Source organism: Hordeum vulgare, chromosome 6H (assembly GCF_904849725.1).
Source record: "Hordeum vulgare subsp. vulgare chromosome 6H, MorexV3_pseudomolecules_assembly, whole genome shotgun sequence".
In the NCBI taxonomy this organism is placed as follows: domain Eukaryota; kingdom Viridiplantae; phylum Streptophyta; class Magnoliopsida; order Poales; family Poaceae; genus Hordeum; species Hordeum vulgare.
In genome coordinates this window covers 76,962,494-77,106,672 of record NC_058523.1, presented here as the reverse complement: position 1 = coordinate 77,106,672, position 144,179 = coordinate 76,962,494, and positions in this window count along the sequence as shown.

Here is a 144,179-nt window from a genome sequence, read left to right as displayed (position 1 = left end):
AGTTCCGCGCATCTCTAATTGATTCAAATTTTCATCAATATATAATTACCAAGCTTGCTTATTAGTTTGATTGAACTCTATATATTCTCGTATAGTGCTTTTACCAGGTAGTTGGGACTGAAGAATGTCCATACTATGTATGCGAGTTCATTCGCCTCTCGACCTCTGGGTGGGGAATCCCCGACGAACAATTTGAAGTACGTAAATAATATTCACAATTTTATTTTATATATTACCATCAATTGTGTTGATTTTTATTCATATATATGCATGTATTGACCCCCTTCTTTAAATTATATCTGGAAGAAGTGGGATGAACCCCTATCAGATGATGGCATACGAGCAATTCAAGAGGAATTGGCGGGATTCTTTCTTGACAACGTCATACCTAAAGATAGAGAATACCATGTGAACTATTTGTGATTGGATCTTAGGTAGATGATGTTAGGCATTGGAAAAAATGTTATATTGTAAAAGATGTTAAGTATTGTAAATGGTTTCTTTCATTTTCTTATTAGCTAGCGTCATGTTCTCTCTATATCCATAGTAGCTAGCATCGACCAAGCACGGAGAAAGAAAGGACACTTCTCTCTATTAGCTAGGTAACACAATATGAAACCACTAAATTAACCGTCCAAACCACCCCCCCTTCAAAAAAAACAAAAACCCCAGCTCCGACCACATGCTGATGCGTCGATGCCGTGTTGTCCCGGTTGGTGTGACCAACCGGGACTAAAGGCCCCCCTGCCCGGGTTCCCCACATCGGCCACGTGGAGACCATTCGGTCCCGGTTCGTAAGCAAACGGGGACTAAAGGTTTTGGGCTTTAGTCCCGACCATTTATTCTAGGTTCAAGAACCGGGCTTATGGGCCCCTGGAACCGGGACAAATGGGACATTTTCTACTAGTGTAAAGAGTCCTTGTAGCTTACTATGACTCGGGGATGCTTTGTATGTTGTGTGCACTGCCTTGTACATGACGGCTACGACATGATAGAGCCCTTGCGATCCTGTCCATGAAAATATCGGACGAAATCACTGTCATGAATTTGTTCTGGCCTGTTTTGTAAGCCTCATCCTTTGTGTTGTTGGAGTATGTTAATTCGAGTTGCTTCGATGTCAAATGGTGATTTAAGATGTTTTCCTAAGAGGTGTTCTCATATTTTTATGGCAATGCAAATTCTTTGGCTCAATCAAGTTGTGTTTTCAATTCTTATCAACCGGAGTTGTCATGTCAATTCTTTTTCATCCGGCGTGTTTCTCTTCAAGTCAATTCTTTCCTTTTAAATTTTTTTCAAGATCAATCTCTCAGTTCTTTACACAGTTCATCTCATCTGTCCCAAGTTGTCTTTGTTTTTCCCCGCCCTCCCGCCCTTTCATTTAGTGATTCAATTCTCATCCAACTGCATTTCAATTCATTTATGCTTCCGCTATCTTCTCTTTCGTATCGTATCCGGTGATTCTTTGTGAATATTCTCACGAGTTCGATTTCATCATTTCTTCATGTTGTTTTCTTAAACGGTGGATTCACTTCAAGATCTTTGTGTTCATCATATCCTTCTCATTTGTTTGGGAATTATTTTAAAGTCTTTCTTGGTTAGTCATCCATCTCTTTCTACCCAGAGTGTTGAAGGAGCCTTAGAAGTTTCTTGTTTTCAATTCTTTAAATTATTCTAAAGTGCTCAACCTCATCAAGTTTTCATTCGTACGAGTGCGAACTCTCTTTCAAATCAATTATTTCGCGGATGGTTTCTTTTGAGTTGGCCCATAACCCACAGGTTTCTTCCAGGATCGTATCTGGCTCTTCTAATCTTTCACGGAGATCTCTAATTCTTGTCAATTCTGACCTAAGTATGAATTCATCAGTCACATTCCTTGTCCAAGATTGCTTCAAAATTAATTCTCCTCATTGGCTCAACCTTTCATTCTTCATTAATTCTGAGTGTCTCAGTAAGTCTTGGTGGTGTTCTCCGCATCATTTCTAGCTTGGAAGACTGAAGGAGTGTTTCTATCAACTTTGGTCCATTCTTTGAAGACTCAACATTTCAGCTTTGTGTTATCATCTTTATGTTCTTGATAAGGTGTAATTCTTCCATATCTATCCGGTGCATTTCAGATTTGTTTTCATTCTCGATCCTCCGAAGGGCACCATTTTAGAATATTTCTTTGTTCTGAGATTTCAGGTTTCACTCTCAATTGTTGTCTCTTTGTTAGTCTCTCAATTATCCCGGTGCCTTTTTGAAGTTTTTTGTTAGGCAGATCATTATCTCTTCATTCTCAATGAGTTCTTCAATATTATTTTTGTAGAACCTCAAGTATCCTCTCTCTTGCATTTCGAGTGCAATTCTTCCTTCGTTATCCATTGAGGTGGTGTTATAGCATTCTTGTTAGTGGAGGAGTCTCGAAGACAAGTTGATTTAAGAATGAGATATTTAAATCCACCAAACCCTTTGATCATGAGATATTTTGACCATGGTTTCTTCATTGAGTTATCGTGGATTAGATTTCACCAAAATCTTTCCCTAAAGATTGTTGCTATTATGGTGTTACCATTAATCCAAGTTTTTAATGTATCCTCTTGGTCTAAGAAGTTTTGCACTTCTTGTTGCATACAATCAATCCTTTTTTCTGTTAGTGGTTGATTGTCACCTCATTATTTTGGGATGGTTTTCATAAGTCCAATACAAGCTTGTTATTTGCGTTGTTGGTTCGCCAACAGCTCAATTCAATTCTTCTTGAGAGGCTGCTTGTCAAATTCAATTGTGATAGTAGTTGTCTTTTTATTCTTCATTCTATTCTTCTCAAAGATCTAGTTTATATTCTATTGTTCCGGAGTTGTGGTGTTGTTTCCCTCTTCAAGCGATCTTCCTATTTTATCAAGATCATGTTCCTTCCTTGCATATCAATTTAGTTTGTTTGTTGTCAATCTTGTCAAGATCTTTCCATGTATCAAATTTTGCCCTCTTTTCCTACCAAAGTGCTGCTGAAACTTCTTGTGAATTCTGTCTTGTTCTTAATATCATTCTTCATCTCTTTGCAACCTACAAGGATCGTTGGTTTCACTCGTTTGCCAAAAAAAGCGACCAAGTTTCACCTCTTTCTTTCTCTTCCTATTCCCCTCTCGGATTGGGTTGAAAACTGGCGTGCGGCGTTATTTTATTATAGGTAGGGCGCATACCAATTTTCGTCGTAATGAAAGCCAGTTTTATTCCAAAACGGTCGACCGTAGCGGCACCGTCTTTGGTTCATCGTCGGACGGTTTTCTGTGTTTTTAAACTTTGTTCTTGGGCCGCAAACCTCCCTCTCCTCCCCACCTACCAGTCTCTCCACAGCCCAACTAGCACACCTAAGCTAACCCTAACGCACCTCTCCGATTGGACCGTCCGATCGCGATCGGAGGGTCGAAAAACCACCCCAAATCCCTAACCTAGCCCATGCATCCCTCCATAGAAATGGACATCTCCTCGTTCATTTTTGGAAAACCCTAGCATCCTCGGGACCTGCGCTGCTGCCTCCCATCTCTTTTGTGCGGCCACATGGCCAGCCTCCTCCCAACATCCGTCGCGGCCCGCCCGGACCCTAATCCGGCCTGCACAAGGCTGAACTAGGCCCTAGGAACTCCCGCGTCCTGCAGCTGCCTCTGGCTTCGCCCCAGCGTTCCAACCGGCTCCTCCCTAGCCTCAGGCCTCCTCACCTCCCGAAGCAGCCAAGAGCTCGCCGGAGAGCTTCATCGTCATCGTCCAATTGCCACATGTGCATGCTCCGACCGCCCGAACAGCTCACCAGAGCGCAGTCGCCGCCAGCTCGTCTTGAGAAACAGCAGTAGCCTCGTGCTGCCCGTGGAGAGCCACCGCATCCCGCGCTGCCGCAGGTGCCTCCGCCGCTGGCCACCGGTGTTCCACCGCTAGATGTAACGACCCCGGCCACCTCCCGTCGCGTCGCCCACCGGCCGGAGCCCAAGCGCCTGCGCCATCGCTAGTCTCCCGTCGCATACAGTTTTGCGAAACCAATTCTACCATAGAAGAAAAGGAATCTACTGATATACTAAAGGTTTTAAAAAATAGTAACCTTGTATAACACTTGAGGTTACAAATATCTTCCGCTGGAATCATTGATGGTACCATAGCATTAAACTTCACTTTGTGCACTTTGAGAGCTCCCTACAGTACAGAATAATTGATACCATAAAAATACAATTATAAAAAAGGATAAATCATATTCAAATACGACTGAATCCTATTTACATGGCTTGTCAATTATGTTACATGGTACACGGATACTAGTACGTACGACATTTTCTTGAAATAGACTAATGGGATACGACGAGTATATGTACAAATACATAAAAAATCAGCATAAAAATCATTAATTTAGAGGGTTAGAAAATCGATGTTTATAAAGTAACCTGATCATGGATATAAAAAAGTTGTTGTATTTTTAATTTTCATGTGCCAACTCCTTGATGTAGTCCTTGTGTTCCTCAGAACACTACAGGGAAAACCTTATACCCACTCCCACATCATGCACGACATTACTACCATACCCACTCCCAGATCGGGCAACATAGGATTAGTTGTTCGACCTACACGACATTCCCTAAGATTAAGATAAATATATGCACTTCATTATCCCTTAAATCCTAATCCATAACATGCTTAAAAACAGATATCTTGAAGCAATGGATCGAAGCTTACTTGCATACAGTACAGATTCTGGATGAAGAAGACTTAGAGAATGGAGATGAACTGCGTTGTGAGGTGTCAGCGGCGGCGACGTAAGGGAGGCTCGAGATGCGCTGAAACTAGTCTTGCGATTTGTCAACTTCAAGATTACAACGAGAGGAAGGATTCTAGGGATTAGGTTTATCTATCCATCGAGTAGGCCTTCTGATGGGCTGGAGATCGAGTGTTAACATGCCCTTACATATCCTTGATGTATCCCTGCGTGTCCTAGTCGTATTCTGTTTTTTTGCTTTAATTTAATTTGATAAAATGTGCTATGATGGATAAGTGTATCTCGCGCGTATCCCGGCATATCACCCCTAGTGCAGTATCCTGCACCGATACAACACTTCTATGACATATCCCTGCAAAATAATTGGTTATTGTTTCAGAACATATTATTCAAGAGTCAAATTTATCGATCTTTGGCATTAGTTTTGGACGTGTGTTCAAGGCAGTGAGTGGTGTTGTGCATGTAGGTGTTGTCTGTTTATGCATCCTTTCCTATCATAACATTCAATCTAAGTAGTAGGCAAGACATAGATAATAAAAAAAACTATACAGAACAAAGAGGCTACTAAATCCATAGTTCTAGGTTGGTCAATTATCTTGATGCTTTTTGGGTGAGGTAGCATTGGATATATTCAGATATTTAGTAGTCGTTTAGCAACACACAAGTATGTAGGAGGTTCAGCCTTAACTCATGGGGTCATTTGAAGTCCAAGGCACGGTCACATACCTAGCCTTGTCTGACTCCACATACAGTGCCGTGTTGGCCATGTATTCCACCCCCAGCACCGTGCCATCGAGTTTCATTGTCATGTATTCCCTTTCAACTTCCCGCCTTAGCACAACCTCGTCGACGCCGCGACACATCCCGTCCATTGACAGCACCATCAGTAGCGTCATGGTGGAGTTCACACACAACTAGTTCCTCTCTGCACGTGTACATGAGAAGAGGATAATAGTGGTTAGAGGAAGGGGGAGGGAGAGAGGACGTAGCCAGGGGAAGGGAATCAAGGGATGCACTCACCGAATGAGAGGAGGATGCCATGACCATCGGCACCGGAGCCTGCACCCAAAACCCTAGGGGGAGGGTCGTGGGTGGTCTTGGGTGGCCGCAAGCACCGAATTGAGTCAGATGGGAGGTCGTCGTGGTTTGATGGGAACCTCGAGGTTGGGGGACGCGGTGGATCCGGCAGCCGCCAGAGCTGCGAGGTGGGAGGAGGGGAGGGGGAGATCCGGCGGCGAGGTGGGAGGAGGGGAGGGGGAGATCTGGCGGCGAGGTGGGAGGAAGGGAGGGGGAGATCCGGTGGCGAGGTGGAGGAAGAGGTGGTGGTGATCTGGAAGAGAAGAGGGGAATCGTGGGCTTCCTTTTTCATGTGTCTCCCTCTCTCTCATTCCGTTTGTTTACTTTTTTATATGTATACTACGATAGGGGCAAGGCCAACGTGCAATATGCTACAACGCTTATATCCGTATCTATGGAAATTCTGCAACATATAGTCAAAATGTTGAAAAAATGTGTTGCTTTATAGGGGGTATCCTTGTAGTGCTATTCCCCGCCCGCGCGCATTTTTATTAACCTGTGCCCATGCACTGTTTTGGCCCGTAGCAGTTTCGGCCCGTAATTGTTTTATTTTTATTTTTTACGTGTGATTTATTCTTTTTTAGGAAAAGGCATTATTTCAAAACGGCCGTAGTTTTAAATTCGTGCGTCGGATTGCGACAAGTTATATAGGTAACTTGGTTAGAATTTCGCGTATATTAATATTTTACAACTTGCATGCATGTTTGAAGTTGTTTTACCCGCCGTTTGCATAGATTTGGGTGCTATCCTATTAGGTTAATTATTCAATAGATACTTATGCGTGCATCCAATTTGCTCAAAGCTTGTAGTTAAAATGTCCATGTTGATGCAACACCTTGCCAGGTATTTTACAAATAGTTGTCCTGTAATTTTCATGTAGGTGGCATGAATAGTTTGTTCTGTCATGTTTAGGACATATTCTCGCATATATGAGTGGCATTAGTTTTTATTTTCACGCCACATATTATATATGTTTTCATGGTAGAAAAATCCGTAGAATTTAACTTTGCATGATATTTTGCCTTCCGAGTAAGTTAGCGTGCATGATATTTTGCCATGATAACCTATTTTTTGTGGGATTTATTCCATGCATGATATGATTTACTTGTGAACTAGATATATGCCCTTGGACATTCATGTTAGCCCCTGGTAATTTTGGTTGCTATAGAAATCCATGTTATGTGTTGTTTTCTTTTTGCCAACATGCTAGAAAATAGTGCTGATTTGAGATGTTGAAATATTTCCAAGTCTGAGATCTGTTGTAATTTTTTGTTGTCTTGCCATGAGTTTTGTTAGTGATCTACAACTCCTTTGGGGTTGCTGCAATGGAGCAATTTGTAGTGCTTAAGATTCTCTAGCATGCTATAGAGTTTCATGCCATTCGGTGCCCCATATCATATATTTTTATTGCTGCCAATATGCCTTCTGGTTGAAAAATGCACTGTCAAAAGTGTTATTTTCACCAAGTCTGAGACTGTGTGCTAGTCGCCATTTTGTCAGTTCTTAATTTCAGTGCTTGCAGTTATTACCTTGTTGAAATCCGTTTATCAGAGCCTTCTGCTCCTCGTTGGGTTCGACACTCTTACTTATCGAAAGGACTACGATTGATCCCCTATACTTGTGGATCATCAAGACTCTTTTCTGGCGCCGTTGCCGGGGAGTGAAGGGCCTTTGGTAAGTGGAATTTGGTAAGGAAACACTTTTGTACTGTGCTGAAATTTATTATCACTTGTCACTATGGAAACTCTTTCTTTGAGGAGTTTGTTCGGGGTATCTTCACCATGAACGGAAGCACGAGGAGTTTCTCCTCAACCTGAGGTACCTACTGAAAATATCTTTTATGAAATTTCTTTGGGTATGCTTGAGAAACTACTGGCTAATCCTTGTACAGGAGATGGATCTTCACATCCAGACTTTAATCTAATCTATGTAGATGAAGTTTGTGGTTTATTTAAGCTTGCAGGTTTCCCCGAGGATGAGGTAAAGAAGAAACTCTTTCCTTTATATTTGAAGGATAAGGCATTAACATGGTATAGGCTATGTGATGATGCTGGATCATGGGGCTACAATCGATTGAAATTGGAATTTCATCAAAAGTTCTATTGTATGCATTTAGTACATCGTGATCGGAACTTTATTTATAGCTTTTGGCCTCGTGACAGGGAAAGCATAGATCAAGCTTGGGGGGGGCTTAAATCAATGCTATATTCATGCCCCAATCCCAAGCTCTCGAGAGAAATCATCACTCAAAACTTTTATGCTTGGCTTTCTCATGAAGATCGTACCATGCTTGACATTTCTTGTGCCGGTTCTTTTATGAAGAAGGATATTGATCACAAGTGGAATTTATTGGAGAGAATCAAACGAAACTCTGAAGATTGGGAGCTGGAGGAAGGTAAGGAGTCAGGTATGAATTTCTAGTTTGATTGTGTTAAATCTTTTGTTGAGACAAACACTTCTAGAGATTTTAGCGCTAAGTATTGACTTGACTCTGAGATAGTAGCTTCTCTATGTGAATCTTTTGCTGCTCATGTTGATCTTCCCAAAGAGAAGTGGTTTAAATATCGTCCTCCTGTAGAAAGCAACATAGCCAAAACCAATCTAGTTGAGGAGAAAATCATAGCTTTTAGTGATCATGTTGTTCCTCGTGCTTACACTGGGAAACCACCATACCCTGCTAGGATAAAGGATTATTATAAAGCTCCAATTGTGATACATAGGGGTTACATTAGACCACTTGCACCCCCTGAAGAGATTATAGTTGAACCTAGTGTTGCTATTATCAAAGATCTCTTAGCCGAAGACATAGACGGGCATGTTATCAAATTCTGTGAGGAGTCCACTAGAATTGCTAAACCTCACGCGAAAGACAAGCACTGACCTGTAGTTGGCCTGCACATTGTTTCTGTTAAGATAGGAGTTCACTGTTACCATGGTTTATGTGATATGGGAGCGAGTGTTAGTGCAATGCACCGTTCTCTCTATGATGAAATTAACAATGAGATTGCACCTGCTGAGTTAGAACCCATTGATGTCACTATTATGCTAGCCAATAGAGACACTATCTGCCCTCTGGGAATTGTGAGAGACGTAGAAGTCCTGTGTGGTAAGACGAAGTATCCTACTGATTTCCCCGTCCTTGGTACTTCACAACATAGCTTTTGTCCCATCATATTCGGTAGACCTTTCTCAACACTGTCAATGCTCACATTGATTGCATTAAGCAGACTGTCACAGTAAGTTTCGAGGGTTTGTCTCATGAATTTAACTTCTCCAAGTTTGGACTATAACCCCATGAAAGAGAGTCGTCTGGTAGGGATGAAATCATTGCTCTTGCCTCTATTGCCGTACCTCCTACGGATCCTTTAGAGCAATATTTGCTTGAGCATGAAAATGATATGCATATGGAGGAGAGAGATGAGATAGATAGAATAGTCTTAGAACAATGTCCTATTGTCAAGAATAGTCTGCCTGTTGAACTGCTTGGGGATCCTTCCACACCAAAGGGTGATCCTGTGTTCGAGCTTAAACAATTGCCTGATACACTTAAGTATGCCTATCTTGACGAGACGGAGATATATCCTGCCATTATTAGTGCTCTCCTCTCAGAGCGTGAAGAGAAGAAGTTACTAAAAACTCTGAGGAAGCACCATTCTTCTATTGGATATACTCTTGATGATCTTAAGGGTATTAGTCCTACTCTATGTCAGCACAAGATTAAAACAGATCCTGACTTCAAACCAGTTGCTGATCATCAAAGGAGATTAAATCCTAAGATGAAAGCGGTCGTTAGAAAAGAAATATTAAAGCTCTTGGAAGCAGGAATCATTTATCCTATTGCTCATACTGATTGGGTAAGTCCAGTACATCGCGTACCTAATAAGGGAGGTATCACCGTCGTTTCTAAAGATAAGGATGAACTAATCCCACAAAGGATTATTACCGGCTATAGAATGGTGATAAACTTCTGGAAACTGAACAAGGCAACCAGGAAAGATCATTATCCTTTGTTGTTCATCAACCAAATGCTAGAAAGGATATCAAAGAACACACACTTTTGCTTTCTAGACGGTTATTCAGGTTTCTCGCAAATACCTGTTGCACAATCTGATCAAGAGAAAACCACCTTCACCTGCCATTTCGGTACCTTTGCCTATAGATGTATGCCTTTTGGCTTATGTAATGCACCTGCCACCTTCCAAAGATGTATGATGGCTATATTCTCTGACTTTTGTGAAAATATTGTCGAGGTTTTCATGGATGACTTCTCCGTTTACGGGTCTTCCTTTGATGATTGCCTCAGCAACCTAGATCGAGTCTTACAGAGATGCGAAGAAACCAACCTCGTCTTGAATTGGGAGAAGTGCCACTTTATGGTTAATGAAGGTATCGTCTTAGGACACAAAATCTCTGAGAGAGGCATTGAAGTTGATAAGGCTAAGGTTGATGCAATTGATAAAATGCCTTGCCCCACAGATGTCAGAGGTATACGAAGTTTCCTAGGTCATGTTGGTTTCTATAGAAGGGTCATTAAAGACTTCTCTAAGATTTCTAGGCCTCTTACCAACCTCTTGCAGAAGGATGATCCTTTTGTTTTTGATGAGGATTGTGAGGAAGCCTTTTAAATACTTAAGAAGGCTTTGATAACCGCACCTATTGTTGAACCACCTGAATGGAACTTGCCCTTCGAAATCATGTGTGACGCTAGTGATTATGCTGTTGGTGCTGTTCTAGGACAAAGAGCTGACAAGAAGTTGAATGTCATTCACTACGCTAGTAAAACTCTAGACAGTGCCCAAAGATACTATGCCACTAGGGAGAAGGAATTTTTAGCAGTCGTGTTTGCATGTGAAAAGTTCAGATCTTACATAGTTGACTCAAAAGTCACTATTCACTCTGATCATGCTGCTATTAAGTATCTCATGGAGAAGAAGGACGCTAAGCCTATGCTGATCAGATGGGTTCTCTTGATACAGGAATTTGATTTGCACGTCGTTGACCGAAAGGGTGCTGATAACCCTGTAGCAGATAACTTGTCTAGGCTAGAGAATGTCCTTGATGACCCACTACCAATTGATGACAGCTTTCCTGATGAGCAATTAAATGTCATCCGCACTTCACTTAGTGCACCGTGGTATGCCGATTATGGAAACTATATCGTAGCCAAATACATACCACCTAGTTTCACCTATCAACAAAAGAAGAAATTCTTCTTTGATTTGAGACACTACTTTTGGGATGATCCTCACCTTTATATGGAAGGAGTAGATGGTGTTATTAGACATTGTGTGCCTGAACATGAACAGGGACAAATCCTGCAGAAGTGTCATTCCGAAGCCTACGGAGGACACCATGATGGAGATAGAACTGCCCATAAGGTATTGCAATCAGGTTTATATTGGCCCACTCTCTTCAAGGAAGCTCGCAAGTTTGTCTTGTCATGTGACGAATGCCAAAGGATAGGGAACATCAGTAAGCCTCAAGAGATGCCTATGAAGTATTGACTTGTCATTGAACCATTTGATGTCTGGGGCTTCGATTATATGGGACCCTTTCCGAGTTCCAATGGGTACACTCACATCTTACTTGTTGTGGATTACGTTACTAAGTGGGTAGAAGCTGTCCCCACTAAAAATGTTGATCACCAGACCTCTATTATGATGCTTAAAGAAGTCATATTCCCAATATTTGGAGTCCCTAGATACTTGATGACTGATGGCGGTTCACACTTCATTCATGGTGTTTTCCGCAAGATGCTAGCTAAGTATGATGTCAACCATAAAGTTGCATCTCCTTATCATCCTCACTCTAGTGGTCAAGTGGAGTTGAGTAATAGGGAGATCAAGTTGATACCACAAAAGACCGTCAATAGGTCTCGAAAGAACTGGTCTAGCAAACTTGACGATGCACTGTGGGCTTATAGGACTGCTTATAAGAATCCCATGGGCATGTCACCGTATAAAATGGTTTACGGTAAGGCCTGTCATTTACCTCTTGAGCTGGAACACAAAGCTTATTGGGCAATCAAAGAGCTCAACTTTGATTTCAAACTTGCCGGTGAGAGGCGGTTGTTTGATATCAGCGTGTTGGATGAATGGAGAGCCCAGGCATATGAGAATGCCAGGTTATTCAAGGAAAAGGTTAAGAGATGGCACGACAAACGAATACAGAAATGAGAGTTCAATGTAGGTGATTATGTCTTGCTATACAATTCTCGTTTGAGATTCTTTGCAGGCAAGCTTCTCTCTAAATGGGAAGGTCCCTATGTTGTCGAGGAAGTATATCATTCCGGTGCCATCAAAATCAATAACATGGAAGGAAATTTTCCTAGAGTGGTAAATGGGCAAAGAATCAAGCATTACATCTCTCGTACTCCCATAAATGTTGAGACCAATATCATCAATGTCATAACTCCACAGGAGTACATGAGGGATGTTTATCAGCCTGTTTCAGACCTTAAAACGATGATGTATCTGTTTCGGCAAGAAACTGGACTGCGATACTTTTCCAATAGGAAATTTCCTCAGTTTTGGAATTTTTTGGAAAATTAGAAAAATAAAAAGGAGTCCATAGAGTAAACGAGGAAGCCACAAGGGCCCACACCGCCACCACCCACTGGTGGTGGTGGGCAAGCTTGTGGGCACCTCGTGTGCCTCCCGGAATCCATTTTCTTGCGGAGGACTCCTTCTGGCCCAGAAAAAATCAATATCTAGTCGCCCGAAGGTTTTGATCTCCGTATCACGTAGGTTTCCTCTGTTTTCGTTTCGAGCTTGTTTCTGACGGAGATCTAGGTCAAGATGTCTTCTCAAGATTCCGAGGGAGAGAGCTATGTGGCTGACTACCTTGCTAACCCCAAGGTCTATGGGGACTTGGAACCATATGGCTGGACCACTGATGAGGAAGAGGACTATGAGCCCAAGGGGAAGGAGCAAACGAGTTCTGATAAAGAGGAGGCTCCTCTACCTCAACCTCCAAACACCCATGTGGAGTTCAAGAAGTCAAGCCTCTCTGACCATAGGAAGAAGCCTAAGACCTGGTTTATCCCATCTCGTTTCTTGCAGGAGAGTAAGCAGGAGCTTTGCCATAGAGTTTTGAAACTTGAGGAGTAAAATGACGATCTAAGGGAGCAGAACTTTTTGCTCAGGTGGAAATTAGACAACCTCAAGACTACTCCGACAACAACACCACCATCACCGCCAAAGGAAGACATCTAAGCATTGGTATGGGCAATCCCCTTGGCTTCTTCCAAGCTTGGGAGAGTTTCCCTGGTATCGTATCACCTTTATATCTCTTGCTTTTACCTTTGTTTCAGTTCTTTCCCTTGTCAGTTTTTATTTCTACTTTTAGAGGAATAAGTCTTTAGTTTTTAGTTTGAGTCTTTTGCTTTTGTCTCTCCCCTAATATATTCGAGCTTGCGAGCTATTTAATAAAGAGTGTATTAGTCAAGAGCTTTGCTTTGTGCCATGATCAAAAGTATGAAAAGAATGATAGCATGAAAGATCATGAGACGATCTTATGGAAAGTGATAACTTCACTTATGACACGTATGATGATTGAAACTTGTTGAGAATAAATCAACATAGACCTCAGTCATTGTTGCAATTAATAAGAAGTAATAAGGAAAGAGAGGTTCACATATAAATATATCATCTTAGACACTTTTTACAATTGTGAGCACTCACCAAACTATTACATGCCTTGGAGCAGATGTTGGACAAGGAAGACAACATAATGAATTGTGTTTGCTTGGTTCCAAACACTGTTATATGATTAGAGATCCCTTAGCATGTGACGATTTCTTCCACCTCATATTAGCCAAATCTCCCGCACCAAGTAGAGATACTACTTGTGCATCCATAAACCTCCAAACCAGTTTTGCCATGAGAGTCCACCATACCTACCTATGGATTGAATAAGATCCTTCAAGTAAGTTGTCATCGGTGCAAGCAATAAAAATTGCTCTCTATTATGTATGATCTATTAGTGTGTGGAAAATAAGCTTTGTACGAACCAGTGATGAGGAATACATAAAAGCGACAAACTGCATAATAAGTTCTTTATCACAGGAGGCAATATAAAGTGACGTTCCTCTGCACTAAGAGAACACACATTCAAACCTCAAAAGCGCATGACAACCTCTGCTTCCCTCTGCGAAGGGCCTATCTAGTACCTTTACTTTTTACCCTTGTAAGAGTCATGGTGATCATCACCAATTCCCTTTTTGCCTTTGTCTTGGCTACCGTCACATGCTTGGGAAAGATCTATATTCATATATCAACTTGGATTTGAGTACTCATGCTTTATTGTTATTGACTTTACCCTTGAGGTAAACCGTTGGGAGGCAAAACTATAAGCGCCTATCTTCCTCTGTGTCCAGCTGAAGCTTGGACACCATGAGTACCACGTGAGTTGTAACAATAGTGGAAAACAAAAGAGATGATTGAGTATGTGGGTTTGCCTTACAAGCTCTTATTTGACTCTTTCTGATGTTGTGATAAATTGCAATTGCTTCAATGACTATGGACTATTGTTGGTTACTTCTCTGTAAGGTTTTTGCTTCATGTTTTGCTTTGTGAAGGAATTGTTACTTCCCCATAAGATTCTTTATGAAATATTGTTGTCCTATGTGTGATCATGATGCCCTCATGTCCGTATTATGTTTTATCGACACCTTCGTCCCCAAACATGTGGACATGTTTATGGAACTTGGTTTTCGCTTGAGGAGAAGCGAGGTCTATGTTTGGGGGAGTTGATACGTCCATTTTGCATCATGCTTTAATATTGATATTTATTGCTTCTTGGGGTTTTATATTACTTGTGGTACCATATTTATGCCTTTTCTCTCTTATTTTGCAAGGATTATTTGAAGAGGGAGAATTCAGGCAGCTGGAATTCTGGACTTGAAAAAGGAGCAAATCCTAGTCCACTATTCTGCACATCTCCAAATGCCCTAAAATTTTATGTGGATTGTTTCTGGAATATATTAAAAATACTGGGCGAAAGAACTACCGGAGGGGGGCCACCAAGGCCCCACAAGCTTGCCCACCGCAACCACCCCCCTAGTGGCGCAGGACAGGCTTGTGGGCAGCCAACTGGCCCACTAGCCCCCCTCTTTTTCTATATGATGCATCCTCACCTGGAAATTATCATACGGGAGCTTTTTCGTGGTTTCGCCGCCGCCACGGGGCGGAACTTGAGCAGATCTAATCTAGATCTCCGGCAGGACGATCCTGCCGGGGAAATTTCCCTCCCGGAGGGGGAAATCGTCGCCATCGTCATCACCAACACTCCTCTCCTCGGAGGGGAGGCATCTTCATCAACATCTTCATTAGCACCATCTCCTCTCCAATCCCTAGTTCATCTCTTGTAACCAATCTTCGTCTCGCAACACAGATTGGTACTTGTAAGGTTGCTAGTAGTGTTGATTACTCTTTGTAGTTGATGCTTGTTGGATTACTTGGTGGAAGAGTTTATGTTCAGATCCTTGATGCTTTTCGTTACACCTGTGGTCATGATTATGATTATGTCTTGTGAGTAGTTACTTTTGTTCCTGAGGACATGGGATAAGTCATGCTGATAATAGTCATGTGAATTTGATATTCATTCGGTATTTTGATATGATGTATGTTGTTTTTCGTCTAGTGGTGTTATGTGAACGTCGACTACATAACACTTCACCGTATTTGGGCCTAGAGGACGGCATTGGGAAGTAGTAAGTAGATGATGGGTTGCTGGAGTGACAGAAGCTTAAACCCGAGTTTATGCGCTACTCCGTGAGGGGCTCATTTGGATCCACTACTTTAATGCTATGGTTAGACTTTGTCTTAATTCTTCTTTTGTAGTTGCGGATGCTTGCGAGAGAGGTTAATCATAAGTGGGATGCTTGTCCAAGTAAGGGCAGTACCCAAGCTCCGGTCCACCCACATATCAAACTATCAAAGTAACGAACGCGAATCATATGAACATGATGAAACTAGCATGACAGAAATTCCCGTGTGTCCTCGGGAGCGTTTTTCCTCCTATAAGACTTTGTTCAGGCTTGTCCCTTGCTACAAAAGGGATTGGGCCACTTTCTGCACTGTTTCTACTACTTGTTACTTGTTACTCTTTGCTTGCTACGTTTCACCACGCTACACAATCACCTGTTACCGCTACGTTCAGTGCTTGCATTTAGTACTTGCTGAAATCCGTTTATCAGAGCCTTCTGCTCCTCGTTGGGTTTGACACTCTTACATATCAAAAGGACTATGATTGATCCCCTATACTTGTGGGTCATCAGGCTCCTTGGATGAAAAGCATGATTGGAATGGTTTCACTATAAATTCTATTAGTGACAATGATGCTAAAATTATGCAAAACCTTAAGCTTGGGGATGCTAGTCTTGCTATGACCACTACTTGTTGCAAAGATCATGATTGGGGTGATGATTTTTCTTTTGATCTCGAAAATTTGTTCAAGCCTCAAGATGAATATGATATTTGCAATATTATTGAAAGTGGGTTTGGAGAAGTCATGACTTTAGATGATAATCCCACTATTTTTGAAGAGCGTCAACTTTGCACACATGTGGATCATGAAAAGTATATCCTATGTGATAGCTATATCGTTGAATTCGAAAATGATCCCACATGTAGTGAGAGAGGAAAATATTGTGGTAGAAACTTTCATGTTACTAAATCACCTCTCGTGATGTTGAGATTGCTCTTGTCTCTTTCTTCTTCCTTGCATATGGCAGCTATTGGTTGTCTTGACAATTTGTTTTACTATAAAATGCCTATGCATAGGAAGTATATTAGACTTAGGTGCAGAATCAATGGATTTATCCGAACTTCGTTCATGTACAAGAGAAATTCTGCAACGCTTGGGAGACTGCCTGAGTGTTAGAATTACGAGATTCGCTAAACCTTATACAAGTAATGATTTGGTTGCAGAATGGATTGATCACCATGACGACTTACTCTTATCATTCTATTGCTATTCGAAATGGTAAATCTGAGAGACTTACCCATAGTGAGAGACGACGTTCTCTGAAGCTTTTGTTTAAGCCTTAGAATGGTATGATGAAAGCCCATGTACATCACAATTGTTGTGACGCGTAGGAAATTTTACGGTGAGGATGAAGCCAAGACCCTTCTCTCTACAGGATAACCACAAATGGTAGACCCCCATGAGAATCATCAATAGGGTATTTAGAATGGTCACGAGACTTGTGGGTTAAGAAGACCTAGTGACGGAAGAAGCTTATATCAACAGAAGAACCCTTGATTTTGATGGAAACATAATGAATATAATGGAAGAGCTTCACCAAAGTAGTTACCATGAAGAATGTGAGGAGTCAGATGCCAAGATCCCACAGGATTGTTAATATTTTGAGGGACCAGTAACACTCATTTTAAGTGTGGTAGCACCTACCTTGCAGGAGTTTGGATTTGTTAGGAGACCCCAAACCCTAACCTTGTCTTTCTAACCTCTTTGAATCTCAAGGGCGAGATTCATTTTAAGTGTGGTAGGTTTGTGACATCCCAAATTTTGGAATGTTAATATAATTATTAGATTGATTGTTTATTTGTTTGAATGATAAAACTTGAGGGAAATTTGAAACTTTTTAAAAACTTTTGAATGAGAGGGAATAAAATGATTTTCCCCTTTTTCTTATGAATTCAAATTCATCCACTTAAAATCAGAGAGAGGAGATAACATGACTTCTTCAACTATAAAGAATTTGAAAGGTCGATTTGAAAACTTATAAAAGTTTTCCTATGTGGGTTTCAATTTTTGTATTTGATCCTATTGCTATTTCAAAGTTTAAATAAATTTTTATATTAAAAAAATATGAGAGGAGGAACATGACCCTCCAAACCAGGTGCATTTGAAAAATATTTGAACCCTAAAACTTAGGCAATTTTATGAAAATAATTTTCTAAAGTTTTTATTTTGGCCGTGGAAAAATGTTCATCCTATTGGAATTATTTTTCTCATGATTTTGATACATAATACTCCTATATTTAGAGATATATTTATTTTCCTTTTCACGTTTTACTTTCTTGTTTTTATTAAAAGCAAACAAATCATTTATTTTTGGAAACCTATCCTGGGCCCCTTAGGAAACAGATCAGGCCCGATTCACTTCATCCCCTACCTCCCGTTACCTTCCATCTCTGCACAGGAAAGCTTCGAGGAGCATGGCGCCAGATCCTTGCCGATCCCGCCGAATCCTTCCCTCCCCTCGCATCCCGAGGCGCATATAAGAACCCACCCCTCCCCCGCACTCCGTTTTTCCTATCACCACGGCCTCTCCTCGCCTCTGGCAATGTCAGCCATCTTGCCGGAGAACCGGTCAGGCTGCAGCACATGGAGCCCCTTGTCGTGCCACCCTTCGCCTCCAACGACGCCCGACGCCTCTAGAGATCGCTGGCCGCACCCCTCCGCCGCCGTTTTCTCACCACCGGAACCATCCCACCTCGCCGCCTCACCTTCGCCGGCAACCACGCCGGAGCTCTCTTCCCTACCAGCCACGGTAAGGAGTCTCTCTCTCTCTCTCTCTTTTTGTTCCCACTGTTAGATCTTTAATCCACGCTTTAGATTAGATGCACGTATACCCCTTCGGATTATTTATAAAACCATGGTTTTTCTTTTACTTAGATTTTAACCGAAGTTTTTTTTCTTTAAATGGCGACCGTCCGCTAGATTGCCTAAAACGCGCACAGGTTACAACCAATAGAAGCCTCCCACGTCGCCTATTCCTTTTAATGTTTTTCTATTTTTTATGTTCTCAAACAGATTTGAACACAAATTTAGAATGCCTATAACTTTTATTCTATAACTACAAATTAGGTGATTCTTTTTTTATTTGATCACAAATTTTATTTAGTTTCTGTAGATATAAAATTCGTCCATGTTTGAAATTTTAAATTTTGAATTTAAATAGATTTGGTTTAAATCTTGTTTTGTTAATATCTGGAGATTAAAAATAGATTTTTAATTGATTCTTGTTGCTACTCACCACTAGTGATCTTATTTATCAGTAGTTAAAATTTAGGAATTTTTGGAATAATTTAAATTATTATTTTACTTAAAACATATTTTGATTTAGTTCTCTCTAGGATTATTGATATTTCGTTTCCTATAATTGTTTTTAATTTATTTTCTTTTATACTAGTGAAAGGTATATTTTGTTTCCTGTTAGTTAACAGTGGTTTTAAACAACAAGAAAATTTTATTTTATTTGATAGCATGAAATCAATTCTAGTTCGGTAATAACTTGCAAATTGATTTCGTTGCTAGTTTGATGTCCTATTTGAAAATACTTTCAAAATAATATAGTTTTATGAAAAATACTTTCTGTTATCTTAGTTAATTTTATATTTTCTTTTTCTGTTATTTTACTATTTTAGTGTTTTATTTTCTCTTAAGTTCAATTAGAACAAAAACTATTTAGTGATTGTTGTAGTAGATGACTCCATAGTTTTTCTTTGAAATTTCTTTTGGATTTCTATTTGATCTTTCTTATTGATTTTATTGCATCAAATTTTGTTGTTGTTTGTTATATTGATTGCTAGGATGATTGCTAGTAGGATTGCTTATATGAATACTATGTTTGATTAGATAGATATCATGGGAGAGTGACGAATAGTTCTATCAAGTTATTTCTTGAGAGCGATATTCTTCTTCATCAACCTTACGAGACAAGTTCACATTGATCATATTTTTACCTATGGTTTTATTGCATTAGTTACAACCTTCTTCTTGCATGCAAGTAGGTACTTGGAAACTTTGGTTATTGAGTAGTATGTTATAATAGGCACCCCTAAACCCTTGTTACTTTGGTCGGGACGTTACTTTTTTGCTATGCTCCTAGTAGACGGGGTTTGGTTGAGAGTTTATCATCTGTGTTGTGAGAAACTTAATAATCAAGACCTGATGACTCCAAGACTTGCAAGTCCTCAGAATGAAATATACCTCTGGGTGAAGGACGGTTCAGATGGGCTCCTTGGGAAAACCAACGAAGGACCCGGGATGCATGTAGAAGCGTCATGACATCTTGTGGAAAGCTTCACCCAGGCTCAAAGAGATGGATGGATATTTCAAGACCCAAGGCTTACCTGCACAGCCACAAGTCATAATGGGCTCTGTCTTGGTTGGACAACGTGGTGACTCTGGACGGGCGGTGCTACGAGATGTAGAAGAACCATTGGATTGGATGGGCACCGACAGAGGCTCACAGGAACCCGTTGAAAGACCATGTTTTGATCATTCGGTTTTCAAACACCCTGAAGTGGGAGGACTTCAATGAAGGCGATCAAAATCTTGTGAGGAACGTGTGCAAAACTATGCAAAGTACTCAAACCTAATTGATTAGACGTGTCCACGGTCATGGACAACTTGAGCCAAAGGATCTGAAACTATGAGGAACTCTCAACACCATTAATTATTGATGTGGATAATATTATAACTTGGGATGAGAAAAGGTTGGTGGAACCTTCTCATTAACAACCAATGATGTAGTAAATTTTGGTTTTAACCTCTCTCTTGTTGTAGGAAAATTTGCTTTACGCAAAACTTAAAGTACAGCCCTACCTTCCATATATGCATATAGTATAGATGATATTTTCACCACTCTCTTTTATGACTTGCCGGCATATTTAATATGCTAACCTACACGGCTGCAACGTCCTATGTAGCAGATACATTCTTCAACGAGTAAGAGTACAATTCAGGGTTACGGTCTGCACTCAACTTGCCGTTGGTGTTTATTGGGACTCCACTCCCTTGACTGTTTTCGCTGAGACTTTCAGGTATTTATCAGTTTTACGTTATTTACATGTGATTGCACTTTGATATATACATTGATGTACCGGGTGTGCCAGCATATTGATCCAGGGATGGCACAGATACGCAGAGGCTTGACTCGTTTTGAGTATGGTCGCTACAATTAATCTTGACGTGCCAAAAGTAATTGGCTTAGACTCGAGACGTAAAGATCCCAAGGATTATCCGGACATGACTGCAATGCTCAATAAGTAAGTTCACTCCATACCGGGACCATACCGGCGTGCAACTTTGGTTAATTTCCTGATATCAAGTAATCATTTTCTTTGCCTAGCAGGGTTTGCGGTATACCCAAAGAGTTACAATTTATGCACCCCCAATACGTAGTACCAGCTAGTTCCGCGCATCTCTAATTGATTCAAATTTTCATCAATATATCATTACCATGATTTCTTACCAGTTTGATTGAACTCTATATATTCTCGTAAAGTGCTTTTACCAGGTAGTTGGGACCGAAAAATGTCCATACTACGTATGCGAGTTCATTCGCCTCTCGACCTCTGGGTGGGGCATCTCCGACGAACAATTTGAAGTACGTAAATAATATTCACAATTTTATTTTATATATTACCATCAATTGTGTTGATTTTTATTCATATATATGCATGTATTGACCCCCTTCTTTAAATTATATCTGGAAGAAATGGGATGATGGCATTCGAGTAATTCAAGAGGAATTGGCGGGATTCTGTCTTGACCACGTCATACCTAAAGATATAGAATACCATGTGAACTATTTGTGATTGGATCTTAGGTAGATGATGTTAGGCATTGTAAAAAATGTTATATTGTAAAAGATGTTAAGTATTGTAAATGGTTTCCTTCATTTTCTTATTAGCTAGCGTCATGTTCTCTCTATATCTATAGTAGCTAGCGTCGACCAAGCACGGAGAAAGAAAGGACACTTCTCTCTATTAGCTAGGTAACACAATATGAAACTACTAAATTAACCATCCAAACCACCCCCCCCCTTCAAAAAACCAAAAACCCCAGCTCCGGCCAGATGCTGACGCGTCGATGCCATGTTGTCCAAGTTGGTGTGACCAACCGGGACTAAAGGCCCTCCTGCCCGGGTCCCCGCAGCAGCCACATGGAGACCATTCGGTCACGGTTCGTAAGCAAACCGGGACTAAAGGTTTCGGGATTTAGTCGCGACTATTTAGTCCAGGTTCAAGAACCGGTGCTAATGGGCCTCTGGAACCGGGACAAATGGGACATTTTCTACTAGTATAAAGAGTCCTTGTAGCTTACTACGACTCGGGGATGCTTTGTATGTTATGTGCACTGCCTTGTACATGATGGCTACGACAGGATAGAGCCCTTGCGATCCTGTCCACGAAAATGTCGGACGAAATCACTGTCATGAATTTGTTTTTGCTTGTTTTGTAAGCCTTTTTGTGTTGTTGGAGTATGTTAATTCGAGTTGCTTCGATGTCAAATGGTGATTTAAGATGTTTTCCTAAGAGGTGTTCTCATATTTTTATGGGAATGCAAATTCTTTGGCTTAATCAAGTTGTGTTTTCAATTCTTGTCAACCGGAGTTGTCATGTAAATTCTTTTTCATCCGGCGTGTTTCTCTTCAAGTCAATTCTTTCCTTTTAAATTTTTTGCAAGATCAATCTCTCAGTTCTTTACACAGTTCATCTCATCTGTCCCAAGTTGTCTTTGTTTTTCCCCACCCTCCCGCTCTTTTATTTAGTCAATCAATTCTCATCCAACTGCATTTCAATTCATTTATGCTTCCGCTATCTTCTCTTTCATATCATATCCGGTGATTCTTTGTGAAGATTCTCACGAGTTCGATTTCATCATTTCTTCATGTTGTTTTCTTAGACGGTGGATTCAATTCAAGATCTTTGTGTTCATCATATCCTTCTCATTCGTTTGGGAATTCTTTGAAAGTCTTTCTTGGTTAGTCATCCATATCTTTCTACCCAGAGTGTGGAAGGAGTCTCAAAAGTTTCTTTTTTTTCAATTATTCTAAGGTGCTCTACCTCATCAAGTTTTCATTTGTACCAGTGCGATCTCTCTTTCAAATCAATTGTTTCGTGGGTGGTTTCTTTTGAGTGGGCCCATAACCCACAGGTTTCTTTCAGGATCTTATCTGGCTCTTCTAATCTTTCACGGAGATCTATAATTCTTGTCAATTATGACCTAAGTATGAATTCATCAGTCACATTCCTTGTCAAAGATTGCTTCAAAATTAATTCTCCTCATTGGCTCAACCTTTCATTCTTCATTAATTCTGAGTGTCTCAATAAGTCTGGGTGGTGTTCTCCGCATCATTTTCAGCTTGGAAGACTGAAGGAGTGTTTCTATCAATTTTGGTCCATTCTTTGAAGACTCATCATTTCAGCTTTGTGTTATCATCTTTATGTTCTCGATAATGTGTAATTCTTCCATATCCATCTGGTGCATTTCAGATTTTTTTTCATTCTCGATCCTCCGAAGGCCATCATTTTATAACATTTCTTTGTTTTGAGCTTTCAGCTTTCACTCTCAATTGTTGTCTCTTCGTTAGTTTCTCAATTATCCCGGTGCCTTGTTGAAGTTTTCTGTTAGGGAGATCATTATCTCTTTATTCTCAATGAGTTCTTCAAGATTCTTTTTGGAGAACCTCAAGTATCCTCTCTCTTGCATTTGTAGTGCAATTATTCCTTCGTTATCCATTGAGGTGGTGTTATAGCATTCTTGTTAGTGGAGGAGTCTCGAAGAGAAGTTGTTTTACGAATGAGATATTTAAATCCACCAAACTCTTTGATCATGAGATATTTTGACCATGGTTTCTTGATTGAGTTATCTTGGATTATATTTCACCTAAATCTTTCCCTAAAGATTGTTGCTATTATGGTGTTACCATTAATCCAAGTTTTCAATGTATCCTCTTGGTGTAAGAAGTTTTGCACTTCTTGTTGCATCCAATGAATCCTTGTTTCTGTTAGTGGGTGGTTGTCACCTCATTATTTTGGGATGGTTTTCATAAGTCCAATACAAGCTTGTTCTTTCTGTTGTTGGTTCGCCATTCAATTCTTCTTGAGAGGCAGCTTGTCAAATTCAATTGTGATAGTAGTTGTCATTTTCTTCTTCATTCTGTTATTGTCAAAGATCTAGTTTATATTGTATTGTTCCGGAGTTGTGGTGTTGTTGCCCTCTTCAAGCTATCTTCCTATTCTATCAAGATCATGTTCCTTCCTTGCATATCAATTTAGTTTGTTTGTTGTCAATCTTGTCAAGATCTTTCCATCTATCAAATTTTGCCCTCTTTTCCTACCGAAGTGCTGCTAAAACTTCTTGTGAATTATGTCTTGTTCTTAGTATCATTCTTCTTCTCTTTGCAACCTTCAAGGATCGTTGGTTTCACTCGTTTGTCAAAAAAAAGCGACCAAGTTTCACCTCTTGCTTTCTCTTCCTATTCCCCTCTCGGATTGGGTGGAAACCTGGCGTGCGGCGTTATTTTATTGTTGGTAGGGCTCATGCCAATTTTCGTCGAAATGAGAGTCAGTTTTATTCCCAAACGGTCGACCGTAGCAGCACCATCTTTGGTTCATCGTCGGACGGTTTTCAGTGTTTTTAAACTTTGTTGCCGGGTCGCAAACCTCCCTCTCCTCCCCACCTAGCCACCTCTCCACAGCCCAACTAGCCCACCTAAGCTAACCCTAACCCACCTCTCCGATTGGACCGTCCGATCGCGATCGGAGGGTCGAAAAACCACCCCAAATCCCTAACCTAGCCCATGCATCCTTGCATATAAATGGACATCTCCTCGTTCATTTTTGGAAAACCCTAGCATCCTCGGGACCCGTGTCGCCGCCTCCCATCTCTTGTGCGCGGCCACATGGCCAGCCTCCTCCCACCAGCTGTCGGGGCCCACCCGGACCCAGATCCGGTCTTCATGAGGCCGAAGTGGGCCCTAGGAACTCCCGCGTGCTGCAGCCGCCTCTGGCTTCGCCCCAGCGTTCCAACCGGCTCCTCCCTAGCCTCAGGCCGCCTCGCCTCCCGAAGCAGCCAAGAGCACGCCGGAGAGCTTCATCGTCGTCGTCCAATTGCCGCATGTGCACCCTGCGACCACCCGAGGAGCTCGCTGGAGCGCAGTCGCCGCCGGCTCGTCCCGAGCAGCAGCAGTAGCCTCGTGCTGCCAGTGGAGAGCCACCGCATCCCGCGCTACCGCAGGTGGCTCCGTCGCTGGCCACCGGTGTTCCACCGCCAGATGTGCCGACCCCGGCCACCTCCCGTCGCGCCGCCCACCGGCCGGAGCCCAAGCGCGTGCGCCATCGCTAGTCTCCCCATCGATTGATCTAGATCGAGAAGCTCCAGCATGCGGCGGGCCATTAACACGACCGAGTGGGCCGTCCTCGCCCTCGGTCCAGCTGGCCCAGGGCCCCAGCCGGCCTGTGCCTCGCCTCCCCAGGCCTAGTCCTCCTCCCACGCGGCCCATGAGGCCTTCTCGTGAGCGCCCGACTATTCCACGCTTGCGCGCATTTTTAATAACCTGTGCCCATGCACTGTTTTGGCCCGTAGCAGTTTCGGCCCGTAATTGTTTTATTTTTATTTTTTACGTGTGATTTATTATTTTTCAGAAAAGGCATTATTTCAAAACGGCTGTAGTTTTAAATTCGTGTGTCGGATTGCGATAAGTTATATATGTAACTTTGTTAGAATTTCACGTATATTAATATTTTACAACTTGCATGCATGTTTGAAGTTGTTTTACCCGCCGTTTGCATAGATTTCGGTGCTATCCTATTAGGTTAATTATTCCATAGATATTTATGCGTGCATCCAATTTGCTCAAAGCTTGTAGGTAAAATGTCCATGTTGTTCCAACACCTTACCAAGTATTTTAGAAATAGTTGTCGTGTAATTTTCATGTAGGTGGAATCAATAGTTTGTTATGTCGTGTTTAGGATATATTCTGGCATATATGAGTGGCATTAGTTTTTATTTTCACGCCCCATATTATATATGTTTTCTTGGTAGAAAAATCCGTATAATTTAACTTTGCATGATATTTTGTCTTCCGAGTAAGTTAGCGTGCATGATATTTTGCCATGATAACCTTTTGTTTTTTTGTGGGATTTATTCCATGCGTGATATGGTTTACTTGTGAACTATAGAGATGCCCTTGGACATTCATGTTAGCCCCTGGTAATTTTGGTTGCTATAGAAATCCATGTTTAGGTGTTGTTTTCTTGTTGCCAACATGCTAGAAAATAGTGTTGTTTTGAGATGCTGAAATATTTCCAAGTCTGAGATCTGTTATAATTTTTTGTTGTCTTTCCATGAGTTTTGCTAGTGATCTACAACCCCTTTGGGGTTGCTGCAATGGAGTAATTTGTAGTGCTTAAGATTCTCTAGCATGCTATAGAGTTTCATGCCATTCGGTGCCCCGTAGCATATATTTTTACTGCTGCCAATATGCCTTCTGGTTGGAAAATGCACTGTCATAAGTGTTATTTTCACCAAGTCTGAGATTGTGTGCTAGTTGCCATTTTGTCAGTTCTTTTCCTAATTATCAATGCTTCCATGCTAGTTGTTTTTAGTAGGGATGTTGTGCATCTTGACCACTATTGTGTCATGTATTGTTTGAGCATTTTACAATTATGTAGCTTATTGTTGTAGGGTGTAGAAAATGCCATGTTGCTGTTTTGGGTAGATTGTAGCTATTTCTCATTTAGCTTGTTTCTGTTGAACCGTTGCTCCGTTTTCATCGTGTCCTATATGAAACTTGCTTAGAATCTCGTGTAGGTCATTCTATCTAGTTGCTTGTATGGTTAGGAGTGCTTCTGACTGTCATCCACATGCATATTGCATTCCCGGCATTATATCTAGTTGCTTGTATGGTTAGAATCACATGCTTCACCTCTTGCCAGGTTTCACAACATTTAATATTGCTGCGTAAATAAACGATAGTGAACTAAATAATTAAATGTGGAGTTGCATCAATATGCAACTCATTGCATATTGAGCTTCAATTAATGTGTAGTGTTTGCGTGATGAGAATTGTCGTGCCATGCCTTGCATATTTGAAACTGCTCATGCATCATATGTGTCATGCATCACTTCGTGCAATTGTTGTGGTCAATATTGTGTGTTGATAATTGTTTCCGGTTAGCTTCGTCTCGATAGAGTTCCGCAAGCGTGTCGGAATGTGAGGATCCCTTCGAGTACTTTGGTTCATCTGCTTCACAGAGTCGTTCTTCTTCCAAGCTAGAACTTAGGCAAGATGATCATTTCCCCATATACCATCACTGTAATTGCCATGCGAGTTGTATCGTTTCTAATCGTTATGTCTCGTTGCCTACCACATGTTAAATATCAGTCTCCCATCATTACCATGAAAACCTGTAACCTTTCTACAACCTAGCAAACCATTGATTTGCCATGTTACCGCTTGCTTAACCATGTGTTAGCGTTGCTAGTTGCAGGTGCAGTTGCTTCCATGTGATAACATGGGTTCCTTGTTATATCACCCTATTTAACGCTAGTTAAATCAATGCACCTATATACTTGGGAAAAGGTGCAAGGGTCGACCTTTCTAGCCTGGTATTTTGTTCCACCTTTCCACCTTAGTTTCGGCTACCGGAGTTATGTTCCTTAAATGAGTGTTCCTAACATGCTTTGGCCTGTTATGGGGATCCCATAGATTCCCTTTTAGGGATAAAACTCATCTCGCAAGGCCCAAATTTGGTACTACATTTGGCTAATAACTAATAAACATGCATAGGGACCCGCTGACACCCTGGAGTAATCAATCATCCCCCGGGCCAGTGCTCCTCATGAGTGTTGGTCCAAACTGGGCGATGTTGCGTGATGTGAATTCCGTGTAGTGTTTGGTGAAGTGAATTGTCGTGCCATGCCTTGCATATTTGAAACTGCTCATGCATCACATGCGTTGTTCATCACTTCGTGCAATTGTTGTGGTGAATATGGTGTGTTGATACTTGTTTCTGGTTTGCTTCGTCTCGATAGAGTTCCGCAAGCGTGTCGGTATGTGAGGATCCGTTCGAGTACTTCGGTTCGTCTGCTTCACGGAGTCATTCTTCTTCCAAGTTGGATCTCAGGCAAGATGATCATTTCCCCAGATATCATTACTATCATTGCCATGTGAGTTGTATTGTTTCTAATCGTTATGTCTCGCTGCCTACCACCTGTTAAATATCAGTCTCCCAACATTACCATGAAAACCTGTAACCTTTCTACAACCTAGCAAACCACTGATTCGCTATATGTTACCGCTTGCTTAAGCATGTGTTAGTGTTGCTATTTGCAAGTGCAGTTGCTTCCATGTGATAATATGGGTTCCTTATTATATCACCCTATTTAATGCTAGTTAAATCAATGCACCTATATACTTGGTAAAAGGTGGAAGGCTCGGCCTTTCTAGCCTGGTGTTTTGTTCCACCTTTGCCACCTTAGTTTCGGCTACCGGAGTTATGTTCCATAAATGAGCATTCCTAACATGCTTTGGGTGGTTATGGGGACCCCATAGATTCTCTTTTAGGGATAAAACCCATCTCGTAAGGCCCAACTTTGGTACTACTTTTGGCTAATAACTAATAAAAATGCATAGGACCCGCTGACACCCTGGAGTAATTAATCATCGCATGGGCCAGTGCTCCTCATGAGTGTTGGTCCAAACAGGGCGATGTCTAGTGCCCCTTGGTCACCCGGGGTTTAGCCAACCCGATGTCTTGCCCATCCCGTCGTGCACTGAGAACGAGATACCGGCTCCTATCGGGATTTTCGGCACGTCGGGCGCCCTTGCTGGACTTGTTTCACCTTTCTCGAGCGTCTTGTGCTAGGGATACTGAGGATGCTTTGGGTTATCTCGAGGTTGAGGTTTTCAATAGGAACCCGAGGAGATCACGGGTTTCCCTGATTAAGGTCATTCCGTCGCAGTGTGTGGTAGTTTATGATGGACTAGTTGGAGCACCACTTCAGGGTTAAATCTTTTCGAAAAGCCGTGCCCACGGTTATGTGGCGATGTGGAAAATTTGTTTAACATTCGGTTCTAGATAACTTGAAGTTAACTTAACTAAAACTTGCCAACTAAGTGCGTAACTGTGACTGTCTCTTTTGTGAGATCCTTCTCCGATCGAGGACATGGTGGGGTTATGTCTGACGTAAGTAGGTGTTGTTGATCATTCATTTGATCAAAAGTAGTTCACGTCCGCTGTGCGTAGATCTTCCCCCTCTTACTGTTGTACTCGTAAGTTAGCCACCTCAAATAAATGCTTAGTCGCCTACTCAAACCTCTCCACTTAACCTTACCTCACCGATTAAGCTTTGCTAGTCTTGACACCTTTGGAAATGAGATTGCTTAGTCCTCTATGGCTCACAGATTACTACAACACTAGTGGCAGGTTCAGGTAAAGAGTTACTTGACGTGAGCGCGATGATTGTTCATTTGGAGTTTCTTTTCTTCCTCTTCGTCGATCTAGGATGGGTTCCAGGCCGACAACCTAGGATAGCAAGGATGGACGTTGTTATTTTATCGTTTGTTTTTCGTCCGTAGTCAGATGATTGTATGTATTGTACTCATATGACTCTGATGTTGCTTGTGGCGAGTGTAAGCCAACTCCTTATACTCATCTTTCAGTACATGTACTAATGCAGATATCCATTCTTGTGAAATGACGAGATGCGTTTCTATTCCTGTCGAGGCCCTCGCGCCAAAATAAGGATAGGACCACATCTTCGGCCTTACAACTAAACCTGAGAATGGTTTCATCCTTGAACCATACTTGAACCGTACCCATTTATTTATCTCTCAAAACAATACTTGAACCATACCCATTTAGTGTCATTTTTAGCCCAACCAAAACCAAATCCACTATTTTTTCCACCCAACCCAATTTAAACCCAAAACATAACCCTGGGTTTAAACCCAGTACAAACCATGGGCTTGCTTTAATGTACATATGATTGCGTAAATTGACATGTTAAGAAACAAATAAGATAGAAAAGGCATAAGTGCATCTACAACAGTTTAGAAACAAAGTAATCCTTGAAATACAGTCAACACAAAGTAAGAGGCAAAAAGAACATGCCCATGGCCGATAAGCTCACTAACAAGTGTATTAAAACCAAATTGCTTAGCGAAAGCACAAGAAAACACTTCCGATTTTCATCTGCTGTTTCCCCATAATACATAATTACATAGTGCATTACAGCATGCACGCGGATCAAAGATACTCGTTCTCGGTCGTAGTTGATTATTACATATAACCAGTGCCTAGAAACCGGTTTGGACCCATAGTTTATAACCGCTAATAACCAAACCGTTTAAACCCATAACCAACTATACCCAAACTGGTTTCTCTACATACCCAAACCAAAACCAAACTAAAAAAATCTCAGCCAATAAAACCTAAACCAATCAAACCCAAAGTAAGAACCGAACCGTTACACCCAGTTTTTTAATAATCATTCTCACGTTTAGTTACAACAAACACGAGGCACACCAGGCTCCATTCCCTGGAAGGTTGGGTTTCCCGACGCAGGCAGTTACAGAAGTCTGGAGAAAAAGAGGAAAGTGGAGCTGAGCGACATGCAGAAGATCAATGCAAGACTACAAAAGCTAGAGGAACTTGAGAGCCATCGAGCTGCCGCTCAACCATCTCAGCGGCACGAAGCTAGCCCAGAAGGTACCCATCCATCTCAGCGGAGAGGCAGCATGACTTCCACCGAGCCTGTTCAACGTGACTTCGCGGGTCCTAGCTACCCCATGGATGCTATCACGGAGGCTCATTATTGCGAGCTTATGACGAAATGATGAAACCTCAGTTTCAAGGCGGTTGTCGGCTCTGTTGCACCTCCTCACCCCAATGAAACTTTTCACTTCCTTCCGATTCCACAATGCCATGCTGTTGTGATGGTTGATCAAGTAATGGAGGGATTTGAGGAGCTCGAGCTTGACCTACCTATAGGTGAAGGGGAGAATCAGCTGGTTCGTGCTGTGAGGAGTACATGTCTATGGCAGAAGGAGTACATCAAGCTTCCAAACTGGACGCCTCCTCCTCCTCCTCCTCCTCTGACGAGTCAGGGCACTCCGCATCCTCCTCCTCCTCCTCCTCTTCCGGCGAGTGATCAGGGCACTCCGCCTTCTTCTCTGGCTCCTCTGACGTGTGAGGGCACTCTGACTCCTCCTTCGCCTACTACGGCGCGTAAAAGTAGCTCACCTCCTCCTCCGCCTCGTTGGCAACGGCAGAAGACAGACGCCGCCGCTCCGGCTCCTTCGGTGTGTCAGAGCAGTCCGCCTCCAGCTGTCCCTCGTCAGGAACAATGGAAGAGAGACTCTGCTGCTCTAGCGGCTAGCAGTACAAGAAGTGGCAGGAGATACGGTTCATCTCTCAAGCCTCTGGAAAATTTACCATATGAGAGGACTGCGCAGGAAAACGAGGACATATGTCGTGCCCAATTGAGGGAACATTTGGCAAAGAAAACTCCACCTCCGAAGGAGAAGCTAGATCCGGTGAAAGTGACGGACACTATCAATGCCCTGAAGCGACCACCACCGCCTCCGCTAGATTCCAGTTATGACCGCATTCTTAAAAAGACAAATGCAGCATCGTGGAGGTCGGGAAGTACTTCCAGTGAATCAAGGTTAGTAGAACGAAGGAGTGGGAAAACAATTCCCTAGCTCAGCGAATAGGAGAAGCAATCGTGCTGCCCGCTCAATGTGTTTAGTGATATCGTTGCTAATCCTCCGGGGATGGTGCCCGATACCAATCCTGGTGATTATTTGGGGGTGATGTAATTTTTGAAATGGCTGAGGTATCAAAAGAACAATATAAATACTTGCATGGGAAGCCACTCGTCAAACCTGATCATCCTCCTCTAACAACGATGATGCACAAATTGCATGAGTGGTACATAAAAACATGCAGGGAGTCTGGGAAAGCCATTATGTATGTGGCAGTGAAACCAGAGCACTATAATTTACGACGATCTCATGAGAAAAAATGAAGCGTCGAAAACGAAGCATCAAAAACTGATAGCAGCGAAGTTTTGATCGAAATCATCATAACTATTACGATGATTCCTGAATCGTCGTAACCTTTACGACGATCCTATATCGTTGTTGGCAATCTAACCCATTCCTATGTGATAAAATTACGACGAAATCAAAACGTCATAGTTGAAATCAGCCCAACCCATTTCAATTGATCACATGGGTTGGTTTTATTTTTTGGGCCTTTTTCTTATTGGTCCTTAGACTATTTACAGCCACTTCTAGTATTTTTTTTGATTTTTTTATCATTATAATTTGGGCCATGGCCTTTTAGTGCCCAAATACATTTGGTCCAATTTCAGTTTTGGCCTTTTTTCATTTTTGGAGTCAGCATCTTTTTGTTTCAGAACTTGGTTTCATTTCTATTTGTTGGGTCTTTTCAACCAAATTATTTGTCCAATATTAAATCCAACACTATTTCATATTCAAATCAAGAAAACTCCAAGTTGAATTAAAATCATCCATCAGATAACATCACATAATACATCTCCCAGGTTTGCACGATCAAAATACAGACTTTTAGCACCAACACCAGCATTGCTGATAAACTAGTAAACTGACACTAGAACAAACAAATTTCACTTGCTTCCAGCATATGGCTAGAAGCAAATCAAAAGGAGCAATTTCTTCTATGGTTCGATTGGTTGTACTCGCGTCGACACATGGAAGGATGTTGCTGAGAGCAGTCTCTGATCGAGGATGGTCTTCCCATTCATCCATTGCCTAACATGTATCCTTTGAAGCACTTCAACAACAACAAAATTATGGTTTAAAATAAAAAAGATCTGTGTCGCACATTACAACCTGATGTATATACTAGATAGAAACTCATCAAAGTACTAACATTTCCACCCCTGGAAAATAAATAAAAGGGTTGCCGATGCATTGTACAAACTATTGCAAGCAGGAGGGGACCCACCATATTGGCTGCTGCAAGGCTAAGGGCTTATAGCATAGAAATGGTAAAATCAAAGATTTCCTACTTCAGGAAGGTTGGTGATAAAAAAATCAATGCATAAGCAACACACGCAGTGCTCACTTCCAAGTTCCTTGGACCAGGCAGTATAGGCGGAATTACCTTAAAGATGATAAAAACTTAGCAGAGTATACCTAAAGATGAAGGGAACACTCGGCGAGTCAAAAAAGAAGGCACCATCAAATACTATAGTAATTATTATTGGACATGATATAGTAAGGTACTCTCACTGGTTATTTACTGTTGTCAGTTTTCACTAAGCATAAGTGCATAATATGGAAAAAATATAAGAGAAAACATACACCCTCGGATATTAATCTATTCCAAGTATGTGAGGTATACAACTTATAGGAGCTTACATGACATTTGAACCGATAGTCCCAACGCCCAGAGCAATGTTCTTCTGGGAATCTAGGTGTTCTTGTTTATTCTCTATGATATCTCATGTCGATAACCTTTTCTTCTTCCGTCTACTGATTAAAAATAGAAGTAAATAATCCCAATCCAATGTGTTGAGGGAAGAAAAACATAGCATATAAATTAATGAGTTTTAACAATTGGCATCACGAATATTCAGTAATGGGTTCTTGATGGATATGAAGTTGATTGAGCTCACCTAAGAAGAGATCCTATGGTCTCAGCATCAGAATATGTGCCATGCGAAGTCTCTTGATGATGTGATATACTGGGTACAAGATCCACGGACAACAACTCCTTATTTTTGGTTCTGAAATAGATGAAGGGGAACATTCAGCGTGTCAAAATAGAAGGCAGCATCAAGTACTACAGTAATTATTATTGGAGATGATATAGTAATATACTCTCACTGGTTATTGACTGTTTTCTGTTTTGAGTAGGCATAAGTGCATAATATAGAGGCAATATAAGAGAAAACATACACCATCGGATATTAAGATATTCCAAGTATGTGAGGTATATAACATATAGGAGCTTACATGACATTTGAACCTATAGTCTCAATGCCTGGAGCAATATTCTTCGAAGAATCTAGGTGTTCTTGTTTATTCTCTATAACATCTGATGTCGATAAACTTTTCTTCTTTCCTCTACCATTGAAAACAAAAGTAGTTAGTCCTAGTAAAATGTGTTGAGGGAAGAAAATCATAGCATACAAATCAATGAGTTTTAAATACTGACATCATGAACATTCAGTGATCAGTTTTTGATGTACATGAAGCTGAATGAGCTTACCTAAGAAGAGATCCTATGGTCTCATTATCAGAATATGTGCCTTGAGAAGCCTCTTAATGTCGTGATTTACTCCGTTAAAGGTCCACTGAAGGCGGCTCCTTATTTTTGGTTTTGCCATAGATAAAGAGAAACACTCAATATGTCAAAACAAACAAAGACACAACATAAAACTAGTTCACATATTTGTGGCATGTTCACTCTCAGTTCTTGGGAAGGGAAAATGCAACCTAGAGTCCTAAATTAGTTGCATATTTTGCCTATGGTGAAACTAAGAAAAACTGACTTGACAATACATGGTATGGACGGTAGTCTAAAGAATAAATGACATAGAAGATTAAATAATATGATTCTATTTTGCAGAAGCAGCTGTTTTTTCATACATCCCATGGCATTTCTGTCGTAATCACCCGCAACTTCAAATAGAAAAACAGTTTTTTTATAGCACACACAAAAGCTTTGCATATCCTTTTCAGCCATTTTCATCTATCATACTTTCTGATATAAAGGGTTTTTTAATAGCAAAACAGTTTTTTTATAGCACACACAAAAGCTTTGCATATCCTTTTATTAAGGGCAAAACAAACGCAAAGAAAAAATATCATGCCAATAAAATTAACTCATGAAAGCACCTCAATGCGGGAATTTACTTGGCCTTAAGTGCTTGCAATGTTTCTTCATCAGATGATACTGGATGATTATCGTTGTTCTCATCCTTACTGCTTAACATTGTAGTCTTTTCCTTCTGCGCCTGAAAATGCAAGCTAGACTTAATGACAAGTAACAACCAATTAGATATTAAATCACACTAATTTATTTTCAGAATGTGCTTAGGGCATTGTATGCACTAGTTCTGACATCTTTAACATGCCAAATTGAGTGTTCCATCTTACTGCTAACTGTGCATAACTTCTGTCTCCGCAAGATCCCATCTGGGGCACGTTCTGGTGCCCTGCCGGAGGGTGATTCGGATATGGAGGGCTTTTCATCAACACCATTGCCTCTCCGATGATGCGTGAGTAGTTCACCATAGACCTTCGGGTCCATAGCTAGTAGCTAGATGGCTTCTTCTCTCTCTTGGATCTTCAATACAAAGTTCTCCATGATCTTCATGGAGATCTATCCGATGTAATCTTCTTTTGCGCTGTGTTTGTCGATATCCGATGAATTGTGGATTTATGATTAGATTATCTATGAATCTTATTTGAGTTTCTTCTGATCTCTTTTATGCATGATTTCATATCCTTGTAATTCCCTTCGAGTTGTGGGTTTTGTTTGGCCAACTTGATCTATGATTCTTGCAATGGCAGAAGTGCTTGGTTTTGGGTTCATACCATGCGGTGACCTCACCCAGTGAAAGAAGGGGTAGCGAGGCACGCATCGTGTTGTTGCCATCAAAGGTAAAAATATGGGGTTTATATCCATTGCATGAATTTATCCCTCTACATCATGTCATCTTGCTTAAGGCATTACTCTGTTCGTCACGAATTCAATACTCTAGATGCATGCTAGATAGCGGTCGATGTGCGGAGTAATAGTAGTAGATGCAGAAAGTATCGGTCTACTCGTCTCGGACGTGATGCCTATATGTATGATCATTGCCTCTGATATCGTCATGACTTTGCGCGGTTCTATCAATTGCTCGACAGTAATTCGTTCACCCACCGTAATCTTTGCTATTTTGAGAGAAGCCTCTAGTGAACACTATGTCCCCCTGGTCTACTTCACATCATATTTTCAGCCCTACACTTTTACTTTGTTGCACTTTCCGCCTTCAGATCTCACCTTGCAGTCAATCGTGAAGGGATTGACAACCCCTTTGTAGCGTTGGGTGCAAGTTTGCTGTTTTTGCGTAGGTACATTGATACTTCATCTTGATTCTCCTACTGGATTGATACCTTGGTTCTCAAACTGAGGGAAATACTTACTGCTACTGTGCTGCATCACCCTTTCCTCTTCAAGGGAAAAAACCAACGCAAGCTCAAGAGGTCGCACTAGCAAACACATCGACATTCGCCCGTAGAAAGGAAACAGGTGCACATTCCTATTTGTCACTAAGGGTGGCGCTCATGGTGAACGTACCATCAGAACCATCATCCCTTGCCGGCGCAACTTTGTCGCAAGGTAGGAGACCTTAGACTTCCTACCAGCAGAACTCTCCGGAAGGTCATCGACGGGTGCAGCGCACTCCACGGAGGAGTGCTTCCAATGGACTTCTTCTTCTTCTAGCTTCAACAGGATCGAAATCTCCCGCGCCTTCATATTCCATCGCGTCTTAGAACATCTGATCTACGCAAATGACGGCATCCTTATTGTCAGACGATATGGAGATCACTCCCGTGGGGTCTTTCATCTTCAGAACGTTGTAAGCATAGTGGGATGCCGCCATGAATTTAGCCAAGGTTGGGCGCACAAGGATTCCATTATACGCTAGGGAGAGCTCAACCACATCGAATACGACCTTTTCGGTCTGGTAGTTGAGTTCGCCACTGAATGTAACCACCAAGGTTTTCTTTCCCTTTGGCTGTCCTTTGCCGGGATTCATCCCATGGAATGAACCTGTCGGCCTGAGCTCGATGTCGGTGATCTGTAGTCTCGTGACCACCTCGGGAGAAATCAGATTCATAATTGACTCGCTGTCAACTAACATCTTGCTGACCTTGAGGTTGTGGCCTGTCACAGAACCTAACAATGGTAGACACCCGACCACGGTAACACTGTCAGGGTGATCCTCTGTGTCAAAGATGATAGACGTGCAGGACCACTCGAGTGGTCTTAGAGAACCTACAGTTGGCTCCATAGCGTTAAGTTCGCGCACCCGTTGTGTAAGATGGTGGCGAGAGGAGTGCAAGAATTCACCTCCGACGACACACATGGCATCGGTTACCTTATGGAACTCCCTGTCACTGGAATCATCTCGATCGTCTTCATCGTCACTGGTGTTGCCATCTTCTTTCCTTTTGCGGCCTCTGGCATGATTTTCCTTTTTCTTCGGGGCCTTGCCGCCGTGGCCTAATCTACCGCCACGGCCTTACCCGGCAGCATTATCTTGGCCCTTCTCCTTGTCGCGCATCTCTTACGTCCAAAACATATCTATAATTTCTGCTTGTTCCGTGATCTTTTGATTGATATGGTTACTTGTTTTTCTATACTTATATATCATTTTACACATGTTTGGACTAACCTACTAACTCAGTGGAACCAGTGCCAGTTTCCGTCTGATGATGTCTATTTTGCAGGTGATTTTACCCAATTTTCCGAAGCCTGAAAAATTCCAAGAAAAATATATAAAAAATCCGTATATCGGAATCTTCTAGATCACCAAAGATGGGCCAGATAGGGGCGAGGGGCCTCCCAGGCTACCTATGGATGCAGCCTGGCCCTAGGACGCGCAAAGAGGCCGCATCAGTGGGAGCCACCTCCTTCGGCCTATATTTACTCCTCCGAGAGAAAACCCTTCCATCACTTCGAGAATCGCGAATTTCTCCATTGTTCCGCCGTCGCAGCACTTCCGAGATCGGGAGCGTCAAGAGACCTCTTCCCGGCACCCTGCTGGAGGGAGGATTGACCTCTGGGAGCTTCTCCACCGCCATGGACGCTTTCCGGACGTGCCGTGGGTAGTCCTGCATGGACCATGAGTCCATGACCAATAGTTATGTGATGTCTTCTCTCCAATCTTGTGCTTCAATGGTTAGTCCTTGTGAGCTGCCCTACATGATCAAGGCATCTATGTAATTCTCTTGCTATTTCTATGCTCGGTTTGTTGGGATCCGATGGATTATGAGATTATGTTCAGATTGTTATGAGTTATATATTTGATTATCCTTTTATATTATGTTCCTTAGTCATTCATGCATGTTCTCCGTTGCTATTTATTGCTTTGTCCGAGTAGTAGATTCTAACTCCAAGAGGCAATGTTATGCATGACTGTGGGTTCATGCCCCTCGATGTCTAGCTTGAGTGACAGAAACATGAGACTAGGGGATGTGCTGTTTCCACCAGGGATAAAACAACGGTGCTTGTGACCACAGTTGCAAGGATTTTTTACCTTACGCATAGTTCGTTAATGTAGTTGTCCGTTGCTTTGAGTTTACACTTTGGGTTGGGCTCGCAACTTAATACCGGTGAGATGTTCTGGATAGATATCTCAAGGATGATGATTAGTAAGTAGATGATGCTGAATAAACGGTCTACTCGTATTGGCGTACTGCCCATTACTATTGAACCTCTAACTATCAAGTAGCATAAATAGCATTGTTGTGCATTCATAATTCTGTCAATTTTCCAACTGTAATTTGTTTACCCAAGCATAGTTGTCTATCATCTTTTGGGAGAGAGACATCATGTGACTCCGGTTCATATCACCATCATTGTTTACACCTCCATCATTTATGGTTTTCATTTACTTTTCCGTTGCAATCACTATTAGTTTTCCCGCTTGTGTTTTGATCCTTTGCAAACTACAAGGCCATAGAGACTGACAACCTATTTGTACTCGTTGGGAGAAAATTTATTTGTTGTGTGTTCAGGTCCATGTCTTCTGCTAGCAGCAGGGTGGGAGGCACCTACTTGTTGATCCTAGGAGTCCTCCTGGTTCGATAAACCTTACAGTCTCCGTGTAAGGGAAAACTTGTAGCTGACTACATCTCAACCTTCCACTTGTGGTAACCAACGAGGTGAGAGAAGTATATACATCATCTCGTCATCCAGCAAATTTTTCTGGCGCCGTCCCCGTGGACTCCAGTCTTCAAGATAGGGGAGTTGCACACTATCTTTTACCTTTGATTTTTAGTCTTGTTCGTTTGCTTTTCATGATTGGCATGACTAGTTAGGCTTATGGAAAACTGTACTCTTAGTTTGCTGCTTGGGAAAGGCAGCTTTACCACATCCGTGGTAGAGAAATCTCCTCCACCTACTGATTGTATCCCATTCAAAATACCACTTCGGATAATTGAAATAATTAGGAATGATTGTTATGCAGGAGATGGAACAGTCGATCCTAGTATTCATTTGTAGAAACTTACAAAACTTTGTGAGTTGTTTAACATTTCAGTTTGACAAGAGATGGAGTCATAAGGAAATTATTTACCTTGTCACTGGTAGGAAAAGCATTGGAATGGTATAGGATACTAGATGATTCTCACCTACGGGATTGGGAAGAGATTCAATCTCTCCTTTACTCCAAATTTTATCCTCTTCATGAAGTCCATGAGAATAGAAATTATGTTTACAATTTATATCCTCATGACAGAGAGAGCATAGCTCAAGCTTGGGGGAGAATGAAAACTTTAATGCTAAAATGTCCTAACCATGGCACTAGTAGAAAAGAGGGCTTTGGTCCACTTGATGCAATCCCATCAGTCCCGGTTCACTCACAAACCGAGACCCATGGGGCATCGGTCCTGGTTCGTGAGGCCAGGGCGCCGGCCGGGCCTCGTGGGCCATTGGTCCCGGTTCGTCTAGCCCCTTTGGTCCCGGTTCCAGACACGAACCGAGACCAATGTGCCTCACTCCTAGCCCACAACCATTAGTCCCGGTTTTTGGCTGGAACCAGGACCCTATGTTGAACTTTAGTCTCAGTTCCGTCGACAAACCGAGACGAATGCTTGGCCTATTAATACCCCTGCCCACGAGCAGAGCAGTGCACTGTGCTACCTATTGAGCTTGCGTTGGTTTTTCGCTTGAAGAGGGAACGGTGATGCAGCACAGTAGCAGTAAGTATTTCCCTTAGTTTTGAGAACCAAGGTATCAATCCAGTAGGAGTATCAAGCCAAGTTTCCAAAGTACCTGCGCAAAAACAGCAAACTTGCACCCAACGCTACAAAGGAGTGTCAATCCCTTCATGATTGATTGCAAGGTGAGATCTGAAGGTGGAAAGAGTAACAAAGTAAAAGTGTAAGGCCGAAAATATGATGTGAAGTACACCCGGGAGCCATAGGGTTCACTAGAGGCTTCTATCAAGATAGCAAATATTACGGTGGGTGAACAAATTACTGTCGAGCAATTGATAGAACCTGGCAAAGTCATGACGACATCTAAGGCAATGATCACACATATAGGCATCACGTCCGAGACAAGTAGACCGATAATGTTTGCATCTACTACTATTACTCCACACATCGACCACTATCCAGCATGCATCTAGTGTATTGAGTTCATGACGAACAGAGTAACGCCTTAAGCAAGATGACATGATGTAGAGGGATAAATTCATGCAATAGATATAAACCCATCTTTTTACCCTTGATGGCAACAACATGATCCGTGCCTCGCTACCCCTTCTGTCACTGGGTGTGTGATGTCTACTATGCAACCTTCTCCTTGTAGAAGTTGTTGGGCCTCCAAGTGCAGAGGTTTGTAGGACAGTAGAAATTTTCCCTCAAGTGGGTGACCTAAGGTTTATCAATCCGCAGGAGGCGTAGGATGAAGATGGTCTCTCTCAAGCAACCCTGCAACCAAATGACAAAGAGTCTCTTGTGTTCCCAACACACCCAATACAATGGTAAGTTGTATAGGTGCACTAGTTCGGCGAAGAGATGGTGATACATGTGCAAAATGGATGGTAGATATAGGTTTTCGTAATCTTAAATTACAAAAACAGCAAATTAACAAGTGACCAAACTGAGCACGAACGGTATTGCAATGCATGGAAACAAGGCCTAGGGTTCATACTTTCACTAGTGCAGTTCTCTCAACAATGATAACATAATTGGATCATAAAACTAGCCCTCAACATGCAACAAAGAGTCACTCCAAAGTCACTAATAGCGGAGAACAAACAAAGAGATTATTGTTGGGTACGAAACCACCACAAAGTTATTCTTTCTGATCGATCTATTCAAGAGTCCGTTGTAAAATAGCAAGAAGCTGTTCTTTCCATTCAATCTTTCACAGAGTTCATACTAGAATAACACTTTAGTATACATATCAACCATAACCCTAATGACACCTAGATACTCCATTGTCACCTCTAGTATCCATGGGCATGATTATACGATATGCATCACATAATCTCAAAATCATCTATTCAACCAACACATAGAACTTCAAAGAGTGCCCCAAAGTTTCTACCGGAGAGTCAAAACGTGTGCCAACCCGTATGCATAGGTTCCCAATGTCACGAACCCACAAGTTGATCACCAAAAAATACATCAAGTACACACATGAATCAAACGTGTGCCAAACCATATGCATAGGTTCCCAATGTCACAAACCCATAAGTTGATCACCACAGATAGACACGTGCAAGACATACATCACGTGTTCTCAAAGACTCAATCCGATAAGATAACTTCAAAGGGGAAACTCAATTCATTACAAGAAGGGAGAGGGGGAAGAAGATCATAAGACCCAACTATAGTAGCAAAGCCCACTGTACATCGAGATCAAGATATCTCAAGAACACGAGAGAGAGATCAAACACATAGCTACTCGTACATACCCTCAGCCTCGAGGGACAACTACTCCCTCCTCGTCATGGAGATCGCCGGGATGATGAAGATGGCCACCGAAGATGGAACCCCCTCTGGCAGGGTGCCGGAACAGGCTCCCGATTGGTTTTTGGTGGCTCCAGAGGGCGGCGGAACTCCCGATCTAGGTTTCTTTTTGGGGGTTTATGTATTTATAGGAATTTATGGCGGTGGAATTACGTTGGTTGGGCCCACGAGGATGTCACAAGCCTGCTAGGACCCGCCTAGGGGTGGGGGGTCGGGCCTCCCGGGCTTGTGACTCCCTCGTGGCTCTTCTGGCCTTTTTCCAAACCTTCGGGGGTCTCTTTTGGTCCAAAAAAAATCATCGCAAAGTTTTATTCCATTTGGACTCCGTCTGAAAAAGGGTCAAAAACACGGAAAAAACAGAAACTGGCACTTGGCACTGAGTTAATAGGTTAGTCCCAAAAAAGATATAAAATAGCATATTCATGCATATAAAACATCCAAAGTTGACAAGATAATAGCATGGAACCATGAAAAATTATAGATATGTTGGAGACGCATCAAGCATCCCCAAGCTTAACTCCTGCTCGTCCTCAAGTAGGGAAGTGATAAAGACCAAATTTTTGATGTGGAATGCTACCTAACATATTTGTCCTTTGTAAGTTCTTTCTTGTGTCATGAATGTTTAGATCCGTAATATTCAAAACAATAGTTTACTATTGACATGAAAACAATAATACTTCAAGCAAACTAGCAAGGTAATCATGAACTTTTCAAATAACAAGGCCAAAGAAAGTTATCTCTACAAAATCATATAGTCTGGCTATGCTCCATCATCCCCACACAACTAGTTTACATCATGCACAACCACGGTATTGGCCAAGTAATTATTTTCGCACTCTTACTTTCTCAAACTTTTTATAACTATCACGTAATACATGAGCGTGAGCCATGGATATAGCACTATAGGTGGAATAGAGTGTGGTGGTGGTTGTGAGACAAAAAAGGAGGAGATGGTCACATTGAATCGGCGTATCAAAGGGCTATGGAGATGCCCCTTAATAGATATCAATGTGAATGAGTAGGGATTTCCATACAAAGGATGCACTAGAGCTATAAGTATGTGAAAGCTCAAAAGGATAACTAGTGGGTGTGCATCCAACTTGCTTGCTCACGAAGACCTAGGGAAATTTTGAGGAAGCCCATCATTGGAATATACAAGCCAAGTTATATAATAAAGATTCCCACTAGCATATGGTGGTGATGAAACGAGAGGCTCTCAATCATGAAGAACATGGTGCTATTATGAAGCACAAGTGTGGAAAAAGATAGTAGCATTGTCCCTTCTCTCTTTTTCTATCTTTTTTTTCAATTGGGCTCTTGGGCCACCGTTTTTTTTATTTGGGCTCTTTGGCCTCTTTTATTTTATTTCCTCACACGGGACAATGCCCTAATAATGATGATCATCACACTTTTATTTACTCACAACTCAAAGCTCAGAACAATGATGACTCTATAGGAAATGCCTCCGGCAGTGTACCGGGATGTGCAACGATCTAGCTTGGCGTATGACGTTGAAACATCTCGCTAGCTATCTTACGATCATACAATGGCAATATGAGAGTGACGGCACAAGTCATGAGACTGAACGGTGGGAGTTACAAAGCAATATATCTCGGAATGGCTATGAAAATGCCATAGTAGGTAGGTATGGTGGCTATTTTGAGGAAGGCATATGATGGGTTTGTGTACCGGCGATAATTGCGCGGCAGTAGAGAGGCTAGCAATGGTGGAAGGTGAAAGTGCATCTATACCATGGAGTCACATTAGTCATGAAGAACTCACATACTTGTTGTGGAAGTTTTTATTAGTAATCGAAACAAAGTGCTAAACGCATACTCCTAGGGGAAGGGTTGGTAGGTGTTAACCATCGCGCGATCCCGACCTCGACACAAAGGATGAAAATCAATAGATCAATTATGCTCCGACTACCTAACGTAGCCGTTCACCATACGTGCATGCTACGGGAATCACTAACTTCAACACAGGTATTTCTAGATTCACAACACCCTACTAACATATCTCTTAATATTACCAAATCCATGTGTCAAAACTAACTGAGAGGAATCAAGACTTCTCTTTCTACTCAATGCACATGAAAATGAAGGTTTTTGTATCCTCTTTGGGTACCTATCACCTTTGGGACTACTTTCATAGCATAAGACAACTACCAAGTCATGCACCGCCGTGCTCTAAAAGATCTAAGTGAAGCACAAAGAGCAAAATTATCTAGCTCAAAAGATATAAGTGAAGCATGTCTCTCTCAAAAGGTGTGCAACAAGGAGGATTATGACACAACAAAAAGAAAAGACTCCTAAGATACAAGACTCTCCAAGCAAAACATATATCATGTGGTGAATAAAAATATAGCTCCAACTAATGTTACCGATGGATTGAAGAAGAAAGAGGAGATGCCTTCCCGGGGTATCCCAAGCTTAGGCTTTTTGGTGTCCTTGAATTTGGCTTGGGATGCCTTGGGCATCCCCAAGCTTGAGATCTTTCCACTCCTTATCTCTTTGTCCATGAGAACATCACCCAAAACTTGAAAACTTCACAACACAAAACTTAAACAGAAACTCGTGATAACATTAGCACAACAAAACAAACTACCACCTCTTTAGGTACTGTAGAAAACTTGAATTCCATCTATATTGGTGTTAGATTAATGTATTCTCACTTTTCCATGGCTAGTACCCCTGATACTTATCCATAGTTTCATCAAAACAAGCAACCAACACAACAAAAACAGAATTTTTCAAAAAGAGACCATTCTGTAGCATTCTGTATACTTCGTATACTTCTGGTATCTCAAAAATTCTGACAAATTACGACAGCCTGGGAAAATGGCATATCAACCAGCAGCAAAAAGAATCAACTCAAAATATCTTTTTGGATAAAAATGAAAAATAATTTCGTGATAGAAAAGTTTCTGTCTTTTTCCAGCAGGATCAAACAACCATCACCAAACAAGTCATAAAGGTTTTACTTGGCTCAAACACAAAAAGAAACACAAAAGACACAATCATAACGGAATTATGATGGAGTGGACGCAACAAAACATACAACAAAAAGCAAAGATAAATTCACCGGGTTGCCTCCCAACAAGTGCTATGGTTTAACGCCCTTAGCTAGGCATTGATTTCAATGATGCTCACATAAAAGGTAAGGGTTGAAACACAACGAGAGCATCATGGAGCATATGGCTAGCACATTTAAGTCTAACCCACTTCCTATGCATAGGGATTTTGTGAACAAACAACTTGTTGGAGCAAGAATCAACTAGCACAGGAAGGAAAAACACGCATAGCTTAAAAAATTTCAACACATGGAGAGGAAGCTTGATACTATTGCAATAAGTAGAAGCATATGATCGTCTCTCATAGTAATTTTCAGTAGCATCATGACTGAATTCAACAATATAACCAGCACCAAAGGCTTTCTTTTCATGATCTACAAGCATAGGAATTTTTCTACTCTCCACATAAGGAAATCTATTTTCAAGAATAGTAGTGGGAGTATCGTAAAAGACTTGAGCATTACAAATCGTGTCCACAGTGAAACAACAAGGTTTAGCAAAGGGGTTCTCGAGAGTATGACAAGTTTTATCATCCCTCTTATTTATAGAATAAGTATCCTCACAATAATCATCATAGATAGGGGCATGCTTTCATCAAAATGATTTTGATTATTCAAAGTGAAAGAACTAAAAACATCAACTTCATCAAATATAGCATCCCCAAGCTTGTGGATTTGCATATCATTAGCATCATGGGTATTCAAAGAATTCATGCTAACAACATTGCAATCATACTCATCATTCACATATTCTATGCCAAGCATTCTATGTAATTCTTCTTTCAGCACTTCAGCACAATTTTCCTTCCCATCATGCTCACGAAAGACATTGAAAAGATGGAGCATATGAGGCATCCTCAATTCCTTTTTTTTGTAAAATTCTAGAGAAAGAACAAGAAACAAAAAATATTTGATTGCAAGTTCTAAAGATATAACTTCAAGCGCTAACCTCCCCGGCAACGGCGCCAGAAAAGAGCTTGATGTCTACTACACAACCTTCTCCTTGTAGACATTGTTGGGCCTCCAAGTGCAGACGTTTGTAGGACAGTAGCAATTTTCCCTCAAGTGGGTGACCTAAGATTTATCAATCCGCAGGAGGCATAGGATGAAGATGGTTGCTCTCAAGCAACCCTGCAACCAAATGACAAAGAGTCTCTTGTGTCCCCAACACACCCAATACAATGGTAAGTTGTATAGGTGGACTAGTTCGGCGAAGAGATGGTGATACAAGTGCAAAATGTATGGTAGATATATATTTTCCTAATCTTAAATTACAAAAACAGAAAAGTAACTAGTAAAAAAAGTGAGCACGAACGGTATTGCAATGCGTGGAAACAAGGCCTAGGGTTCATACTTTCACTAGTGAAGTTCTCTCAACAATGATAACATAATTGGATCATATAACTAGCCCTCAACATGCAAAAAAGAGTCACTCCAAAGTCACTAATAGCGGAGAACAAACGAAGAGATTATTGTCGGGTACGAAACCACCACAAAGTTATTATTTCTGATTGATCTATTCAAGAGTCCGTAGTAAAATAGCACAGATCTATTCTTTCCGTTCAATCTTTCATAGAGTTCGTACTAGAATAACACCTTAAGATACATATCAACCAAGACCCTAATGTCACCGAGATACTCCATTGTCTCCTCAAGTATCCGTGGGCACAATTATACGATATGCATCACATAATCTCAGAATCATCTATTCAACCAATACATAGAACTTCAAAGAGTTCCCCAAAGTTTCTACTGGAGAGTCAAAATGTGTGCCAACCCCTATGCATAGGTACCCAATGTCACGAACCCGCAAGTTGATCACCAAAACATACATCGAGTACTCACATGTATCAAACGTGTGCCAACCCATATGCATAGGTTCCCAATGTCACAAACCCGCAACTTGATCACCGCAGATAGACACGTGCAAGACATACATCACGTGTTCTCAAAGACTCAATCCGATAAGGTAACTTCAAAGAAGGGAGAGGGGAAGAACATCATAAGATCCAACTATAGTAGCAAAGCACACGGTACATCGAGATCAAGACATCTCAAGAACACGAGAGAGAGAGATCAAACACATAGCTACTTGTACATACCCTCCGCACCGAGGGAGAACTACTCCCTCCACGTCATGGAGATCGCCGGGATGATGAAGATGGCCACCGGAGATGGATTCCCCCTCCGGCAGGGTGCTGGAACGGGCTCCCGATTGATTTTTGGTGGCTCCAGAGGCTTCCGGCGGCGGAACTCCTGATCTATGTTTCTTTTTCGCGGTTTCTGTATTTAAAAGAATTTATGGCAGTGGAATTAAGTCGGTTGGGCCCACGAGGAGGTCACAAGCCTGCTAGGCCCCACCCGGGGGGGGGGGGTCAGGCCTCCCGGGCTTCTGAGTCCCTCGTGGCTCTTCTGGCCTTGTTTCAAAGCTTCGGGGTCTCTTTTGGTGCAAAAAAATCATCGCTAAGTTTTAGTCCATTTGGTCTCCGTCTAAAAAAGGGTCAAAAAACGGAAAAAACAGAAAGTGGCACTTGGCACTGAGTTAATAGGTTAGTCCCAAAAAATATATAAAATAGCATATTCATGCATATAAAACATCCAAAGTTGACAAGATAATATCATGGAACCATCAAAAATTATAGACACGCTGGAGACGTATCAGTGAGGTGACCACACGGTATGAACCCAAAACCAAGCACTTCTCCCATTGCAAGAATCATAGATCAAGTTGGCCAAACAAAACCCACAACTCAAAGAGAATTACAAGGATATGAAATCATGCATATAAGAGATAAGAAGAAACTCAAATAAGATTCATAGATAATTTGATCATAAATCCACAATTCATCGGATCTCGACAAACACACCGCAAATGAAGCTTACATCGGATAAATCTCCATGAAGATCATGGAGAACTTTGTATTGAGGATCCAAGAGAGAGAAGAAACCATCTAGATACTAGCTATGTACCCGGACGTCTATGGTGAACTACTCACGCATCATCAGAGAGGCAATGGTGTTGATGAAGAAGCCCTCCGTATTCGAATCCCCCTCCGGCAAGGCACTAGAACGTGCCCCAGATGGAATCTTGCGGAGACAGAATCTTGCGGCGGCGGAAAAGTATTTTCGTGGATCTCTCTCGTGGTTTTGGATTTTTTGGGGATTTATAGGCGGAAGAAGTAGGGCACACGAGCCACAGGGGGCCCACAAGCCTGCTAGGCGTGGGCCCCCTCGCCGCGCCTAGGTGGCTTGTGGCCTCCCCTGGTATCCTGTGCCTTGGTTCTCACGCCCCCTGCGTATCTTCTCTTCCGGAAAAAATCTTTTCGGAAGTTTTATTCCGTTTGGACTCAGTTTAATATTCTCATCTGAAAAGGGTCAAAAACATGGAAAAACAGGAACTCGCACTCGGCACTGAGTTAATAAGTTAGTCCCAAAAAAATATATAAAATGCATACAAAACATCCAAAGTTTGACAAGATAATAGCATGGAACCATAAAAAATTATAGATACGTTGGAGACGTATCACACTGCTCTATTTTTTGGCCAGCCGTGGGAGAGCTTTGTGGTGATCTAGCTCACCTCCTATGCACATGAGGAGTTCGAGGGAATGCCCAACCACAGTTAATATTTCTCCTCTCGAAGCTCCTTTTCCAAAGATCCATTTCCCTCTAGTTTTGTGTAGCTTTGGCGGACCGTCCGTGTCCCGTCCCCGTCCTCACCGCCGTCGATCACCCGCGCCCATCTCGGCGTCAGCACCACCGTGGTTAGTCTCTTCTTCTTATCTTCTTTCTAAAAGAGAAAAGTTCTTACTTGTATGATTTAGATAGATACTTGTGTAATTTTATTACTTCAAGTATTGTTTTTTTTTATATAGTGCGATGGTTTTGGTATCCGCCTCCGTCGGCCGTTATCCTGTCTATGTTCCGTGGTTTATATAGGAGGTATGTGAACCGGAAATTCGAACCGACATACAAATTCTAGCCGAGAAGTTAAATTTGGTTGAAAAAGAAAACAATTACTTGAAAGAAAAATTACAAAGAGTTGAAGAGGAGAAGATGATATTGGAGTTGGATGTTGCAGATGTGTGTGACAATCACAAGATCAATATGAATGCAATGCGCTTGAAGTTAGAAGCATTAGAAAATATGCCATTCATACTGAGGCTTGGTATCATTATGTCATTGGATCAATTTGTACCTTAGTTGCAGTTATGATCGCATTTGTTGTTGCATTTAAATTTAATAGTTTCAACGTATATTCTAATTAGATGCTCTAGATAGCTATATGTAGTTCAATAATGAGAACTATGTAAGAACGTGATGTATTTATTTTGGTCACTAATGTACTTTGTCTTTAATGTGATGATGAATTTCTATTAATTTGGTGACTTCTCTATTCATGATATGTTGTACTGGTTTTTATACATTTTATTATATAACACACGCAGGTAAACCGAAAATGGATGTACGGTGACCAACGCACCTCCGAGTACATTAAGGGCCTGCATAATTTTCTCGAAGCGGCTGATGAAAACAAGCAGAATAGTTTTATGCATTGTCCATCTAGTGTTTGTGGGAATACGAAGGAATTCTCCGAGTATAAAACCCTTCACTTCCACCTGCTTTAGAAGGGTTTTATGCCACACTATAATGTTTGGACCAAGCACGAAGAAAGAGGGGTTATGATGGAGGACAACATAAAAGAAAAGGACGATGACAACTACCCGCCCCCTGGATACGGTGATGTTGCAATGGGGGAAGCTGAAGATCAAGAGGAACCAGACGATGTGCCCGATGATGATCTTTGTCGGGTCATTGTTGATGCACACAAACAATGCGAAAGTGACATGGAGAAGTTGAAGTTCGATCGCTTGTTAGAGGATCACAAAAAGGGTTGTACCCATATTGTGAAGATGACAACACAAAGCTTGGTACCACACTGGAATTGCTGCAATGGACGGCAGACAATGGTGTATTTGATAAGGGATTTTGTTTGCTACTGAAATTAATGAACAAGAATCATCCAAAGGATAACGAATTGTCCGGCAGCACGTACAAAGCAAAGAAGATTATATGCCCTCTAGGATTGGAGGTGCAGAAGATACATGCATGCCCTAATGAATGCATCCTCTACTGCGGTGCGTACGAGGGTTTGAATGCATGCCCTGTATGCGGCGCATTGCGGTATAAGATCGAAAGAGATGACCCTGGTAATGTTGAGGGCCAGCGCACCGGGAAGATGGTTCATGCAAAGGTGATGTGGTATGCTCCTATAATACCACGGGTGAAACGTCTGTTCAGAAACAAAAAAGCATGTCGAGTTGATGCAATGGCACATAAAAGAGCGTAAGAAAGACGGGAAGTTGAGAGCACCCACCGACGGGTCGCAATGGGGAAAGATCAAAAGAAAGTGGAGCGACTTTACACGTGAAACAAGAGACATATGGTTTGGTTTAAGTGCAGATGGCGTTAATCCTTTTGGGGAGAGGAGCAACAAGCATAATACATGGCTTGTGACTCTATGTATATATAACCTTCCTCCTTGGTTGTGCATGAAGTGGAAGTTCATTTTGATGCCATTGATGTGTACCTAAGGCCATTAGTTGATGAACTTTTACAGCTATGGAATGGAAATAGTGTACGCGTGTGGGATGAAAACGAACAAGAGGAATTTGACCTAGATGCGTTGTTGTTTGTAACCATCAACAATTGGCCTGCTCTCGGTAACCTTTAAGGATAGACAAAGAAGGGATACAACGCATGCACACACTGTTTAGATGACACCGACAATGTGTATTTGGACAAATTCAAGAACAATGTGTACCTGGGGCATCGTCAATTTCTTCCGACCAACCATCAATGTCGAAAGAAAGGAAAGCATTTCAAAGGTGAGGCAGATCACCGGAAGAAGCCCACCACCGTACCCGTGATCACATACTTGATATGGTCAATGATTTACAAGTAATCTTTGGAAAGGGTCCCAGCGGACTATCTATTCCGAATGACAATGCGAGACACGCACCCATGAGGAAGAAGAAATCTATATTTTGGGACCTACCCTATTGGAAAGACCTAGAGGTCCGCTCTGCAATCGACGTGATGCACGTGACGAAGAATCTTTGCATGGACCTGCTAGGATTCTTGGGAGTGTATGGGAAGAAAAAATACACACCGGAGGCACGAGAGGAACATCAACGTGTGCATGAAAAACACGGCATGCATCCAAAGCATTATGAAGGTACTGCCAGCTATGCTCTTACCAAAGAAGAGAAGGAAATCTTCTTTGAATGCCTGCTCAGTATGAAGGTCCCGTCTGCCATCTCGTCGAATATAAAGGGAGTAATAAATATGGCAGAGAAAAAGTTCCAGAACCTAAAGTCTCATGACTTCCACGTGAATATGGCGCAACTACTTCTGGTTGCATTGAGGGGCTTCTACCGGAAAATGTTCGATTAGCCATTGTGAAGGTATGTGCATTCCTCCATGCAACCTCTGAGAAGGTGATCGATCCAGTAATCTTGCCAAGGTTAAGGATTAATTTGGTGCAAAGTCTTGCTAGTTTCGAGCTCATGTTCCCACCATCCTTCTGCAATATCATGACGCACATCCTAGTTCATCTAGTCGACGAGATTTATGTTCTGGGCCCTGTATTTCTACACAATATGTTCCCCTTTGAGAGGCTCATGGGAGTCTTAAAGAAATATGTCCGTAACCGCACTAGGCCAGAAGGAAGCATCTTCATGGGCCATCAAACAAAGGATGTGATTGGGTTTTCTGTCGACTTCATTCCTGACCTTAAGAAGATTGATATCCCTCAATCGCGGTATGAGGGGAGACTGGCTAGAAAAGTCACGCTAGGAGCGGACTCAATAATATGTCCGGACGGGCATTCTTGGTCTCGAGCACACTACACAATTCTACATAATTCTACCTTGGTGAGCCTGTATGTCGATGAACACAAGAATATTCTGAGATCCAAACACCCGGAGCAGTGTGACGACTGGATTACATTTGGACACATCAGGACTTTCTACAATTTGTTGCAAAAATGTCTCATGTGTAACAACACTGTTTCTGATGAGTTGTACTCGTTGTCCAGGGGACCATCTTCGACTATATTGACTTACCAAGGGTACGAGATAAATGTGAATACATTTTACACGATCACCCAAGATCAAAAGAGCACCAACCAAAACAGCGGTGTCTGCTTTGATGCAGCAACCAAGAGGGGAAAGGACACATATTATGGATATATAGTGGACATATGGGAACTTGACTATGGACATGATTTCAAGGTCCCTTTGTTTCAGTGCAAATGGGTCAATCTGTCAGGAGGCGAGGTACGCATAGACCCATAGTACAGAATGACAACAGTGGATCTGAACAATCTTGCGCACGTAGAGAAACCATTCGTCCTAGCCAATGATGTGGCGTAGGTTTTCTATGTGAAGGACATGTCTACCAAACCAAGAAAAAGCAAATATAAGGAAGCTACTACATAATATGATGAGCCAAAGCTCCACATAGTTCTTTTAGGAAAAAGAGACATCGTGGGATTAGAGGGCAAGACATACATGACCGAAGATTAGGAAAAGTTTCCTGAAATTCCTCCCTTCGAAGTCAAGGCTGACCCAAGCACCCTGTTAAACGATGAAGATTATCCATGGCTACGACGCAATAAGCAAAGAAAACAAGCAAAGAAAAAGTGAAGAAATGAAATGCCCTTTGTAACAGATGAGTTTTCGTATGAAACCGTGATACTTCGAAAGAGATTGTCCGTTTTGCACACGAAGTGCATCCAGTTTTTGCCGCAACCCTCTCAACTTTTTAGCACGTGCTATATGGGTGAAATGATGATACCATGACAATTTTCAACATTTTTAGAATTCATTTGTAGTGCTTTTCAATTTAAGGGTCATTTAGCTCACAACAAATCAGTAAATGCATGAAAAATACCAAATGAACTTAGAAATAGTTGAAAATTGATGATGTGGCTTTGAATGGTGCATTTTGAACACACAAAAAGTCTTGAGTTCAAATAAGTTCAAAAAAATGAAATCCCTTTGTAACAGACGTGTTTTCGTATGAAACCATGATACTTTGAAAGAGATTGTCCATTTTGTACGCGAAGTAGATCCAGTTTTTCCCGCAACCCTCTCAACTTTTTAGCACATGCTATGTGGGTGAAACGATGATACCATGCCAACTTTCAACATTTTCAGAGTATATTTGTAGTGCTTTCCAATTTAAGGGTCATTTAGCTCAAAAAAAACAGAAAATGCATGCAAAATACCAAATGAAGTTAGAAATAGTTGAAAATTGATGATGTGGCTTTGAACGGTGCATTTTAAACACACAAAAAGTCTTGAGTTCAAATAAGTTCAAAAAAATGAAAACCCTTTGTAAGAGATGACATACGTATGAAAGCCTCATACTTCGAAAGAGATTGTCCATTTTGTACACAAAGTGCATCCATTTTTTGCCGCAACCCTCTCAACTTTTTAGCGCATGCTATGTGGGTGAAATGATGATACCATGCCAACTTTCAACATTTTCAGAGTTCACTTGTAGTGCTTTTAATTTTAAGGGTCATTTATCTCAAAAAAAATAGTAATTGCATGAAAAATACCAAATGAAGTTATAAATAGTTGAAAATTGTGAATGTGGCTTTGAATGGTGCATTTACACACAAAAAAGTCTTGAGTTCAAATAAGTTCAAAATATGAAATCCCTTTGTAAGAGATGAGTTTTCGTATGAAACCCTCATACTTCGGAAGAGATTGCCTGTTTTGTACACGAAGTGCATCCAGTTTTTGCCGCAACCCTCTCAACTTTTTAGCACATGCTAAGTGGGTGAAACGATGATACCATGCCAACTCTTAACATTTTCAGAGTTCATTTGTAGTGCTTTTCAATTTAAGGGTCATTTAGCTAAAAAAAATCAGTAAATGCATGAAAAATACCAAATGAAGTGAGAAATAGTTGAAAATTGATGACGTGGCTTTGAATGGTGCATTTTGAACACACAAAAAGTCTGGAGTTCAAATATGTTCAAAGAATGAAATCCCTTTGTAATAGGTGACTTTTCGTATGAAACCCTGATACTTCGAAAGAGATTGTCCGTTTGTACATGAAGTGCATCGAATTTTTGCCTTAACCCTCTCAACTTTTTAGCACATGCTATGTGGGTGAAATGATGATACCATGCCAACTTTCAACATATTCAAATTCATTTTTGTGCTTTTCAATTTAAGGGTCTTTATGCTCAAAAAATCAGTAAATGCATGAAAAATACCAAATGAAGTCAGAAATAGTTGAATTTTGTGACCTAAAAGCAAAATGAATAACTATAAAACAGTAAGTAGGAACAAAAAAAAAAGTAAAAAACAAAAAAAATATTTTTTTTAAAATGCCACCTACTGGGCGACCACGGCCTAAATACCATGTTTTGATCATCCGGTTCTCAAACACCCTGAAGTGCGAGGACTTCAACTGAGGCGATCTAATCTTGTGGGGAACGTGTGTAAAACTCTCGAGAGTACTCAAACCTAATCGATTAGCCGTGTCCACGGTCATGGACAACTTGAGCCAAAGGAACTGAAACTATTAGGAACTCTCAACACCATTAATTACTGATGTTGGTAATATTATAACTTGCGTATGAGAAATGGTTGGTGGAACCTTCTCACTAACAACCAATGATGTAGTAAATTTTGCTTTTAACCTCTCTCTTGTTGTAGGAAAATTTTCTTTACGCAAAACTTAAACTACAGCCCCACCTACCATATATGCATATAGTATAGATGATATTTTCACCTCTCTCTTTTGTGACTTGCCGGCATATTCAATGTGCTGACCTACACGGCTGCAACGTCTTATCTTATAGATACTTTCTTCGATGTGTAAGAGTACGATTCAGTGTTACGGTTTGCACTCAACTTGCCATTGGTGTTTATTGGGACTCCACTCCCTTGACAGTTTCCGATGAGACTTTCAGGTATATATCAGTTTTACGTTATTTACATGTGATTGCACTTTGATATATACATTGATGTACTTTGTGTGCTAGCATACTGATCCAGGGATGGCACAGATACACAGAGGCTTGACTCGTTTTGAGTCTGGTCGTTACAGATATGGTATCAGAGCACATGTTGACTGTAGGACGTCACCCTGGGAAATGGCTTAGAAATAGGAAGATCTTGATAGGAACAACTTTTGTTTTCACTACTCTCGTACCTCTTCATTCTTTTACTGAACCTTCCCTATTCCAAACTATAGATGGAGACCTACACTCTAAACGAAAGAGAGCACTATGAAGATGTTCTCGGAGGCCAATTTCTCATGGAGCAGGTACACATGGGGAAGTTGCCGATACCTGAGATCAAGGTGACAAAGAGGAAGTCTGGATTCTGGGGTGTCAGAACTATAGTTTTTGGACGTAAAGAAGATGCCAAGACTGAAGACATCAACTATGGCACATTAATTGACCCATGACTATGATATGGGCATGAGCACTGCTGTTCATTATGCTATCACACGTTTGAGCTATTGTCATCATGTTGAGTTGGGTACTCACTACTTTGGAAGGATTGGATGGTAGAAGCCTGATGAAGCACACATCATCCTTACAGACAAGCAGAAGGTGAATTTTTCACCTATAGTGGTGTATAATCAAGAACTGGAACATTACATCAAGAACCAACAGATTGACCTTCTCTTAGAATTATTTGAGACTAACGCACTCCGTGAGAGTCTCAATACTGAGAAACTGAAGGTAGCCAATGCGAAGAAACACGATCCGGAGATTCAGAAGCTTCGTTAAGACTTGAAGAATAGTCAAGCCAGGGCGCATGCTAGTGATGTTGAAATCCAGAAGTTCAAGAGCCAACTCTTGGAACTACAAGGACGACATCGGAAACTCTGCGTCAACAGGGATAATCTAGCAGAAGAACTTGAGAAGATCACGCATGACCAGAAGAAGCCCACTGATGATGAAGACATGATGTGAACTAGCTTAGTACTAGTAGTCCCATCATGAGAGAAATAAAGATGAACGTTATTGCGTATTGTGTGATCGACCATACAAACCTTATGTGGGTGGCGATACTATATTATTGGTTGAAATTCATGAATGTGCGGACTTGAGTTTTGATATTATTGTGTCTTCGAGATGTTCGTATATTTACCTCTCTCTTTTCCTCATCTCACTACAAGAAATACGTAACGACCTTCAATATTGGTCACCGAATGGTCATTTATTTCCATTTGCGACCTTTTTACGACCAAAAACAAACGGTCAAAAGTTGAGTGTCTCTAATGAACTATAAGGACCTTTTTGCTGGATTGGTCGTAGGATTTGCGACCAAACGAAAGCATTGAAATTATTTTGGTCAGTAGCAATCTGCCCACGCCACATCGGATCTGACATGGCAAGCTGACGTGGCATAGAATCAGCCCGTTCCAATTCGGTGTTTTAAATGGGCCGAGCCCATTAATCCAGCCCATTTGATGTTTTTTCTCTTTATTTTGCTTAGCTGCATGGGCGTGGCCCAATAATCCCCAACAATTTAGCCTTTTTCATTTTGGGTTGTGGCCTTTTACTTTCTATTGATTCTTTTAGCCATTTTATTTTTGTACTGGTCCCACTAATCAGATTGGTCCCACATGTCATCCTGATCTCAAAAATGGTCCCACTAATCAGAACTGTGGCTGCCTCATAGTTTGCTTTTTATTTTTTCCAAAAATGATTTTTAGGTACAAAAGTATCTAATTAATCATAAAAACATCAAAAGTATTCCAAGATTCAACCACTAGCTATGAACGGTCATACCCGTTGTCTTGACCATATTTAGAAATGGCCATGAAAAATTCAAAAAAATGGAAATCCTTTGCATTGTGTCATTATATGTGACAAATTTACTAGGAAAAATAATAAACTTCTAATGCGGCAATTATTTTTAAAAATTGTTCTCAGAAATGGGATATCATTTGTGAAGATTCATGGTTTTCAAGCCAAATGACCAATCTTATGGCCACATTCATGGCATAGATTGTTCAAATGATCTAATATTATGCACAAGGGTTAAAGACGTTTTCATTTCCTTGTATGAAAAATTCATTTTCGATATTTCAATTGCCCAAAATGAGTTTTTTTGTGAAGGACCTACCATATATTTATTTCAAAATTGTATCAAATCATTTTTTAAAATACTAGGCCATATTTAATCTACAATTGACAAAATGGTTGGTTGTTAAAAAGCTTTTATCCACCTCTAGTGAAAAAGACAAATTGTCGCCGATTTAGTAGGAAGCGGGTCAAATTTGAACTAGAGCTGCCTCATAGTTTTCTCATAATTTTTTCCTAAAATCATTTTTAGGTAAAGAAGCATCTATTTAATCAGAGATCCAACAAAAATTTGCAAGATTCAACCCCTAGCTACGAACGGTCATGCCCGCCGTTTCGACCGCATTTTGAAATGGGCATAACAAATTAAGAAAAATCAAAAAAATGCAAAACCTTCGCGTTGTGTCATAACATGTGACCAAGTTACGAGGAAAAATAATAAACTTGTAATACGGTGATTATTTTAAAAAAGTGTTCTCAGAAATGGGCTATCGTGTGTGAAGATTCATGGTTTTCAAGCCTAATGATCAATCTTATTGCCACATTCATGGCATAGTTTGTTGAAACGATCTTATATTACGCACAAGGGTGCATATTGGAATGGAAAACAATGTTGATAAAGGAAGTTTTCACTTTCCTTGTATGAAAAATTCATTTTTCATTTTTCAAGTGTCCGAAATGAGTTTTTTTGTGAAGGATCTACCATATATTTGTTTCAAAATTGTACCAAATCATTTTTCTAAAATACTAGGTCATACTTAATGTAAAATTGACAAAATGGTTGGGTGTTAAAAGCTTTTATCCACCTCTAGTGAAAAAGACAAATTGTCGCCGATTCAGTAGGAAGCGGGTCAAATTTGAACTGCAACTGCATTATAATTCGCTACTTATTTTTCCCGAAAATCATTTATAGGTACATAAGTATCTATTTAATAAGAATTACATGGTGTCGTGACTTGAAGTCGAGGTTTGGGTGGTGGTCGAGGGCCCCAACTCGAGAGCACGTGAACTTCCATGCGAGCCGCGTGGTCACCGCGTTACCGTTGTGTTACCACGCATTCTGGGTGGAATAGGCATGTCTGGTGGGTTAGACACTCCCTCGGTAGGTGTCAGGAAGAAGAATACAATAGAATAATCTCACGAGGAGACCGAACTAAGCTCAAACATGAATTACCAGCCAAGTGTTTGATTAGTGGTGCGTGTAATGCACATAGACAATGGGCCTAAATTTTGGCTGAGGATTATCATCTACTAAGGAGACTCTCTTGCCAAAATTTTAGCTCAAATGGATGAACCTAGGTGACACTTGCTTTGCAAAGTACCACACTATGCACAAATATGGATGTTGAAGCTCGGATCAATTGAATCAATGGATTGAGCTGAAATTTGGTGTATGATGTTAATTAGGGCATATGAAGGCACTGTAAACAATTATACTATTTGGACATGCCAAAGTGACACTTCCTTCACAAAGTGCTTTTCTAAATAGAATAGGAAAATGAATATTGCTGAATTGTTTTCGAACTATGGAAGGAAGGGTTTTCACATATTTGAGGAATATATGATCAAAAGTATTTATGAGAATTTTTCGAGAATTTTTGGAATGACAGAATAGTAGGTTGCTTCAAAAACTAGGCAAAGAATAACATATGGACATGACACGTAGGCAAAACTGATGATGTGACAGTTAGTCATTGCTATGACCATCTATATTGGTCGTAATTAGCTAGAAACTAGGCAGCGAACCGGGCTATCTGCTTTACGACCTTTTTCAATAAGGAAGTTACGACCTTTCTTATGAAAAATGTCGTTAGTTTTTGGGGTTAGGACCCCTTTGGACAGCTTATGACCAATTGGTCTGAAATGGTCATAGATTTACGACCAATTATGCGAGTGTCACTAACAGAAGGTCGTTAGTTGACATATTTCTTGTAGTGTCTCATCCCAAAAACCATGGACCCAATAGATGGCGTATGAAGCTGGACTTGTAATATATGGACCAATGACTTAGCTAGAGGCTGAAATATGGATTCAGAACATGGAGAACCACTTCGGGAGCAATTTGATTTCAAGGAAATATGAAGTGGAACACGCTCTTCAGTACTTTACCCAAAGTGCTGCTATCTGGTGGAAAATGCATCATGCCATACAAGGATTTAGTGGAGCAGAAACCTGGGACGAATTCAAGAAGACTCTGTTAAGATCCCGTCTCATTGAGAAGTGCTATGATAACCCAATGAACAAGCCTTGTGCATGCAAGATCTGTGGAGAAATAGGACACACCCGGGAAGAACACAAGGATGGATGCCCTCATTGTGAAGAAAATCACTCATTAGAGGAATGCCCAACTAGTTAGGTGACTTGTTTCTTGTGTGAAGAAACAACCCACTACCGAGCCCAGTGTTACATTTACCCCAAGGTGCCACAAGTTGTCGAGCAGAAGAATGAAGCAATGAAGGAAACACTCAAGAAGAAGATTTTAGAAGAACATGTGATGAAGGAAAATATTGAAGACCCTGATGGACAAGGCCTAACCAGATTTTTCTCCAATGCATGCTACTCATGTGGAGAAGAAGGACATAACTCACAGGATTGCACGAAGGAAAGCCATAAATATCTGGAAGACTTGCCGACAGAAAAATTAGAGTTGGATCCACTTGAAATAGAAGAACTAACTAGAATGAAGCAGTCCGGAAAGAAGAGAAAGTACACTAGCCACAGTCAAATCCCTACACATAAAGACCTGAGTCATATCAGAAGTTTCAAGTGTAAGGAATTGGGCCACTACAACAATATGTGCCAAAGAAGGAAGTAGGAAAACCAAGGAGTAATAGCAAACACCAAGAAGCCCCGAGACTTGTCGGAACTCATTTGTTTTTATTGCAAGGAAGCAGGACATTATCCTAGTAGTTATCCACAGGGGAAGAAAGCTATAATGGAGTAGTTAAGTTTTGACAATGGCAATAACTGTAACCTAAAGCACTCTTGTCTTCATGAGTTTATGGAGTTAAATTTTGCAATGGAAGTCTATGAGAATTGTAATAACTTCATAAAACAAAGGAAATCTATTGTGTCATGTTTTCCTATGTTGAAATTGTATGAGTTGTTTCTCCAAGTACAAAGATCTCTCTTCATTTCCGAGGATATGAGAAAATATGGTCTCTGCAGGCATGATTATATTTCATTTTATGTGTGGTAGTAAACGATAAACACACAGGATCCACTGAGTAGGAATGTACCATGCATACCAAGGAGCCAATATCCACTTAATACAGCTGAAGGAAATGCTGGATCATACGAAACTATGGGGATGAAAACAGATGAATAATGTAGATTGGAATAGGAATTTTGAGGAGAGATTTAATATGTGGAACAAACACTTTTATAGGTAACCAAACCAATGGCAAGGGAAAATATGAGTTCAAGGAACTCAATCGGTACCAAGGATGCATCCCAAGACTTTCCTGAAAGTTTCCTCAAGTGCATGATGGATCAGGAAACGTTTACTTAGGAGCATACGAAAACCTGAGAGTGGTGAAGAACACGATAGACGTTAGTTCAGCTTGCAGAATGAATGGATTTATCCGAACTTCGTTTGTACAAGAGAAATTATGCAACGCTCGTGAGACTGCCCAAGTGTTAGAATTACGAGATTCGCTAAACCTTATACAGAGTAATGATTTGGTTGCGGAATGCATTGATCACCATGACGACTTACTTTTATCATTTTCTTGCTATTCGAAATGGTAAATCTAAGAGACGTACCCATAGTGAGAGACGACGTTCTGTGAAGAATTTGTTTAAGCCTTAGAATGGTATGATGAAAGCCCATGTACATCGCAATTGTTGTCACGCGTAGGAAACTTTACGGTGAGGATGAAGCCAAGACCCTTCTCTCTACAGGATAACCACAAATGGTAGACCCCCATGAGAATCATCAATAGGGTATTTAGAATGGTCACGAGACTTTTCAGTTAAGAAGACCTAGTGACGGAAGAAGCTTATATCAACAGAAGAACCCTTGATTTTGATGGAAACATTATGAATATAATGGAAGAGCTTCACCAAAGTAGTTACCATGAAGAATGTGAGGAGTCAGATGCCAAGATCCCAGTGGATTGTAAATATTTTGAGGGACTAGTAACTCTCATTTTAAGTGTGGTAGGACCCACCTTGGAGGAGTTTGGATTTGTTAGGAGACCCCAAACCCTAACCTTGTCTTTCTAACCTCTTTGAATCTCAAGGGCGAGATTCATTTTAAGTGTGGTAGGTTTGTGACATCCCAAGTTTTGGAATGTTAATATAATTATTAGATTCATTGTTTATTTGTTTGAATGATTGAAACTTGAGTGAAATTTGAAACTTTTTAAAAACTTTTGAATTAGAGGGAATAAAATGAGTTTCCTGTTTTTCCTATGAATTCAAATTCATCCACTTAAGATCACTAAGAGGAGATAACATGACTTCTTCAACTACAAAGAATTTGAAAGGTGGATTTGAAAACTTATAAAAGTTTTCCTATGTGGGTTTCAATTTTCGTATTTGATCCTATTGCTATTTCAAAGTTTAAATGAATTTTTATATTAAAAAAATGAGAGGAGGAACATGACCCTCCAAACCAGGTGCAATTTGAAAATTATTTGAACCCTAAAACTTAGGCAATTTTCTGAAAATAATTTTTCTAAAGTTTTTATTTTGGCCGTGGAAAAATGTTCATCCTATTGGAATTATTTTTCTAAGGATTTTGATATATAATACTCCAATATTTAGAGATATATTTATTTTCCTTTTCACGTTTTACTTTCTTGTTTTTACTAAAAGAAAACAAATCATTTATTTTTGGAAAGCTATCCTGGGCCCATTAGGAAAACAGATCAGGCCCGATTCACATCATCCCCTACCTCCCGTTACCTTCCATCTCTGCACAGGAAAGCTTCCAGGAACATGGCGCCAGATCCTTGCCCAATCCCGCCGAATACTTCCCTCCCCTCGCATCCTGAGGCGCCTATAAGAACCCACCCCTCCCCCGCACTCCGTTTTCCCAGCACCACGGCCTCTCCTCGCCTTTGTTAGCGGCAACCATCTCGCCGGAGAACCGGCCAGGCTGCAGCACGTGGAGCCCCCTGTACCGCCACCCTTTGCCTCCAGCGCCGCCCGACGCCTCTAGAGATCGCCAGCTGCACCCCTCCGCCGTCGTTTTCTCACCACCGGAACCATCCCACCTTGCCGCCTCACCTTTGCCGGCCACCACGCCGGAGCTCTCTTCCCTACCAGCCACGGTAAGGAGTCTCTCTCTCTCTTTTCGTTTCCCACCGTTAGATCTTCAATCCATGCTTTAGATTAGATGCACGGATACCCCATCGGTTTATTTATAAAACCATGGTTTTTCTTTTAGCTAGATTTTGACCGAAGTTTTTTTTTCTTTAAATGTCGACCGTCCGCTAGATTGCCTAAAACGTGCACAGGTTACAACCAATAGAAGCTTGCCACGTCGCCTATTCCTTTTAATCTTTTTTCTATTTTTTTGTTCTCAAACAGATGTGAACACAAATTTAGAATACCTATAACTTTTATTCTATAACTCCAAATTAGGTGATTCTTTTTGCATTTGATCACAAATTTCATTTAGTTTCTGTAGCTATGAAATTTGTCCATGTTTGAATTTAAACAGATTTGGTTTAAATCTTGTTTTGTTAATATCTGGAGTTTAAAATAGATTTGTAATTGATTCTTTTTGCTACTGACCACTAGTGATCTTATTTATCAGTAGGTAAAATTTAGGAATTTTTGGAATAATTTAAATCGTTATTTAGTGTAAAACACATTCTAATTTAGTTCTCTCTAGGGTTATTGATATTTCGTTTGCTATAATTGTTTTTCATTTATTTTCTTTTATACTAGTGAAAGGTATATTGTGTTTCCTGTTAGCTAACAGTAGGATTTAAACAACAACAAAATTTTATTTTATTTGATAGCATGAAATCAATTCTAGTTCGGTAATAACTTGCAAATTGATTTTGTTGCTAGTTTGATGTCCTATTTGAAAATACTTTCAAAAGAATATAGTTTTATGAAAAATAATTTCTGTTATCTTAGTTAATTTTATATTTTCTTTTCTGTTATTTTACTATTTTAGTGTTTTATTTTCTCTTAATTTCAATTAGAACAAAAACTATTTAGTGATTGTTGTAGTAGAAGACTCCATAGTTTTTCTTTGAAGTTTCTTTTGGATTTCTATTTGATCTATCTTATTGATTTTATTGCATAAAATTTTATTGTTGTCTGTTATATTGATTGCTAGGATGATTGCTAGTAGGATTGCTTATATGCATACTATGTTTGATTATATAGATATCATGGGAGAGTGACGAATAGTTCTATCAAGTTATTTCTTGAGAGCGATATTCTTCTTCATCAACCTTACCATATAAGTTCACATTGATCATATTTTTACCTATGGTTTTATTGCATTAGTTACAACCTTCTTCACCCATTGCATGCAAGTAGGTACTTGGAAACTTTGGTTATTGAGTAGTATGTTATGATAGGCACCCCTAAACCCTTGTTACTTTGGCCGGGACGTTATTTTTTTGCTATGCTCCTAGTAGACGGGGTTTGGTTGAGAGTTTATCATGATTGTTGTGAGAAACATAATAATAAAGACCTGAAGACTCCAAGACTTGCAAGACCTCAGAATGAAATATACCTCTGGGTGAAGGACGGTTCAGATGGGCTCCGTGGGAAAACTAGCGGAGGACCCGGGATGCATGTAGAAGCGTCATGACATCTTGCGGAAAGCTTCACCCAGGCTCAAAGAGATGGATGGATATTTCAAGACATCTTGCGGAAGTCTTACCTGCCCAGCCACAAGTCATAATGGGCTCTGGCTTGGTTGGACAATGTGGTGACTCCGGACGGGCGGTGCTACGAGATGTAGAAGAACCGTTGGATTGGATGGGCACCGGCAGAGGCTCGGAGGAACCCGTTGAAAGACCATGTTTTGATCATTCAGTTCTCGAACACCCTGAAGTGGGAGGACTTCAACGGAGGCGATCAAATCTTGTGCGGAACGTGTGCAAAACTATGCAAAGTACTCAAACCTAATCGATTAGACGTGTCCACGGTCATGGACAACTTGAGCCAAAGGATCTGAAACTATCAGGAACTCTCAACACCATTAATTATTGATGTGGATAATATTATAACTTGGGTATGAGAAATGGTTGGTGGAACCTTCTCATTAAAAACCAATGATGTAATAAATTTTGGTTTTAACCTCTCTCTTGTTGTAGGAAAATTTCCTTTACGCAAAACTTAAAGTACAACCCCACCTTCCATATATGCATATAGTATAGATGATATTTTCACCACTCTCTTTTTTGACTTGCCAGCATATTCAATATGCTGACCTACACAGCTGCAACGTCTTATGTAGAAGATACTTTCTTCGACGAGTAAGAGAACAATTCAGGTTATGGTCTGCACTCAACTTGCCGTTGGTGTTTATTGGGACTCCACTCCCTTGACTGTTTTCGCTGAGACTTTTAGGTATGTATCAGTTTTACGTTATTTACATGTCATTGCACTTTGATATATACATTGATGTACTGTGTATGCCATCATACTGATCCAGGGATGGCACAGATACACAGCGGCTTGACTCGTTTTGAGTATGGTCGCTACAATTAATCTTAACGTGCCAAAAGTAATTGCCTTAGACTTGAGACGTAAAGATCCCGAGGATTATGCGGACATGACTACAATGCTCAAGAAGTAAGTTCACTCAATACCGGGACCATACCGGCGTGCCACTTTCATTAATTTCCTGATATCAAGTATTCATTTTCTTTGCCTTGCAGGGTTTGCGGTACACCCAAAGAGTTACAATTTATGCACCCCTAGTACGTAGTACTAGCTAGTTCCGCGCATCTCTAATTGATTCACATTTTCATCAATATATCATTAACATGCTTGCTTATCAGTTTGACTCAACTCTATATATTCTCGTAAAGTGCTTTTACCAGGTAGTTGGGACTGAAAAATGTCCATACTACGTATGCGAGTTCATTCGCCTCTCGACCTCTGGGTGGGGCATCTCCGACGAACAATTTGAAGTACATAAATAATATTCACAATTTTATTTTATATATTACCATCAATTGTGTTGATTTTTATTCATATATATGCATGTATTGACGCCCTTCTTTAAATTATATCTGGAATAAGTAGGATGAACCCCTATCAGATGATGGCATACGAGAAATACAAGAGGAATTGGCGGGATTCTTTCTTGACCACGTCATACCTAAAGATAGAGAAGACCATGTGAACTATTTGTGATTGGATCTTAGGTAGATGATGTTAGGCATTGTAAAAAATGTTATATAGTAAAACATGTTAAGTATTGTAAATGGTTTCCTTCATTTTCTTCTTAGCAAGCGTCATGTTCTCTCTATATCTATAGTAGCTAGCATCGACCAAGCACGGAGAAAGAAAGGACACTTCTCTCTAGGTAACACAATATGGAACCACTAAATTAACCCTCCAAACCACCCCCCTTCAAAAAAAAACCAAAACCCCAGCTCTAGCCAGATGCTAACGCGTCGATGCCATGTTGTCCCGGTTGGTGTGACCAACCGGCACTAAAGGCCCTCCTGCCCGGGTTCCCCGCAGCGGCCACGAGGAGACCATTCGGTCCTGGTTCGTAAGCAAACCGGGACTAAAGGTTTTGGGCTTTAGTCCCGACCATTTAGTCCAGGTTCAAGAACCGGGGCTAATGGGCATCTGGAACCGAGACAAATGGGACATTTTCTACGACTCGCGGATGCTTTGTATGTTGTGTGCACTGCCTTGTACATGATGGCTACGACAGGATAGAGCCCTTGCGATCCGGTCCACGAAAATATCAGACGAAATCACTGTCATGAATTTGTTCTGGCTTGTTTTGTAAGCCTCATCCTTTGTGTTGTTGGAGTATGTTAATTCGAGTTGCTTCGATGTCAAATGGTGATTTAAGATGTTTTCCTCAGAGGTGTTCTCATATTTTTATGGGAATGCAAATTCTTTGGCTCAATCAAGTTGGGTTTTCAATTCTTGTCAACCGGAGGTGTCATGTCAATTCCTTTTCATCCGGCGTGTTCCCCTTCATGTCAATTATTTCCTTTTTAATTTTTTGCAAGATCAATCTCTCAGTTCTTTACACAGTTCATCTCATCTGTCCCAAGTTGTCTTTGTTTTTCCCCGCCCTCCCGCCCTTTTATTTAGTGATTCAATTCTCATACAACTGCATTTGAATTCATTTATGCTTCCACTATCTTCTCTTTCATATCGTATCCGGTTATTCTTTGTGAAGATTCTCACGAGTTCGATTTCATCATTTCTTCATGTTGTTTTCTTAAATGGTGGATTCAATTCAAGATCTTTGTGTTCATCATATCCTTCTCATTTGTTTGGGAATTCTTTTAAAGTTTTTCTTGGTTAGTCATCCATCTCTTCCTACCCAGAGTGTTGAAGGAGTCTTAGAAGTTTCTTGTTTTCAATTCTTTAAATTATTCTAAGGTGCTCAACCTCATCAAGTTTTCATTTGTACCAGTGCGATCTCTCTTTCAAATCAATTGTTTCGCGGGTGGTTTCTTTTGAGTGGGCCCATAACCGACAGGTTTCTTCCAGGATCTTATCTGGCTCTTCTAATATTTCACGGAGATCTCTAATTCTTGTCAATTATGACGTAAGTATGAATTCATCAGTCACATTCCTTGTCCAAGATTGCTTCAAAATTAATTTTCCTCATTGGCTCAACCTTTCATTCTTCATTAATTTTGAGTGTCTCAGTAAGTCCCGGTGGTGTTCTCCTCATCATTTTCAGCTTGGAAGACTGAAGGAGTGTTTCTATCAATTTTGGTCCATTCTTTGAAGACTCATCATTTCAGCTTAGTGTTATCATCTTTATGTTCTCGATAATGTGTAATTCTTCCATATCTATCCGGTGCATTTCAGATTTGTTTTAAATCTCGATCCTCCGAAGGCCATCATTTTAGAATATTTCTTTATTCTGAGCTTTCAGCTTTCACTCTTAATTGTTGTCTCTTCGTTAGTCTCTCAATTATCCCGGTGCCTTGTTGAAGTTCTCTTTTAGGTAGATCATTATCTCTTCATTCTCAATGAGTTCTTCAAGATTCTTTTTGGAGAACCTCAAGTATCCCCTCTCTTGCATTTCGAGTGCAATTCTTCCTTCGTTATCCATTGAGGTGGTGTTATAGCATTCTTATTAGTGGAGGAGTCTTGAAGAGAAGTTGTTTTAAGAATGAGATATTTAAATCCACCAAACCCTTTGATCATGAGATATTTTGACCATGGTTTCTTCATTGAGTTATCTTGGATTAGATTTCACCAAAATATTTCCCTAAAGATTGTTGCTATTATGGTGTTACCATTAATCCATGTTTTCAATGTATCCTCTTGGTGTAAGAAGTTTTGCACTTCTTGTTGCATCCAATCAATCCTTGTTTCTGTTAGTGGTTGGTTGTCACCTCATTATTTTGGGATGGTTTTCATAAGTCCAATACAAGCTTGTTCTTTCCGTTGTTGGTTCGCCAACAACTCCATTCAATTCTTCTTGAGAGGTTGCTTGTCAAATTCAATTGTGATAGTAGTTGTCATTTTCTTCTTCATTCTATTCTTCTCAAAGATCTAGTTTATATTCTATTGTTCCGGAGTTGTGGTGTTGTTGCCCTCTTCAAGCTATCTTCCTATTCTATCAAGATCATGTTCCTTCCTTGCATATCAATTTAGTTTGTTTGTTGTCAATCTTGTCAAGATCTTTCCATCTATCAAATTTTGCCATCTTTTCCTACCGAAGAGCTGCTGAAACTTCTTGTGAATTCTGTCTTGTTCTTAATATCATTCTTCATCTCTTTGCAACCTTCAAGGATCATTGGTTTCAGTCGTTTGTCAAAAAAAGCGACCAAGTTTCACCTCTTTCTTTCTCTTCCTATTCCCCTCTCGGATTGGGTTGAAACCTGGCGTGCAGCGTTATTTTATTATAGGTACGGCGCATGCCAATTTTCGTCGAAATGAGAGTCATTTTTATTCCCAAACGGTCGACCGTAGCGGCACCATCTTCGGTTCATCGTCGGACGGTTTTCGGTGTTTTTAAACTTTGTTCCCGGTCCGCAAACCTTCCTCTCCTCTCCACCTAGCCACCTCTCCACAGCGCAACTAGCCCACCTAAGCTAACCCTAACCCACCTCTCCGATTGGACCGTCCGATCGCGATCGGAGTGTCGAAAAACCACCCCAAATCCCTAACCTAGCCCATGCATCCCTGCATATAAATGGACATCTCCTCGTTCATTTTTGGAAAACCCTAGCATCCTCGGGAACCATGCCGTCGTCTCCCATCTCTTGTGCGCGGCCACATTGCCAGCCTCCTCCCACCAGCCGCCGCGGCCCGCCCGGACCCAGATTCGGCCTGCACGAGGCCGAACTGGGCCCTACGAACTCCAGCGTGTTGCAGCCGCCTTTGGCTTCGCCCCAGCATTCCAACCGGCTCCTCCCTAGCCTCAAGCCGCCTCACCTCCCGAAGCAGCCAAGGGCTCACCGGAGAGCTTCATCATCGTCGTCCAATTGACACACATGCACCCCCCGACCGCCCGAGCAACTCGCCGGAGTGCAGTCGCCGCCGGCCCGTCCCGAGCAGTAGCAGTAGCCTCGTGCTGCCCGTTGAGAGCCACCGCAGGTGCCTCCGCCGCTGGCCACCGGTGTTCCACCGCCAGATGTGCCAACCCCGGACACCTCCAGTCACGCCGCCCACAGGCCGGAGCCCAAGCGCCTGCTCCATCGCTAGTCTCCCCATCGATCGATCTGGATCGAGAAGCTCCAGCGTGCGGTTTTGGCCTGTAGCCCAAGCACCTGCTCCATGCACTGTTTTGGCCCGTAGCAGTTTCGGCCCGTAATTCTTTTATTTTTATTTTTTACGTGTGATTTATTCTTTTTCAGAAAAGGCATTATTTCAGAACGGTCGTAGTTCTAAATTCGTGCGTCGGATTGCGACAAGTTATATATGTAACTTGGTTAGAATTTCACGTATATTAATATTTTCAACTTGCATGCATGTTTGAAGTTGTTTTACCCGCCGTTAGCATAGATTTGGGCTCTATCCTAATAGGTTAATTATTCCATAGATATTTATGCGCGCATCCAATTTGCTCAAAGCTTGTATGTAAAATGTCCTTGTTGTTACAAGCCTTGCCAGGTATTTTACAAATAGTTGTCCTGTAATTTTCATGTAGGTGGCATCAATAGTTTATTATGTCGTGTTTAGGACATATTCTCGTATATATGAGTGGCATTAGTTTTTATTTTCACGCCACATATTATATATGTTTTTGTGGTAGAAAAATCTGTAGAATTTAACTTTCCATGATATTTTGTCTTCCGAGTAAGTTAAGGTGCATTATATTTTGCCATGATAACCTTTTGTTTTTTTGTGGGATTTATTCCATGAGTGATATGATTTACTTGTGAAGTAGAGATATGCCCTTGGACATTCATGTTAGCCCCTGGTAATTTTGGTTGCTACAGAAATCCATGTTTAGGTGTTGTTTTCTTGTTGCCAACATGCTAGAAAATAGTGCTGTTTTGAGATGCTGAAATATTTCCAAGTCTGAGATCTGTTATAATTTTTTGTTGTCTTGCCATGAGTTTTTCTAGTGATCTATAACTCCTTTGGGGTTGCTACAATGGAGTAATTTGTAGTGCTTAAGATTCTCTAGCATGCTATAGAGTTTCATGCCATTCGGTGCCCCGTAGCATTAATTTTTACTGCTGCCAATATGCCTTCTGGTTGAAAAATGCACTGTCAAAAGTGTTATTTTCACCAAGTCTGAGACTGTGTGCTAGTTGCCATTTTGTCAGTTCTTTTCCTAATTATCAATGCTTCCATGCTAGGTGTTTTTAGTAGGGGTTGTTGTGCATCTTCACCACTGCTGTCTCGTGTATTGTTTGAGCATTTTAGAATTATGTAGCTTGTTGTTGTAGGGTGTAGAAAATGCCATGTTGCTATTTTGGGTAGATTGTAGCTATTTCTCATTTAGCTTGTTTTTGTTGAATCGTTGCTCCGTTTTGATCGTGTCCTATATGAAATTTGCTTAGAATCTCGTGTAGGTTCATTCTATCTTGCTGCATGTATGGTTAGGAGTGCTTGTGACTGTCATCCGCATACATATTGCATTCCTGGCATTATATCTTGTGGTGATCGTATCTTTTGAACCATAGCTCTAATCAAATGAGCTATATGTGTAAACTAGCTAGAACGACGTGTAGAATCACATGCTTCACCTCTTGCCATGTTTAACAACATTTAATATTGCTGTGTAAATAAACGATAGTGAACTAAATAATTAAATCTGGAGTTTCGTCAATATGCAACTCATTGCAGATTGAGATTCACTTAATGTGTAGTGTTTGCGTGTTGTGATTTGTCGTGCCATGCCTTGCATATTTGAACTGCTCATGCATCATATGTGTCGTGCATAACTTCGTGCAATTGTTGTAGTGAATATTGTGTGTTGATACTTGTATCCGGTTTGCTTTGTCTTGATAGAGTTCCGCAAGTTTGTCGGAATGTGAGGATCCGTTCGAGTACTTCGGTTTGTCTGCTTCACGGAGTCGTTCTTCTTCCAAGCTGGATCTCAGGCAAGATGATCATTTCCCCATATATCATTACTATCATTGCCATGCGAGTTGTATCATTTCTAATCGTTATGTCTCGCTGCCTACCACCTGTTAAATATCTGTCTCCCAACATTACCATGAAAACCTGTAACTTTTCTACAACCTAGCAAACGACTGATTCGCTATGTTACCGCTTGCTTAACCATGTGTTAGCGTTGTTATCTGCAGGTGCAGTTGCTTCCATGTGATAACATGGTTTCCTTGTTATATCACCCTATTTAATGTTAGTTAAATCAATACACCTATATACTTTGTAAAAGGTGGAAGGCTTGGCCTTTCTAGCCTGGTGTTTTGTTCCACCTTTGCCACCTTAGTTTCGGCTACCGGAGTTATGTTCCATAAATTAGCGTTCCTAACATGCTCTTGGGGGTTATGGGGACCCCATAGATTCTCTTTTAGGGATAAAACTCATCTCCCATAGGGCCCAACTTTGGTACTACTTTTGGCTAATAACTAATAAAAATGCATAGGGACCCACTGACACCCTGGAGTAATTAATCATCCCCCGGGCCAGTGCTCCTCATGAGTGTTGGTCCAAATAGGGTGATGTCTAGTGCCCCCTGGTCACCCGGGGTTTAGCCAACCCGATGTCTTGCCCATCCCGTCGTGCATTGAGAACGAGATACCGGCTCCTATCGGGATTTTCGGCACGTCGGGCGGCCTTGCTAGACTTGTTTCACCTTTCTCGAGCGTCTTGTGCGAGGGATTTCGAGGATGCTTTGGGTTATCTCGAGGTTGAGGTTTTCGAATAGGAACCCGAGGAGATCATTGGTTTCCCTGATTAAGGTCATTCCATCGTAGTGTGTGGTAGTTTGTGATGGACTAGTTGGAGCACCGGTTAAGGGTTAAATCTTTTTGAAAAGCCGTGCCCACGGTTATATGGCGACGTGGAAACATTGTTTAACATTCGGTCCTAGATAACTTGAAGTTAACTTAACTAAAACTTGCCAACTAAGTGCGTAACTATGACTGTCTCTTTTGTGAGATCCTTTTCCGATCGAGGACATGGTGGGGTTATGTCTGACATAAGTAGGTGTTGTTGGTCATTCATTTGATCATAAGTAGTTCACGTCCGCTGTGCGTAGATCTTCCCCCTCTTACTGTTGTACTCGTAAGTTATCCACCTCATATAAATGCTTAGTCGCCTGCTGAAACCTCTCCACTTAACCTTACCTCACCCATTAAGCTATGCTAGTCTTGACACCTTTGGAAATGAGATTGCTGAGTCCTCTGTGGCTCACAGATTACTACAACACTAGTGGTAGGTTCAGGTAAAGAGTTATTTGACCTGAGCGTGGTGATTGTTCATTTGGACTTTCTTCTTCTTCCTCTTCGTCGATCTAGGATGGGTTCCAGGCCGACAACCTAGCATAGCAAGGATGGACATCATTATTTTATCGTTTGTTTTCCGTCCCTAGTCAGATGATTGTATGTATTGTACTCATGTGACTCTGATGTCGCTTGTGGCGAGTGTAGGCCAACTCCTTATACTCATCTTTCAGTACATGTACTAATGCAGATATCCATTCTTGCGAAATGACGAGATGCCTTTCTATTCCTGTCGAGGCCCTCGCGCCAAAATAAGGATAGGACCGCATCTTCGGCGTTACAACAAACACGAGGCACACCAGGCTCCATTCCGTGGAAGGTTGGGTTTCCCGACGCAGACAGTTACAAAAGTCTGGAGAAAAGAGGAAAGTGGAGCTGAGCGACATGCAGAAGATCAATCCAAGACTACAAAAGCTAGAGGAACTTGAGAGCCATCGAGCTGCCGCCCAACCATCTCAGCGGCACGAAGCTAGCCCACAAGGTACCCCGCCATCTTAGCGGAGAGGCAGCCTGGCTTCCACCGAGCCTGTTCATAGTGACTTCACGGCTCCTAGCTACCCCGTGGATGCTATCACGGAGGCTCAATATTATGAGCTTATGAAGAAATGCCGGAACCTCAGTTTCAAGGCAGTTGTCGGCTCTGTTGCACCTCCTCAACCCAATGAAACTTTTCACTTCCTTCCGATTCCACATTGCTATGCTGTTGTGATGGTTGATCAAGTAATGGAGGGATTTGAGGAGCTCGAGCTTGACCTACCTATAGGTGAAGGGGAGAATCAGCTGGTTCGTGCTGTGAGGAGTACATGTCTATGGCAGAAGGAGTAGATCAAGCTTTCAAACTGGATGCCTCCTCCTCCTCCTCCTCCTCTGACGAGTCAGGGCACTCTGCATCCTCCTCCTCCTCCTCCGGCAAGTGATCAGGGCACTCCGCGTACTTCTCCATCTCCTCTAACGTGTGAGGGCACTCGGTCTCCTCCTTCGCCTACTCCGGCGCGTAAAAGTAGTTCGCCTCCTCCTCCGCCTCGATGACAAAAGACAGACGCCGCCGCTCCGGCTCCTTCGGTGTGTCAGAGAAGTCCGCCTCCTTCTCTGCCTCGTCAGCAACGATGGAAGACAGACTCCGCTGCTCCGGTGGCTAGCAGTACAAGAAGAGGCAGGAGATACAGTTCATCTCTCAAGCCTCTGGAAAAGTTACCATATGAGAGGACCGCGTAGGAAAACGAGGACATATGTTGTGCCCAATTGAGGGAACATTTTGCAAAGAAAACTCCACCTCCAAAGGAGAAGCTAGATCCGGTGAAAGTGACGGGCACTATCAATACCCTGAAGCGACCACCACCGCCTCGCTTGATTCCAATTATGACTGCATTCTTAAAAACACATATGCAGCAGCACGGTGGTCGGGAGGTACTTCCAGTGAATCAAGGTTAGCAGAACGAAGGAGTCGGAAAACAATTCCCCAGCTCGGCAAATAGGAGAAGCAATTGTGCCCCCCGCTCAATGTGTTTAGTGATATCGTCGCTAATCCTCCGGGGATGGTGCCCGGTACCAATCCTGGTGATTACTTGGGGGTGATGTAATTTTTGAAATGGCTGAGGTATCAAAAGAACAATATAAATACGTGCACGGGAAGCCTCTCGTCAAACCTGATCATCCTCCTCTAACAACAATGATGCACAAATTGCATGAGTGGTACATAAAAACCTGCAGGGTGTCTGGGCAAGACACTATCTATGTGGCAGTGAAACCAGAGCACTATAATTTACGACGATCTCATGAAGAAAAACGAAGCGTCAAAAACTGCAGCAGCGACGTTTTGATCGAAATCATCATAGCTTTTACGAAGATTCCTGAATCGTCGTAACCTTTATGATGATCCTAAATCGTCGTAACCTTTACGACGATCCTAAATCGTCGTTAGCAATCTAACCCATTCGTATGTGATAAAATTACGACGAAATCAAAACATCATGGTTGAAATCAGCCCAACCCATTTCAACTGATCACATTGGTTGGTTTTATTTTTTTGGGCCTTTTCTTATTGGGCCTTAGACTATTTACAACCACTTCTAGTTATTTTTTGATTTTTTTTATCATTATAATTTGGGCCATGACCTTTTAGTGCCCAAATATATTTGGACCAATTTCAGTTTTGGCCTTTTTTCATTTTTGAATTCAGCAACTTTTTGTTTCAGAACTGGCTTTCATTTCTATTTGTTGGGTCTTTTCAACCAAATTATTTGTCCAATATTAAATACAACACTATTTCATATTCAAATCAAGAAAACTCCAAGTTGAATTAAAATCATCCATTAGATAACATCACATAATACATCTCCCAGGTTTGCACAATCAAAATACAGACTTTTAGCACCAACACCAGCATGGCTAATAAACTAGTAAACGGACACTACTACAAACAAAGTTTCACTTGCTTCCAGCATAAGGCTAGAAGCAAATCAAAAGGAGCAATTTCTTCTATGGTTCGGTTGGTTGTACTCGCGTCCACACATGGAAGGATGTTGCTGAGGGCAATCTCTGATCGAGGATGGTCTGCCCATTCGTCCATTTCCTGACATGTATCCTTTGAAGCAATGCACCAACAACAAAATTATGGTTTCAAATAAAAAAGATCTATGTCGCACATTACAACCTGATGTATATACTAGATAGAAACTCAGCAAAGTACTAACATCCACCCCTAAAAAATAAATAAAAGGGTTGCCGATGCATTGTACAAACTATTGCAAGCAGGAGGGGACCCACCATATTGGCGGCTGCAAGGCTAAGGGCTTATAGCATAGAAATGAAAAAACTAAAGATTTCCTACTTCAGGAAGGTTGATGATACAAAAATCAATGCGTAAGCAACACACGCAGTGCTCACTTCCAAGTTCCTTGGACCAGGCAGTATAGGCGGAATTACCTTAAAGCTGATAAAAACTTAGCAGAGTATACCTAAAGATGAAGGGAACACTCGGCGAGTCAAAAATGAAGGAAGCATCAAATACTATAGTAGTTATTATTGGACATGATACAGTAAGGTACTCTCACTGGTTATTGACCGTTGTCAGTTTTCACTAAGCATAAGTGCATAATATGGAAACAATATAAGAGAAAACGTACACCCTCGGATATTAATCTATTCGAAGTATGTGAGGTATACAACTTATAGGAGCTTACATAAACATTCGAACCGATAGTCCCAACGCCCAAAGCAATGTTCTTCTGGGAATGTAGGTGTTCTTGTTTATTCTTTGTGATACCTTATGTCGATAACCATTTCTTCTTCCCTCTACTGATTAAAAATAGAAGTAATTAATCCCAATCCAATGTATTGAGGGAAGAAAAACATAGCATATAAATTAATGAGTTTTAACAATTGGCATCATGAAGATTCAGTAATCAGTTCTTGATGTATATGAAGCTGATTGAGCTAACCTAAGAAGAGATCCTATGGTCTCATCATCAGAATATGTGCCATGCGAAGTCTCTTGATGATGTGATATACTGGGTACAAGATCCACGGACGACAGCTCCTTATTTTTGGTTCTACAATAGATGAAGGGGAACATTCAGCGTGTCAAAAAAGAAGGCAACATCAAGTACTATAGTAATTATTATTGGAGATGATATAGTAATATACTCTCACTGGTTATTGACTTTTTCAGTTTTCGCTAGGTATAAGTGCATAATATAGAAACAATATAAGAGAAAACATACACCATCGGATATTAAGATATTCCAAGTATGTGAGGTATATAACTTATAGGAGCTTACATGACATTTGAGCCTATACTCTCAATGCCTGGAGCAATATTCTTCGAAGAATCTAGGTGTTCTTGTTTATTCTCTATAACATCTATTATCGATAAACTTTTCTTCTTTCCTCTACAGTTGAAAACAAAAGTAGTTAGTCCTAGTAAAATTTGTTGAGGGAAGAAAATAATAGCATATAAATCAATGAGTTTTAAAAACTGGCATCATGAACATTCAGTGATCAGTTTTTGATGTATATGAAGCTGAATGAGCTTACCTAAGAAGAGATCCGATGGTCTCATCATCAGAATATGTGCCTTGTGAAGCCTCTTGATGTCTTGACTTACTCCGTGAAAGGTCCACCGAAGGCGGCTCATTATTTTTGGTTTTGCCATAGATGAAGAAAAACACTCAATATGTCAAAACAAACAAAGACACAACATAAAACTATTTCACATATCTGTGGCATGTTCACTCTCAGTTCTTGGGAAGGGAAAATGCAACCTAGAGTCCTAAATTAGTTGCATATTTTGCCTATGATAAAACTAAGAAAAACTGACTTGATAATACATGCTATGGACTGTAGTATAAAGAATAAATGACATACAAGATTAAATAATATGATTCTATTTTGCAGAAGCAGCTGTTTTTTCATACATCCCATGGCATTTTTGTCGTAATCACTCGCAACTTCAAATAGAAAAACAGTTTTTTTATAGCACACACAAAAGCATTGCATATCTTTTTCAGCCATTTTCATCAATCATACTTTCTGATATAAAGGCTTTTTTAATAGCAAAACAGTTTTTTATAGCACACACAAAAGCTTTGCATATCCTTTTATTAAGGGCAAAACAAACGCAAAGAAAAAAATGTCATGCCTATAAAATTAACTCTTGAAAGCAACTCAATGCGGCCATAAGAATTTGGTCATCTACATGGAGGGAATATTCCTTCTAGATGCTTCACCAAGTGATTCCGTTAATTTGGAGGAATCGACTCGTTATTCATCCATGAAAGCAAAGAGAAAAAGAAATAACCAATCAATTCTCACCGCGCTCACCTCCGCATCCGAACAAAAGTTTTCTTGGTTATTTTTTTTGTGGTTATTTTTTTGTTTTCGTGATTATTTTTTTCGTGGTTATTTTTTCATTTGCATGATTATTTTTCATAAATATTTGGCATATACTCATGACCATATATTTTTATTTGCATGTGTTGAAAATAGAAAGAAAATGTTGCTGAAAATTAAAATTATGGGCTTGTCAAATGCAAAGAACTATATTTGTTCAGAGATGTAAACTCAACATTTATATCGAAGAGGTGACTGGCATCAGATTCTTCTCATTTCATCTCTCCAACTAAACACCGAGACGGAACCAACTCATGACATTTTTTATCATCAACTGAACACAAGGATGGAACCAACCCATGACTTTGGGATGGAACCATGACATTTCATGACTTTCGGTCCTCAAACCAAACACACCCTAAGTGCTTGCAATGTTTATTCATCAGATGATACTGGATGATTATCGTTGTTGTCATCCTTACTACTTAATGATGTAGACTTTTCCTTCTACGCCTGAAAATGCAAGCTAGACTTAATGATAAGTAACAACCAATTAGCTATTAAATCACACTAATTTATTTTCAGAATGTGCTTAGGGCATTGTATGCACTTGTTTTGACATCTTTAATGTGCCAAATTGAGTGTTCCATCTTACTGCTAAATGTGCATAACTGAATGTCAAGCTTGTAATAGAGGTTAAAACCATAGGGGAAGAATGGCACAACTCATCCATTATAATACTCACAGTGTGCTTTCGGGCTTGGGATCATCCAACATGTCGTTTTGCGGTTGTGCAACCAGACCTTGTGCTGAAAGAGATGCCTCTGGAACTTTTGTCCTCCTAGTGATATTCATGAGACCTAGCTGTGTAAGCTTTCGAGAAATTTGAGCCGACGATATGTTTCCACTGGGATCTAGAGCTTCAGCAATTAGATGACTGCATTTATGATCATCCTTATATCTGTACCATACAAGGAATAAACATTCAGGGATCATCATGTGATTCATGCCCCAGTACTAAACGTTATTACATACTCATAAGTACAAACATCACTTCTTTCCAGTTCCAGCTTGTCAAAGCATTTTATATGAATTGACAGTAATCTTATCCTTTCTTGACATAAATTGATCACTTACTTCTCATGAAGATCTCTGATAAGCTTCTCTTGCTCTTCATTAAAAATGGATCGCCGTCGTCTCCTTGGTGTCTCTTTATTCTGAGAGCCTCTAGATATAGTAGTCCTCAATCAAGTCAATCTAATCAAAGAGCTAGTCTAGGGGAAGCATATGTGTTCAAAAGCAGAGCTAGAAATAAAACAAACCTATCATTATCCTCAGCTTCACTGTTTGAAAGTGACAGTATTATGCTCCTTTTGTCTCTGGCACCCATGCTCTTCTGAGCGGGTGCCTTCGAGTCCTGAGACTTGGCGATGTCGATGAGGATCTTGGTAGCGGGCTGCATGATGTCGAGGAGGCGCATGATGGTGGCGCCGTCGTTGGAGATGGTGGCGCCGTCATTGGAGATGGTGGTGCCCTTGTCGTCGTGGATGAGCTTGTCCATCCCGCGGGTGCCACGGTGGTCCGCAACGTGTCGGCCACTTCCGTGCACGTGCTGATGTGGCAGATATGGGACATGCCAGTGCTAGATCCGCCGCCCACTAGCCTCCACGTCGCCATATGTGGCGGATCCTGGCAAAGTTAGGGATGCAGTCCAAAACCCTAGCTAGCCACCGCGCGCGGGTGGTGGGGGGTCCGGTAGCATCGATGCTGGCCGGAAGGGAAGGAGGCGCGGAGCGCCGAGAGCTCGGGGGAGTGCTTCCCGCCACCGGAGATCGCCAGAACAGGTGGACATGGCAGGTGGCGGTGGCGAGGGAGAGGATAGGTCACGAGACAAGACGGAGAGGGAGGTGGAATTTGGTGGAGTTGGGTGAGCTCTCTCTCTCGCGGGCTCTTTTTCCTTTTCTTTTTTTCTTTTTTTCGGTTGATAGATGGATATGTGCGGCGAGGGAGAGGAGTTCGTGGATGGATGGATGGATATGTGGGTTGGATAGCTGGATGGATGGATATATGCCACGTCCTCGATCCATGGTGCAAACGTTTCCACAAATAGGAATCCATCTCATGTAATTGTGTTTTCCATTTTTTTATAACTTCTAATTTTTTCTACCCTCTTGGATCGACGAATGAGGGAATCGCAGCTTTTTGACGTTTTAACTGTGTTTGGCGCGTGACATAGAATGGACCCACGAGTGACATCTCAACATAGATAGAACATGTTACGACATTTTTATAATCGTCATAAAAGTTATGATGATCTCATTTTATGCGGTTACGACGTTTTTGACTCATATCATCGTAATTTATATGTAGATTTGATCCCCTCAAACGGTTTACGACAATCTCGGATGAAATCGTCATAAATTTATGACGAATTCATCAACGACGTCTTAAAAACGTCATGTATCAGCATATTTCTTGTAGTGAAGATCTTCATGGAATACCTCGACAAGTTAGTTGTCGTATTCATTGATGACATATTAATCTTTTCAAAGTCCAAAGAACAGCACGAGCCACACTTGACGTTAGTGGTGGAAAAGCTTTGAGAGCTCCAACTTTATGCCAAGTTCAGCAAGTGCCAATTCTGGCTGAACGAAGTTGGATTCTTGGGTCATACCATGACAACAAGTGGATTGGCAGTTGATCCCTCCAACATTACTATGGTAAGCAACTGGGAATCGCGAATTGATGTGAAGGAAGTCAGGAGCTTCCTCGGACTTGCGGGATATTACCGCAAGTTCGTAGAAGGATTCTCCCGCATCGCTCGACCTATGACTCAGATCTTGAAGAAAGGCAAGAAGTTCGAATGGACGCCGGAGTGTGAAGCAAGATTCCAAGAATTCAAGAAAAGATTAACTACCACCCCGGTATTGGCCACTCGAGATATCACCAAGGAGTTTGTGATATATTGTGATGCCTCCAAGACCGGGCTCGGTGGGGTTCTAATGTAGGACGGTAGAGTTGTGGCATATCTTTCATGACAACTGCGCCCGCATGAGGAGAATTATGCCACCCATGATCTCGAATTGGCAGCAGTAGTGTATGCCCTGAAGACATGGCTACTTTACCTTCTGGGAAATCATGTGAAATATACACTAATCACAAAAGTCTGAAGTATATATTCACCCAAATGGAATTGAATATGAGGCAACAAAGATGGTTGGAGTTAATCAAAGATTATGACCTCAGCATCCAATATCACCCCGGTAAGGCCAATGTAGTGGCTGACGCCTTAAGCCGGAAGACCAGCACCTTCAACATCATGCTCAAGGGAAGGCAACCTGCCTTGTATGAAGAATTGGAGAACTTCGAATTGGAGCTAGTAGAATCAGGATTCCTAGATAACCTCGAAGTCAGACCAACGTTGGTTTATGATATCAAGGAGGCCTAGAAGGGTCATAAGTGCATTGAAGGCATCAAGAAGAAGGTTCAAGAAGGTAAGGCCCCATGATTCTCGGTGGATGAACAAGGAGTAGTGTGGTTTGGGAAACGTTTATGCGTACCCAACAAGGCCGAACTCAAGGACTTGGTCCTACAGGAAGTGCATGACACACCCTACTCTATTCACCCCGGTGGTACCAAGATGTATCAAGACCTCTGAGAAAGATTCTGGTGGCATGGTGATACGTCTCAAACGTATCTATATTTTTTGATGGTTTCATGTTGTTATGTTGTCATCTTTGGATGTTTTATGTACCTTTTATATCTTTTTGGGACTAACTTATTAATTTAGTTCCAAGTGCCAGTTCCTGTTTTTTCTTTGTTTTTGGCTCTTTTCAGATCTGATTTTGGAACGGACTCCAAACAGAATAAAATCCCCGAAATAATGTTTTCCTGAATGGAAGAAGATCAGGGGGCTTGAGGGCCAAGCCAGGTGGGCTACAGGGGGCCCACAAGCCCCCTAGCCGACACCAGGGGGCGGCGGCCAGCAGGCTTGTGGCCTCCCTGGTGCCCCCCTGACCTAGCTCCTTCGTCTATATATTCCCTAACATACAGAAAAAAATCAAGGGATCCACGAAAATACTTTTCCGCCGTCGCAAACTTCCGTTTCCGTGAGATCTCATCTGGAGACCCTTCCCGGTGCCCTGCCAGAGGGGACTTTGGAGTTGGAGGGCTTCTTCATGAACATCATCGCACCTCCAATGACTCGTGAGTAGTTCACTTCAGACCTACGGATGCGTAGTTAGTAGATAGATGGCTTCTTCTCTCTCTTGGATCTTCAATACAAAGTTCTTCATGAACTTCATGGAGAACTATCCGATGTAATCCTCTTTGGCGGTGTGTTTGTCAAGATCCGATGAATTTTGGATTGGTGATCAGATTATCTATGATATATATTTGAGTCTTTGCTGATTTCTTATATGCATGATTTGATATCCTTGTAAGTCTCTCCCAGTCTTTGGTTTTGTTTGGCCAACTAGATCTATGATTCTTGCAATGGGAGAAGTGCTTGGTTTTGGGTTCTTACCATGTGGTGACGTTTCCTAGTGACAGTAGGGGTAGCAAGGCACACATCGTGTAGTTGCCATCAAGGGTAACAAGGTGGGCTTTGTCGTAGATATGAGATTGTCCATCCACATCATGTCATCTTGCTTAAGGCGTTACTCTATTCTTTTGGACTTAATACCCTAGATGCATGCTGGATAGCGGTCGACGTGTGGAGTAATAGTAGTAGATGCAGAAAGTATCGGTCTACTTGTTTTGGATGTGATGCTTATAGATATAATCATTCTCATAGATGACGTCATGACTTTGCGTGGTTCTATCAATTGCTCCACAGTAATACGTTCACCTACCGTCTACTTGCTTTCATGAGAGAAGCCACTAGTAAACACTACGGCCCCCGGGTCTATTCACATCTATCGTTTCCACTTTCACTTTTACTTTGCTTTGTTACTTTTTTCCTTTCAGTTCTTACTTGGCGAACAATCTATAAGGGATTGACAACCCCTTCATAGCGTGGGGAGCAAGCTTTTTGTGTTTGTGCAGGAACTTGAGATACTCCTTCACTCGATCGATACCTTGCTTCTCAAACTGAGGGAAATACTTACCACCGTTGCGCTACATCACTCTTTCCGCTTCGAGGGAACACCAACGCAAAGCTCCAAGGCCACGGGGGATATCCTTTGCATATTTGCCTAGGAAGTCCCTTAAGGCGTAGCCGTAGCACAAGGATTCTTGGTGCTGTAGCACATTTCTGGTGCCGTTGGAAGGTCTTTTGTTGCAGTAGCACATGGCATGAAGAGGGAAATAGCATCTTATGTTGCCAAGTGCGACGTATGCCTGCGAGTCAAGGCTGAGCATCAGCGACATGCTGGACTACTACGACCTCTCCAAGTGTCAGAATGGAAGTGGGACAAGATAGGCATGAACTTTGTTACCGGCTTACCAAGGTCTAGTAGAGGCCATGACTCTCTATGGGTCATTGTTGACCATCTGACCAAAGTGACCCATTTCATTCCAGTCAACACCACTTATGATGGGAACACGTTGGCTAGTCTCTATATTGAGCGTATTGTAAGCCTTCACGGAGTTCCCAAGGAGATTGTGTTTGACCGAGGCATGTAGTTCACCTCAAGATTTTGGAAGAGGTTCCAAGAAGCTCTCGGAACCAAGATCTATTTCAACACCGCTTTCCACCTGCAAACGGGTGGTGAAACGGAAAGAGTAAATCAGATACTCGAAGATATGCTCCGCGCTTGCGTTTTGGAACATGGTGCCAAATGGGAAGACTGTCTGCCGTTCGCCGAGTTTTCATACAACAACAGCTACAAGTCCAGTCTCCAAATGGCCCCATTTGAAGTGTTGTACAGATGAATGTGCCGCACCCCGCTCAACTGCTCTGAAACCTATGTAGGGCTGATTTTCGGGCCGGAAGTTTTGCACAAGGCAGAAGAGAAGGTGCAACTTGTCGGAGAAAATCTAAAGGCAGCCAAGTCATGACAAAAAAGCTATGAGGATTCTCGCCGCAGTGATGTCGACTTCATTCCCGGAGACCAGGTGTACCTCCGTGTCACCCCTCTCAAGGGAACCAAGCGTTTCCATGTTAAAGGGGAACTCGCTCCAAGGGTCATTGGACCTTTTAAGATCACGGCAAGGCGTGGAGAATATGCTTATCAGTTGGAGCTACCTCCAGAACTTTCGGGTGTGCACAACGTCTTCCACGTGTCACAACTTCGGAAGTGTCTTCAAGAGCCAAACCGTTCCGATCCTTACAATGACATTGACCTTCAGGCCATTGGCCTTCAGCCGGATCTCACCTACCGCGAGAAGCCGATCCGCATTTCGGATGAAGCTGAGCGTTGCACCAGATGCCGCACCATCAAGTATTACAAGGTTCAGTGGAGCAACAACACCGAAGTAGAAGCAACATGGGAGCGTGAAGACTATCTCCGATTTGAGTTTCCAGACATTTTTAGCACCTAGCTTAGGAATCTCGGGGACGATATTCTTGTAAGGGGGATAGGTGTGTCACACCCTGTTTTTAGCACCACTTCTCTGTAATGCGAAAAATGAGATTGTTAAAACTTTTTCAAAACTAATTATGTGAGTGCCATGTTTCTCAGTCATTCAATGCTTGTGTGATGATCATGTGATGATAAAAACCCCATCTCACAAATATTGAATTATTTTCAAATCCTCTTCATCTTGTTTCTGATCAAGGTAAAACCGTACTTAAGTTGCACTACATGCCCTTGGTGGCAAGGGACTGTTTCTACCCAAAGTTGGAGATCTGATTTTGGCTGTATTTTTGTTCCTAATATAATAGCATGTCCATTTCTGATGCTAGAAATGGTATTCCTACATGGAAAAATACTTTTCTGCCTTAAAAAATCTGATTAAATTTCGAGATGATCAGAAGGACATATATTTTCCATACGTTAGATTTTTAACCCTATTTATATTATGATTAGTAGCAAATATGCCCGGTAGTTGCAACGGGAAAAAACTGTTAGATTATGCAGGTGTGGTAGATATAAAAAAGTATGATTTCATAAACAAAAAAATTTGATGCTCATCGTGACTTGATTTCTTAAGGCGTCACAACATAATATTTTGTGGCTGAGCAAACTGCATTTACGGACCCTGCCTGAGCTATACTGATGAATGATGTGCCTCAACTTAACTTAGCGTAGCGGTGCTTACCATACCCAGTATTCTTGTACAAGAATAAACATAATTCTGTACAAAACTAACCCATAAAAAGTTGTGTCAATTTGGTTGGGCTCAGCGTTGTACAAAACACAAAAACCTTTTTTTGCCCAACACGAGGGACTAAAAAAATCATAAAACCACCTCCAGAGATCTCGTAATAAAACTTGTAAGTAAGCAACATTTAGTTTTGATCATTATTTACGGATATGTTTTAATTTTTGCGAACATTTTCTAAAAAGAGATGTTTTTCAAATTCCTGAATATGCTTTGAATACCGGATCATTTTTAAATTTTTGAACATTTCTTACTTCATGAAAAATTATTTGAAATTGTGATTTTTTATAATGTGTGAGCAATTTCTGAAATCATGAACTTTTTATGATTTTCCGAATATTTTTCTGAATTCACAAATGGTTTATCATTTTCCTACTTTTTTTCAAACTCGCAACTTTTTGATATGCAAAGATCTAAATAAAATCATAAAATGACCTTTCAAGATCTCCTAATAAAACCTTTATGTATGCGACGGTTCGTTTTGTTCTTTATTTATGGATGTGTATTAATTTTTATGAAGATTTTCGAAAAGATGATGGACAAGCTACTCAAATTCATGAATATGTTTTGATTATTGGATAATTTTATACAAAAATAATGATCATTTAGTATTTCATTACAATTTATTTGAAATCGTGATTTGTTTTATAATATGTGAGCAATTTTCGAACGCATGAATATTTTATGACTTTTTGAATATATTTTTCGAATAAACAAACAGTTTTTGCTTTTTCCTACATTTTTTATACTCATAATTTTTTGATACTTTGTTCTTTTGAAATCTAGAATTAATTTAGAGAAGAAAAAGAAATGAATATTTTCAAACTCATTAATATTTTATGACTTTTTAAATATATTTTTCGAATACACAAACAACTTTTGCTTTTTCCTACCTTTTTTATACTCAAAATTTTTTGATACTTTGTTCTTTTGAAATCTGGAATTAATTTAGAGAAGGAAAAAAAGAAAACAAAGAAAAAAAAGTACAAAACAGGGGCGCCCCGACCTGGGATCGAACCCTGGTCTCGAGTGTGGAGCTTTGAAGCGTTAGCTGTCGCGCTACTCGTCAGTTCTTCTACTGCTAATGTATCGGACGATATAACAACAAAGAATGGTGCCGACTTCTTAAATCTGAAAAACAAACCTTTTTTTCACTTACGAGTGGCATTGGTGGGTAATTTCAGCCAACTATGGGGGTAATTTAAATGACGAACGACCATAAACCGTATTTGCTTTATTATTAGGGAGAGATTTGACTAAAACCGTGAGAACCATTTCTGTCTATTTTAACCTTTTGAAATATTTCCAAAGGAAATATTCTCAATAAAATCCTAGAAAATTCCAGTGGTATTCCTAAGCCGTATTTGGTGTCCACATAAAGTTTCACTTTGATCCAAGGTGATTAAGGACCCCAAATAACCCTAAAACATCTTATGTCCAGATTGAAGTTAGAGCTACTCTACATAGCAAAGTTTGTCTAATGATGCTGAAACTTTGAGGGAGTGCCTAATACCTCAAATGAGGGTTCCACACCAAAAATGGGATTTGTGGGAGTTAGTTTCCCCACACTCCCTTTGGAAGGGGCATATATGGTCAAATAGTGGTGTTTTCATGTTTACAAAGCTAAACTTGTCCAACTGAGCTCAAACTTGGTGAAACCCCATGTTTTAGCACCAAACCCAAACCTGTTAAGTTGCAGCACCAGTGGTGGGGTGCAACCCCCTCAAACAAGTTTCGAGCACCTTTTGACAGATGGCTGAAAGCCCTCTTAGACACAGCTACACCCAACTCCTTCGCTCCAAACTCTAAGATTATGTGGCTAGTATCAATGCCCAACCCTAGTCAACTGGCCCCTCATTGGTTCAAAGTGGAAATACCAAAAACCCCAATCTAAGCGTCATTTCAAAGCTGACAACACCAGTATTCCTTGCCTACCTTGACTAGCCAGAGCTACCATGGGCCCCAACGGCTAGCCTCACTCCCAGCCAGTGCCAGGACATGCTAGACACGTCCAAAGTGTCTTAGAGCACACCAGCATGCCGTGGCATGCCAAAACTATGCTTTGGGCGTGCTACAGGAAGCCACCAAGGTGGGGGTGACAACCTCGGCCAGTTCCAGCATCCCCCGAGGTGTCCATCATCTTCCCCGACAGGCCCTCTGCATCGAGCAACAATCAGGGACCCTCCTCTCCCGCGCTAGAGCTCGTGTGATGCGTGCCCATGCGCACCAGAACCGACCAAGGTTGCGCGGGCACTGATGCTCGACTCCTCTCTCTCTCCCTCTGCTGCAGATGGTTCTAGCAGTCCAAAACCATGTCTTAAGACCGTGGTTTCGATCCCAGCTCCTCTTGGCACCCCCATGCGCCACGGTGAGTCACCGACGCTCCCGAACCGGCTCACCTTCGCAAGACTATTTATAACCCTTCCCTTCGCTCCAGCACCCCTCAGACAGCTTTGCCATGACCACTAGCACCTCCCCAGCCACCCCAGCAAGTCAGCACAGCCTTGGTGCTCGAGATCAACCGAGACCCCTCCGCCTCGGACCTCCGGTCGATCTTCGGCTACACAACGACTCCTACGTCCCTCGACCCCCCAAACTGATCCCCTCGACCTAAGGAAGCTTTCCCCCAACTTTTCTGAGCATTTCCGTGCCCCTAGCTACCCTATCGACCATCTCCCGAAACTCTTCCACCGTGGCCTCCTCGTCTCTGGCGAACCCATGCCTCTCCGTCGTTGTGCCGACCACCAGCAGGTAGGCGGTGTCATGCCTAACCCATTTCTGTCCTCATTGGGGCTTGAGAACGTCGGCAGCCTCCCCGGCGTGCTCATCCTCCTCTCTCGCTAGAGGTAGGAGACGACCCCGACAGGTGTGCCCCACATGTCCGTGGCCCAGCTCCTCCCCCCTAGCTTCCCGCAGCCGCTGACCGCAGGGCCCCGCACATCAGGTTCAAACCTGACGGCAGGCGCGTCTGGGCAGGCTGTCGGCTGGCCTTGGGCCAGCCCAGTTCCAGGCCGAGCCAGGCCAGGGACTTAGCACATTTTTCTTTTATTTTTAAAATATGATTTCAAAGATTTTTATAAAAATATTTAACCAATGTAAAAATATAATTTTTGCACTGTTATTCTTCTAACGCTCCCGATCTCCTGATTTCAAAGAGGTCTCCTGAAGCTCCCGATCTCGGAAGAGCTGCGTCAGCGGAACTATGGAGAAATTCGCGATTCTGGATCTTCTAGAAGGGTTTCCTCTCACAGGAGTAAATATAGGCCGAAGGAGGGCACTAGAGGAGGTGGGACCCATCCAGGTGGCCTGTGGGCGCGGCCAGGGGGTAGGCCGCGCCAGGAGATCATCTGAACGGCCCCTAGCCCCCGTCTGGCCCATCTTCGGTGATCTGGAAGCTTCCGTTACGCTGATTTTCTATATATTTTTCTCGGGATTTTTCAGTCTTCGGAAAATTGGGTAAAAGCTCCAAAATAGACATCAGGAAATATAAACTGGCACTGGGTGCACTGAGTTAGTAGGTAAGTCAAAATATGTGTAAAGTGATATAAAAGTGTAGCAAAACATATAACAATGTAACTCAAAAGATCATGGAACAAGCAGAAATTATAGATACGTTTGGGATGTATCATATCCTCATTACTAGAAGCTCCTTTATGGAATATACTTGTCAGCGAAGAAGGTGGTGGAATACTTTTAAGATCATTCTATATTAATTTTCAGCTATGCTCCACTATAAGAGATTATTCACAATCAAGACGCATCGGATCGAGTGGCTAAATGGGCCATTGAGCGGTTATATTTTGACATCAAATTTGAGGCAAAGAAAGCTATATAGTCTCAGGCCCTTGCTGATTTCCTTGTCGAGTGGGTGGAACAACAGAAGCCAACTCAGGTTCACTTGGCACACTAGACTATGTTCTTCGATGGCTCCAAAATGTTGAATGTGTCTGGTGCGGGTGTGGTATTGGTGTCTCCAAAAGGCGACAAGCTTAATTATGTCATCTACATTCATTTCGATTCCTCCAACAATGAGGCTGAATATGAAGCCCTCCTCCATGGGTTGCGTATGGCCATCTCACGCGGTGTCCGACGCCTTATGGTATACGACGACTCATATTTGGTGGTCAATCAGGTGATTAAGGAATGGGATGTTAGGAACCCCGCCATGACTGGATACTGCAATGTAGTAAGGAAACTTGAAAATAAGTTTGAAGGTGTGGAGCTCCACCATTTTCCCCAACTGAAAAACCAAGCAGCTGATGAACCGGACAAGATTGGATCCACTCAGAAGCCTGTCCCCAGCAATGCGTTCATGGAGCATTTGCATACTCCTTTGGTGCCATAGGGTCCTTTCACTGAAGAGCTGTTGGAATCATGCCCTAGAGGCAATAATAAATATAGTTATTATTCTAATTCCTGTATCAACATAATCGTTTATTATCCATGCTATAATTGTATTGAATAAAGACTTATATACATGTGTGGATACATAGACAAAACACTGTCCCTAGCAAGCCTCTAGTTGGCTAGCCAGTTGATCAAAGATAGTCAGTGTCTTCTGATTATGAACAAGGTGTTGTTTCTTGATAACCGGATCACGTCATTAGGAGAATCACGTGATGGACTAGACCCAAACTAATATACGTAGCATGTTGATCGTGTCATTTTATTGCTACTGTTTTCTGCGTGTCAAGTATTTGTTCCTATGACCATGAGATCATATAACTTACTAACACCGGAGGAATCCTTTGTGTGTATCAAATGTCGCAACGTAACTGGGTGACTATAAAGATGCCCTACAGGTATCTCCGAAGGTGTTCGTTAAGTTAGTATGGATCGAGACTGGGATTTGTCACTCCGTGTGACGGAGAGGTATCTCGGGGCCCACTCGGTAATACAACATCACACACAAGCCTTGCAAGCAATTTGACTTAGTGTAAGTTGCGGGATCTTGTATTACGAAACGAGTAAAGACATTTGCCGGAAATGAGATTGAAATAGGTATGCGGATACTGACGATCGAATCTCGGGCAAGTAACATACCGAAGGACAAAGGGAATGACATACGGGATTACATGAATCCTTGGCACTGAGGTTCAAACAATAAGATCTTCGTAGAATATGTAGGATCCTATATGGGCATCCAGGTCCCGCTATTGGATATTGACCGAGGAGTCTATCGGGTCATGTCTACATAGTTCTCGAACCCGCAGGGTCTGCACACTTAAGGTTCGACGTTGTTTTATGCGTATTTGAGTTATATGGTTGGTTACCGAATGTTGTTTGGAGTCCCGGATGAGATCACGGACGTCACGAGGGTTTCCGGAATGGTCCAAAAATGAAGATTGATATATAGGATGACCTCATTTGATTACCGGAAGGTTTTCGGAGTTACCGGGAATTTACCGGGAATGACGAATGGGTTCCGGGAGTTCACCGGGGGGGGCAACCCACCCCGAGGAAGCCCATAGGCATTGAGGGTGGCGCACCAGCCCTTAGTGGGCTGGTGGGACAGCCCAAAAGAGCCCTATGCGCATTGGAAGAAAAATCAAAGAGAAAAGAAAAAAAGGAGGGGGTGGGAAAGGGAAGAAGGACTCCACCTTCCAAACCAAGTAGGACTCGGTTTGGGGGAGGGGACCTTCCCCCTTGGCTCGGCCGAAGCCCTTAGGGGTCCTTAGACCCCAAGGAAAGGCTCCCCCTCTTCCCCCTATATATACGGAGGTTTTAGGACTGATTTGACTCAACTTTGCCACGGCAGCCTGACCACATATCTCCACGGTTTTACCTCTAGATCGCTTTTTTGCGGAGCTCGGGTGGAGCCCTACTGAGACGAGATCATCACCAACCTCCGGAGCGCCGTCACGCTGCTGGAGAACTCTTCTACCTCTCCGTCTCTCTTGCTGGATCAAGATGGCCGAGATCATCCTCGAGCTGTACGTGTGCTGAACGCGGATGTGCTGTCCGTTCGGCACTAGATCGTGGGACTGATCGCGGGATAGTTCGCGGGGCGGATCGAGGGACGTGAGGACATTCCACTACATCAACCGCGTTCACTAACGCTTCTGCTGTACGGTCTACAAGGGTACGTAGATCACACATCCCCTCTCGTAGATGGACATCACCATGATAGGTCTTCGTGCGCGTAGGAAAATTTTTGTTTCCCATGCGACGTTCCCCAACAGTGGTATCAGAGCTAGGTTCATGCGTAGATGTCTTCTCGAGTAGAACACAAAAGTTTTTGTGGGCGGTGATGTGCGTTTTGCTGCCCTCCTTAGTCTTTTCTTGATTCCGCGGTATTGTTGGATCGAAGCGGCTCGGACAGATATTACTCGTACGCTTACGAGAGACTGGTTTCATCGCTACGAGTAACTCCGTTGCTCAAAGATGACTGGCGGGTGTCAGTTTCTCCAACTTTAGATGAATCGGATTTGACCGAGGAGGTCCTTGGATGAGGTTAAAAAGCAACTCATATATCTCCGTTGTGGTGTTTGCGTAAGTAAGATGCGATCCTACTAGATACCCCTGATCACCACGTAAAACATGCAACAACAAAATTAGAGGACGTCTAACTTGTTTTTGCAGGGTATGCTTGTGATGTGATATGGCCAACGATGTGATGTGATATATTGGATGTATGAGATGATCATGTTGTAATAGATAATATCGACTTGCACGTCGATGGTACGGCAACCGGCAGGAGCCATAGGGTTGTCTTTATAACCAACGTTTGTGCTTGCTGATGCGTTTACTATTTTGCTAGGATGTAGCTTTAGTAGTAATATCATGAGTAGCACGACAACCCCGATGGCGACACGTTGATGGAGATCATGGTGTGGCGCCGGTGTCAAGAAGATCGTGCCAGTGCTTTGGTGATGGAGATCAAGGAGCACATGATGATGGCCATATCATGTCACTTATGAATTGCATGTGATGTTAATCCTTTTATGCACCTTGTTTTGCTTAGAACGACGGTAGCATTATGAGGTGATCTCTCACTAAAATTTCAAGACGAAATTGTGTTCTCCCCGACTGTGCACCGTTGCTACAGTTCGTCGTTTCGGGACACCACGTGATGATCGGGTGTGATAGACTCAACGTTCACATACAACGGGTGCAAAATAGTTGCGCACGCGGAACACTCAGGTTAAGCTTGACGAGCCTAGCATGTGCAGACATGGCCTCGGAACACATGAGACCGAAAGGTCGATCATGAATCATATAGATGATATGATTAGCATGGGGATGCTTACCACTGAAACTATGCTCAACTCACGTGATGATCGAACTTGAGCTAGTGTAAGTGGATCATGAACCACTCAAATGACTAGAGAGATGTACTTTTTGAGTGGGAGTTTAGCGAGTAATTTGATTAAGTTAAACTGTAATTATCTTGAACATAGTCTAAGTCCACTTTTAATATATTTGTGTTGTAGATCATGGCTCACGCGACAGTCACCCTAAATTTTAATACGTTCCTAGAGAAAGCTAAGTTGAAAGATGATGGAAGCAACTTTGTAGACTGGGCTCGTAATCTTAAGCTAATCTTACAAGCTGGGAAGAAGGATTATGTCCTTAATGCTGCGCTAGGGGATGAACCACCCGCTAGGGCTGATTAGGATGTTAAGAATGCTTGGTTAGCATGTAAGGAGGACTACTTAGTAGCTCAATGTGCAGTCTTGTATGGCTTAGAACTTGGACTTCAACGTCGCTTTGAGCGTCATGGAGCATTTGAGATGTTCCAGGAGTTGAAGTTTATCTTTCAGAAGAACGCCTGGATCGAGAGGTATGAGACCTCCGATAAATTCTATGCTTGCAAGATGGAGGAGAACTCATCTGTCAGTGAACATGTGCTCAAAATGTCTGGGTACTCAAACCGTCTAGCTGAGCTGGGGATTGAACTCCCACACGAAGCTATCACTGACAGAATCCATCAATCACTGCCACCTAGCTATAAAGGCTTTGTGTTGAACTACAACATGCAAGGGATGAACAAGTCTCCCGGTGAGTTGTTTGCGATGCTGAATGTCGTAGAGTCTGAACTCCGTAAAGAGCATCAAGTGTTGATGGTGAATAAGACCACTAGTTTCAAGAGAAACGGCAAAGGCAAGAAGGGTAATTCAAAGAAGAGCGGCAAGCCTGTTGCCAATCTGACGAAGAAACCCAAAGCTGGACCTAAGCCTGAAACACAGTGTTACTATTGCAAGGGTATGGGTCACTGGAAGCGCAATTGCCCCAAGTATCTGGCTGATAAGAAGGCGGCCAAAGAAAAATGAGGTATATTTGATATACATGTTATTGATGTGTACTTAACCGGCTCTCGTAGTAGTGCCTGGGTATTCGATACCGGTTCTGTTGCTCATATTTGCAACTGGAAATAGGAACTGCAGAATAGACGAAGGCTAGCGAAAGATGAAGTGACGATGCGCGTAGGAAATTGTTCGAAGGTTTATGCAATCGCCGTCAGCACAGTCTCACTTCAGTTACCATCAGGATTAGTTATGAACTTAAATCATTGTTATTTAGTGCCTACATTGAGCATGAACATTATATCTGGATCTTGTTTATTGCGAGACGGTTACTCTTTTAAGTCAGAGAATAGTGGTTGTTCTATTTCTATGAGTAACATCTTTTATGGTCATGCACCCAATGTGAGAGGATTGTTCATATTGAATCTTGATAGTGATACACACATACATAACATTGAGACCAAAAGAGTTAGAGTTAACAATGATAGCGCCATATTTTTGTGGCACTGCCGCTTAGGTCATATTGGTGTAAAAATAATGAACAAACTCCATGCCGATGGACTTTTGGAGTCACTTGACTTTGATTCACTTGACACTTGCGAACCATGCCTCATGGGCAAGATGACTAAAACTCCATTCTCCGGAACAAGGGAGCGTGCAAGTGAATTGTTGGAAATCATACATACCGATGTGTGTGGTCCGATGAGCGTAGAGGCACGCGGCGGATATCGTTATTTTCTCACCTTCACTAACGATTTGAGTAGATATGGTTATGCCTACTTAATGAAGCACAAGTATGAAACATTTGAAAAGTTCAAGCAATTTCAGAGTGAAGTTGACAATCATCGTAACAAGAAGATCAAGTTCCTACGGTCTGATCGTGGGGGTGAATATCTGAGTTTCGAGTTTGGTGCTCACTTAAGATAATGTGGAATTGTTTCACAGTTGACACCGCGTGGAACACCACAGCGTAATGGTGTGTCCGAACATCATAATCGTACTTTATTAGAGATGGTGCGATCTATGATGTCTCTTACCGATTTGCCATTATCATTTTGGGGTTATGCATTAGAAACAGCTGCATTCACTTTAAATAGGGCACCATCAAAATCCGTTGAGACGACACCATACGAACTGTGGTATGGCAAAAGGCCAGAGTTGTCGTTTCTTAAAGTTTGGGGATGTGATGCTTATGTCAAAAAGCTTCAGCCTGAAAAGCTGGAACCCAAAGCGGAAAAGTGCATCTTCATAGGTTACCCAAAAGAGACAGTTGGGTACACCTTCTATCTCAAATCCAAGGGCAAAGTGTTTGTTGCTAAAAACGGAGCTTTTCTCGAGAAGGAGTTTCTCTCGAGAGAATTGAGTGGGAGGAAGATAGAACTTGACGAGGTTGTCGAACCTCTCATCCCTCTGGATGGTGGCGCAGGGCAAGGGGAAACCACTGTCGTTGAGATGCCGGTTGAGGAGGAAGTTAATGATGATGATCATGAAACTCCGGTTCAAGTTCCTGTTGAACCACGCAGGTCGACAAGACAACGCGCTGCTCCAGAGTGGTACGGTAATTCCGTCTTATCAATCATGTTGTTAGACAACAATGAACCTGCAAATTATGAAGAAGCAATGGTGGGCCCAGATTCCAACAAATGGCTAGAAGCCGTGAAGTCCGAGATAGGATCCATGTATGAGAACAAAGTGTGGACTTTGGAGGTACTACCTGAGGGCCGCAAGGCTATTCAGAACAAATGGATCTTTAAGAGGAAGACGGACGCTGACGGCAATGTGACCGTTTATAAAGCTGTACTTGTGGCAATGGGTTTTTCACAAGTTCAAGGAGTTGACTACGATGAGACATTCTCACCCGTAGCGATGCTTAAGTCCGTCAGAATCATGTTAGCAATAGCTACATTTTTCGATTATGAAATCTGGCAGATGGATGTCAAAACAGCGTTCCTTAACGGTTTCCTTAAGGAAGAGTTGTATATGATGCAACCCGAATGTATTGTCGATCCTAAGAATGCTAACAAGGTGTGCAAGCTCCAGCGATCCATTTTTGGACTGGTGCAAGCATCTCGGAGTTGGAACAAACGCTTTGATGAGGTGATCAAAGCATTTGGGTTTATACAAGGGGTTGGAGAATCTTGTATTTACAAGAAAGTGAGTGGGAGCTCTGTGGCGTTTCCAATATTATATGTGGATGACATATTGCTGATTGGAAACAACGTAGAGTTTTTGGAGAGCATAAAGGATTACTTGAATAAAAGTTTCTCTATGAAGGACCTAGGAGAAGCTGCTTACATTCTAGGCATTAAGATCTACAGGGATAGATCAAAACGCGTGATACGACTTTCACAAAGCACATACCTTGATAAAGTTTTGAAGAGGTTCAAAATGGAGCAGTCCAAGAAAGGGTTCTTGCGAGTTTTACAAGGTACGAGATTGAGTAAGACTCAGTGCCCAGCAACTGATGAGGATAGAGAGCATATGCGATCCGTCCCCTATGCTTCAGCCATAGGTTCTATCATGTATGCAATGTTGTGCACTAGACCGGACGTTAGCCTGGCCATAAGTATGGCAGGTAGGTTCCAGAGTAATCCAGGAGTGGATCACTAGACGGCGGTCAAGAATATCCTGAAGTACCTGAAAAGGACTAAGGAGATGTTTCTCGTGTATGGAGGTGACGAAGAGCTCGCCGTAAAAGGTTACGTCGATGCAACCTTTGACACAGATCCGGACGACTCTAAGTCGCAAACCGGATATGTATTTATTCTTAATGTGGGTACGGTAAGCTGGTGCAGTTCCAAGCAGAGCGTCGTAGCAGAGCGTCGTAGCAGATTCTACATGTGAAGCAGGGTCCTTTCACTAAAGAGCTGTTGGCATTATGCCCTAGAGGCAATAATAAATATAGTTATTATTATAATTCCTGTATCAAGATAATCGTTTATTATCCATGCTATAATTGTATTGAATAAAGACTTATATACATGTGTGGATACATAGACAAAACACTGTCCCTAGCAAGCCTCTAGTTGGCTAGCCAGTTGATCAAATATAGTCAGTGTCTTCTGATTATGAACAAGGTGTTGTTGCTTGATAACTGGATCACTTCATTAGGAGAATCACGTGATGGACTAGACCCAAACTAATAGACGTAGCATGTTGATCGTGTCATTTTATTGCTACTGTTTTCTACGTGTCATGTATTTGTTCCTATGACCATGAGATCATATAACTTACTAACACCGGAGGAATACTTTGTGTGTATCAAACGTCGCAACGTAACTGGGTGACTATAAAGATGCTCTACAGGTATCTCCGAAGTTGTTCGTTAAGTTAGCATGGATCGAGACTGGGATTTGTCACTCCGTGTGACGGAGAGGTATCTCGGGGCCCACTCGGTAATACAACATCACACACAAGCCTTGCAAGCAATGTGACTTAGTGTAAGTTGCGGGATCTTGTATTATGGAACGAGTAAAGAGACTTGCCGGTAAACGAGATTGAAATAGGTATGCGGATACTGACGATCGAATCTCGGGCAATTAACATACCGAAGGACAAAGGGAATGACATACGGGATTATATGAATCCTTGGCACTGAGGTTCAAACGATAAGATCTTCGTAGAATATGTAGGATCCAATATGGGCATCCAGGTCCCGCTATTGGATATTGACCAAGGAGTCTCTCGGGTCATGGCTAGATAGTTCTCGAACCCGCAGGGTGTGCACACTTAAGGTTCGACTTTGTTTTATGCGTATTTGAGTTATATGGTTGGTTACCGAATGTTGTTCGGAGTCCCGGATGAGATCACGGATGTCATGATGGTTTCCGGAATGGTCCGGAAACCAAAATTGATATATAGGATGACCTCATTTGATTACCGGAAGGTTTTCGGAGTTACCGGGAATGTACCGGGAATGACGAATGGGTTCCGGGAGTTCACCGGGGGGGGAGGGGGGCAACCCACCCCGAGGAAGCCCATAGGCATTGAGGGTGGCGCACCAGCCCTTAGTGGGCTAGTGGGACAGCCCAAAAGAGCCCTATGCGCATTGGAAGAAAAATCAAAGAGAAAAGAAAAAAAAGGAGGGGGTGGGAAAGGGAAGAAGGACTCCACCTTCCAAACCAAGTAGGACTCGGTTTGGGGGGGGGGGAGACCTTCCCCCTTGGCTCGATCGAAGCCCTTAGGGGTCCTTGGACCCCAAGGCAAGGCTCCCCCTCTTCCACCTATATATACGGAGGTTTTAGGGCTGATTTGACACAACTTTGCGACGGCAGCCCGACCACATATCTCCACGGTTTTACCTCTAGATCGCGTTTTTGCAGAGCTCGGGCGGAGCCCTACTGAGACGAGATCATCACCAACCTCCAGAGCGCTGTCACGCTGCCGGAGAATTCTTCTACCTCTCCGTCTCTCTTGCTGGATCAAGAAGGCCGAGATCATCGTCGAGCTGTACGTGTGCTGAACGCGGAGGTGCCCTCCGTTCGGCACTAGATCGTGGGACTGATCGCGAGATAGTTCACGGGGAGGATCGAGGGACGTGAGGACGTTCCACTACATCAACCGCGTTCACTAACGCTTCTGCTGTACGGTCTACAACGGTATGTAGATCACACATCCCCTCTCGTAGATGGACATCACCATGATAGGTCTTCGTGCGCGTAGGAAAATTTTTGTTTCGCATGCGACGTTCCCCAACAAGAGCCCCCACAACCGATGAGCACCTCCAATCTGACTGAGATTGACGTCCCAGCAGTGGTTGATCTAGTTATGGAAAATTTGGTGATCACAACCGAGTGGATAATACCATACATCGCATACATCCTGAGAAGAGAACTCCCTGAAGATGAAGCCGAAGCCAATCAGATTGTCCGCATGTCGAAAGCTTTTACTGTGATGGGCGATCAACTGTACAGAGAAAGTGTTACCGGCATAGCTCAACGGTGCATCTCCCGTGAGGAGGACCGAATGATCCTGGAAGAAGTCCACTCGGGGACCTATGGCCATCATACGTTCTCTTGGACCATTGTTGCCAAAGCATACCGAGCTGGGTTCTTCTGGCCACATGCTAATGAGATGGCCAAAGATATCGTTGATCACTATGAAGGTTGCCAATTCTATTCCAATCTGTCCAACAAACCTGCGTCTACCTTGAAGACCATCCCACTCGTCTGGCCATTTGCTGTTTGCGGCCTGGATATGGTCGGCCCTTCTGAACGGGTCAGCGTGGATTTACACACTTACTTGTTGCAGTCCACAAGTTTACTAAATGGAGTGAAACCAAGCCAATAAAGAAGTTGGACTCGCGCACCGCCATCAAGTTCATGAGAGATATAACACTTTGGTACGGAGTTCCTTAGAGCATCATCACACACAATGGCTCCAACTTCGATTCAGAAGAGTTCAGACACTTTTTCTCTGCTCAAGGCACTCACGTGGATTATGCGTCCGTCGCACACCCCCAACCCAGTGTACAAGCTGAGCGGGCAAATGGCCTTATCCTTCAAGGGCTGAAACCACGACTCATGCGGGACTTGGAACATGCAGCTGGAGCCTGGGTAACTGAACTACCATCTGTTTTGTGGGGCTTGAGAAAAACCCCTAACCGGTCGACTGGACGCACATCCTACTTCTTGGTGTATGGAGCTGAAGATGTCTTCCCGAGTGATATCCTTCATAATTCTCCGTGTGTGGATTTGTACTCGAAAGATGAAGCTGAATAGGTGCGGCAAGACGGAGTGGATCTCTCGGAGGAAGAGTGTGAGATGGCCTTGATTCGGTCGACTGCATATCAACAGGATCTTCGTCGCTTCCATGCAAGACATGTGAGGAATCGTTCGCTCCACGAAGGCAATCTGGTGCTCCGAGTGGATCAGCAAAGGCCTCACAAGTTAGCCCCTGCGTGGGAGGGACCATTCGTCATCACCAGGGTACTTAAGAACGGAGTCATTATCTCTAGAACCTCAAGAAGAGAGTCGACGAACCCCGAGCTTGGTGGCTCCAAAATGACCTATTTAATAAAAAATGACCTCTAGTTAGCTAAGTTCTCTCCTAAATGGCATAATAAGGCTTACGTAGCTGCAAGATGACCTATTTCCCCTAACTTAGGTATTAAATGGCCTATAATTAGCCTAGCTAGATCCAAAATAGCTTAATAAGCATAGTTTGCTCTGGAATGACCTATTTTACCCAAGTTAGCTCCGAAACGACGTATAGTTAGCTAGGGTTCCACCTAGATGACATAATTAGCTTAGTTAGCTCCTAAATGGTCTATTTAATAAAACAATACCTATACTTAGCTAATTATCCTTGAAATGACATAATTAGCTCCAAAAAGGAATTCTAAGACAATTTAGGCCGAAGAAGGGGACAAGAGGAGAAGAAAGAGGAAAAATGAAAGGAAGGAAGAACAAGAAGGAGAGAAGAAGAAGAAGGAGAAGGAGGAGGATAAGAAGGAGAAGAAGGAGAAGGAGCTCCTCCTCCTTCTCCTTCGTCTTCCTCCTTCTTCCTCCTTCTCCTTCTCCTTCTTCTTTTCTTATTTTCTTCTTCTTCCCCTCTTCCTTCTCCTTCTCCTCCTCTTCCTCCTCCTCCTCGTCCTTCTTTTACTTCTCCTTCTCTTTCTCTTCTTCTACGCAGCTTAGACTCATCCAAGAAAGGCTAAATTGGCTAATTATCCTACGAAATGACATAATTAGCTTAGTTAGCTCCAAAATGACCTATTTAATAAAAAATGACCTACAGATAGCTAAGTTCTCTCCTAAATGACATAATAAGGCTTACGTAGCTGCAAGATGACATATTCCCCCTAACTCAGGTATTAAATGGCCTATAATTAGCCTAGCTAGATCCAAAATAGCTTAATAAGCATAGTTTCCTCCGGAATGACCTATTTTACCCAAGTAAGCTCCGAAACAACCTATAGTTAGCTAGTGTTCCACCTAAATGACATAATTAGCTTAGTTAGCTCCTAAATGGTCTATTGAATAAAACATGACCTATACTTAGCTAATTATCCTCGAAATGACATAATTAGCTCCAAAAAGGCATTCTAAGCCAATTTAGACCGAAGAAGGGGACAAGAGGAGAAGAAAGAGGAAAAATGAAAGGAAGGAAGAAGAAGAAGAGGAGAAGAAGAAGAAGGAGAGAGAGGAGGAGAAGAAGGAGGAGAAGAAGGAGAAGGAGCTCCTCCGTCTCCTTCTTCTTCCTGCTTCTTCCTCCTTCTCCTTCTCCTTGTTCTTTTCTTATTCTTCTCCTCTTCCTTCTCCTTCTCCTCCTCCTCCTCCTCCTCGTCCTTCTTTTACTTCTTCTTCTCTTTCTCTTCTTCTACGTTGCTTAGACTCATCCAAGAAAGGCTAAATTGGCTAATTATCCTATGAAATGACATAATTAGCTTAGTTAGCTCCAAAATGAACTATTTAATAAAAAATGACCTAAAGTTAGCTAAGTTCTCTCCTAAATGACATAATAAGGCTTACGTAGCTGCAATATGACATATTCCCCCTAACTTAGGTATTAAATGGTCTATAATGAGCCTAGCTAGATCCAGAATGGCTTAGTAAGCATAGTTTGCTCCGGAATGACCTATTTTACCCAAGTTAGCTCCGAAACGACCTATAGTTAGCTAGGGTTCCACCTAGATGACATAATTAGCTTAGTTTGCTCCTAAATGGTCTGTTTAATAAAACATGACCTATACTTAGCTAATTATCCTCGAAATGACATAATTATCTCCAAAAAGGCATTCTTAGCCAATTTAGCCCGAAGAAGGGGACAAGAGCAGAAGAAAGAGGAAAAATGAAAGGAAGGAAGAAGAAGAAGAGGAGAAGAAGAAGAAGGACAAGGAGGAGGATAAGAAGAAGGAGAAGAAGGAGGAGGAGAAGGAGAAGGAGCTCCTCCTTCTCCTTCTTCTTCCTCCTTATTCCTCCTTCTCCTTCTCCTTCTTCTTTTCTTCATTTCTTCTTCTTGTCCTCTTCCTTCTCCTTCTCCTCCTCTTCCTTCTCCTCCTCGTCCTTCTTTTACTTCTTCTTCTCTTTCTCTTCTTCTACGTAGCTTAGACTCATCCAAGAAAGGCTAAATTGGCTAATTATCCTACGAAATGACATAATTAGCTTAGTTAGCTCCAAAATGACCTATTTCATAAAAAATGACCTAAAGTTAGTTAAGTTCTCTCCTAAATGACATAATAAGGCTAACGGAGCTGGAAGATGACATATTCCCCCTAACTTAGGTATTAAATGGCGTATAATTAGCCTAGCTAGATCCAAAATGGCTTAATAAGCATAGTTTGCTCCGGAATGACCTATTTTACCCAAGTAAAAGAAGGGGACAAGAGGAGAAGAAAGAGGACAATTGAAAGGAAGGAAGAAGAAGAAGAGGAGGAGAAGAAGAAGGAGAGAGAGGAGGATAAGAAGAAGGAGAAGAAGGAGGAGAAGAAGGAGAAGGAGCTCCTCCTTCTCCTTCTTCTTCCTCCTTCCTCCTTCTCCTTCTCCTTCTTCTTTTCTTCTTCTTCTCCTCTTCCTTCTCCTTCTCCTCCTCCTCCTCCTCCTCCTCCTTCTTTTACTTCTTCTTCTCTTTCTCTTCTTCTACGTAACTTAGACTCATCCAAGAAACGCTAAATTGGCTAATTATCCTACGAAATGACATAATTAGCTTAGTTAGCTCCAAAATGACCTATTTAATAAAAAATGACCTAAAGTTAGCTAAGTTCTCTCCTAAATGACATAATAAGGCTTACGTAGCTGCAAGATGACCTATTCCCCCTAACTTAGGTATTAAATGGCCTATAATTAGCCTAGCTAGATCCAAAATGGCTTAATAAGCGTAGTTTGCTCCGGAATGACCTACTTTACCCAAGTTAGCTCCGAAACGACCTATAGTTAGCTAGGGTTCCACCTAGATGACATAATTAGCTTAGTTATCTCCTAAATGGTCTATTTAATAAAACATGACCTATACTTCGCTAATTATCCTCGAAATGACATAATTAGCTCCAAAAGGGCATTCTTAGCCAATTTAGCCCGAAGAAGGGGACAAGAGGAGAAGAAAGAGGAAAAATGAAAGGAAGGAAGAAGAAGAAGAAGAGAAGAAGAAGAAGGAGAAGGAGGAGGATAAGAAGAAGGAGAAGAAGGAGGAGAAGAAGGAGAAGGAGCTCCTCCTCCTTCTCCTTCTGCTTCCTCCTTCTTCCTCCTTCTCCTTCTTCTTCCTCCTTCTTCCTCCTTCTCCTTCTCCTTCTGCTTTTCTTCTTTTCTTCTTCTTGTCCTCTTCCTTCTCGTTCTCCTCCTCTTCCTCCTCGTCGTCATCCTTCTTTTACTTCTTCTTCTCTTTCTCTTCTTCTACGTAGCTTAGACTCATCCAAGAAAGGCTAAATTGGCTAATTATCCTACGAAATGACATAATTAGCTTAGTTAGCTCCAAAATGACCTATTTAATAAAAAAATGTCCTACAGTTAGCTAAGTTCTCTCCTGAATGACATAATAAGGCTTACGTAGCTGCAAGATGACATATTCCCCCCTAACTTAGGTATTAAATGGCCTATAATTAGCCTAGCTAGATCCAAAATTGCTTAATAAGCATAGTTTGCTCCGGAATGACCTATTTTACCCAAGTTAGCTCTGAAAGGACCTATAGTTAGCTAGGGTTCCACCTAGATGACGTAATTAGCTTAGTTAGCTCCTAAATGGTCTATTTAGTAAAACATGACCTATACTTAGCTAATTATCCTCGAAATGACATAATTAGCTCCAAAAAGGCATTCTAAGCCAATTTAGGCCGAAGAAGGGGACAAGAGGAGAAGAAAGAGGAAAAATGAAAGGAAGGAAGAATAAGAAGAGGAGGAGAAGAAGAAGGAGAGAGAGGAGGATAAGAAGAAGGAGAAGAAGGAGTTGGAGCTCCTCCTCCTTCTCCTTCTTCTTCCTCCTTCTTCCTCCTTCTCCTTCTCCTTCTTATTTTCTTCTTTTATTGTTCTTGTCCTCTTCCTTCTCCTTCTCCTCCTCTTCCTCCTCCTCGTCGTCCTTCTTTTACTTCTTCTTCTCTTTATCTTCCTCTACGTAGCTTAGACTCATCCAAGAAAGGCTAAATTGGCTAATTATCCTACGAAATGACATAATTAGCTTAGTTAGCGCCAAAATGACCTATTTAATAAAAAATGTCCTACAGTTAGCTAAGTTCTCTCCTAAATGACAAAATAAGGCTTACGTAGCTGCAAGATGACATATTCCCCCTAACTTAGGTATTAAATTGCCTATAATTAGCCTAGCTAGATCCAAAATGGCTTAATAAGCATAGTTTGCTCCGGAATGACCTATTTTACCCAAGTCAGCTCTGAAATGACCTATAGTTAGCTAGGGTTCCACCTAGATGACATAATTAGCTTAGTTAGCTCCTAAATGGTCTATTTAATTAATCATGACCTATACTTAGCTAATTATCCTCGAAATGACATAATTATCTCCAAAAAGGCATTCTTAGCCAATTTAGCCCGAAGAAGGGGACAAGAGGAGAAGAAAGAGGAAAAATGAAAGGAAGGAAGGAAGAAGAAGAGGAGAAGAAGGAGAAGGAGAAGGAGGAGGATAAGAAGAAGGAGAAGAAGGAGGAGGAGAAGGAGAAGGAGCTCCTCCTTCTCCTTCTTCTTCCTCCTTCTTCCTCCTTCTCCTTCTCCTTCTTCTTTTGTTCTTCTTCTCCTCTTCCTTCTCCTTCTCCTCCGGCTCCTCCTCCTCTTCCTCCTTCTTTTACATCTTCTTCTCTTTCTCTTCTTCTACCTAGCTTAGAATCATCCAAGAAAGGCTAAATTGGCTAATTATCCTACGAAATGACATAATTAGCTTAGTTGGCTCCAAAATGACCTATTTAATAAAAAATGACCTACGGTTAGCTAAGTTCTCTCCTAAATGACATAATAAGGCTTAAATAGCTGCAAGATGGCCTATTTCCCCTAACTTAGGTATTAAATGGCCTATAATTAGCCTAGCTAGATCCAAAATAGCTTGATAAGCATAGTTTGCTCGGGAATGATCTATTTTACCCAAGTTAGCTCCGAAACAACCTATAGTTAGCTAGGGTTCCACCTAGATGACATAATTAGCTTAGTTAGCTCCTAAATGGTCTATTTAATAAAACATGACCTATACTTAGCTAATTATCCTCGAAATGACATAATTAGCTCCAAAAAGGCATTCTAAGCCAATTTAGGCCGAAGAAGGGGACAAGAGGAGAAGAAAGAGGAAAAATGAAAGGAAGGAAGAAGAAGAAGAGGAGAAGAAGAAGAAGGAGAGAGAGGAGGATAAGAAGAAGGAGAATAAGGAGGAGAAGAAGGAGAAGGAGCTCCTCCTTCTCCTTCTTCTTCCTCCTTCTTCCTCCTTCTCCTTCTCCTTCTTCTTTTCTTCTTCTTCTCCTCTTCCTTCTCCTTCTCATTCTCCTCCTCCTCCTCCTCGTCCTTATTTTACTTCTTCTTGTCTTTCTCTTCTTCTACGTAGGTAAGATTGATCCAAGAAGGGCTAAATTGGCTAATTATCCTACGAAATGACATAATTAGCTTAGTTAGCTCCAAAATGACCTATTTAATAAAAAATGACCTACAGTTAGCTAAGTTCTCTCCTGAATGACATAATAAGGCTTACGTAGCTGCAAGATGACCTATTCCCCCTAACTTAGGTATTAAATGGCCTATAATTAGCCTAGCTAGATCCAAAATGGCTTAATAAGCATAGTTTGCTCCGGAATGACCTATTTTACCCAAGTTAGCTCCGAAATGACCTATAGTTAGCTAGGGTTCCACCTAGATGACATAATTAGCTTAGTTAGGTCCTAAATGGTCTATTTAATAAAACATGACCCATACTTAGTTAATTATCCTTGAAATGACATAATTAGCTCCAAAAAGGCATTCTTAGCCAATTTAGCCCGAAGGAGGGGACAAGAGGAGAAGAAAGAGGAAAATTGAAAGGAATGAAGAAGAAGAAGAAGAGAAGAAGAAGAAGGAGAAGGAGGACGATAAGAAGAAGGAGAATAAGGAGGAGAAGAAGGAGAAGGAGCTCCTCCTTCTCCTTCTTCTTCCTCCTTCTTCCTCCTTCTCCTTCTCCTTCTTCTTTTCTTCTTCTTATCCTCTTCATTCTCCTCCTCCTCCTCCTTATTTTATTTCTTCTTCTCTTTCTCTTCTTCTACGTAGCTTAGACTCATCCAAGAAAGGCTAAATTGGCTAATTATCCTACGAAATGACATAATTAGCTTAGTTAGCTCCAAAATGACCTATTTATTAAAAAATGACCTACTGTTAGCTAAATTCTATCCTAAATGACATAATAAGGCTTATGTAGCTGCAAGATGACCTATTCCCCCTAACTTGGGTATTAAATGGCCTATAATTAGACTAGCTAGATCCAAAATGGCTTAATAAGCATAGTTTGCTCCGGATTGACCTATTTTACCCAAGTTTGCTCCGAAACGACCTATAGTTAGCTAGGGTTCCACCTAGATGATATAATTAGCTTAGTTAGCTCCAAAATGACCTATTTAATAAAAATTACCTACAGTTAGCTAAGTTCTCTCCTGAATGACATAATAAGGCTTACGTAGCTGCAAGATGACATATTCCCCCTAACTTAGGTATTAAATGGCCTATAATTAGCCTAGCTAGATCGACTTAATAAGCATAATTTGCTCCGAAATGACCTATTTTACCCAAGTGAGCTGTGAAATGACCTATAGTTAGCTAGGGTTCCACCTAGATAACATAATTAGCTGAGTTAGCTCCTAAATGGTCTATTTAATAAAACATGACCTATACTTAGCTAATTATTCTCGAAATGATATAATTAGCTCCAAAAAGGCATTCTTAGCCAATTTAGCCCGAAGAAGGGGACAAGAGGAGAAGAAAGAGGAAAAATGAAAGGAAGGAAGAAGAAGAAGAAGAGAAGAAGAAGAAGGAGAAGGAGGAGGATAAGAAGGAGAATAAGTAGGAGAAGAAGGAGAAGGAGCTCCTCCTTCTCCTTCTTCTTTCTCCTACTTCCTCCTTCTCCTTCTCCTTTTTCTTTTCTTCTTCTTCTCCTCTTCCTTCTCATTCTCCTCCTCCTCCTCCTCGTCCTTCTTTTATTTCTTCTTCTCTTTCTCTTCTTCTACGTAGCTTAGACTCATCCAAGAAAGGCTAAATTGGCTAATTATCCTACGAAATGACATAATTAGCTTAGTTAGCTCCAAAATGACCTATTTAATAAAAAATGACCTACAGTTAGCTAAGTTCTCTCCTAAATGACATAATAAGGCTTACGTAGCTGCAAGATGACCTATTCCCCCTAACTTAGGTATTAAATGGCCTATAATTAGCCTAGCTAGATCCAAAATGGCTTAATAAGCATAGTTTGCTCCGGAATGACCTATTTTACCCAAGTTAGCTCCGAAACGACCTATAGTTAGCTAGGGTTCCACCTAGATGACATAATTAGCTTAGTTAGCTCCTAAATGGTCTATTTAATAATACATGACCTATACTTAGCTAATTATCCTCGAAATGACATAATTAGCTCCAAAAAGGCATTCTTAACCAATTTAGCCCAAAGAAGGGGACAAGAGGAGAAGAAAGAGGAAAATTGAAAGGAATGAAGAAGAAGAAGACGAGAAGAAGAAGAAGGAGAAGGAGGAGGATAAGAAGAAGGAGAAGAAGGAGGAGAAGAAGGAGAAGGAGCTCATCCTTCAACTTCTTCTTCCTCCTTCTTCCTCCTTCTCCTTCTCCTTCTTCTTTTCTTCTTCTTATCCTCTTCCTTCTCCTCCTCCTCCTCCTTCTTTTACTTCTACTTTTCTTTCTCTTTTTCTACGTAGTTTAGACTCATCCAAGAAAGGCTAAATTGGCTAATTATCCTACGAAATGACATAATTAGCTTACTTAGCTCCAAAATGACCTATTTAATAGAAAATGACCTACAGTTAGCTAAGTTCTCTCCTAAATGACATAATAAGGCTTACGTAGCTGCAAGATGACCTATTCCCCCTAACTTAGGTATTAAATGGCCTATAATTAGCCTAGCTAGATCCAAAATGACTTAATAAGCAGAGTTTGCTCTGGAATGACCTATTTTACCCAACTTAGCTCCGAAACGACCTATAGTTAGCTAGGGTTCCACCTAGATGACATAATTAGCTTAGTTAGCTTCTAAATGGTCTATTTAATAAAACATGACCTATACTTAGCTAATTATCCTCGAAATGACATAATTAGCTCCAAAAAGGCATTCTAAGCCAATTTAGCCCGAAGAAGGGGACAAGAGGAGAAGAAAGAGGAAAAATGAAAGGAAGGAAGAAGAAGAAGAGGAGAAGAAGAAGAAGGAGAGAGGAGGATAAGAAGAAGGAGAAGAAAGAGGAGAAGAAGGAGAAGGAGCTCCTCCTTCCCCTTCTTCTTCCTCCTTCTTCCTCCTTCTCCTTCTCCTTCTTCTTTTCTTCTTCTTCTCCTCTTCCTCCTCCTCCTCCTCCTCCTTATTTTACTTCTTCTTCTCTTTCTCTTCTTCTAAGTAGCTTAGACTCAACCAAGAAAGGCTAAATTGGCTAATTATCCTACGAAATGACATAATTAGCTTAGTTAGCTCCAAAATGACCTATTTAATAAAAAATGACCTACAGTTAGCTAAGTTCTCTCCTAAATGACATAATAAGGGTTACGTAGCGTCAAGATGACATATTCCCCCTAACTTAGGTATTAAATGGCCTATAATTAGCCTAGCTAGATCCAGAATGGCTTAATAAGCATAGTTTGCTCCGGAATGACCTATTTTACCCAAGTTAGCTTTAAAATGACCTATAGTTAGCTAGGGTTCCACCTAGATGACATAATTAGCTTAGTTAGCTCCAAAATGGTCTATTTAATAAAACATGACCTATACTTAGCTAATTATCCTCGAAATGATATAATTAGCTCCAAAAAGGCATTCTTAGCCAATTTAGCCCGAAGAAGGGGACAAGAGTAGAAGAAAGAGGAAAAATGAAAGGAAGGAAGAAGAAGAAGAAGGAGAGAGAGGAGGATAAGAAGAAGGAGAAGAAGGAGGATAAGAAGGAGAAGGAGCTTCTCCTTCTCCTTCTTCTTCCTCCTTCTTCCTCCTTCTCCTTCTCCTTCTTCTTTTCTTCTTATTCTCTTCTTCCTTCTCCTTCTCCTCCTCCTCCTCCTTCTTTTACTTCTTCTTCTCTTTCTCTTCTTCTACGTAGCTTAGACTCATCCAAGAAAGGCTAAATTGGCTAATTATCCTACGAAATGACAGAATTAGCTTAGTTAGCTCCAAAATGACCTATTTAATAAAAAATGACCTACAGTTAGCTAAGTTCTCTCCTAAATGACATAATAAGGGTTACGTAGCTGCAAGATGACATATTCCCCCTAACTTAGGTATTAAATGGCCTATAATTAGCATAGCTAGATCCAGAATGGCTTAATAAGCATAGTTTGCTCCGGAATGACCTATTTTACCCAAGTTAGCTTTAAAATGACCTATAGTTAGCTAGGGTTCCACCTAGATGACATAATTAGCTTAGTTAGCTTCTAAATGGTCTATTTAATAAAACATGACCTATACTTAGCTAATTATCCTCGAAATGACATAATTAGCTCCAAAAAGGCATTCTAAGCCAATTTAGCCCGAAGAAGGGGACAAGAGGAGAAGAAAGAGGAAAAATGAAAGGAAGGAAGAAGAAGAAGAGGAGAAGAAGAAGAAGGAGAGAGGAGGATAAGAAGAAGGAGAAGAAAGAGGAGAAGAAGGAGAAGGAGCTCCTCCTTCCCCTTCTTCTTCCTCCTTCTTCCTCCTTCTCCTTCTCCTTCTTCTTTTCTTCTTCTTCTCCTCTTCCTTCTCCTTCTCCTCCTCCTCCTCCTCCTCCTCCTTATTTTACTTCTTCTTCTCTTTCTCTTCTTCTAAGTAGCTTAGACTCAACCAAGAAAGGCTAAATTGGCTAATTATCCTACGAAATGACATAATTAGCTTAGTTAGCTCCAAAATGACCTATTTAATAAAAAATGACCTACAGTTAGCTAAGTTCTCTCCTAAATGACATAATAAGGGTTACGTAGCGTCAAGATGACATATTCCCCCTAACTTAGGTATTAAATGGCCTATAATTAGCCTAGCTAGATCCAGAATGGCTTAATAAGCATAGTTTGCTCCGGAATAACCTATTTTACCCAAGTTAGCTTTAAAATGACCTATAGTTAGCTAGGGTTCCACCTAGATGACATAATTAGCTTAGTTAGCTCCTAAATGGTTTATTTAATAAAACATGACCTATACTTAGCTAATTATCCTCGAAATGATATAATTAGCTCCAAAAAGGCATTCTTAGCCAATTTAGCCCGAAGAAGGGGACAAGAGGAGAAGAAAGAGGAAAAATGAAAGGAAGGAAGAAGAAAAAGAAGGAGAGAGAGGAGGATAAGAAGAAGGAGAAGAAGGAGGATAAGAAGGAGAAGGAGCTTCTCCTTCTCCTTCTTCTTCCTCCTTCTTCCTCCTTCTCCTTCTCCTTCTTCTTTTCTTCTTCTTCTCTTCTTCCTTCTCCTTCTCCTCCTCCTCCTCCTTCTTTTACTTCTTCTTCTCTTTCTCTTCTTCTACGTAGCTTAGACTCATCCAAGAAAGGCTAAATTGGCTAATTATCCTACGAAATGACAGAATTAGCTTAGTTAGGTCCAAAATGACCTATTTAATAACAAATGACCTACAGTTAGCTAAGTTCTCTCCTAAATGACATAATAAGGGTTACGTAGCTGCAAGACGACATATTCCCCCTAACTTAGGTATTAAATGGCCTATAATTAGCATAGCTAGATCCAGAATGGCTTAATAAGCATAGTTTGCTCCGGAATGACCTATTTTACCCAAGTTAGCTTTAAAATAACCTATAGTTAGCTAGGGTTCCACCTAGATGACATAATTAGCTTAGTTAGTTCCTAAATGGTCTATTTAATAAAACATGACCTATACTTAGCTAATTATCCTCGAAATGATATAATTAGCTCCAAAAAGGCATTCTTAGCCAATTTAGCCCGAAGAAGGGGACAAGAGGAGAAGAAAGAGGAAAAATGAAAGGAAGGAAGAAGAAGAAGAGGAGAAGAAGAAGAAGGAGAGAGAGGAGGATAAGAAGAAGGAGAAGAAGGAAGAGAAGAAGGAGAAGGAGCTCCTCCTTCTCCTTCTTCTTCCTCCTTCTTCCTCCTTCTCCTTCTCCTTCTTCTTTTCTTGTCCTTCTCCTCTTCCTTCTCCTTCTCCTCCTCCTCATCCTCCTCCTTCTTTTACTTCTTCTTCTCTTTCTTTTCTTCTACGTAGCTTAGCCTCATCCAAGAAAGGCTAAATTGGCTAATTATCCTACAAAATGACATAATTAGCTTAGTTAGCTCCAAAATGACCTATTTAATAAAAAATGACCTACAGTTAGCTAAGTTCTCTCCTAAATGACATAATAAGGCTTACGTAGCTGCAAGATGACCTATGCCCCCTAACTTAGGTCTTAAATGGCCTATAATTAGCCTAGCTAGATCCAAAATGGCTTAATAAGCATAGTTTGCTCCAGAATGACCTATTTTACCCAAGTTAGCTCCGACACGACGTATAGTTAGCTAGGGTTCCACCTAGATGACATAATTAGCTTAGTTAGCCCCTAAATGGTCTATTTAATAAAACATGACCTATACTTAGCTAATTATCCTCGAAATGACATAATTAGCTCCAAAAAGGCATTCTTAGCCAATTTAGCCCGAAGAAGGGGACAAGAGGAGAAGAAAGAGGAAGAATGAAAGGAAGGAAGAAGAAGAAGAAGAGAAGAAGAAGAAGGAGAAGGAGGAGGATAAGAAGAAGGAGAAGAAGGAGGAGAAGAACGAGAAGGAGCTCCTCCTCCTTCTCCTTCTTCTTCCTCCTTCTTCCTCCTTCTCCTTCTCCTTCTTCTTTTCTTCTTTTCTTCTTCTTGTCCTCTTCCTTCTCCTTCTCCTCCTCTTCCTCCTCCTCGTCGTCCTTCTTTTACTTCTTCTTCTCTTTCTCTTCTTCTACGTAGCTTAGACTCATCCAAGAAAGGCTAAATTGGCTAATTATCCTACGAAATGACATAATTAGCTTAGTTAGCTCCAAAATGACCTATTTAATAAAAAATGTCCTACAGTTAGCTAAGTTCTCTCCTAAATGACATAATAAGGCTTACGTAGCTGCAAGATGACATATTCCCCCTAACTTAGGTATTAAATGGCCTATAATTAGCCTAGCTAGATCCAAAATGGCTTAATAAGCATAGTTTGCTCCGGAATGACCTATTTTACCCAACTTAGCTCCGAAACGACCTATAGTTAGCTAGGGTTCCACCTAGATGACATAATTAGCTTAGATAGCTCCTAAATGGTCTATTTAATAAAACTTGACCTATACTTAGCTAATTATCCTCGAACTGACATAATTAGCTCCAAAAAGGCATTCTAAGCCAATTTAGCCTGAAGAAGGGGACAAGAGGAGAAGAAAGAGGAAAAATGAAAGGAAGGAAGAAGAAGAAGAGGAGGAGAAGAAGAAGGAGAGAGAGGAGGATAAGAAGAAGGAGAAGAAGGAGGAGAAGAAGGAGAAGGAGCTCCTCCTTCTCCTTCTTCTTCCTCCTTCTTCCTCCTTCTCCTTCTCCTTCTTCTTTTCTTCTTCTTCTCCTCTTCCTTCTCCTTCTCCTCCTCCTCCTCCTCCTCCTCCTTCTTTTACATATTCTTCTCTTTCTTTTCTTCTACGTAGCTTAGCCTCATCCAAGAAATGCTAAATTGGCTAATTATCCTACAAAATGACATAATTAGCTTAGTTAGCTCCAAAATGACCTATTTAATAAAAAATGACCTACATTTAGCTAAGTTCTCTCCTAAATGACATAATAAGGCTTACGTAGCTGCAAGATGACCTATTCCCCCTAACTTAGGTCTTAAATGGCCTATAATTAGCCTAGCTAGATCCAAAATGGCTTAATAAGCATAGTTTGCTCCAGAATGACCTATTTTACCCAAGTTAGCTCCGGAACGACCTATAGTTAGCTAGGGTTCCACCTAGATGACATAATTAGCTTAGTTAGCCCCTAAATGGTCTATTTAATAAAACATGACCTATACTTAGCTAATTATCCTCGAAATGACATAATTAGCTCCAAAAAGGCATTCTTAGCCAATTTAGCCCGAAGAAGGGGACAAGAGGAGAAGAAAGAGGAAGAATGAAAGGAAGGAAGAAGAAGAAGAAGAGAAGAAGAAGAAGGAGAAGGAGGAGGATAAGAAGAAGGAGAAGAAGGAGGAGAAGAAGGAGGAGAAGAAGGAGAAGGAGCTCCTCCTCCTTCTCCTTCTTCTTCCTCCTTCTTCCTCCTTCTCCTTCTCCTTCTTCTTTTCTTATTTTCTTCTTCTTGTCCTCTTCCTTCTCCTTCTCCTCCTCTTCCTCCTCCTCGTCGTCCTTCTTTTACTTCTTCTTCTCTTTCTCTTCTTCTACGTAGCTTAGACTCATCCAAGAAAGGCTAAATTGGCTAATTATCCTACGAAATGACATAATTAGCTTAGTTAGCTCCAAAATGACCTATTTAATAAAAAATGTCCTACAGTTAGCTAAGTTCTCTCCTAAATGACATAATAAGGCTTACGTAGCTACAAGATGACATATTCCCCCCTAACTTAGGTATTAAATGACCTATAATTAGCCTAGCTAGATCCAAAATAGCTTAATAAGCATAGTTTGCTCCGGAATGACCTATTTTACCCAAGTTAGCTCTGAAATGACCTATAGTTTGCTAGGGTTCCACCTAGATGACATAATTAGCTTAGTTAGTTCCTAAATGGTCTATTTAGTAAAACATGACCTGTACTTAGCTAATTATCCTCGAAATGACATAATTATCTCCAAAAAGGCATTCTAAGCCAATTTAGGCCGAAGAAGGGGACAAGAGGAGAAGAAAGAGGAAAAACGAAAGGAAGGAAGAAGAAGAAGAGGAGGAGAAGAAGAAGGAGAGAGAGGAGGATAAGAAGAAGGAGAAGAAGGAGGAGAAGAAGGAGAAGGAGCTCCTCCTTCTCCTTCTTCTTCCTCCTTCTTCCTCCTTCTCCTTCTCCTTCTTCTTTTCTTCTTCTTCTCCTCTTCCTTCTCCTTCTCCTCCTCCTCCTCCTCCTCCTCCTTCTTTTACTTATTCTTCTCTTCCTCTTCTTCTACTAACTTAGACTCATCCAAGAAACGCTAAATTGGCAAATTATCCTACGAAATGACATAATTAGCATAGTTAGCTCCAAAATGACATATTTAATAAAAAATGACCTACAGTTAGCTAAGTTCTCTCCTAAATGACATAATAAGGCTTACATAGCTGCAAGATGACATATTCCCCCTAACTTAGGTATTAAATGGCCTATAATTAGCCTAGCTAGATCCAAAATGGCTTAATAAGCATAGTTTGCTCCGGAATGACCTATTTTACCCAACTTAGCTCCGAAACGACCTATAGTTAGCTAGGGTTCCACCTAGATGACATAATTAGCTTAGATAGCTCCTAAATGGTCTATTTAATAAAACTTGACCTATACTTAGCTAATTATCCTCGAACTGACATAATTAGCTCCAAAAAGGCATTCTAAGCCAATTTAGCCTGAAGAAGGGGACAAGAGGAGAAGAAAGAGGAAAAATGAAAGGAAGGAAGAAGAAGAAGAGGAGAAGAAGAAGAAGGAGAGAGAGGAGGATAAGAAGAAGGAGAAGAAGGAGGAGAAGAAGGAGAAGGAGCTCCTCCTTCTCCTTCTTCTTCCTCCTTCTCCTTCTCCTTCTTCTTTTCTTCTTCTTCTCCTCTTCCTTCTCATTCTCCTCCTCCTCCTCCTCCTCCTCCTCCTCGTCCTTCTTTTACTTGTTCTTCTCTTTCTCTTCTTCTACGTATCTTAGACTCATCTAAGAAAGGATAAATTGGCTAGTTATCCTACGAAATGACATAATTAGCTTAGTTAGCTCCAAAATGACCTATTTAATAAAAAATGACCTACAGTTAGCTAAGTTCTCTCCTAAATGACATAATAAGGCTTACGTAGCTGCAAGATGACATATTCCCCCTAACTTAGGTATTAAATGGCCTATAATTAGCTTAGCTAGATCCAAAATGGCTTAATAACCATAGTTTGCTCCGGAATGACCTATTTTACCCAAGTTAGCTCCGAAACGACCTATAGTTAGCTAGGGTTCCACCTAGATGACATAATTAGCTTAGTTAGCTCCTAAATGGTCTATTTAATAAAACATGACCTATACTTAGCTAGTTATCCTCGAAATGACATAATTAGGTCCAAAAAGGCATTCTTAGCCAATTTAGCCCGAAGAAGGGGACAAGAGGAGAAGAAAGAGGAAAATTGAAAGTAATGAAGAAGAAGAAGAGAAGAATAAGAAGAAGGAGGAGGATAAGAAGAAGGAGAAGAAGGAGGGGAAGAAGGAGAAGGAGCTCATACCTCTCCTTGTTCATCCTCCTTCTTCATCCTTCTCCTTCTCCTTCTTCTTTTCTTCTTCTTCTCCTCTTCCTTCTCCTCCTCCTCCTTCTTCTACTTCTTCTTTTCTTTCTCTTCTTCTACGTAGCTTAGACTCATCCAAGAAAGGCTAAATTGGCTAATTATCCTACGAAATGACATAATTAGCTTAGTTAGCTCCAAAATGACCTATTTAATAAAAAATGACCTACAGTTAGCTAAGTTCTCTCCTAAATGACATAATATGGGTTACGTAGCTGCAAGATTACATATTCCCACTAACTTAGATATTAAATGGCCTATAATTAGCCTAGCTAGATCCAGAATGGCTTAATAAGCATAGTTTGCTCCGGAATGACCTATTTTACCCAAGTTAGCTTTAAAATGACCTATAGTTAGCTAGGGTTCCACCTAGAGGACATAATTAGCTTAGTTAGCTCCTAAATGGTCTATTTAATAAAACATGAGCTATACTTAGCTAATTATCCTCGAAATGATATAATTAGCTCCAAAAACGCATTCTTAGCCAATTTAGCCCGAAGAAGGGGACAAGAGGAGAAGAAAGAGGAAAAATGAAAGGAAGGAAGAAGAAGAAGAGGAGAAGAAGAAGAAGGAGAAAGAGGAGGATAAGAAGAAGGAGAAGAAGGAAGAGAAGAAGGAGAAGGAGCTCCTCCTTCTCCTTCTTCTTCCTCCTTCTTCCTCCTCCTTCTCCTTCTTCTTTTCTTCTTCTCCTCTTCCTTCTCCTTCTCCTCCTCCTCCTCCTCCTCCTCCTTCTTTTACTTCTTCTTGTCTTTCTCTTCTTCTATGTAGCTTAGACTCATCCAAGAAAGGCTAAATTGGCTAATTATCCTACGAAATGACATAATTAGCTTAGTTAGCTCCAAAATGACCTATTTAATAAAAAATGACCTACAGTTAGCTAAGTTCTCTCCTAAATGACATAATAAGGCTTACGTAGCTGCAAGATGACCTATTCCCCCTAACTTAGGTCTTAAATGGCCTATAATTAGCCTAGCTAGATCCAAAATGGCTTAATAAGCATAGTTTGCTCTAGAATGACCTATTTTACCAAAGTTAGCTCCAAAACGACCTATAGTTAGCTAGGGTTCCACCTAGATGACATAATTAGCTTAGTTAGCTCCTAAATGGTCTATTTAATAAAACATGACCTATACTTAGCTAATTATCCTCGAAATGATATAATTAGCTCCAAAAAGGCATTCTTAGCCAATTTAGCCCGAAGAAGGGGACAAGAGGAGAAGAAAGAGGAAGAATGAAAGGAAGGAAGAAGAAGAAGAAGAGAAGAAGAAGAAGGAGAAGGAGGAGGATAAGAAGAAGGAGAAGAAGGAGGAGAAGAAGGAGAAGGAGCTCCTCCTCCTTCTCATTCTTCTTCGTCCTTCTTCCTCCTTCTCCTCTCCTTCTTCTTTTCTTCTTTTCTTCTTCTTGTCCTCTTCCTTCTCCTTCTCCTCCTCTTCCTCCTCCTCGTCGTCCTTCTTTTACTTCTTCTTCTCTTTCTCTTCTTCTACGTAGCTTAGACTCATCCAAGAAAGGCTAAATTGGCTAATTATCCTACGAAATGACATAATTAGCTTAGTTAGCTCCAAAATGACCTATTTAATAAAAAATGTCCTACAGTTAGCTAAGTTCTCTCCTAAATGACATAATAAGGCTTACGTAGCTACAAGATGACATATTCCCCCCTAACTTAGGTATTAAATGGCCTATAATTAGCCTAGCTAGATCCAAAATAGCTTAATAAGCATAGTTTGCTCCGGAATGACCTATTTTACCCAAGTTAGCTCTGAAATGACCTATAGTTTGCTAGGGTTCCACCTAGATGACATAATTAGCTTAGTTAGTTCCTAAATGGTCTATTTAGTAAAACATGACCTATACTTAGCTAATTATCCTCGAAATGACATAATTATCTCCAAAAAGGCATTCTAAGCCAATTTAGGCCGAAGAAGGGGACAAGAGGAGAAGAAAGAGGAAAAATGAAAGGAAGGAAGAAGAAGAAGAGGAGAAGAAGAAGAGGAGAAGAAGAAGAAGGAGAGACATGAGGATAAGAAGAAGGAGAAGAAGGAGGAGAAGAAGGAGAAGGAGCTCCTCCTTCTCCTTATTCTTCCTCCTTCTTCCTCCTTCTCCTTCTCCTTCTTCTTTTCTTCTTCTTCTCCTCTTCCTTCTCCTTCTCCTCCTCCTCTATAATGACATAATTAGCCCATTGAGCTCCAAAAAGACATAGTTAGATAATTTACCTTCAAGAAGAGGAGAAGAGGAGAAATGAAAAGGAAGAACAAAAAGAAGAAGAGAAAGAGAAGAGAAAGAGAAGGAGAAGAAGGAGGAGGAGAAGTAGAAGAGAAGAAGAAAGAGGAGGAGGAGAAGGCCAAGGACCTTATAGTCCTTCTCCTCCTCCACCTCCTTCTCCTCCTTCTTCTTTATTTCTTCTTCTTCTCCTCCTCCTCCTCTTTCATCTCCTCTTTCATATTCTCCTTGCCTTAATTTCCACAACAATGACATAATTAGCCCATTTAGTTCCAAAAAGACATTTTAAGCTCAAAATGGCATCAGAACCTTGGTTAGCTCATTAATATTATATACTTAGCTTGTTTTCCTCCATAATGACATAATTAGCCCATTTAGCTCCAAAAAGACATAATTAGCTAATTTAGCTCCAAGAAAAGGAGAAGAGGAGAAATTAAAAGGAAGAGCAAAAAGAAGAAGAGAAAGAGAAGAGAAGGAGAAGGAGAAGAAGGAGGAGGAGGAGAAGGAGGAGAAGGCCAAGGGCCTTCTAGTCCTTCTCCTCCTCCTCCTCCTTCTCCTCCTTCTTCTTTATTTCTTCTTCTTCTCCTCCTCCTCCTCTTTCTTCTCCTCTTTGATATTCTCCTTGCCTTAATTTCCCCAACAATGACATAATTAGCCCATTTAGCTCCAAAAAGACATTATAAGCTCAAAATGGCATAAGAACCTTGGTTAGCTCATTAATATTATATACTTAGCTTGTTTTCCTCTATAATGACATAATTAGCCCATTTAGCTCCAAAAAGTCATAGTTAGCTAATTTAGCTCCAAGAAGAGGAGAAGAGGAGAAATTAAAAGAAGGAAGATGAAGAAGAAGAAGAAGAGAAGAAGAATAGAAGGAGAAGGAGAAGAAGAACAAGGAGGAGAATAAGAAGAGAAGAAGAAGGAGAAGGAGGAGAAGAAGGAGAAGGAGCCCTCCTTCTACTCCTTCTTCTTCTCTCCTCCTTCTTCTCCTCCTTGTTCTCTTCTTGTTTTTTCTTCTTCTCTTCTCCTCCTCCTTCTTGTTTTTGTTCTCCTTGTTCTCTTCTTGCTTCTTCTCTTTCTTCTTCAATTTATCTTATCTCTCATATATATGTTGTTGTTGTTCTTTTTCTGACTTTCATATTCCCATTTTGCAGATTGGATGTACTACATGCATGGAAGCTGGCATTGATGGAGTGCTTTAGTTCTAGCTTTCATTTGAGTTGATGACCAATGTGGAATTATATGTATATGTATATATGGATGAACAGTATATGTGGAACTATATGTATATGTATATATATGGATGAAACTTTGTGCTATGAATATGTGTTGTGACCTATATATGTGCTATGAATTATATGTGCTATGTATATGTATATGTGTTGTGACCTATATATGTGGTATGTATATGTATATGTGCTGTGAAATAAACAAAAAAACAAAACTGTGACAATATGGGCTCTTTGCCGTCTGCGAGCTGATGGCAAAGGCCTTTGCCATCAACTGACCGCCGGCAAAGGTGCCACGTGGTACCCAGCTGTGCAACCTGGGCAGCAGCAGCTGGCCATATAGTCTCTTTGTCGTGTGCTTCCAGGGGGGCAGACGGCAAAGAAGAGGGCACATAGGAGGGGGGAGGAGGGGTAGGCGGACGGCAAACAGTGGAGGGGGGGAGGTGGAGGAGGACGGCAAAGAGTGGAGGGGGGAGGAAGTGGAGGCAGACGACAAAGAGTGGAGGTGGGGGGGGAGGAGGTGGAGGCAGACAACAAAGAAGAAGGTGAGGCAGACGGGAAAGCCTTCGTTAGCCCCTAACGGAGGCAACGCATATCGGCTACCGTCTCGACTTCTTTGCCGACTGCTCTTATGAAAAGTTGACGGCAAAGCTCTTTGTCGTCCGCTTCGGTGATGCTGACGGCAAAGAAGATACAATGCCATCGTAGGCTGACGCAGAACTTTTGCCGACAGGAGTTTTCTTTATCGTCTGTGAATTACTCTTTGCCATCGGTGGACTACTCTTTGCCGTCCGTTATGGCAGACGGCAAAGAAGCTAATTCCTGTAGTGTAAACCTATGCTAATTAGATGGGTTCTCCTGCTACAGGAATTTGATTTGCATGTTGTTGACCGAAAGGGTGCCGATAACCCTGTAGCAGATAACTTGTCTAGGGTAGAGAATGTCCTTGATGACCCACGACCTATTGACGATAGCTTTCCTGATGAGCAATTGAATGTCATCCGTACTTCACATAGTGCACCTTGGTATGCTGATTACGCAAACTATATCATAGCCAAATACATACCACCAAGTTTCACCTACCAGCAAAAGAAGAAATTCTTCTTTGATTTGAGACAGTACTTTTGGGATGATCCTCACCTTTATAAGGAAGGAGTAGATGGTGTTATTAGACGGTGTGTGCCTGATCATGAATAGGGACGGATCCTGTAGAAGTGTCATTTCGAGGCCTACGGAGGACACCATGCTGGAGACAGAACTTCTCATAAGGTATTGCAATCAGGTTTCTATTGGCCCACTCTCTTCAAGGATGCCCGTAAGTTTGTCTTGTCTTGTGACGAATGCCAAAGAATAGGGAACATCAGTAAGCATCAGGAAATGCCTACGAACTATTCACTTGTCATTGGACCATTTGATCTCTGGGGCTTTGATTATATCTGACCTTTCCCGAGTTCCAATGGGTATACTCACATCTATTAAGATGCTTAAAGAAGTCATTTTCCCAAGATTTGGAGTCCCTAGATATCTGATGACTGATGGCGTTTCGCACTTCCTTCATGGTGTTTTACGCAAGATGCTCGCTGAGTATGATGTCAAACATAGAGTTGCATCTCCTTATCATCCTCAGTCTAGTGGTCAAGTGGAGTTGAGTAATAGGGAGATCAAATTAATCTTACAAAAGACTGTCAATAGATCTCGAAAGAATTGGTCTAGCAAACTTGACGATGCACTATGGGTTTATAGGACTTCTTATCAGAATCCCATGGCCATGTCGCCATATAAAATGGGTTACGGTAAGGCCTGTCATTTACCTCTTTAGCTCGAACACAAAGCTTATTGGGCAATCAAAGAGCTCAACTTCGATTTCAAACTTGCCGGTGTGAAGCAGTTGTTTTATATCAGCTCATTAGATGAATGGAGGACCCAGGCATATGAGAATGCCAAGTTGTTCAAGGAAAAGGTTAAGAGATGGCACGACAGAAGAATACAAAAACGAGAGTTCATTGTAGGTGATTATGTCCTGCTATGCAATTCTCGCTTGAGATTCTTCGCAGGCAAGCTCCTCTCTAAATGGGAAGGTCCCTACGTTGTCGAGGAAGTATATCGTTCCGGTTCCATCAAAATCAATAACACGGAAGGAAATTTTCCTAGAGTGGTAAATGGGAAAAGAATGAAGCAGTATATCTCTGGTACTCCCATAAATGTTGAGACCAATATCATCAATATCATAACTCAAGAGGAGTACATAAGGGATGTTTATCAGCTTGTTTCAGACCCTGAAAACAAAAAGGTATGTGTTTCGGTAAGTAATTGGACTCCGAAACTTTTCCAGTAGGAAGTTTTCCCCGTTTTGGAATTTATGGAAAATTAGAAAAATAAAAAGCAGTCCGGAGAGCGCATGAGGCGGCCACAAGCTTGGTTGCCGCGACCTCACCCCTGGCCGCGGCAACAGGGCTTGTGGGCACCTCATGTTCCTCCCAGACTCCGTTTTCTTGCGGAGCACTCCTTCTGGTCCAGAAAAAAAATCATTATATATACGCCCGAGGGTTTTGATCTCCGTATTGCGCAGTTTTCATCTGTTTTCGTTTCGAGCCTGTTTCTGCTGCAGATCTATATCGTCATGACTTACCCAAAAGCTCCTAAGGACAAGATCTTCAAGAAGGTCATCAATCCCTACCTCACGCAAGTGTTGCAGAACCCTCAATCTATCACGATGAGTGAGGGGATCTTGCACATCTGTGATGTTGAGGGGCATAAGAAGACTGGAAGCATGGAGACGAGGTTCGAAGCAATGGTGCAACAAGTCTTCAAGTGCCAAGGGATGGTGGAGCATGGACTCAATGCCAACCACATGATGATCACGGAGTTCACCAACAATCACAAGATGGATGCCATTGACATTGGGAAGGACCTCCCCAGGATCTATGACAGGATTGATCAACTCCAGGGCCAGATCTATGACCTGCAGATCCAAAACTATGAGTATGAGTATAGATTTAAATCAATACGGTTGGCTGCAGATTTGAGGATTTCGGCGACTCGTTCATCCTGCCATGATGGAGCACCTATTCCTTGGAAGACAGAGGATCAAACTCATTTTGCAACTCCACCACCATAACCACCAAAGGAAGACAACTAAGCATTGGTATGGGCAATCCCCTTGGCTTTTGCCAAGCTTGGGCGAGTTGCCCTGGTATCGTATCACCTTTATATCTTTTGCTTTTACCTTTGTTTTAGTTCTTTCCTTTTTAGTTTTTATTTCTTCTCTTAGTGGAATAAGTCTTTAGTGTTTAGTTTGATTCTTTTGCCTTGTGTCTCCCCCGATGTATTCGAGCTTGCGAGCTATATAATAAAGAGTATCTTAGTCGAGGGCTTTGTTTTGTGCCGTGATCAAAAGTATGAAAGGAACGATAGCATGAAAGATCATGAGAGGATCTTATAGAAAGTCATAACTTCACATATTACAAGTGTGATGATTGAAACTTGTTGAGAATAGACCAACATAGACCTCAGTCATTGTTGCAATTAATAATAAGTAATAAGGAAAGACAGGTTCACATATAAATATATCATCTTAGACACTTTCTATACTTGTGAGCACTCACCAAACTATTACATGCTTAGAAGTAGATGTTGGACAAGGAAGACAACATAATGAATTGTGTTTGCTTGATTCCAAACAATGTTATACGATTAGAGATCCCTTAGCATGTGACGATTGCTTCCACCTCATATTAGAGATACTACTTGTGCATCCACAAACCTTCAACCCAGTTTTTCCATGAGAGTCCACCATACCTACCTATGGATTGAATAAGATCCCTCAAGTAAGTTCACATCGGTGCAAGCAATGAAAATTTCTCTCTAATATGTATGATCTATTAGTGTGTGGAAAATAATCTTTATACGAACGTGTGATGAGGAAGACATAAAAGCGACAGACTGCATAATAAAATTCTTTATCATAGGAGGCAATATAAAGTGACGTTCCTTGATGTCAGCTGTGCTTCCCTGGCAACGGCGAGATGAACAGTCATGTCGACGGCACCAGGAATCCTTCTGCTACGGCTATTCAGCGTTGCGTTGGTGTTCCCTCGAAGCGGAAATGGTGATGTAGCACAGCGGTGGTAAGTATTTCCCTCAGTTTGAGAACCAAGGTATCAATCGAGTGGAGTAGTATCACAAGATCCTATACAAACACAAAAAGCTTGCTCCCAATGCTATGAAGGGGTTGTCAATCCCTTATAGATTGTTCGCCAAGTGAGAACGGAAAGCAAAAACGTAATAAAGCAAAGTAAAAGAGGAGGTCTAAACGATGGATGTGAATAGACCTGGGGGCCCTAGTGTTTACTAGTGGCTTCTCTCATGAAAACAAGTAGACGGTGGGTGAACAAAGTCGTGATGATATCTATGGCAATGATTATATCTATAGGCATCAGGTCCAAAACAAGTAGACCAATACTTTCTGCATCTACTACTATCACTCCACACATCGACCGCTATCCAGCATGCATCTAGTGTATTAAGTCCAAAAGAACAGAGTAACACCTTATGCAAGATGACATGATGTAGATGCACAATCGCATATCAACGACAGAGCCCATCTTGTTACCCTTGATGGCAACTACTTAATGTGTGCCTTGCTTCCCCTACTGTCACTGGGAAAGGACACCACATGGTAGAACCCAAAACCAAGCACTTCTCCCATTGCAAGAATCATAGATCTAGTTGGCCAAACAAAACCCAAGACTCGGAGAGACTTACAAGGATATCAAATCATGCATATAAGGAATCAGCAAAGACTCAAATATATATCATAGATAATCTGATCACAAATCCACAATTCATCGGATCTCGACAAATACACTGCCAAAGAAGATTACATCGGATAGATCTCCATGAAGATCATGGACAACTTTGTATTGAAGATCTAAGAGAGAGAAGAAGCCATCTAGCTACTAACTACAGACCGGTAGGTCTGAAGTGAACTACTCACGAGTCATTGGAGGGGCGATGATGATGATGAAGAAGCCCTCCAACTCCAAAGTCCCCTCCGGCAGGGTGCCGGGAAGGGTCTCCAGATGAGATCTCGCGTAAATAGAAGCTTGCGGCGTCGGAAAAGTATTTTCAAGGCTCCCCTAATTTTTTGCTGTATTTTAGGGAATATATATGCCAAGGATCTAGGTCAGGGGGCGTCCAGGGAGGCCACAAGCCCTGCCACCGCCGCCTCCCCCGTAGTGGCGGAGTGGGGGCTTGTGGGCTCCCAGGATCCCTCCTGGCTTGGCCCACAAGCCCCCTGATCTTCTTCCGTTCGGGAAAAATTTATTTCGGGGATTTTATTCCGTTTGGACTGCGTTCCAAAATCAGATCCGAAAAGAGCCAAGAACACAGAAAAAAACAGGAGCTGGCAGTTGACACTAAATTAATAAGTTAGTCCCAAAAAAAGATATAAAAGGTGCGTAAAACATCCAAAGATGACAAGATAACAGCATGAAACCATCAAAAGTTATAGATACGTTCGAGACGTATCAAGCATCCCCAAGCTTAACTCCTGCTCGTTCTCAAGTAGGGAAGTGATAAAGAATTAATTTTTGATGCTTTCATGCTACCTAGCATAGATGTCCTTTGTAACTCCTCTTATGTGACGTTAATTTTCAGATCCATTAGATTCAAAACAATAGTTTGCTATTGACGTGGAAACAATAATAATTCAAGCAAACTAACAAGGTAATCATGAACTTCCAAAATAACAAGGCCAAAAGAAAGTTATCCCTACAAAAGGATATAGTCTGACTATGCTCTATCATCATCGCACAACGAATTTAAATCGTGGACAACCCCGGTATTGGCCAAGTAATTGTTTAACACCTTTACTTTCTCAAACCTTTTCAACTCTCACACAATACATGAGCGTGAGCCATGGTTTTAGCACTATAAGTGGTGTAGAGTGTGGTGGAGGTTGCAAGACAAAAAAGGAGAAGATAGTCACATTAACTAGGCATATCTATGAGTTGTGGAGATGCTCATCAATAGATATTAATGTGAATGAGTAGGGATTGCCATACAAATGATGCACTAGAGCTAAGAGTATGTGAAAGCTCTTAAAGAAAACTAGTGGGTGTGCATCCAACTTGCTTGCTCACGAAGACCTAAGGCAATTTTGAGGAAGCCTATCATTGGAATATACAAGCCAAGTTATATAATGAAAATTTCCCACTAGCTATATAGTGGTGAAAAAACGAGAGACTCTCAATCATGAATATCATGTTGCTTCATAAGCACAAGTGTGGAAAAAGTGGTAGCATTGTCCCTTCTCTCTTTTTCTCTCATTTTTTTAATTTTTTTTGGTGGTCTGTTTGGCCTCTTTTTTTTTGGTGGGCTTCTTTGGCCTCTTTTATTTCCTCACATGGGACAACGCTCCATCAAGGATGATCATCACACTTTCAACTCAAAACTTAGAGCAACTATGACTCTATATGGAGTGCCTTCGGTAGTGTACCGTGGCAATGATCTAGCATGGCATAGACATTAATGGAAACATCATGCTATGTATCTTACGATCATGCAATGGCAATGTAGATGTGGTGGCACATGTCACGGTGGTAGTTGCATGGCAATATATCTCGGAATGACTTTGAAAAAGCCATAGTAGGTAGGTATGGTGGCTGTTTTGAGGGAGGCTAATGGTGGGTTTTGTGCATCGGCGAAAGTTGCACGGCACTAAGAAGATAGTGATGGTGGCAACTGAAAGTGCATCTAAACCATGGACTCAACATTAGTCATGAAGAACGCATATACTTGTTGCAAAAGTTTTATTAGTAATCGAAACAAAGCATTCAACGCATACTCCTAGGGGAAGGGTTGGTAGGTAGAAACCATAGCGCAATCCCGACCGCCACGCAAAGGATGACAATCAATATACTAATCATGCTCGGATTTCATCACATAGCGGTTCACCCTACGTGCATGCTACGGGAATCACTAAATTCAACACAAGTATTTCTAGATCCACAACACCTTACTAGCACGACTTCAATATTACCATAACCACAACTGAAAACTAATTGAGATGAATCAAACTTCTCTAACTATTCAATGCACATGAAGGTGGAAGTTTTCGTATCCCTTTGGATAACTACCCCTTTTGAGACTACTTTCAAAGCATAGATAAACTACCAAGCCACGCACCATTGTTCTCTAAAAGATATAAGTTAAGCACACAGAGGAAAAGTATCTAGCTCAAAAGATATAAATGAAGCACATGTGAGCTGAATTGTCTACCATAGGATATAAGTGAACATCGACAAAATCATGGTGAGTGCATGTCTCTCTCTCTAGGTGTGAAGCAAGGATTATTGTGTCACAATAAAAATAAAAGACTCCTACGATACAAGACGCTCCAAGCAAAAATATAGCCCCAAGTAACCTTACCGATTGATTGAAGACGAAAGTGGGGATGCCTTCCGGGGGCATCCCCAAGATTAGGCTTTTATGGCATCCTTGATTCTCTTGGGGTGCCTTGGGAATACCCAAGCTTGAGATCTTGCCACTCTTTATCTTTTCGTCCATAATAACTTCACCCAAAACTTGAAAACTTCACAACACGAAACTTAAACAGAAACTCGTGATAACATTAGTATGAGAAAGCAAACCACCACTTCCTTAGGTACTGTAGAAAACTTAAATTCTACTTATGATGATGTTTGGTTACTGTATTTTCAATCTTCCATGGCTAATACCCCCTGATACTATCCATAGTTTCATCAAAATAAGCAACCAACACAACAAAAACAGAACATGTTAACAGCAGACCAGTCTGTAGCAATCTGTATATTTCGTATAACTCCGTTACTTAAAAATTTCTGAAACATTGCGACTGTCTGAAGAATTTGCGTAGCAATCAGAAGCAAAAAGAATCAACTCAAAAGCTCTTACAGAAAAAAAACGAAAATTCTTTTCGTGAGCAGAAAGTTTCTGTCTTTTCCAGCATGACCAAACGATCATCCCTAAGACTAATCATAACGGTTTTGCTTGGCACAAACGCAAAAAAGAAACAAAAAAAACACAATCATAACAGAATTATGAAAGTGCGGAAAACACAAAACATAAAGAAAAGGATAGAATGGTTGGGTTGTCTCCCAACAAGCGCTTTTGAGTAATTTGATTGTGTATATTTCTATCCAAACCCTCAATAAGTTCAATTGTGGCAATTTTGTTTTCAATAGCGTCAAGCCTTTGCATCACGTGTTCCAAGGTCAAGATAGTTCCATTAACCATGAGCGGGGGTGAGCCTACCAAATTCATGATAGCTCTATAGGAGTCAACAATATGGCTCCCCAAAAAGTTCCCGCCTACAATGGTATCAAGGATATACCTATTCCAAGGAGAAATTCCTAGATAGAAACTGCAAAGGAGGACGGTAGTGGTTTGCTTACGAGTAGATCTACTTTGAGCATTGCAAATCCTGTACAAAGCTTCCTTCAAATTTTCTTCCTCATTTTTCCTGAAATTGAGAACTCCATTTTCAAGGGTGTCGTTTGGAGTGGTGGGTCTAGCCATTGATGGACTATCTCACACACAAACGAGCAAGAAGAGAGAGTGAAACGGGCAAAAGAAAACGGCAAAAGAGAAAGGCAAAGGAGAAAGGCAAATGAAAGCGGCAAATGTGAAGTGGGGGAGAGGAAAACGAGAGGCAACTCGCAACAAAAGTAAATGCAAGAGATGAGTTTGTGAGACCTACTTGGATAGATCTTGATCTCTCCTCCTCGGCAACGGCGTCAGAAATACTTCTGATGTCAGCTGTGCTTCCCTGTCAACGGTGACAGGAATAGTCGTGTCGACGGCACCAGGAATCCTTCTGCTACAGCTATGGAGCCTTGTGTTGGTGTTCCCTCGAAGCGGAAAGGGTGATGTAGCACAGCGTTGGTAAGTATTTCCCTCGGTTTGAGAACCAAGGTATCAATCAAGTGGAGGAGTATCACAAGATCCTACACAAACACAAAAAGCTTGCTCCCAACGCTATGAAGGGGTTGTCAATCCCTTATAGATTGTTCGCCAAGTGAGAACTGAAAGCAACAAAGTAACAAAGCAAAGTAAACGCGGAGGTGTAAACGATGGATGTGACTAGACCCGGGGGCCGTAGTGTTTACTAGTGGCTTCTCTCATGAATGCAAGTGGACGGGTGGGTGAACAAATTACCGTCAAGCAATTGATAGAACCGCGCAAAGTCGGGCCGGTATCTATGGCAATGATTATATCTATAGGCATCACGTCCAAAACAAGTGGACCGATACTTTCGGCATCTACTACTATTACTCCACATGTCAACCGCTATCCAGCATGCATCTAGTGTATTAAGTCCAAAAGAATAGAGTAACGACTTAAGCAAGATGACATGATGTAGATGGACAAACTCATATCATCGACATAGCCCATCTTGTTACCCTTGATGGCATCTACTTAATGTGTGCCTTGCTGCCCCTACAGTCACTGGGAAAGGTCACCACATGGTAGAACCCAAAACCAAGCACTTCTCCCATTGCAAGAATCATAGATCTAGTTGGCCAAACAAAACCCAAGACTTGGAGAGACATACAAGGATATCAAATCATGCATATAAGAAATCAGCAAACACTCAAATATATATCATAGATAATCTGATCACAAATCCACAATTCATCGGATCTCGACAATCACACCGCCAAAGAAGACTACATTGGATAGATCTCAATGAAGATCATGGAGAACTTTGTATTGAAGATCCAAGAGAGAGAAGAAGCCATCTAACTACTAACTACGGACCCGTAGGTCTGAAGTGAACTACTCACGAGTCATTGGAGGGGCGATGATGATGATGAAGAAGCCCTCCAACTCCAAAGTCCCCTCCGGCATGGTGCCTGGAAGGGTCTCCAGATGAGATCTTGCGGAAACGGAAGCTTGCGGTGGCAGAAAAGTATTTTCGAGGCTCCCCTGATTTTTTGTTGTATTTTAGGGAATATATAGGCCAAGGATCTAGGTCAGGGGGCGGCCAGGGAGGCCACAAGTCCTTCCACCGCCGCCTCCCCTGGTGGCGGAATGGGGGCTTGTGGGCTCCCAAGAGCCCTCCTAGATTTCATATATCACTTGGAGATGAGTACTTATGCTTTATAATTGTTGATTTTACCCTTGAGGTAAATGCTTTGGAGGCAAAACTATAAGCCCCTATATTTCTCTATGTCCAACTGAGACTTTGATACCATGAGTACCACATGAGTTGTAACAATTGTGGAAAACAAAAGAGATGATTGAGTATGTGGACTTGCTTTACAAGTTCTTATTTGACCATTCCTGATGTGATGATAAATTGCAATTGCTTCAATGACTATGGACTGTTGTTGGCTACTTCTCGGTAAGGTTTTTGTTTCATACTTTGCTTTGTGAAGGAATTGTTACTTTCCCATAAGAATCTTAATGATGTATTGCTGTTCTATGTGTGATCATGATGCCCTCATGTACGTATTATGTTTTATCGACACCTTCATCCCTAAACAGGTGGACATGTTATGGGTCTTGGTTTTCGCTTGAGGACAAGCGAGGTCTAAGCTTGGGGGAGTTGATACGTCCATTTTGCATCATGCTTTCATGTTGATATTTATCGATTTATAGACTGTTATTATACTTTGTGGTGCCATACTTATGCCTTTTCTCTCTTATTTTGCATGGTTTATTTGAAGAGGGAGAATACCGGCAGCTGGAATTCTGGACTGGAAAAGGAGCAAGTCTGAGTCCTCTATTCTGCGCAACTCCAAATGCCCTGAAAATCAACGTGGAATTTTTTGGGAATATATAAAAATTACTGGGCGAAAGAAGTGTCAGAGGGGAGCTTTGAGGGGCCCACAAGCCTGGTGGCCGCGGCCTACCCCCCTGGCCGTGGCAACAGGGCTTGTGGGCACCCTGGTGGCCCACTCGCCCCCCTCTTTTGCTATATGAAGGGTTTCATCCAGAAAAAAATCAGGTTGGAGCTTTTTCGTGGATTCTTCGCCACCACGAGGCGGAACTTGAGAAGAACCAATCTAGAGCTCCGGCAGGACGATCCTGCCGGGGAAACTTCCCTCCCAGAGGGGGAAATCGTCGCCATCGTCATCACCAACACTGCTCTCGTCGGAGGGGAGTCATCTTCATCAACGTCTTCATCAGCACCATCTCCTCTCCAAACCCTAGTTCATCAATTGTAACTAATCTCCGTCTCTCGACTCCGGTTGGTACTTCTAAGGTTGCTAGTAGTGTTGATTACTCTTTGTAGTTGATGCTAATTGGATTACTTGGTGGAAGAGTTTATGTTCAGATCCCTTATGCTAATCATTACACCTCTGATCATGATTATGATTATGCTTTGTGATTAGTTACTTTTGTTCCTGAGGACATGGGATAAGTCATGCTATTAATAGTAATGTGAATTTGGTATTCGTTTGGTATTTTGATATGATGTATGTTTTCTTTTCCTCTAGTGGTGTTATGTGAACGTCGACTACATAACACTTCACCATATTTGGGCCTATAGGAAGGCATTGGGAATTAGTATGTAGATGATGGGTTGCCAGAGTGACAGAAGCTTAAACCCCAGTCTATGCGTTGCTTCGTAAGGGGCTAATTTGAATCCACTAGTTTAATGCTATGGTTAGACGTTGTCTTAATTCTTCTTTCGTAGTTGCGGATCCTTGCGAGAGTGGTTAATCATAAGTGGGATGCTTGTCCAAGTAAGGACAGTACCCAAGCGCCGGTCCACCCACATATCAAACTATCAAGGTAACTAACGCGAATCATATGAACATGAAGAAACTAGCATGACAGAAATTCCCGCGTGTCCTCAGGAGCGTTTTTCCTCCTATAAGACATTGTTCAGGCTTGTCCCTTGCTACAAAAGGGATTGGGCCACATTGCTGCACCATTGCTACTACTTGTTACTTGTTACTTTTCACCTGCTATGTTTCACCTCACTACACCATCACTTGTTACCGCTACTTTCAGTGCTTGCAGTTATTACCTTGCTGAAAACAATTTATCAGAGCCTTCTGCTCCTCGTTGGGTTTGATACTCTTACTTATCGATAGGACTATGATTGATCCCCTATACTTGTGGGTCATTAGTAACATACACCTTTAAACCCTATTAATCGAACCCTAATATGTTGGGACCTTGATGAGTGGTAGCGCACTGTATATAAGACACCCTTCCCCTCTCGCACAAGGGTTTGCACCCCGCGTAACACGCTTTCCACACTGCAAGAGCTCTTGAGCACTGAGTGGTAGGGTTGTTACCTCCACGAGAGGGGCATCATCTCATACATCTTGTGTACAAGCTTGTCGTGGCAAGGACTATGCCCTCTCTATTCCTACCCTACGCCTCTACTGTTAGGTTCATTCCCATGACACCCACCTCCTGCCAGATGCTGACCCGTGGATGCGCTTTGGTCCTGGTTGGTGCGGACAACCGGGACTAAAGGTCCTTCTGCCTAGGCTCCATCTATAAGGTTGGTAAGCGAACCGGGACAAAAGGTTTTGGGCTTTAGTCCTGAACCTTTAGTCCCGGTTCCAGAACCAAGGCTAATGGGCCTATGAAATCGGGACAAATGGGGCATTTTCTACTAGTGTAACATGTTATAGTTAACCACGCTACTAATAAGCCTCAATCTATAAGGTTTTCCTAGAAGTGATAGATGCAATTGGAAACCGGCGAAGAAGCATGGTGTGGTCTCCCTATGTAGTTGCTTCCTTGATCGACGATGGCCACCGCACCTTGAGCTGCACCAGAGCGCTATTGCCATGCATAACCATGCGGTGCTCCACGATCTTTGTTGTTTCGTTAGAGTGGCCAAGAATGTTGGGTAGACGTGGTAGCTTAGAGAAGACCAACGTGTAGTTTGGAGTGAATGGCTTGAGTTGTGAGATATGGAAGACATTGTTGGTGCGGCTGTTCGGCAATAGGGACATCTCAGGCCAATCTTCTATTCGAACATGAAGGCCATGAAGACCTTGTATGCTAGCTTATTGTATGGTCGGTTTGCTACCAATGTGTGCGCGTACGGCTTCAACTTGAGGAGGACCTAGTCACAATCCTTGAAGAGTGGTATGAGATGTTGTCCCAAAACTTTTCGCTGGCCAGCCAACACCGCTAGTGTCTTAGGGCGTCGTGAACCACTCGCCGGAATCACATCTCTAACCATTAGTTAACCCGCTCGCTCTGACCGCCTATCTAGAGTGGTAGGCCGTCGAGTAGGGCAGCTTGGTGCCTATGTTGGCGAACAGCTTGTGACAGATCATGTTGGTGAAGATGCTTCCATTGTTTGAGATGATGGAATGTCCAGATCGTGGAGCTTGACCATGTTGTACCAGTAAACCCTTCCGACCTACATTGAGGTGAAGGGGTGCCACAATGGGGATGAATGCATGAACTTTTTTCTGTCAATCCAGCATGACTAGGACTACATAGAATCCTTATCACTTGGGCATGCCTTTCATGAAATGCATCATAAGGTCCTACCTGGGCACGATGGGCATGGGCAGAGGGGCGAGCATGCTGACCGGGCAGCGGTGCTCGTGCTTGGCATGTTGGAAGACCAATCACTTCTTAATGTAGTTGTGCACGTCCGTCTTCATGGTCGTCGAGAAGGGAAACTTCTTCAGGCAATGGTAGGTGGTCATGTTGTCAGAATGGCCACTGATGGACTATCATGGACGTCCGAGATAAGTTTTATGTGGGCATCATATTGTCGCAGATCCATAGGCGATTTCTCGAGATAAATAAGCCCTCTATATAGCTAGTAGACGTCCTAGTTGGGGCTAGTGATGACGAGTTAAAAAGGGTCTCTTGAGCATTCGTGCTGATGGCATACGAATTAGACACGTCACATACCTAAGCCGACTAGAAGAGAGAATGCGGAGACATTCATGCCCAAGTCCACCTGTGAGAGCATGTTCGTCGCACCACTGTTGATGCCTGAGCGGTTATGTAACTTGAATTGTAGGACAACAAGCTTATCCATTACCTTGCGCTTCAGATCCTTTCTCAATCAATGATCCCCGAGGTTGTAGGGGCTCTTGTGATCCATGAAGATAGTGAAGGGGCCACCCTACAGGTATGCGCACTACTTGCCGAAAACCCCATAATTATGGAAATAACTCCTCGTATGTAGATATATTCTGATTGCACAACCTTAGCGCTTTGCTGAAGCATGTGGATGAGTGTCCTTCCTAGGACAACACAACACCCACGTAGGTGTTGAACACATCAGTTTCAATGACAAACAACTAATCAAAGTCTGACATGGCGAGGAGACAAGCGCTCACAAGGGTTGGCGATACACTCAGGGTGTGCACCCTCCGTGATGAACCCAATAACTAGGAGCCGGTAGATTTATTTTTTGATGTCTTCTTGTTTTTCTGTGACAAAGTGATAGAGGGATTCTTTGACCACACTCATGTCCTTGCAAGGACTCCAGGTATGTCCATGGGCTTCCACGGGAAAATGTTCCATTTATCCCTATGGAACTAGAGGAGATCGGCCTCTTGCTCATCGGAGAGGTCCGCTCCTATGATTACCATATTTTTGAGGTCATTCTAATGTACTTCGAATTTCACACTCTTGACTCAAAGTAAGAGAAAAAATTAATAAAAAAAGAAAAGGAAATAGAAAAAAAGAAAAAATGAGAGAACAGAGAGAAGAGATAGTTCTACTACCTATAATTCCGCACTCGTGCCTCAAAATGGGACCATGTTATTCATATAGAGAATCTCTTGTTTTGTCACGTCCATATGCTAGTCACATTTTTTCTTATAAAACGTGGATTTTATATTCGATTGACGGGCTTCGTCAAATGCCCGAGGTCTTCATGAGCAAGCAAGTTAGATGCACACACAGTTAGCTTCCATTGAGCTTTCGAACATTTATAGCTCTAGTGCATCCAATGCATGGCAATCCCTACTATTCACATTGGTATCTATTGATGGGCATATGCATAGCCCATTGATATGCCTAGTTGATGCGAGACTTTCTTCTCAAATTTCACCCCTTTGAAACGTACCACCATATTCTATTCCACCTTTAATTGCTTTTTAGATTTACAGTCGAAACGAAGTCCAATTGCCACAAAAATTTTACATGACTTTTTGGGACCAAAAAAGACCTCGAAGCTTCGGGAGGAGACTAGAGGCCTCACGAGGGAGGCACGACCCAACAGTGCATGCTAGACGGGTAGGTCGCGCCCCTGATGGGTCATGCTCCCCTCGGTTCCCTCCCGGTGCCCCTCTTTGGCCTATAAATGCACATATATTCCAAAAATCCTAGAGAGGCTCACGAAAAACTTTTTTCTCCACCGCAAGTGTCTATTTCGTCATGTGCCCATCGAGAGCCATGTTCCGGTGCCCTGTCGGAGGGGGGAACAATCACAAAGGGAATCTACACCATCCTTGCTGCTCCCAAGGTGATGTGTAAATAGTTCATCTCAGACCTATGGGTTGTTAGTACCGACATGGCTATCTTCCTCTATCTCTCTCTGTTGATCTTCAATACAAGGATCATTGCATATTTGCTTTGACCTATCCAATGTAATCCTTTTGTGCGGTATCTTTGTTGGGATTCGAGGAATTGTCGGTTCACTACAAGAAATATGCTAACTTGCGACCTTCAATATTGGTAAGCGAATGGTCGTTGATTTCCATTTGCATCCTTTTTACGCCCAAAAACAGACGGTAAAAAGCTTAGGGTCTTCAATGAACTATAACGGCCTTCCGGCTGGAATGGTCGTAGAATTTTATCGACCAAAACAAAGGTCGTAGGTTTAACGACCAATCGCTTTGGTCATTAGAAGTTTGCCCACAACACGTCGGATACAAATGAAAAGGTCGTAAATTAGAATCATCCCAGTCCATTCCAGCCATCTATATGGGCAAAGCCCAATAATAAAGCCCATTTAATGTTTTTTCTCTTTATTTTACTTAGCTGCATGGGCGTGGCCCAATAATTCAGGCTTCTTTATTTTCTTTGCATCATCCACTTATTTGGACCTTGGCCTTATTAGATTTGTTTTGTTCAAGAACTTGTTTTCATTTTATTTGTTGGGCTTTTTCAACCCAATTATTTGTCCAATATTAAATCCAACAATATTTCATATTCAAATCAAGAAAACTCCAAGTCGAATTAAAACGATCCATCATATAACATCCCATAATACATCTCCTCGGTTTACATAACATAATAAGTGATCTCATGAATACATTTCGTTACTACTATCCCAACAGTACAATGGACTTCATTCCACTCTCCCATGATACATGCTCGAGATGCGACAACTTTTTATCCTACAAGAACATTACACTGCACATGAATCAATCAAAAGGAAATAAATATAAAACATTTTAGAAATAAAAAGATTTGAGACAAGAGATTTCTTAAATAAGAAATCTAAAAAACATGTTATAGACAATTACTTAGTTTTTTTGTGAGAGGAAGTTGTGCGCTTGTACAAGTATTTAGTTTATCTGGATCAAACATTTATGTACTCTAAAAGAAATGTGAACAAAGGTGAGAGATACATGCACTTAGTTTTTTTTGTGAGAGGAAGTTTTGCGCACATAGACACGGTACCACACCATTCAAGATAATTAACAGAAATTGTGCATAAACATAGGCCAAGTTCAAATCAAAATATGTAACTTTGAAGCCAAATCAAACAAACGGATATGTTTAGCCAACCAAGTAGGAGAGCACTAACCAAACATTGCTTACTAGCTAGTTAGTACAGTAGAAGTTGGCCATCCAACATGCATACACGCGTCATGCAGGAACATATATGAACATTTTTCTGTAAGGGGGACATCAAGATCTTGTTTTGGAAGGACTAAAGAGCTCTTGAACGAGTTGTGGTCATCAACTATATAAATCAAGCAATGCTCCACTTCTAATTTATTCCAGTATTTTTTGACATGTGATGTGCTACTATTATCTGGAAACATGGAGCACAAGTATTTTTGGAAACATGGAAGAACATGATTTATTATCCTGGAGACTAGACAAGAGTTGTTCTTATCATTGTTACTGCAGCAAAGAGGACGACTAAAAGCGTTCAATGGTTGAGAAGACGCCAACAACTTCAAACTTTCCGAACGAAAGATTCGAGTTCTGGAAACCTAGAAGTGGGATAGATTATACAATTAGCTGAGTCGAGTACGGGACTGTTTCCAACGTAGGAATTTCAAAGGAAACAATCCATTTCCTGCATGAACATAAATTAAAGTTATGGTTCCAAACTTAACAAGTTTGTGTTAAGAACTTGAGCTCCTTACTGAAAACATAATGTAGAACAGTTTGGTCACAGGTTTGAGATCACATGAACATTTTGACACTATGCACAACACGTTATTTTAGATGAAGTGGTAATCTGAATTTAAAGGAATAGGATATACTTAATTTAGAAACCCAAACCATATGGAATTTCTTAATTCATCAATAGTTTGGCCACCGTTTGACCCCTTTCCCTTGCCTTCATTGCATTAATCTTGTTTCTATATACTCACAGGCTAAATTAGGCACGAAATAAGAGACACACACCTCATCTTAATTTAAAATCAGATCTCTTCGCCAATAATAGCATGTGCACATCTCTGTGTTACTGCGAGCACACAGTAGAAATTTAGTTTAAATTTAGTTTATTGGTTGTGGTTGTCAGCTGGGGTAACAAGGATGAAGAGTGAACAGGGAATGACCCATGCTAGCTCAGAGCTTGGCCAGTCAACCGTGTGTGGAGCCATGGAGGTCGGCTTGCTGAACGCACTAACAGTAAATAGACAACTCCAAATTTATGACCTGAAAACAGGATTGGTTAGTACACTGAACACCTAGCCACACATGATCTAGACTCAGCCATCCACGGGATGCTTGTGTAGGAGATGATGTTTCTTTGTGTACAAAACGAAGTGGCAGGTTTCATCCCTCAGAAAACTTGCATGTACCTGGGAGCAGAGAAGAAAGAGGAGCAGCGGCCACATCAGCCATCTTCGTCGAGTCCGTCACCTCGCTCCACGACGACCTGGTGTATCTTCTCCTTCCTGCTGGTGATGGGCTAGGAAGCTCCATGGTGTGAGAAATGACCGAGCAGATGCAGCCAGGAGGAGATTGATCTGGACACCGCATGAGGTGAGGTGAGGTGAGGTAGGATGAGGAGGAGATGGTTGGCACGGACCAAGCCATGGCAACCTCCATCGAGGACTAGGTCGAAGAAACCCTGCGCGATCGTGGCGGATCATGGCGTGCCATGGCATTCACACTTGATGTCCCTAGCCCTTATCTTCTGCTGAGAGGAGGGGAGGGGAGGGAATAGGGTGGATGTGGAGGCTATCGGAGCGATGGCGGAGGCCTTGGCCGTCGGTGGGGTGTGAGTGGTACGGGCGCTAGGTCGGTGGTGGGTGGCGGAGGAGGGCTCACGGTGAGGGAAAGGTATGGGAGAGAGGAGGAGGGCGTGGGGGAGACCATGGATGGTGGGGAGCTCCACCCGAGGGAGGTGGCGGCGGTGATTTGGAAGGGGGGAGGTGGCGGCTGGGGTCTGGAAGGGAGGAGGAGTGGAGTGTGGGGGGAGAGTGGCTAGGGTTTGCTGCGGGGGAGAGAGAGGAGCTCGCAGTGGGTGGGTGAGAGGGTGAGGGGGTGTGGGCCGTTGGATTTGGAAGTCTCTGATGGTCCCCGATGCTTGATCCGCGTGACATGTCCATAGACCAATCAGAACAAAGTACAAGCTATGATGACATTATGACCATCTAAATTGGTCGTAGTCGATTAACAATACGTGCTACTAGTCAGCGAGATGATTTTGTCATGAAATCGTCCACCTAGCAGCCGCCCGATGTGCACATTGGTGATCGTTTGATCACACCAATATGTCACGATAGCATCGAGCATGAAAAAGCTTCAACTCAGCACCGATGACATGCACATGAACCTCCGTTGCAGCTCTCAACGGCACGCCAAGAGCTCCAACACAGCAGCACGACGTCAGACAAAGCTCCATTCACGTGATCTCCAACGCAAAACCAAATATTTTTTATTAAATATTGGACCATATTTAATGTACAATTAACCAAATGATTGTGTGTCAAAAGTTTTTGATCCACCTCTCCTGAAAAAGACAAATTTCCGTTGATTCAGTTGGAAGCGGGTCAAATTTGAACTGTGGTTGCCTTCTAGATTGCTCTTTATTTTTTCAAAAAGTCATTGCTAGATACATAAGTACCTATTCAAGCAGAGAAAGACCAAAATTTTTCCAAGATTCAACCACTAGCTAGAAACGGTCATGCCCTCCGGTTTGACCGCATTTTGAAATGGCCATGAAAAATTCAAAAATAATTCAAAAAAATAGAAAACCTTTGCATTGTGTCATTATATTACCCAAAATGAAGTTGCCAAAGGAAGCTTTCATTTTCTTTGGACGGAAAATTCATTTTCCATTTTTTTAGTACCCAAAATGAGTTTCTTTTGTGAAGGACCTACCATATATTCGTTGCAAAATTGGACCAAACCAATTTTCTAAAATACTAGGCCACATTTAATGTACAATCCACCAAATGGTTGGGTGTCAAAAGCTTTGATCCACCTCTCGTGAAAAAGAGAAATTTTCATTGAATTAGTTGGAAGCGGGTCAAATTTGAACTGCAAGTGCCTCATAGTTTGCTCTTTATTTTTCCCAAAAATAATTTTTAGGTACACAAGTATCTATTTAATCATAGAAACACCAAACGTTTTCCAAGATTCAACCACTAGGTAGGAACGGCATACCCGCCGTTTTGACCGCATTTTGAAATGCCCATGAAAAATTCAAAAAAAACAAAAAAATGGAAAACCATCGCATTGTGTCATTATATGTGACAAAGTTACCATGTAAAATAATAATCTTATAATATGGCGATTATTTTTAAAAATTGTTCTTAGAAATGAGCTATCATGTGTGAAGATTCATTGCTTTCAAGCCAAGTGATCAATCTTCACTACTGGATTCTACTAGTTTGCCGTCAGCTAGAGGTGACGGCAAAGGCATGTTTAACCGACGGCAAAGGCTTTGCCGTCAGGGTGCCGTAGACAAAGAAGCCGGCCATGATTTTATCGGCCATCACCTTCTTTGCCGTCAGCTGAAAATCAACCGACGGCAAAGCGTTTTCCGTCAGCTTTGTGGCAAGGGCTCACGGCACAGAGCAATGACGGCAACGAAGCAAGCCGAGCCCCATTAGAGGGTTAACGGCAGGCTTTCCCATCACCTGGACGCGGGCTGACGGCAAAGTGTACTTCTGGTGGGCCATATGTGTCAGGGATTGTGGCAGCACTGACATGTGGGTCCCCTATTTGCCGTCAGCCGGGATACAGCTTACCACAAAGCCAAAAACCTGGGAAAAATTGGTATTCTCACGGTTGCCAGGTTACACAGGCTATCGCCATGTGTCCTCCTGTGCTGTCATAGGCTTTGCCATCAGTAAGCTGACGGCAAAGACCCTCTCTGCTTTTTTATATTTCTTTTCTGTTAATTCCCTGCATTTGCAAAACATAGATACAAACAACAATATATATATATTTGCCGAGGCCCTAAAGAGCACCATAAGTGCATCACAAAGTGCAAACAACACCAATATATGTAATTAAAGTGCAAACAAGATCATAAAGTATTACAAAGCATCACAAGTGCATCCGCAAATACAAGTGCATTACAAAGTTCATCTAAGACTACATGAGTACAATCCCTGGAGCATCCACCATATGCCATGCTGCTTTATCAAAATCTGCATAATGAGAAGAAGCAGAAAAATCTAGCGATAACCAATTAGAAGAATACAACAAGAAAGAAGTGATATAAATTAAGTTAAGCAATTAGAAGAAGAAGTGGAAGAAGAAGTAGAAGAAGAACAAGAAGAAGAAGAATAAGAAGAAGAAGATGGTGAAAAAGAAAGAAGAGAAAAAGGAAGAATAAGAATATTTGTTCTTCTTATTCTATCTTTTTCTCCTCTTTATTCTTCTCTTATTTCTTCATCTGTTCTTTGTTCTTCTCTTCTCATTTATTTTTAAACTTTCTGAACTGATTATGTCATTTTTGAGCTCTAATATCAACTAATTATGCTATTTTTTGTGTTATCAAGTAATTATGTCATTTTTGAGGTAAGTAAGCTAATTATGTAATTTTTTAGGTAAGTAAGCTAATTATGCAATTATTTTCCTAACTATAATTTACTAAGCTAACTAAAGCATGGAATAATCTAAGTTGAGCTAAAGATAAGAAGAATAAGAAGTAGAGGAATAACTTACCAAACGCCAAGTCACGGAGGAGAAGCACCATGTCGGTTGGTCACTGGGTTGCTAGGGCTCTCACCAGGAGAAGTAACGGGATAGTGGGATTCAACTTTGGAATGATGCTGCAACAAGGCAAGAGTTAAAATATGTTGTTAGCACGGCGACAGACAATGGTATAAGACCGTGCAAGGTTGGTCATTAAAAGGGCAGTCACTGTTCCCACCGGAGAAGCATCGACGGAGGGGGCGGCAAACCTTGCTTCTCACACATAGCCTGCAAATTAGTTTTCGAGGAGTCAAAGAAATAGCCTTGTTGCATCTCACACATAGCCTTGCTTCTCACACAACTGACTTACGGCAACGAAGTCGTGCATGGCCTTCGCATGGGCATTATTGCGTGCCCACATCTCCTCAAGCAATCTCTATGTATTTCGGTCCCTCTCCTCCAACAAGAGCCTGGTGGTCTCCCTCTCCTTCTCAAGTGCGTCCTGCAACCACTCCTCAAAAGGAATTTTCATCATCCATCTAGGTACAAATGAATGAAAGAAATAATGAAGAAAACTAACCTCGATGGCAAGATCAACTGGCCTCGCGCGTTGCCGTATTACAGGAGCGGAGCTCGTTTTCCTTACCTTGATCTCAGATAGAGTCTCAGTGATAGGGACGAAGCCATCACACGTGGCCAGCGTGCCATGACTCTTACCGCCACCAGAGATCATCAACGCCTCCGAATCGGTAGGATACTGGCTCGGGTCAAAGTCAGGCCCACGCAGCTGTTTGGCCACCTCAGAATAAGACGTCATCTTGTTGTAGGCGGGCATGCTTGTGTACGCCGACGACCCGTCCCCCTCAGAACATGCCTTCCTTGTCTTGTGTTTGGCCTACAAGAAAAGACAAAGAATTAGTACAACAAAAATCATGAATGAATGAATTATTGATGAAACAAAACAAGGCACACATACCCATTTTTTGGCATATTGCTTGATGTTAGCATCGCCTTGGTGGTGTGGCAAACCAACCAATTCGGCATGACGGTCGTTGGCCACAGTGTGGGTTCTCAACCAAGCCTGTGTGCACCACCTGTCCACTATCTTCTCCCAACAATCCATCTTATCGGCCGACCATCTCAGGGGCACCTATGAATGTAAGTTAATGAAGAATGAAACTAAGTATTATAATTAAATAGACCTAACTACCCTAACAAAACTAATATAGAATATAACTAAGGAATGTACGTACCTCCGTGTACTCGGTCTTATCAAGGTAAATCTTTCGACATTCAGCCTTCGTCTTCGACTCCCCTTCCTTGGCGTACCAATCTCGAACGGCCTGAACACGCAGCTCATGCCTCGTGTTATTCAATAAACTCTTGCACTCTTTCACGAGGTTCTTCTTGGCCGCCTCCTCCGTCCCCTTCTCGACCCTAAGGTAACTCTGCAATTATGCCATATAGATGCACGTATGAATAGTGAAATGATTTGGAAGGAAATAACAAGATATAACATTGTATGCTTTTTATTGGGTAAAATAATAGTTACCCAAAAACCAGCCAACACCTTGTCGGCGACGCTCACGGAAACAACACCATTCACATGTGTGTTTTACCGGAGTAGAGCGGCTTGGTAGTGCTCCCACTTGAGTCCTAGCTCGGGAACCATACCCTCACCGGGAAACTGCACTATCCCGGGGAAGTGCTCCCTAAGTAAAGCACCAAGGAGGAAGTTTGGATTCCGGGTATTCTCCGAGTAATTCCACCCCCTACATAATGACACGGCAAAGACATTAGCTACTTGGTGAAATGTAATGATATAAGGTACACAATATATATCAACTTACTACTCGCCATCTGGCTCAATCAACGCTCCCCTCGCTAGATTCGCAGTATACCCATCGGGGAACAACAACTTGTTTTGCACCCACAAGAGGATTTCCTTTATTGCTCCCTTCTCAAGATTGTACCAGGCAGGTGGTTTGGACCAATTTTCTCTTCCTTTCGGTTGTCGCATGTTTAGTGATGGACTATCACACAGAGTCTCCTGGTCAATTGTAGCCTTTGTATTATCTTTTCCCTTATCAGTGCCGAAAAATGTGCCAAGAAGGGCCTCGGCGATATTCTTTTCAGTGTGCATCAGGTCAATGTTGTGTGGAAGTAAGAGGTCTTTGAAGTAGGGGAGATCCCAGATGCATAGCTTGTGGGTCTGATGTCCCACAAGCGTATGGGATCGCAACAGTTTTCGAGGGTAGAGTATTCAACCCAAATTTATTGATTCGCTTACAAGGGGAAGCTAAAGGATATTCTCAAGTATTAGCAGCTGAGTCGTCAATTCAACCACACCTGAAAGATTAGTGTCTGCAAGAAGAGTATCAGTAGCAAGGTAGTACGATAGCAACGGCACCAGAAAAAGCTTTGGCAATCCCGAGCAACGGCGGTAGAAAAGGCCTTGTTGACGGGATGTTAGTGCCAACAAAGTCTTGCAACAAGTAACAGAGGAGTAGCAAGGAACAGTAGTAGCAACAGCAGCAAAGTAACAATTAACAGCAGTAGCGACAGCAGCAAAGTGACAACAGTAGTGACAGCAGCAAAGTGGCCCAATCCCTCTTGTAGCAAGGGACAAGCCTAGGCAAAGTAACGTAGCGAGGACCAGTAGTAAAAGACTCGTAGGCAGTGGATCGGTGATGGATGAGTGTGACGGATGTGATTTATCATGTGATAGCTATAACACGGAGAGATATGTGGCTAGCTCCCGTTCATCAATCTAATGTAGGCATGTATTTCGCATGTAGTCATACGTGCTTAGGGAAAAGAACTTGCATGACATCTATTGTCCATCCCTCCCGTGGCAGCGGGGTCCTAATCGAAACTATGGGATATTAAGGTTCTCCTTTTAATAAAGAACCAGACCAACGCATTAACACGCGGTGAATACATGAACTCCTCATACCGTGGTCATCTCCGGGAGTGGTTCCGGCTATTGTCACGCCGGGGTTGCCGGGTCATAACACATAGTAGGTGACTACAACTTGCAAGATAGGATCTGAAACACACATATATTGGCGACAACATAATAGGTTCAGATCTGAAATCATGGCACTCGGGCCCTAGTGACAAGCATTAAGCATAGCCAGGTAGTAGCAACATCAATCTAGAACATACTGGATACTAGGGATCAATCCCCGTCAAGAACTAACTCGATTACATGATAGATCTCATCCAACTCATCACCGTCCAGCAAGCCTACGATGAGATTGCTCACGAACGATGAATAGCATCATGGAATTGTCGATGGAGAAAGGTTGATGATGACGATGGCGACGATTTCCCCTCCCTGGAGCCCGAAACGGACTCAAAATCTACCCTCCAGATGAAGAATAGGATGTGGCGGCACCTCCTTATTGCAAAATGCGATGAAACCTTCTCTTTGATTTTTTTCCAGGCGAAACGGAAGATATAGGACTAAGATTGGGGGCGGTGGAGCCACGTGGGCCCCACAAGCCTGCATGGTGCGGCCTAGGCTGGTGGCCGTGCCGTGTCGGCTTGTGGCCCACTAGCACACCCCCTCACGTGGATCTTTGCGCAGGTATTTTTCTTTTATTCCAGAAAAAATCTCCTTAAATTTTCACGACGTTCCGACAACTTTCATTTCTACACAAAAATAACACCATGGCAATTCTGCTGAAAACAACGTCAGTCCGGGTTAGTTCCAGTCAAATCATGCAAATTAGAGTCCAAAACAAGGGCAAAAGGGTTCGGAAAAGTAGATACGACGGAGACGTATGATGGTCCAGGCATGTTCCTCATTATAACACAAGATATACCATGGACGGTTTGGATCAGGCTGCATAGATTTTAACTGTTCATTAATTTGTGCCCCCATCAACGCAGGTGGTGCCGAGTGTTTGACAACTTCAACTTTCATGAAATTCTTCTTGTCTTTTGTGAATGGATGGTCCATAGGCAAGAAATGTCTATGCAAGTCAAAGCTGGAATACTTCCCACCGGCCGACAACCAATGAAACTTAAGAGCTGCCTTGCATGGTGGGCATGGGAACCTTCCATGACACACAAGGCAACGAAAAGTGTAAATACCGGCAGATCATGCAACGAGTATTGGTACCAAACATACATTTGAAAATTTCTCTTTCTTAGGTGCGTCATATGTGTTGACCCCATTCACCCAAGCTTCTTTCAAGTCATCCATCAGTGGTTGCATGTACACACTCATATTCTTCCCCGGGTAGTTTGGCCCTCGAACTATCAACGTCAGAAATATGTGCTTTCTTTGCATATTGGATGATGGTGGAAGATTGAGGGGAATGACAAATACAGGCCAGCAACTATATTGGGTAGCCATCACACCAAAAGGATTGAACCCATCGAGGCTCATGCCGATTCGACAATTCCTTGGTTATTCAGCTTTTTCCTTATGTATACTATAGAATGCCTTCCATGCGTCACCATCTGAAGGGTGTACCAACATAGGATCTCCGTGTTCATCTAATTCTTGCCTAATTCCATGTTTGTGCCATGTCATCTGTTTTGCTGTTTCTTCGAGCATGTAAAGTCATTGAAGTCCTGGTAGGATCGGCAGATACCGTAGGACGCTCACGGGGATTTTGCTCTGCTTCTTCTCACCTTCACCGTTTTCTACCTCAACATATCTAGAGGACTTGCAAAATGGACAATATGTTTCGTCCTCATACTCTTTCCTAAATAAGGCACATCCTTTCTCACAAGCATGTATCTGCTCATACGGCATCTTGAGTGCACTAAGGATTTTGTCTAGCTCATATAGGAATAATATGACCTTCGGGTAGAAAGCCCCCAAATGGGGTCATCACTGAGTCAAACAGGTCTCTTCCAATGTTGACTTGGGCTTTCAGAGCCATTACTTGTGCGATGGCATCTAGCTGAGAAATCTTAGTGTGCTCGTGAAGAGGACGTTTTGAAGACTCCAACATGGCATAGAAGTCCTTCGCGGATTCCTCCATCTCTTCGTCCTTATTCGGAGCATCATCAAAGTCATTCACCATGTCTTCAATCCATGTACCATAATCGTCCGTGCGTCGACACAACACCTCGTCTCTGTTATGTTGGGCCGACTCACCATGAAATGTCCACAAGGTATAGCCGGGAGTAAAACCACGCATCTGTAGGTTTTTACCCATTACATCCTTTTTTCTGTCGCGAATAATTCTTGCACTTAGTGCAGGGCCACCATGTTTTTGGCTGGCCTTTAGAAAATGTCGTTTGCAGGAATTCATAGGTTTTGCTCAACCATTCATCCGTCATCTCTCTCTGACTACGGTGATCGGTGTACATCCATTCACGATCAGTCATTCTGGCAAGCTAGCTATATAGTATCCACATATAAACAATATAAATTATCAGTTCATCAAGTATGTGAAATTAATTATGGCCATTTTTTAATCATGGTTAATGCATTGGGATGGACGGCATGCACACCTACCAGCTACTAGGTAAAGATGGGTCCTCATCGCACACGAGTATGTGTAGATTCGGTGATTTTGCCATGCTCTGCTCCCAATCCAACGCAAAATTTCGGCAGCACCTCCCCGTTGTTCTCCTGATACACGTCTCGGCAACTAACCGAGAGGATGTGTACCCAGAGAACATCAAGGAGGCGATGTCGAGACTCTGTATGGGATCCGGAGCAAAGCATGGGAAACGACCCAATCTACACATACCCGGGCTGTCCATGGATAACGTTGGACAATTCGAAAGAATCGCCGTCATAAATATGCAAATGCATCCATATTTATAACAGGAACCCTTTCATACGGGAGACGCATATTGGTTACGCAACAACTTTTCATTTGAATGCTAAAAATACCTAGCTAGCTAGTGTCATCAGCACGAAGGCCGGAACAGAGCAAAATAAAGGGGGTGGAGGAGGAGTTAACAAATGTGCTCACTTTCGAATGCAGGGGAGGTCGTCAAAAACAAAACCCTCACGGAGAAGCTACTGCACATTTAAATGCAGTCAATCAACACAAATACGCACTCGCGGTAATTAAG